The following is a 123,451-nucleotide window of genomic DNA, read 5'->3' as shown; positions in this document are numbered from 1 at the left end:
GGCGACCGTACTTCCAGTCCAGTCTCCCCAGGAGCCGACTGCGAGCACAACCGCCACTGTTACTTCCAGCGAAGCAAGGGTAACGCCCCTCGCACCCAGCGAAGCTAAAGTCACGCTTTAGCAAACCCGTGCTTCTCTCAAACTTCCAGTGATTGCTCTGCTCAGCTCTCAACGTTGAGTATCGATTCGGTGAACGCAAAGAGACCACAACCAAAAGCCCTTACCCGCGTAGGCAAGAGCCTTTTCCTAAAGGCAAGAAAGAACCCTGTGACGAGGTTGGTGCTCTCCTCGTCCACAGCGCTTGAGAAGAGTCAGGTCACGGGACTACCCCAACGACTGCACCCCGCGGTGCTGGCACGCCTGCGCAACCACTCGCCCAAAGAGACTGTTTGCACACCAGCTGGTTTTGGAGCCAAACACGATCAATGGGGGTCCTAACTAGCAGCTTCCTGCTCCCTTCGTTACCTCCTATTGCTTTTGTTTCGTAGGTTGATCGAACCTATTCGAGGAAAGGTGAAATGTGAAATAGACTAGGGCTGGCCAATTATACCGATCCAAACCAACCAACCGATTACCACCCGAACAACAATGTTGGTAACCGACATAGTTGGTTACCGAGATATTGGTACGGTAGTGCCGAACCGAATTTCCAGATATGGTACGGTACTGGTACTGATTTTCAAATAAATACGGTATATCGTACCGTACCGTATATTAAATATATTATTGATTTATTTAAATTATTTTATAACCTATCGATCTGAACGTTTATCATTAATAATTTGATTTCAAATCTTATTACAACCGTTGATTAGACTTGAACTGTCCAAAGTCCAACCCTAAGTGAGACTACAGAGTACAGAACCTAATCCAGTTCCATTCCTACTCACTCCTCAGCCGCTCAGCCCTCGACTCCTCGAGGACTCAAAGGCTTGAGGCTCGAACCGAGCCCTTTCTCTCAGACTCAATCACTCAAACCCTCTCCTCCTCTCGATTCAATTCAACACAGAACTCTTCGATTTCATTCGAGGCCTCGAAGGCTTGAAGTTCGATTCGATTCAAAGCTTTACCCAGAACTCTTCGATTCGATCGAGGCATCGACGGCTTGAAGTTCGATTCAATTCAAGCTTCAAACCCAGAACTCTTCGATTCGATTCGAGGCATCGACGGCTTGAGTTCGATTCGATTCGAGGCATCGACGGCTTGAAGTTTGATTCGATTCAAAGCTTCAAACCCAGAAAATCTCGTATCTAATCAGAGATTCATGGCCTAACGGCCGAAGTTCGATTAGATTCTAACCAGAACTTTTCGCCTCTCGACCTCTCTTTGAAGTTCGTTTCGATTCAAATCTTCAAACCCAGAAATCTCATATCAATTCATTCGATTCATGGCCTACGACCGGTGAGTTTCTCTCTCGTATCAATTTTGGTAGATTTGAGTTTTCTCTTTGGTTAATCTTTCGATTCTAGACTGAGTAATCTCAAAATTGTAATAGTTTTACTTTTTTGCATCTTGCTGCAGTTAATCACTTAATCTCAAGTGGAATCAGTCTCTTTGAAGTGGAATCTTGATTTTTTACTTGTATATGTGAGTTTCTAAACCTGTGAGTTGGGACTCTTTCTTAGTTTCTTTACTAATTTATTCTGGGTTTCATGGTTTCTTAGTTTCTTTACCAATTTGTGCTTGCAGGAACAGGAGGACGAGGACTAAGAAGCAAAGTGACTGCACAACTGAAGGTATAATCATATTATGCAAAGTGACTGTATGAATGTTCATCACTTGTATTTGACTTGAGAGTTTGTTACTGTAATTACTAATTTTCAAGAGGTTTAGGTAATGAAAATGTTATATGTTATTGTTTTCTGTTTCTGTTTAGGGTATGGTTTATTGTGTTATTGTTTTCTGTTTTCTGTTTAATGTTTTTGTGAACTGTTTTCTAAACTAAGATGTTTGTTTGTTTCATTTCTTTCTTCTTCTTTTTTGTAGCTATGGGTACTCAAAGTGCTAACCTCAGTCAAGCTAGTAGCTCTAGCCCTCAATAAGTTCTGCACCTAATATGACGAGTACTGCAGCTTTAGATCATTCCCCTTTAGGACAACCACCCGTAGGTCAAACACTCCCACCTTAGGTGCTTCTGGTTCAGGTGTTGAATCTGAACCGTCCAACTCACAACCTCAGGGATCAGCTACTGCTGGGCAGAAAAGAAAAGAGCTTGCTAACAAGAGCCTCTATGGGCTCATTTTACTAGATGTAAACACCCAACCTCAGACCAAATAGATACTTGTTGGTGCACTTGCAATCATTGCAATGAGAGAGTGTTGTGTGACAGTAAAAAGAATGGGATAAGCTCAATGTGGGCACATACTAGGAAATGCATTAGTTGTCCTCTACATGCAGGAACTGATCCCAAGCAGCTAAATTGAATAGGGATAATGTGAGTGGAGGAGCCACATACCATAAGTATAGCCGGCCGAGGTGTGATGATAGGTGTATCGATATGATTATCAAGGATGAGCTCCCTTTTAGGCAGGTAGAGAAGGAGGGATTTATAGCTTTTTGCAAGAGTTACAACCTCAATGGCCAGGATTGAACAGAAAGCAGGTTGCCAAGGGTGTGTTAGATAAGTTCAATTTTGAGAAGGCTGCTTTATTGAGTCAATTGAAGGCAAATGAGACTAGGATTTCCATTACACCGACACCTGGACATCGATCCAGAATATAAACTATTTGGTACTTACTGCCCACTTTATGGATAATGATTGGAAATTGCACAAAAGGATCATCAACTTTTGTACAATTACTAGTCGAAAGGGGACGAGATTGGAAGGGTAGTAGAGCAATGTTTGAGGCAGTGGGAGATCATTAAAGTGTTTACAATCACAGTAGACAATGCTAGTGCTAATGACTTAGCTGTGGAGTACATGAAGCGAAGGTTGAGGAGTTACAAGACTTTGATGTTTGACGGAGAGTTTATACATTTAAGATGTGCATGCCACATTATAAATTTGGTAGTTAGGGATGGTCTGAAGGAGTTACAAGAAGGGATTGCTGCTATATGGAACTGTGCCAAGTATGTTAGGAGTTCATCAAGTCGTCTTGACAAGTTCAGGGAGTTTGCTGTTTTGGAACAATGCAGGGCAAATGCCAATGTTCCATTAGATGTAGTCACAAGATGGAACAGCACATACCTTATGCTTGAAGCTGCACTCAAGTATGAAGCTGTGTTCGGCAGAATGGCTGATGAAGATTGCCATTTTAAAGCTTATTTCGAAGAAACAGATAGAAATGGTAAAAGCAGGGTTGGACCACCATCTAATGCGGACTGGAGGAATGCAGAAGCGTTTTGTTTGTTTTGAAGAAGTTTTATGAAGCTACTGTGAAGCTTAGCGCTTGGAAAAGATCACTGCAAATATACTATTGGTTGAAATGGTAACATTGCAGACTGAGATTGACAAGGCTGTCATTGCAGAAGACCCTGTTTTGAAGAGGGTTGCCACTTCAATGAAGACCAAGTTCAACAAATATTGGGGAAGCTTCGAAGTGGTGAACAAGATCATCATGATAGCTAATGTTCTTGACCCAAGATACAAGCTGCAGTGGGCTAAAGTAGCAATGGAGAAGGTCAATGCAGCTATGAGACAATTCATTCAATACAAGGGAACTTGAAGACAATATTGCTGAAGATGTATGATGAATACAAAGGCAATGAGGCCAGCACCAAGCTGAACGGTGCATGGGAGAAGATTTTGGATTGGACGGGGATGACATGGAGAGCCTTGATGAAGTCAGCAAGCAAATAGCAAGGGAGAGGATGGCAGAGCAGTCACAATGCATACGAAATGAGGTTGATCAGTATTTATCGGATAGGTATGTTAGCCTCCTTGCAAAGAATTTTGAAATTCATAAGTGGTGGAAGGCCAATGAGTTACCTATCCAGTCCTATCAAAGTTAGCAAAGGATGTTTTTGCTGTTCCTTGCTCAACAGTGGCCTCGGAGAATGCATTTAGTTTGGGATCAAGAGTGGTGGATCCTTTTAGAGCTTCATTGACACCAAAAATGGTGGAAGCCATTGTTTGCACTTCGGATTGGTTAAAATCTGACCCCCAAATTTGTACAAAGATCCCATTGAAGATGACTTGAAATGTACCACACTTTGGAGGAACTTGAGAGGGGTAAGCTACTCATATTTTCTGCTTATTTATTTTATGAATCATGATATTGTTTTTAACCTCCTCTTTGTATTTTGCAGAGAATGCTTTTAATCAAGGAGTGGCGGAACAATGACCAATACCAGCTCTACACAGTCACAAACTACTGCCTTGCTGCCCTCGCAGCCTACATCTTGAGCTTTCTGCTTTCTGTTCATTGATTGAAATGCAGAAACTACCTAAATTCTTCTTCATTGAGTGATGAATGATTGATGAGATGAACTGTGAATTGATGGGATTAATTATTGAACTGTGAATTGATGAGATGAATTATTGAACTGTGAATTATTGAATTATAATTTGTATGAACTATGAAGTGATGATTGATTGATGAGATAAACTGAATTGATGAACTGAGTTATGTATGACAGGTTTTTTGCTTATTTTTCATTTGCTTATGGTTGGGCCTTTGTTTGGAAATTTCTGACAGGTTTGAACCTTTACAATTTCAGTTGGGCCATAGCTGAAAGCTGGCCAATCTTAAACTCGGTTGGAGGCCCAACCAACCGATACCAACCGATACCGAGAAGTTGGTATACCGACTTTTGTGGCCGGTAATGGTAGCCTATTTTGTGTGCCAAGAGTGTCTGGTACGGTAGATGGTATTGGTCTTGAATGTCCGGTACCGAACCGACCCACCCTAAAATAGACACCTTTTTTTCCTTTTCTTTTAACTCATTTCTTTAACTTTAATTTTTTATTTTTTATTTTTTGAGTTTTGTCCATTTACCCTAATTTTATGGTCATTTTATCCCCTTAACCATTAAATTTTTTATTTCTCTTATCCATAAGACTCTAATAAGCTCTTCCCTAATACCCAATTAAGTTTTTTTTTTTTTAAACTATTTACCCTTACTCCTTTCAGTCCTTTGTTACATAGAGAGAGAGAGAGAGAGAGAGAGAGAGAGAGAGAGGAGAGAGAGAGAGAGAGAGAGAGAGAGGAGAGAGAGAGAGAGAGAGAGGAGTCACCGGCCGCTACCCATTGGACTTTTTTGAAAACCTAGACGAAAGTCCTCAAAAAGGTTGTTGGAGATCTCATATGGGACCGGAGAGGTTTATTGTCAAGACCAATAGATCTTTATTGCCCCCAATAGACATTTCAGTTGCCGGAATGAAATATTTGCTCCCTAAAATTAGAAAATAAAACTTTGATTAAGGAAAAAAATGAGGAGATTACATCAAATCAAACATTTATTGCCCCCAACAGACCTTTAACAGACCTCTATTGCCCTCCAATAGCCTTTTATTGGCCCCTGATAAATTTTTTTTCCTTTTCTTCCTTATGGCCTTTTGCCCCATTTTACCCAAAAAAAAAAAAACTGTTAAAGGAAAATCACATTATGTGCCTTCGTCAAAGAAACAGATGAATAAGAAATCAAGGAATTGCAATCACATCACAATCAGTATTTACTATCATTATTGTAATGGATGTTAATCGATATTTCCATTAATTGTAATTCCATCCCTATATAAAGGAGCTATGAAATGAAATGAGTAGACCAATTTCAATTCTCAATTTACTTTTATACGTTATCAGCACGCTCAGAGCCAATAGCCAAGAAAAAAAATCATAATTTTCTAGTTTCTTTCTATCGGAAAAAAAAAAACCCTTGAAGAAAAAAAATATTTTCTCCTTTTTTGCCGCCACCAACAACCAAAAAAAAAAAAAAATTCCCCGTGTACCTCACCGGTCAGCCCTGCTTAGCGTAGCCCCTCACCTCCGCCTCCGCCTACAGCCCAGATCGGCCTCACTGCCCGCGCCTGCATCACCAACCGCAGCCGTCCTCGCTACGCCCTCGCTTCCACCAGCAGCACCTCGCGTCGCAAGCCAGGCCACCAGTTCCAGGCGCCAGCCCATCAACCCACCACTTCTCAGTCACTTGCCCCACTCGATCTAATCAGCCACCTTCTAAAAACGAGAAGGAAAGGAGGAGGAAAAAAAGAGAAAAAAAAAAAAACAGAAGAGAGAAACCGGAAAGAAGAAGACGCGGAGAAGAAGAGAAGAAAAAAAAGAAAAGAAAAAGTAAGCCGGCCCAGAGAAGAAAAAAATCTTAGCCCAATTAAAAAAGAAGAAGAAAGAAACAAAAGAAGCGGTCCACACACCAAAAAAAAAGAAAAAAAAGAAAGGGGAACAAGCCCTGTGGCCAAGAAAAAGAAAACAAAGAGAAAAAAAGCCTTGTGGCCCATTGTTGAAAAGAGACAAGAAGTGACCTAGTTTTTCTCAAGCCCAAAAACATCGCTACGCACTCCTACATTAACACGCGAGTGCGCTAGGATTGTTTGATTTTCTCGAAACCAAGTATGTTCTTTTATTTAGTTAATTTCATACTATGGTATATTAATTATTTATAATTAGAACTTTTGAGCATGTTTAGTTAGATAATTTTGATTCTTTTAAGCATTGTTATTTATGTTTACATGATTATGTTTAAGCATGTTTTATTTATGCTATGGTTTATACTTTATTTTGAACATGCCATATATATTTTTTTGTTATATTAATCATGCAATTTTGAGCATGTTTTGTGAATTTTATTTACGCTTATATAATTATTCCAAAGCATGTTTTTATATTATGTTATTGTTTATAGTTTTACGCATGATATATTATGTGTAGCATATCTTTTGTTGTATATTTGTGAAATTTGAGCATGCCATGTAATTTATTTTTATATATGCTATGTTTAAATGTGTTATGGTTATTCCTTATTTAGCATGCTACATATAAATTTCATCTTCCCATGATAATGAAAATTCATGCGCATTATAAACACATAATTACCGTGATAAAGTACTTTCACATAGCATAAAAAAAATGTGACCATTACGAATCTTGGTCTTGAAATCTAATTCAAATTTTTGGAAAATAATTCACGTGGATGTCTTTATGACTGTGTAATCTATATCTTCCCTCTTGTCTATGTAGATGGCTGATCCAACTCGACCTGAATTTGACATCTTGGACTCAGAAGGACTTGAGTACCATCGTTGGGTTTCTGATGTGGAAACTGCCTTTGTGGCAAAAGACTACATTGCCACCATTACCAACCCCAAAGATGATGAACCATTTAATAAGGTGAAAGCAAATGCCTTAATGTTTCTGAGGCCACATATTGATCCTAGCCTACGCTGGAGTACCTTCAGTTGAAGACACCCAAAGAACTGTGGGATACCCTTAAGGGACGTTTTGAGAATATTCATGACACTTTGCTCCCAGAACTGGCCGTTCAGTGGAATGGAATCTGCTTGCTTGACTACAAAAGGGTCAATGACTTCAACAAGGACATGTTGCGCTTAAAGGTACGTCTCAACTTCTGTGGAAGGGAAATCATAGAAGATGATATGATCGAAAAGAGTCTTTCCACTTTCCTACTTCAGCACTTATACTAGCGAACCAGTATAGATTGGAATATGACAACAAAAGAATCACAACATTCAATAAGCTGATCAGCCTACTGGAAGTGACTGAGAGGCATAATGAGGTTCTCTTGCACAACAATGCCAGGCCCACCGGGACAAAGAAAATTCCCAAGGCTAATTATGGAAAAATGAAAGGTGGAAAGAACTCCAATGCAAAGGGGTTTGGACGTGCTAATCCCCACCCACGTGGCAACAATGCACCACGTGGAAAGGGAAGTGGGGGTCATGGAAACAACGTGCAAAAGGCACCTAAGAATCCTTCTGTCAAAAAGGAAAGAGTTGACAATGAACCATGCTATAGGTGTGGAGTCATTGGGCATTGGTACAAAAACTGTCAAGCAAGCAACAGAGTAGCAGCCAATTACAAGAGGTATAAGGAGTCTAAAGAACAAGAGGCTCACTATATGGAGATGGAGGTCATGACCTAGACGTCAACCTCACAATTGCAGACTTCAATGACAACGAGGAACTTGCTCAATCAATGGATGCTCTCAATCTTGACTAATCTTCTTTATTTATTTTATTTTTCAAAGACATATATGAAGGCATAATGCCTATTTTTAATTAGACAATTACTTGGTCGGGTAAAATCCTCATATAGTACCTGAACAATCACGAACTGCACTTTTTGGTACATACAAATTTTCAGGGAGTCCAGTGGTACATGTACCATCTCTCTGTTAGCCTTTATAGTACCTCCGTCCATTATTCCGTTAAAAATGCCTACGTGGCGGTCATGTGACACTCATCTGAGTAAAATAGTAAGGGTAAAATAGTCTTTTCATTCATAATTAGAATTATAGAATTTAATATATTGAATATCTATAATTAAAAACATTTTGACACAAAAAAAAAGATAAATAATACCTAATTTATTCTTCACTGTTATCGGGATACTTGGGTCAATTAATTTAAGTACTTTCTATTTTTGTTTAGTTTTTTTTATTTTTATGAAAATTTAATATATACTAATTTGGAGATAACTTTTTCTCAAACAATTAATAGGATTAATCAATAGAGATGGTACGTAAATCTAGATATTCACTAAATTCAATTGTAGGTCTTTCTTTTAACCTTGTCTAATTTATTTTAATTTAGTTTAATCAAAAATTTGTAAAAGAAATATGAAAAATAGGTGTTTTACAATTTTACCCATACTTTAACGGAATAATTGACAGAAGTACTAAAATGGCTAACGGAGGGATAATACAGATACCACTAGACTCCCTAAAAATTTGTAGGTACAAAAAAGTGCATTTCGTGATAGTTTATTTCAATAATGGTTTAATGAATTAGATTTCTGAACACGACCTTGATTTGATTATCGTTACCATATTAATAAATTTGAATTTTATTCTGAAGTACTGAATTTTTTCAAATTTATTTACTACACATATTTACATGGTTTGAAATACCACTATAAAGATGTAAAGCAATACACATCTAGAGAAAAAATTATTAGAATGAAAAGATTATCATTCTACTAAAACAGAAATACTCCAAAAAATATGAGATATGCTCTGTATGCACAAAGAGCTAATCAAACCTTGTTAAGTTTCAAAGATATTCGTGCCAATGGTTATCATGTAAAACACACTGTGAGAATGGAACTTAATACCTTTATATTACCTCTAATGAATGTGACAGGAAACGCATTTTAGAGAAACTTATGAGTCAATCTAGTGGACTGTACCTCACTACGATTCGGATCATTGAATCCTATGCTGTCACCAACAATGAAATATGGGACACTGACTCATACAGGCTTTGGCATGACTGCCTAGGGCACCCTGGTCGTGACATGATGATTCATATTTTAAAGAACTCATATGGACATCCTTTCTTTCGAGTGAAAATAAAATGGGAGAAAAATCCGCTACACTACAAGGTGTCGGTCCTAGTACTGCTCAAATGCGGCCACTACCTTCTGAAGTAACAGAAGCACTACCTCCCTCCCATTATGCCTCATTGACTATTTCAAAGGCAAATCACTCGTTTTGCAAAGCCTGCTCTTTAGCAAAAACAGGATCGAGACCTTCCTATGCTAAAGATATAAAACAAAACATTCCATTCTTACAAAGGATACAAGGAGATATCTGTGGACTTATCTATCCAGAATGCAGACCATTCACGTACTTTATGGTTCTGGTGGATGCTTCGACACGCTGCTCACATGTTGCTTTATTGTCCACAAGAACTGCTGCATTTGCAAAAATCCTAGCACATATTATACTTTTAAGGGCTCACCACCCTGAATAACCCTATCAAGTCTTTAAGGCTTGATAACGCTAGAGAGTTTACATCAAAACCATTTGATGAATCATGTCTATTGGGATCGATGTTAGAGCATCCTGTACCCCATGTACATACACAAAATGGTCTCGCAGAAGCCACCATCAAAAGGCTACAGGTGGTGGCTAGGGCATTAGTTATGAGCACCAACCTGCCTATATCTGCATGGGATTATGCAATATTGCATGCAACTTTTCTGTTTTCAGACCTACTGCTAGCCAACCATTTTATGCATATCAGTTGGTAACTGGAATGAGCTTGACATTTCACACTTACACATATTTGGTTGCGCAGTATATGTGCCTATTGCGCCCCACAGTGCACCAAAATGGGTCCCAGAGACAATTAAGTAATTATGTTGGATACGAATCCCCAACATTATCCGCTACTTAGAACCCTTGACAGGCGATCTCTTTACTACTAGATTTGCAGATTGTCACTTTGATGAGATAGTCTTCTCGTCATTAGGGGGAGATAGGAAAAATGATTTTCCAAGGGAACGACAGGAATTGTCGTGGTTTTTCCCCACTCTGTCTCATTTTAATCCCTGCACTTCACAATGTGAAAGTGAAGTAAAAAGAATAATAGAACTTCAGAAAGTAGAGATTCGATGCCTGATACATTATACTGATATCGCAAAAGTGATGAGATTACATATACCAGCTGCAAATGTGACTGCAAGGTTAGAAGTCCCCAACAAGGGGCACAGTGCCGCAGATAGAGGCACTGCAACCACACTTAGTGGAGTGTGGTTGAGGTCGTGGCTCCCCAAAGGAAGAGGGGGAGGTCACTTGGTTCGATTGACACTCACCCAAGGAAGAAGAGGGCGAGTAAGGCACAAATCGATCCATTAATCATCATTGTAGAGAATCCCTCTCATGAGACTGTCTCTGGTTATAGTTATGTCCATTAATCAATATTGGAGGATGCTCCGATTTTGAAATGATTCCAGAGAACAAAGAAATCTCAATGGATTATGAGAGTACGTATGAGTTGATGGAAAGATCTTCCATACACATTGATGATGAATTTGCATACACTGTTGCTCAAGAATCATAGAGCACAATGATATCAAACCACGCTCTGTTGCAGAATGTCAACAAAGAGCAGATTGGCCTAAATGAAAAGAAACAATCCAGCAGAATTAGATTCTCTGACAAAGCAACAGGTATTTGGTCCGGTAGTGCTAACTCCACCAAGTGTAAATCCTGAAGGACATAAATGATTTGTTAGAAACGTAATGAGAAGAATGAAGTCCTGGTCAAGGCAAGGTCGCCTTGTGTGCAAGGTTTCTCACAACGCCATGGAATTGACTACAAGGAGACATATACTTAGTTAGCTTGGTAGTTTCCTAAGGACTGGAAATGCAGCTCATGGATGTAGTTATTGTATATCTCTATGGGGATCTTAATTCAGAGATATATAAAAGTGCCTAACGGCCTTACATTACCCAAGTCAAGTGACTCTAAACCATAGAGTGCGTTTTGCAATTAGGTTGAAATGCTCACTTCATGGATTGAAACAATCCAGGCGGATGTGGTATACTCGTCTAAGTGACTACTTGATTGGGAATGGATATAAGAACGATGAATTGTGCCACTAAGTATTCATAAAGAAAACAAGTTCCGGATTTGCAATTGTAGCTGTATATGTCAATGATATGATAATAGGTACTCTTGATGAAATAAGAGAAACCGCAACCTACTTGAAATCCAAATTTGAGATGAAGGATCTTGCGAAAACTCAATTCTGTTTAGTTCTTGAACTAGAACACCGAGTTTGTGGATTATTAATCCACCAGTCTGCGTATGTCCAAAAGTCAGGCAATTTACATGGACTAAGTGCATCCTTTAGCACTCCATGATCGGTCAAAGTTTGGATGCAAAGAAATATCCATTTCATCCAAGAAAGAGACAAAGAGTGTGGGAGCTGAAATTCCCTATCTAAGTGCAATAGGCGCATTATTGTACTTAGCCCAATGTACTCGACCAGACATTGTGTTCTCAGTGAACTTATTAGCTAGATTTAGCTCAGCCAACGTAGCGTCACTAGAATGGTATCAAGAACATTTTTGATACCTAAAAGGAACCCTGACTTGGGACTGTCTTTCCTATAGAGAGACAAGAGGACCGCAAATGGAACTGCAATCCCTAAAGGAAATGTTGATGGCGAAGGCACCACTCACTACACCGAAACGTCAAATGACATTTGGTTGGTTTTGCTGATGCTGGGTACCTCCTAACCCACATAAAGGTCATTCCCAAACTGGTTATGTATTTACCTGTACATACATGTCCATTTGCAAGCATAATTAGCTATAATGAGCCACGCTCATGGTACCACCAGGGTACCAACGCCCACCATATGAGTGACTGGCGTAAAGACAGTTAGCCGGGTTACCGCCTGAGCCCCGGATCAACCCCAAAGCACCGCCGACGCGCCGCACGCGCCGTGTCAAGATGGCATCAGAAGCTACTGAAACTGGGAACTGAAGCACATCAGTCCCACATCGAAAACAAAGAGAGATCATCCTCTTCCTCACCTATAAAAGGTTCTATCCTCTCTCCTCATAATGACGCATTCATACTTACCTACTGTTACTTTGTCAACATAAATACATGACTAACTTAGCATCGGAGAGTTGAAGACCGCCCCGGCACGGTCTCCCTCTGACGCCCATTGTATTTTATTTGACAGGTAACGGAACACTCACAACAAAGGTATCGATCCGCCCGCGGATCAGCGTTAACTAAGGTCCAGCTACCGCTAGACTTTAGACATTAACATTGGGCCGTCTGTGGAATCCTTGACAGAAGTCATCCATCACAATTACCATGACTAACGTAGCGGGAAATATCGGGAGCAGGCAGACCAGTCCGCCGTTCCCAACCCGCCCGCCCAGCGGTAGCATCAACCGCGCACTATTCAACACCCCGGTCAACCCAGGCGGTGAAACAAATCCAAGCAGCAGCCGCCCCCAGGTCAGACCTCACCGCCTGTATGAGCTGGCGCTGGCGGACCTCCACAAAGCAAACAGAGAGCGCGAGCAGGAACGCAGGAGAAGGCGGAGGCCAAAACCAAGTGGCCACGCTGATGACACGTTTCGACGAGCTAAGGCGAACGCTGGACGCAAACGCCAACCCTGCACGAAGTGAGCAGTCACACAGCACCAGACACAGCCGGCCTACCGCTGGTATAGGACCCATCGTGCAAATGCAGTACGCTAAGCCCACCTGACTGGCAGGAATGGGACCACCCCCATCCCACAACTGCCGGAGCAGGAGCGGAGTCATCGCTGTGCACCCACCACTCGAGGACTAGAACAAGACTGAGGTAATTACCCATTCCCGGCGGGGTTCGCTCCGCGGAACGCCGAGCGGGCCCGCTGGCGACGCAACCACCCAATTTTGGAGAGGATGCAGCAGTTAGAACGGAGATTAATCCTGGCGGAGGCAGGCACCCCGGCGCCAGCCCCAAACCCACTCTCGCGTCCAGCCAGGCCCATTCACCGCCACAATTTTGCAAGCCGTCAGACCAGCGTTTGCAAAGACCCCAAAAATGTCACATTATAGCGGTAAGACCGATCCCTTCGTCCACATGGACACGTTCAAGAAGGTCACCAACAACAAGGGATTGATGACGCCACCCTGTGCCACTTGTTCAGCGAAACGCTGGATAGTGAGCAATGAGTTGGTTTTTCGAGTGTCCGCCAGGGTCCATCGACTCATTCCACGCATTATCTCATGCTTTCCTCTCTCGATTCATCTTGTTGTCCGCCGTCATCACAACACGAGCCAGTTGTTTGGCGTCAGGCAGGAGGGGACGAATCATTGAAGGCATTCGTCACAAGATGGCGAGCGCAGCATCTCAGTGCCGCGATCTCGACAAACAATGGCTTCGGCGGCTTTCAAGCAGGACTCCTCAAGGACCATTCCTCTATCACCTCAACTACAATCATCCAAATGCGGCGTATGATCACCTATGAGTGAGGCGGTCATTCATGCCCAGCAGAGTTTATCACATATGGAGAAACCCCACCGCCACCAGCAACACCAATAAGTCATCTCAACCCTCCTCCAGCCATCAAGAGACCGCCAGCAAAGCCCCCACTGCACGCCAGCTGACAAGAAGAGGGAGTGCAGCAGGGCAGGTACCAAAGCAAGAGGCAGAAAGACAACCACTACAAGGGCAACCGCCAATCCCATGGGGACAATCGCAACAAGCAGACGGAATCCTCTCAGCGGTATGCAGTGTTCACCGTCCTCACAGCCTCGTACGAGGAGATTTACAATCAGTGCAAGATCAGATACCACCGCCACCCTCACCGAGATCCCCAAAAAGGTAAGCCAAGAAACACCGGCATGTGGTGCAAGTACCACGAGGACAGCGGTCACAATACCAACAGTTGCAACGCTCTCAAAACAACCATTGAGACCCTATACCGTGACGGCAAGATGGATCAGTTCAAGGTGCGCCAACCGCCACCTGTGATTGCCAACATTGAGCCACTGGGCCGCATCAACACCATCGACGGCGGGGCTCCAATCACCAACAGTCTCACAGGGCAAGAAAGCGTTACGCACGCGCCAATCACCCAAAGGAAATCTGTAACATCCGCTACGAAGATCCACCAAACTCCAAAGTCTGGTTGGGAGCCCATCACCTTCTCAGAGGAGGAGAGCGCGGAGTACATCTACCCCATGACGACCCATTCCTGATCGATGCCATTCTCGACAGATGGTCAGTAGGAAGAATCTTGGTGGATAGCGGATCTGCGTCAATGTCATATTCAGCGGTTGTACAACAACCTTAAGCGGAACAAGAAACTACTACAAGACCATGAGCCATTGCTTAGCTTCTCCGCGATATCACTCAGCCGTGGGTTCTGACTACATGCGGTTAACCATCGGCTCCAGTCCATGTATGGCGGAGGTACATACCGAATTATAATTGTGGACTGTTTCAGTTCGTATAACGCCATCATAGGACGGCCGGCACTCAACAAGCTCAAATGCATCATCGCCGGATACATGCTTCTCATGAAGTTCCCCACACCCAAAGGCACGGGCTGTGTCAGGGGAAGTCAGCAACTGGCACGAGAATGCTACTCTACCACCATTGCGCGGTCAACCCGCCGCCACGAAATCCTAACGGTAGGAAATCAGCACCGCCACCAGATATCTTCGAGGATCCTAGGGATGAGGAGGAGAAATACGTGAGGAAGAACCGGTCAATCCTGAAACATCGTTGAAGGTCATCAGCATCTCTGACGAGCACCCAGAGCGGACAGTCCGCATAGGAGCTCAGCTAGACCCAGAAGTGGCCGCAGAACTCACTCAATTCCTGCGGGACAACGCCGCCGTTTTCGCATGGTCATATGCGGACATGCCAGTATCTCTCCCGAAATCATCACACACAAACTAACCATTAGCCATCCTTCCATCCCATCAAGCAGAGCGAAGGGCCTTCGACGAGGAGAAATACCGCGCCATAGGAGAAGAGGTCGCCAAACTCCAGGGCATTGGATTCATCCGCCAGGTAATCTATCCCCAATGGATCTCCAACCTGGTCATGGTCAAGAAGCCTAGCGGCAAGTGGGGATGTGTGTCGACTCAAAAATCTCAACAAGGCGTGCCCAAAGGACAGTTTCCCTCTCCCACGCATTGATCAGCTGGTTGACGCAACCGCCGGGCATGAACTCCTCAGCATGATGGACGCTTTCTCCGGCTACAATCAGATCAAGATGCATCCCAGCGATCAGGAGTGTACCACCTTCACCACCGACAAGGCCTCTACTGCTACAATGTTATGCCTTTCGGTCTGAAGAACGCCGGAGCAACTTATCAGCGGCTGATGAATGCTATGTTCGCTGAACATTTGGGCAAGATAATCGAGGTCTACGTGGACGACATGTTGGTCAAGAGTATAAAGGCCAGCGGACACGTGGCAAACCTCAAGATCATAGTTACCATCCTCCTGGCCTATGGCATGCGCCTCAACCCAGAAAAATGCTTCTTTGCATCACCGCCAGCAAATTTCTGGGTTATATCGTCAGTGAATGAGGCATCGAGGCTAACCCGGACAAGGTGCAGCCATACTCGACCTGGCAGACCCTGAGTATAAGGTACACGTCCAATGCCTCCAAGGCAAGTTAACCGCCCTTTCTCGATTCATCTCCAGGCTCACTGACAGGTGTGCCCCATTTTTCAAACTCCTCAAACAACTCACAAAAGTCATCAACTGGAACCCAGAATGTCAGGCGGCGTTTCAGGCTTGAAGGATTATCTGGCGGCAGTCCCACTACTCTCTATCCCTGTGCAAGGAGAGACACTGTTCATATACCTAGCGTATCGGTATCAGCGGTGAGTTGCGCCATTGTCCGGCGGGAGGGACAGGACAGCTCCCAGTTTTCTACGCCGGCAGGGCATGAACGGGGCAGAAACAAGGTATCCACCCTTAGAGCAGCTAGCTCTTGCACTCATCATTGCCGCCAGGCGCCTCCGCCAGTATTTCAAGCGCACACAATCCACGTGCTGACCAATCAACCACTGAGACAGGTGATGCAGAACCCTGAACATTCAGGGCGCTTCAGCAAGTGGGCCATCGAGCTCAGTGAATTTGACATAGACTACAAGCCAAGAACCGCCATGAAGGGTCAGGCGGTAGCGGACTTCATCGCCGAGCTCACTGAGCGTCAGCCCAGTCCCAGCACGGAGAATGAGCCCGGACGAAATGGTCACCGCTAAGGAGCCAGCTCCCCTACAATCAGATTGGAACCTGCATGTGGACGGCTCCGCCAGCGCCAAGGCCAGCGGCGCCGGAGTCATCCTCACAGGCCCTGGGGGCTGAATGTGGAATACGCACTAAAATTCAACTTCAAAGCCTCCAACAACATGGCGGAATACGAAGCACTCATTGCCGGCCTACTCCTCGCCATCGATTCAGGGGCTGACAGCGTCAACATCTTCAGTGATTCCCAGTTGGTCGTTAACCAGGTCAATGACAGCTTCCAGGCCAAGGACCAACAGTTAGCGGCATACTTGGGGTACGTTAAGACACTCCTCAAGAAATTCAAATTCATAACATCACACAAATCCCCAGAGAAAAGAACGCCAAGGCTGATTCACTGGCAAGGCTGGCAACCGCCCAGCCACATCAGAGTCCAGCGGACACAAGAGTGGAATGTCTTGACAAGCCAAGTATCACAAAACCCTGGCGGAGATCTTCAACATTGAGGTCAATACCAGCTGATGGACGAAGTCATTGAGTACAAGCGCAACGGCACATTGCCGGACGACAAAGTTAAGGCGCGACAACTCCAGCGGAGGGCAACCCGCTACAACATCCAGAACGGCAAGCTGTACCGCCAGGGATTCACCCATCCCAACCTCCGCTGCCTAACCCAGAGGAGGAAAGGTCGTTCTGGCAGCAATTCATAGCGGAGAATGCGGAAACCATTCAGGCGCCAGATCCTTAGCCAATCGCACAATGCGACAAGGCTATTTTTGGCCTACTCTCGGCGACGATGCCCGCCAGGTATCAAGATCATGCCACAAGTGCCAGCAATTTGCTGACATCCCGCATGCACCGGCGGAACCACTATCGGTCATCGTCGCTCCATGGATCCACTCAACTTGGGCCTGGATCTGATGGGAAAATTTCAAACCGCCAAGGGCCAGTTCAAGTACATCATAGTGGCTATCGACTACGACAGCAAGTGGATAGAGGCGGAACCACTAACAGCAATAACTACCGCCAAGGTAATTCACTTCCTCTGGAAGAACATCTACTGCCGTTACGGTGTCCCACACACGATAATCACCGACAATGGCACACAATTCAACAACAAGGAGCTCATCTCTTTCACTGCCAACTTGGGTACTAAGATGAGTTTGCATCTGTCGCCCACCCCCAGACCAACGGTCAGGTCGAAGCAGCAAACAAGATAATCAAAAAGCTGCTGAAGAAAAAACTCGACAAGGCAAAGGGTCTATGGGCGGCGAAACTCCCGGAAGTTCTATGGGCCATTAGAACAACCCCAACTTCCGCAACTGGTGAAACTCCTTTTTGCATGATGTTCGGAACGGAGGCTGTCCTGCCTATTGAGGTCTCTCAACCTACCGCCAGAGTCGAGGGCTACCGCCCAGAGACCAACACTGACGGCATCAACCTGGACAAGGACCTCCTGGAGGAAAAGCGACACAAGGCCCACCTATGCAACCTGCAAAACAAGCAGCGGGTATCGCGTTTCTACAACGCCAGAGTCAAGGCCCGGAACCTCCAACTGGGGGACTGGGTAATGAAGGAAGTCATTCCACCGCCAACAAAGCTTCGCCCAACTTGGGAAGGTCCATACAAAATTGTGGAAGTCGTTAGCCCAGGCACCTTCTACTTAATGGACAAGGATGGCGTCACAACGACCCACCCTTGGAATACCGAACACCTTCGGTATTATTACAAATAGTCATGCCGCTACCCAAGAGCATCTTGACTTAGCTAAATTTTTGTTCAATATTTAGCTAAGGGAAGCTACCCAACGGGTACTACCCCTCTTTTGTAAACGCTGATCAGTCAGCTATCAATGAAACGAGGAATTATTCAAACCATTGTTACCAAGTCTAGCACTGAGGGCAACTGGCAACGCCAGGAATCGTCAGCGGACCACGTCCGCTACGTGGTGCACTTGGACCAATTTTAATTCCTTTAATGTTTCATTGCTTGGCAAAAGAAATATCTCTACGTCAAAACTCTAGCGGTACAAACACATCATGACAAACGTCAAACTCTGAAATTTCATTTCAGGGCTGGGACTCCCCACCCAAAATAGTTCATTATTACAGTGTCAAAAAAAAAAAAAAAAAAAAAAAAAAAAAAAAAAAACCTATGGAAGTCTCAGCTAGCTTCAGCGGTTGTCTCCGGCTTCTCCGGCTTCAACTGGCGGCGGCACGACCGATCGGCTCGCCTGATCGGACCCTCGAGCTGTCGGACTGGGAGTCTCCATTGTACCATCCGCCCGGGTGTGTGCCTCCAGAAATCCGGCACGTGACACCTCCGACGGGGTCTGCTGGGGAGTCTGCTGGGACCTTTCCGGCGGATGGGAGCCACTTTCCCCGCTGCCCGAATGAGTACCCGCCGCAGGGGGAGGCACGACTTCTGTCTCCGGCGGGACACCCTCGACCACCGGCACGTCGGGCTGTGACGCCTTTACAAAGTCAATGGCGCCCTTCCGCGTCAACATGTCTATATTGGCCCGGGCCCCAGACTTCGCCGCTTCGGTCAATGTCTTTTTATACTCCGCCGACATCTTGAACGCTTCAACGGCGGCGGCCGCAGAAGAACTCTGTTCATTTTTCAGGCGGTTGACCTCCCCGTCCAGCCGCTGTATCTCACCCAGTCTGGCGGCAGACTCCCGCTGCACAATAATGAGCTTCTTATCTTTAGCGGCTATCCGCTCCTGCAGCAATGCGATCTCCTGCTCCAACTGAGAGACGCGTTCATTCCTTTCCAGGTCCCGCCTTATGGCCGCATTAAGCTTGCCGCGGGCGTCCGCATAGTCACACTCCGCCTTGACCAGCCCCCGCTCGGCCTCTGCCAATCTCTCCTTGGCCTCCGCCAGCTCCCTCTGGAGACCTCCGATCTCTCCCCTGAGCTCTTCCTCAATCCGGGGCTGCTTAGACGCCGCCTCGAACATATCATGTAACCCCGCAGATATTTGACCAAACGCCGAGCTGAAGGGCGATTGGTCAATTGCCGTCGGGCGCGATATGCCCGCCAGACCCCCGAACCCCAGCCGCTCGCACAGATGGAAAAGGAATGCCCGCTCCCCTTCTGTCATGAATGGCGCATACTCGGCAAAGGAGTCCAGATCACTGACGGCTGCTGCCTCTCCCTCCGCCACTGCAACCTTCGACGCAGCTTGTCGAGCCTTCTTTGTTGGCGGACTCCGATCACCACCTCTTCTTCCTCTTCCTCGACGGGGGAGTCAGGCTGCCGGCGTTTTTTCTCCAGCGCCCGTTGTGTCCCAGCAGCGGTCCTCGTCACCCGCACCGGCGGCTCACCCCGGGACTCGGTGGCAGTCTCCGTCGGCTGCACCGTCTTCTTTGAGGACCGCGCCGGGTGGTAGGCATCCGCTCCCGCGGCCTTGTACCAACAATCCCCCTCTCCCCGCCGCCCACTTGGGTATCCGCCTGCACTACCGGCAGGCCATCCTCACCCAGATGGGAGTGGTGCGGCATCGGCAGCTCCACCGCAACCTCGGACTGGCTCAGCACCAGCGTCTCCGGGTTCACCACCGTCTGCTGGGCCGCCAGCCCCTCGGCATACATAGCCTCCAGAAAATTTTCTATCTCGGCACGATCCATTGCTTTTTCGAAAGCGTCGCGACTAGATTTGTTACCGGGCGGGGTTTCTGAAAAGAAAAACACAAACACCCGTCAGTCCGGATCACTTACAAAAAAGAAAGAGGTGTGGCGGAATTGCTCTCACCAATAGAGCGAGTTAGCCCCAGGTCGACCAGCAATTCCCAACCGGTCAGAAGACGGAAGTCAAGCAAATTGCGGTTCCGCCAGCAGCCGCGGATCCTCGCCACGCGACACTCCTCTTCGCGCGTCAAAATGTACCTTAGTCCCGCTGCACAAACACAATAATCATTAGCAAAAACCGCAGGTTTGCAAAATTTGAACCCGCCAGCTAGTTTTAGCGGAAACCAGTTGCCAACCTCGGATGGGCTGGAATTCCGACTTAGTCTTAAACGTCGGCCCCTCCACATTCGACCTGGTGTGGTACTCCCAGCCATCTGTGGCGACGCAGAAGGTCCCCCGCCAGTAGGACATTGAGTCCCTTAGATTCTCAATCAACTTGGGCGCTCCCTGGCGGCGGCTCAGGTTCACGCACCCTCTGCAACCTCGGCGCTTCACATACACTAGCTCGTAGAAGTGAAGCACTTCCGCCACGGTAGGCCCCTCGCACCCCGACAAGCGCCACAAGGAGTTCATCGCCAACATCAACCGCCACATGTTGGGACAGATCTGCCCAAAGGCAAGGCCAAACTCGCACACAAGAATTTGGAGATTGGGCACTAGCGGGAATGTCACTCCTTGGCGGAATATGGCCTCGTGCACGGCAGCACATCCCGCTGGGAGCATCGAGGCCTTCTCATCCGCTGTCGGGGGCGCAGCTTCACCGAGCCCGGCAACCGGAACGTCCGCTTCATCCGGTTAACAGCGGCGGCATCCATCCGCCCACCTGCCTCGTCGACGGCGGTGCCATCTGGGAGGTACCACGCCGACTCGACATTTTGGCCCGGCGCTTCCCCTTCGCCAGCGGAGCCGCTGGCAGCACTATTGCTCGCCAAGCGCTCGTCGCGCCTAGCAACCTCACCCGCCCTAGAGCTCTCTGGACGCGAACCACGATCCATAGCTATTTCCCAGGGGATGGTCCGAAGTGGCTCAACTTCAAGCGGTTCTGGCAGTGAGGTTCCTGCATGGGCAGACGGACGCAACGAGTCAATAAAGGTCATATCCGCCACGCTGAACGACACGTCAGACCCGGAATCCTCACTGCTCGAAATATCTATGACGTTGGCCATCCCAAACCCTAAAACCCACATCAGTTAGCACAAATACAGATCTAACCTACTCTCACATCAGATATAGCCAAAGATGCCAAGAACAACTACCCACAAAAATACCAAAACAAAAACAACCGCACGCTCAACCCAGATTAGACCGTCTAGCAAAACCCAAAACCCCAACTTTCTGTCAAACACCATAACCTCCCTCAAATCTCTCCCTACACCCTCCGAGAACAACACAGAAGCAATATCATACCATTAACAGAAATACCAAAACCCAGAAACCACCATTGCAGATTCAATGAAACAGGACGAGGATCTGAAATACCAACCTCACGTCGAAGACTTTGGAGTGCAGCTCGTCTTCACTGACAGATTTCGTCCTCTCCAGTCCGACTACTCCACGCAAACCGGGGATCTCCTTCGCAATTCGCAGGCGAACAAGGCTCGAAGCAGGCAACTCAGATTTGAAGATTTTCCAGAAATGTCGAAACTCGCTCAGTTCCCCCCTTTTTATGTCAACATCAAATAATCCTGAGCCGTCCGCTACAAAACTACATCACGTACCAACCGTACACGTGTCCCACGTCTTCATTAACTCCCTGGATTAGCCGAGGCGTCGCCTCGGTTACGAAATCCATCATTACTCGCATTAATGACGAGAAGACGGCTAGGCTTAGGAGACAAGCCTCCAGACGCTAACCCTCTCAGAGTTAGCCACGTGTCAACCGTCATCATTCTTTAGCTTCCAAGGGAAGTCACCACCTGACAAGTAAACCCCCAACCATGGCAAGTCTCCGCTGAGCGAAAACCCCGCTCAGCGGATCCATCCTCACTTGTCATCTTCCAAGTGACGGAGTCTCCGCTGAGCGAAACCCCGCCAGCGGATCCTCACTTGCATCTCCCAAGTGACGGAGTCTCCGCTGAGCGAAACCCCGCCAGCGGATCCTCACTTGTCATCTTCCAAGTGACGGAGTCTCTGCTGAGCGAAACCCCGCCAGCGGATCCTCACTTGTCATCTTCCAAGTGACGGAGTCTCCGCTGAGCGAAACCCCGCCAGCGGATCCTCACTTGCATCTCCCAAGTGACGGAGTCTCCGCTGAGCGAAAACCCCGCTCAGCGGATCCATCCTCACTTGTCATCTTCCAAGTGACGGAGTCTCCGCTGAGCGAAACCCCGCCAGCGGATCCTCACTTGCATCTCCCAAGTGACGGAGTCTCCGCTGAGCGAAACCCCGCCAGCGGATCCTCACTTGCATCTCCCAAGTGACGGAGTCCCCGCTGAGCGAAACCCCGCCAGCGGATCCTCACTTGTCATCTTCCAAGTGACGGAGTCTCCGCTGAGCGAAACCCCGCCAGCGGATCCTCACTTGTCATCTTCCAAGTGACGGAGTCTCCGCTGAGCGAAACCCCGCCAGCGGATCCTCACTTGCATCTCCCAAGTGACGGAGTCTCCGCTGAGCGAAACCCCGCCAGCGGATCCTCACTTGCATCTCCCAAGTGACGGAGTCTCCGCTGAGCGAAACCCCGCCAGCGGATCCTCACTTGTCATCTTCCAAGTGACGGAGTCTCCGCTGAGCGAAACCCCGCCAGCGGAGCTTCTCTCCTCATTTGGTAAACGGGGCGTCCTCCGCTACACAGCGCACCGCTGGCTGACCCCATTTCTCATCTGACAAGCTGCGTACTTTATTCAGCGCAACACCGCTCAATAAAATACCACCAAGCACGTCTACTTGACGCTGCTTCCTGCTACATCTAGCGGGGGGACTTCCGCCAGCGGCGGATCCCGAGGCCACGCCTCTCTGACAACGCCGCCACGCGGGGTTACGGTTAGAATGTCCCTACGGGACACGGGGACTAGTCAACAGTCTACGACAGCCCTGATCAGGTACGTTGACCCCCGTCACCTGGGTGCTAAGATTGGGCTCGCAACCCAAAACCCTCTGCTCCGTGCAGCGCTGCTCCGTGCAGCTCCCCCTCAACAACAATAACAACGACCATCCGGAGGTCCATCTTAGCCGGGGAGTGGGGGACTCCCTGGGGGGCCTAGCAGGGGCCCACCCGAAAGGGCACAAAGCGTTTGCTCAGTAAATCCATGGTTGACAACGCACTGACGCTAATTATGCTTCTGCAAAGTCTAGCGGGAGAAACGCTTCAAACCGCCGATCAACTCCCCAACCAAGATTGCCCTCCTTGACTGGGGATTTGGGGGACTTGTACATACATGTCCATTTGCAAGCATAATTAGCTATAATGAGCCACGCTCATGGTACCACCAGGGGTACCAACGCCCACCATATGAGTGACTGGCGTAAAGACAGTTAGCCGGGTTACCGCCTGAGCCCCGGATCAACCCCAAAGCACCGCCGACGCGCCGCCACGCGCCGTGTCAAGATGGCATCAGAAGCTACTGAAACTGGGAACTGAAGCACATCAGTCCCACATCGAAAACAAAGAGAAGATCATCCTCTTCCTCACCTATAAAAGGTTCTATCCTCTCTCCTCATTAATGACGCATTCAATACTTACCTACTGTTACTTTGTCAACATAAATACATTGACTAACTTAGGCATCGGAGAGTTGAAGACCGCCCGGCGCGGTCTCCCTCTGACGCCCATTGTATTTTATTTGACAGGTAACGGGAACCACTCACAACAAAGGTATCGATCCGCCCGCCGGATCAGCGTTAACTAAGGTCCAGCTACCGCTAGACTTTTAGACATTAACATTACCATTGAGAACACGATGATATCTTGGAGATCAACCAAGCAAACCCTTGTGGCTACCTCCTCGAACCACTCAGAGATCATTGCTCTACATGAGGTGGTTCGTGAGTGTATATGGTTAAGAGCTATCATTACACATATTCTAGGGACTAGTGGTTTGAGTTTTACCACTGAAGAGCCTACTTGCATTTATGAAGATAATGCAGCTTACATCGAACAAATGAAGCTATGATATATCTAGGGTGATAATACAAAACACATATCGCCAAAGTTTTCCTATAATCAGCAACAACAGGCCCTCCTCAAGATTCAAGTGAATCAAGTAAGGTCTGAGGAGAATGTGGTAGATTTGTTCACCAAATCACTGCTTAAGACCACATTTGAGAATTATGTGAAAAACATAGGAATGCGAAGACTTTCCAAACTCCCTTGATTAATATAAGGATCAGGGGGAGGTGTAGACGTCAAGGGGAGTCTAACACACACATGTTATCCTCAAATGTAAAGGGTGCATTGTGCTTTTTTCCTTCGACCAAGGTGTATTTTTTATCCCACAGGGTTTTTATTGTTACTTGGCAAGGTTTTTAGTGAGGCAACAACTCATGCACCATTTTGTCTTTGACATGGCACAAGGGGGAGTGTTAAAGAAAAAGCACATTATGTGTCTTCGTCAAAGAAACAGATGAAGAAGGAATCAAGGAATTGCAATCACATCACAATCAGTATTTACTATCATTATTGTAATTGATGTTAATCGATATTTCCATTGTAATTCCATCTCTATATAAAGGGGCTATGAAATGAAATAAGTAGACCAATTTCAATTCTCAATTTACTTTTACAAAAACAAAAATTACACCATATTAAACCATGTGTTATCATTGGAAAAAAAAAAAAAAAAACCATGTGATCCGCTCTGACCACATAGCTTAGTATATGAAAAACAAAAAGAAGAAGCCAGAATGACTCGTTGACCCAAGCTCCGACCTGGAGCAAATCCTTGACCTGAACCCCAGACAGATTCTCGAAGTACAATTACCATCATTCTGAAAAATTTTGATAAGAGGAATTGCGATCTTGACAACCTGATCGGAGAAATTGCTGTTGTTGAAGAAGGTGAAGTCTGGTTCAAGGCTCAAGGATGAGTTCGATTCCATGACTGGCGGCGGATCGGAGAACTAGTAGACCTTGATCGTCAACGAGAATGAGAGGTCCAGGGTGAGCTTCGGCAATGAGTGGACTCCAACGTGGTTGAGTTGGAATCGGGGGAGCTCTAAGGCCAGTTCAGAGGGGAAGAGGAAGAACACAGCTGTGGAGAGGAGGAGGAAAGCGACGACAGTGGATATACAGACGCCTTTTAGAGAGAGAGAGAGAGAGTTTGATCAGAGAGGGATGAGAGAGAGGAGAGATAAAGATAGATGGCATGGATGTAGTTTTTTAATTAGGTTGAGGGCAAAATTGTTATTTTACTTTAAATTGTGTTAGTGAGAATAAAATCTGTTGCTGGGATAAGTGGGATAAGTTTGGCCAATTATGGTGCTTTGGGTCAAGAACCCTTTATAAATAAATAAAAAATTATACGACATTAGCTCCTCAGTGATAGTCAAATTTAAAACCTCAAACGCATACTCACAATCTCAAAAGAAAATGAGGTAATCACATCCGGAAACCACCTCATGGTCTTCAACTTGATAAGACTAAGTTAAGAAAAATACTAATTGTCACACCTCAAGATCGATCAATATTATCTCTCAATATTATTTTTCTTAAGGTGTAGCAACAAGCAACTTGATAAATTGCTTGCGGCTGCTTAGTTCATCTACAATTTGTACATATATACAACAAACGAGTTCTTCAACATGTTCTCTTTCTAAGTTTTCTATAACCAGATTCCAGGAGAAGGTCTAGAAGGTCTCCGATGCTAAGCTGTCCTTCACCCTTCAAATCATCAATAGTCAGGTTATACTCGGACTCAGGATATGCCTCTGATATAAAACATTGGTTAATTTGCCTTCTTTTTCTTCTTCCCTGACACATATTCACAAGCAGTGGTGTCAAAAGCAAACATCCTCCTCAATCAAGAATGCTTGTTTGGGGTATTTAAACACTATCCAAAGCTTAAGATTGACAGGCAGAGCCCCATGAAATAAATTAAGTACTTTAATTGATGAAGACGAGCATTCCATATTTTCATACACCTAAATATTTGAACAGACAAATTTTCATAAGACACAAGCCAATCCCAAAACTCTGGCCTGACCGTCTATTAATGAAAATCCTTGAGATGATATATTCAAAAAATAAAAAATATAGATTATCCACACCAATTGATAGAATTAGAATGTTATGTACTGATGATCAGCATGTAACCAAATTTGATATTGTAGTAGTAGGGAGAGTTGCAAATAAATTTGTAGGACGAATCGCAGTTAATGAGGGGAGCGAAGACAGGCACTATTTCTTATACATCTTCTATATGCGCATATTAACTTCCTTTCAGCTTGCTTTTGGGATCAGAAGCCAATTCCAGCAGGTTATAGGTAGACTATCCATTCAAATCAAGCCATCACGAGGAACCCAAATTATATGGAGGTATGTATAAAACTCTAGTTATTTCTGTGTCTAAGTTCGCATTTAGAACTTATTGTGGGCTTGAATTATGCAAATTTGACAGCATATGGTGAAGCATTTTCAAGAGCTAGTAGGTTCCAATCCGACCGTCCATTTCTTGCTCTCAGATTGCACTCTACCTACGTTGCCAATCTTTGCCAATCTTTTGGTAAGCTGTTTCTAAATACCAAATTCCCTAAATGAGAAAGCATACAGATTTGTCTTAGCTTTCTTTGTTTATTCTTTTCTTGTGTTTGCAGAAAATCCAAGAGTCCTTTGTCAATCATATATTTTTCAAGGACACCTCCGTCGCATTCTAAACCTACAGATTCCAAATGGGGGAATTTGGTGTGCTAAATGCCCCGTTAGCCTGTGCGGGGAACACGACTATGCAAAAATCCATGGCGGTTGGACAAAATTTGCTTGAGATAATAATCTGCAAGCAGGGGATGCTATTGTGCTCGAGCTAATACAGCAGCAGCTTGAAGTTACACTTAAAGTCCATATTTATCGAGCCTAAAGATGCATGTATGTAGGTTGATAGCAAAATGACGTGTGTAAGTTTTTATGCTCCTATTAGTTCATCTAATTATTTCACCAAACAAAACATGGCCAAGGAGTCTATGATCCTGGTTCGAGAATTTCTATCTTTATCATCTGTCATGTACTTCTCCTTTTATTGCCTATGATAAGAAAAATCTAACATGTTCACGTTCATCGCCAACAATGTCTACTTTTTGACAGTGCAACCAAAACCTTCAGAGCTTCCTCAAAATCTACAATTGACAAAAGCCATCAGCTATCAATTTGTACGTAAAGAGTTGAGTTCATCCCCTGGAATGAAAACAGAGTTAAGTAGACGTTCTTGCAATTGTTTAGTAGACGTTTCAATATTTGTTACTTTTAAAGAGTTGAGTCCATTTCCTGTCATGAAAACAGAGTTCATCAACATATCAAGCAGTGGCGGAACTTGAAAATTATTTTTGGAGGGGCTAAAAAATAATATAATTAGTATTTAAAATATAAATAGAAAATATTTTTGCTATTTTCCTAAGAATGTACTATTAAAATCTGTATTAATGTTTTCCTTTAAAAAATTTCTTTTTCCAAAACACTAATAACTAGGTGAGAACTTAGAAGTAATTAGACTAACCACCAGGTTATGGTGGGGTGGTAGAGCCTCCAGGTGTGGAATCCCCACACCCGGGTTCAAGCCCCCTCTCCTACACCTAGTGGCCAGTTTGTGGTGGAATTTTCCCCCACAGACGGTGTAGTGGATTAGTCTGACTCTGCTGGGATACCCTGCATAGGTGCGTGTGTCGCTAACTTACTAACGTTGACCTCTCCCGATCAAAAGAAGTAATTAGACTCAGCAATGAGGAATTAATTAATATTTTTGTTTCACAAAACATAGAAAACAGAGCACTTTAGGAAGGGGGGGGGGGGGCATAATTAGTTATTTTCAATTTTCTAAAATAATCTTCAGCCAATCATACATGGCCACGTCATATTTTTAATCAGTTTAGAGGGGCCAAGGCAACCTCCGGCCCTTATGATAGGAGCATTTTAATAGTTAACTCCCCATATTTTGCACTACAAAAAAGAATTCATTTGGCTTCACCAGTTAGCGTCGGCGTCCGAATGCCGTGGCCATTGATCAAAAATTCACTACGGAAAATATGGCGTCGCAAAGAGAAAAATTATTTGTGACGGCATATGCCTTCAATTGCCATGGTAATATCTTTCCGTCGCCAAAATTTACTTCTTTTAGCTACAGTTATTGATGCCGTCTTATATTTTTATTTTATATATTTTCTTTTTTTAAATTAGTTTAGAGGGGCCAGGGCAACCTCCGGCCCTTATGATAGGAGCATTTTAATAGTCAACTCCCCATATTTTGCACTACAAAAAAGAATTCATTTGGCTTCACCAGTTAGCGTCGGCGTCCGAATGCCGTGGCCATTGATCAAAAATTCACTACGGAAAATATGGCGTCGCAAAGAGAAAAATTATTTGCGACGGCATATGCCTTCAATTGCTATGGTAATATCTTTCCGTCGCCCAAATTTACTTCTTTTAGCTACCGTTATTGATGCCGTCGTATATTTTTATTTTATATATTTTCTTTCCGTCGTATTAGATGTTTTCTTACGTTTTTTGGGTTCGGAAACATTGAGTTCCCTTCGCGTTCACTCCACTGTTTAAGATCTGGTTGGTATTCAGTAAGGAGAAGAGGAGAGTGCTTGGTGGAGTTGCAGATCGAACTCGGTGATGTTAAAGGGGTAAAGATCTGTGACTTTTGAGTTAGGGGTGGAAACTTGTTTAAGATTTGGGTTGGTTTGGGGAAATAGAAGGAATCTGGCCTGGGTTTTAGGATTGTTCTACCTGGGTTCTTTGTTTCTGTCTTTCCATTGGCTCCTTCACCAGATTGTTAGATTGCTATCTAATTTATCAATCCCAATCGAGTAGCCGACGAAGAAGGCTAGCACTGCTTTTGCTCATCTTTCTACTCAAAACCATTTTCAATTTCAAATGGGTCTGCAATGGGGAGCTCTTACTTTTTACACTCTCCCCTCTCCTACTGTCGATTTCCCTAATTTTCTTCTCATGACCCAATCCGCGATTGTTCAAACTCCATCTCCTTCCTATTTTTCATTCTCTTTCTGCATATCGATGCCAAGATAATAAAATTTATATAGTAAGTTCATTCTTATTTTGCTTCACAGTTCAATTCATTTATTTTTTTTGTTGCTATTTTGGCTTAATTTGGGTGCAGGGCTTATGGATTGGTTTAATCTGTGGATTTGTTTAATTTGGATGCAGGGCTTGTGGATTGTTGTTGATTACACAGCTCAAGAAATGGACATCTGATTCCTCTCAAAATCCCGAAGAAAGAAAACCAATTTTGTAAGTAAGTGTGGCATAGATCTACACCTCTAGTTGTCTTTCATAGTTTAGCATTTACCTGGTGTTGGATTTGAACTAATTTAGTTAGGCATTTACAGATGTGAAGCATCATTGTATTAAAACAAGTTGTATCTCCACCTGTTTATTATACGTTCTTTCTAGTATTTGTTCATTGCTCTCTTTTGTTTGTCATTTTCATGGTGGACTGGTGGTTGCTTAATTTATTTCAGCATGGAGAAGACACTTGAGAAATATCAATGATAGAAAGAGCTACGAGCTCTCTTTGTAACATCGTTTAAGAGATTTAGGTTTTTTTTTCTTTTGGGGTTTACTCCTGCCAATATGTGTTAGTTCATAGTGGTTTAATCGAGTCGACAGCAAGACGAGATTGAAATTTGATACAGTTGCTTGACCTTTCTTCTTTGACAGCAAGCTTTTCATCATGAGAAGATGGAACCCGTTGTTGTCCTCTTCTAACTTTTGTGTATGGACAACTAGTTCTCTATGAAGGAGAAAAAAATAGAATGCAATTGCTTTTCCTTGTTTTGTAACAGAAAGGTTGTTCATGCTTAAAAAGCATGTCTCCCACATTCTCTTCTCTTTTCGTTTAATTGCTTTAGAAAACAGAACCCATACTTTAATAATCCATGCAAGACCACCGTAGTCTTATCTTATGTCTTGACATCAAGACCACCATAAGAACCATACTTGCATTTACTTAGTTAATCATCATGATTAAACAATTCTTCTTGGGCTTCACATGATTATAGTTTTGCCAATAATATTATACTAACAGTTTACATAGAGTGGATTTTGTAGTTGCTGTTAAGTATGGGATTGTAGATCCAAGTACTACATCAATTATGGGATTTGTTTGTTACAGAAACCCAGAGGAGATCCCATGGGGTCAGTTTGGTGCCGATATTGTTGTTGGAGTCTACTGGAGTGTTGTTGAGTAAATATCGGTGTTTGGTTCTTGAATTAAATAGATTCGATGCTTGAGAATGGGAAAACCACACCAAAATGTTTTAACTTTCCCAATCCACTCTTACCCACTACCAAACCCCAGCATGTTTTTTGATTTAGAAGAGGTTGCGAAAGTCACAATGCAAAAGCTTTAACAAGAACTACGAAAATCAAAACAATTATAACAACAATTACATTAAAGATAAGAACGAAGCAGAGGCAGGAGACTGACTTGCTTGATTCGAAAATTGTTTGATTGAGGCTTCAATTTCAGATGCAAGTGAGGCCGAGATGCGTTCTGTGATTGGATGGATTCTGTGAGAGGGAGATCGAACAGAGGGAGATCGAGCAGACGAGATCGAGCAGACGAGATCGAGCGGAGGAGATCGAGCAGAGGGAGATCGGATGGGATGTGTTCTGTGATGTTATTTGAGGGAGATGGGATCGAGCAGAGGGAGATGGGAGATGGGAGAGCGAGAGACTGATATCGAGGGTGGGTGGCAAATGGTTGTAATTGTTTCAGCCAACGGAGGATAGAATTCGGGATTTAAAAAAATTCATTAATGAACAGTAAGTCAGTAACTACCGCTACAGTACCGATCGAGCTTCTGGCTTTTAAAAGCTGGGGGGAGTCAGCTTCTGCTTTTAGATAGAAGCTGGGGCAGCTTTTTTCAAAACCTGAGAATAAGCTCAGTCACCAAACACTTGATGCTCTTGTGCTTATAAGCATAAGCAGGGGAGCAAAAAAGCCCCCCCCCAAACATAGCCTTTATGTATTAAGCCTTGTGAATGAAGCTTTATCCTATATAATTAATCTCTTCAAAATACACAATGAGAATTTGCAGGGATTGACTTGGCCAAGGATGGTCCAATGCTGTCCAATCTATTCTTTGCGTATGATTCCTTAATCCTTCTCAGTGACACCTTTACTATTCTATCAGAATTTCTCATCTAAATACACATTGCTACACATTGGCTAGAATAAATTAATCTTAATTTAGAACTCATATACCTTTGAAAGCATCAATACTGAGCAGATATTTGATTGGAAGGATAAACTATTCTCATATTAATGCTGCCAATCTTTTGGGTAATTTTCTGGGCTCGGATCCTTTAAAACCTATACTTTTCGCATGATCCAGTTTATTGGTAGGCATAGATATTCTTATGCAAGGTGCTAGATCGGAAGTGCCAGGGAAAGGAACATCAACATATGCATCCCTAATTTGGGTTGCGGGTAACATGCCTTTTCAACCTATGCATACTCTTGTAGTGGATTTAAGTGATCAAGCCACTCTACTGGAAAATTTTGGCTCGATTTCCCACATATTGTCTGATGAGGAAGCAAAGCAGTCCCTGTCATTCCAACTGGGGACCAGGACATGAAGCGCACACTATGGTCATAAGAACGACTGTTTTAGTACTGTTAGATGTAGGTAGCATTAGATCCATAGACAGACTTATGGAGGTATTTCTACAAAACTGCAATACTCATATTATTGACAAATCTGCTTGGAAGCTTACTTCAAATGCTATAACTGTACCTAAGATCAGGCGTTTTCTATACAGAGAAACTCATGATTCATTCCTATAATCCTACTACGGTGATCCTTAATTCCTTATATAGAAGAAAGATTGCTAATGCATGATTGGCCTATATGTCAAAAAGTGCTAAATTTACAATCGAAATTTGGATTAGTATCCATGAGAGATCTCTGACAACTACTTGAGTTTCCTAAAGGCAATTCATGATGGCCTCACCCTTGCAAAATCAAAGAACATGCAAGAGATGAATTGTGATTTGTGAGACTAGAAGTGCAATTGAAGCAGCTAACAAAGACTAATATATCAAACAGGGAACTTTACCTGATACTCCAAGAATCTGAATCTATGGGCATCGCGAATTCCTCATAAAGTCTACCTAGAAATTGATGTGTGGCTTCACTTGCCACAAGTAGTCATTCCCAGAATGGAAGTGGAGCCAAGCATGGTAGGTCTCAAAATATTTAAATTTGGAAGGACACCTATATACGAATGGCATAATCTCATAATTGAAAATAAACCGAGGACATTCTGAGTTGTGAATAAATGCTGAAGCAGATTCATTGTATCTTTAACCAAAGTATCATCGGGAATGTGTATTCATTTCTTGCAAAACATGTCTGGAAAACAAAAAGGAACTCTCTTTATGTAAATCATAATCACTGGAGGTAATTAATGTAAACATTCAGATGCAAATAAACCAGATAACAGTTAAGATATTAAGTGTTTTTAGTAGTAATCATATCTAAGCAGCATTCCTAAAGGAAAGGTTTGACATGTTAAAACTTAAAACTACTGGTGTTAAAATGGAATCTTCACAAACATAGAAACAGACATGTTGAATGAAAACGGTTGACCAAAAAAAAATATGAAACGAACTATGAAGATGAGATTGACGAAAGGCATACACCGATACATAGGACACGACTCAAAATGTGCTGAATTTCTAAGTGGCAACTAAATTTGGGTTAGTAATTTAGTATCCATGCCAGGTCCATGAGAACTTTCTCACAACTACCTGACTTGCCTTTCATTATGGTCTCGCGGTTGCTAAATCAAAAAACGTACAAGAGATCATATGTGAGACTCTGACACTGCAATTGAAGCAACTAGCAAAGACTCTAGTAGTTAATTAGATATTCTGTTACTAAAGTTGCACCTAAACTCTAGGTGAGAGTACTCTTTAGTCATTCATGGACCTGTAGAATCTATTGAGAAAAAAAACATTAAAATCGCTAGCGATGTTGAAACCCATGTTCATTAGCATAAACCCTAAAAAAATAAATCACAAATATCTATTGAGGAGGAATTAACCTACACTAAATCACATATGCATACCTATTTAGATACCTATAATTTGGGTATCTACCTAACAATTGGGAATTATAAATTTATCTAGCATAAACCCTAAAAAACAAGAGAAAATGATTCGTACAATATCTGACATTTGCTCCATTTTAAACTTTGATAACTCAAGTTTCAAAAATATGATCAGAACGGTAAATGATGTTCTGAACCTGACCCAACAATAGTACCTGGAGTTGTTAGCTCCCTTATAGCCGTCATCTTTTGAAGGGTAATTTTATCCTTTCGATGTTCAACATTTCCAAAGTTCTCTCCTATCTCTCTGCAATCTCAGAATTATTTTTCTTCTTCTTCTACTTGTGGTGAGTCGAGTTTGTGAGTCTACCAAAATTGGGTAAAGCATATATTAATATTAACCAATACTCATCAAAAGAATCAACTCAACGAAAACTAATCCTTTGTGTTGCCTTTTGTGCCAATACAATTTGCTCCTCCTTGTAAGCAAAACCCAACACCAAATTCATCCCCAGTAAGTACTTAGACAAGTTTGGAGGAGTTGTCCGCGGCTATAACTTATTCCAAATTTTTGATTCGACGTTTCATTTTTCTTAGATTTCCTTTGATGAGTTTTTCAAAATTCTTCCCCAATTGTGATATAAATAGTTGAATTACTGATTCAATCACACTGATTGATCACCATCTCGTTCTTACAGAAAATCATGTAATTTTTCAATCTGTTTTTGCCTAGCTCTTGAGGAGATGAAATTTTTTTTTCCAATATGTTTATTCAATGGTTTAAAACGGGATGAAATTGTTTTCTTGTGTTCAAAAGATGAGAACGACTTGGGTTGGTAGAAGCCTGGTTAATTTGATTGTAAAGAAATCGAGGAAATGAAGATCTGGTTTAATGAATGCGTCTGGGAGAAGAACATAGTGAGATGAGAGGGAGAGAGAAATCTGGTGATGTATGTGCCAAGTTGTGTTTTTGGAAGCCTGAAACTTTATCCCTTAGATGATCATTATAATGCTCCTATTAAATTGCAGAGAATCCAAATCCCTTGGAGAGACGGTAGGAGAGAACTTTGGAGGAGATGAACAACGAAATGACGAAAATACCCTTCAAAAGATGATGGTTGTAATGGCGCTAACATCTCCAATTACTTATATTGGGTCAAAACCTCAGGTACTATTCTGATATTTTTGAAACTTGAGATATCAAAATTTAGAATGAGTCAAACGTTAGGTACTATTTGGATGATTTTCCGAAAAACAAAATACAAATCACAAATACCTATTGAGGAGGAATTAATCTATACTGAATCAGATATGCATACTTATTCAGATACCTATAATTTGGGTATCTACCTAACAATTGGGTATTATAAATAACCTTCTATCTAGGTATTGATTCATACTGCTTAAATCAAGGTCTGATTATGTAGTTGGATTGGTAGTAGACTTGTAGTGACTTTTCCTTGATGTTGGGGTGTTGGACCAGGTCTATTATTTACATCTGAGAACAATGTGACAAGCATGGTAAGCCTAATAATATATCACATCTATAAAGTTTATACTCCATGAAGGGAAATGAGACACATGAGAAAGACGAACATGATTACAAGAGCACACAAACAAAGCAATTGCTCTTACTAGTTGTTACTCCCGCGCGTTGCTGCGGGGTTGTTTTTTCCTTATCTCCACTTTTGCTTGGAACATCATTTACTCAAAGTTTAAAAAAATAAAAATAAAAAGGCAAGAAAATTATGTACTCCATTTTTTTTGTATACAAAAGAAACAAACTACAGTTGGAAGAGTGGGACATTAGCCTCACCTCTTATGAAAGAAAAATTACAATGAACATGAAACTGAAAATGAAATAGCACAAAAGAAAAGTGCAAAAACAACTGAGAAAAATGCTCTGGAAACCCAAGTAAAGATCCCAAATGGACGGAAGCACATGAACCTGGGAAAAATAAGCAACAACCATTAGCAGCTTAAATATCTAAACCAATACAGGACAAATATATACATGGACAATTAAGAGAAACAACACAAAGACTTTACATTAGTGAGAGAACTAAGAGATGCACCTAGAGTATGTGTTCAGTGCTTACTCTGTGCATAGAAGGTCAATCTTTTGTGTACAAAGGAAATTAAAAACAAATCTTTCTCTTTGTTTCAGCGAACATCCAATTGCTGCACTCGTAGAAAGAGATGACCAGCTACTGCGTTACCCAAACACCAAGACAAACAATCACAACCAGGTTCAAGCACATCATCAAATTCCCAAAAGTTTCTCTGATTGCAACAGTAGACTGGTCAGCCTAGATATAACCAAGGCACTGTCCCATTTTCTGATTCTGCCAAAGACAGTAGAAACCATGGTCATTAAATGCTGAGTAGTCAACAAACTTCCAAAAACAGTGTCAACATTAATCAAAAACACATGCTACTGAATCAATTAAGTGCTTATATGGAGATGTGTGGCTCTGTGTTTGCAATCTTGCGATAAAGCAAATATATGGAGATGTGTGGCTCTGTGTTTAGTAAATACCAGAATCGGCGACGCTTAGAGTGATTGGAGACTTGAGAATGCTGAAGTTTCATCTTCCGTCAGAAGCTGCTTGATGTGCTTAGAATCTTAGAATTAAATAGGTGAAATGTGATTATAAAGAAGTATACACGAAGATAGAACTGCTGGCCTAACTGCCTAAGTACTGTCGGGCCCAATTCTCATATCTCACATTCCACATTCCCACATTGTCCAAAGGTATGTAAATTGCAGTCCATGAATTTGGATAGACCTGTGAAATGTCAAATTGAGGTTAGAAAAGTCACATTAAAATGAACCATGAACACATAAGTTACATGGTTTTTAAGACAACTACTACTTAAGTTTGCCAAAAAATTTTTGTCATGCTAAGAATAGTTGAGTTTATTTAAACAATGCAATGTGAAATAGTGTCCTGCAAATTGTATCTTAATCTGCTAGCTCATATCCAATCTCCACTATCCATACAATCCATATCAAATCCATATTGTTTAAGAAACTTAACAAACAGCGAAAATAGTTAATCTGAACTTTCGAAATAGAAAGTTGATTTACCCATCAACAAATAAACTATAGCCATCAATGTGCCATGACTTCAAATCATTTCTAGTTGCTTAGCTGAATTAGAAACAACAAAGCTGACAATATCAAAATTTATGTTTTCAAAGGCCGAGTGCCAGGCTTGTGTTTGACTAATCAATCAAAAACCAAAACCATTCTCTTTCTCATTTTCTCTAATTTGCTTTATTTATGAGTAAAGAACGAAAATTACTGTTTAATTAAATGATTTTCTCATTATAACTGCAATTGTAATGCCATCCAATAATATGCCCTGCATTAAACAGGTTATTCAATTTTCAATCATTATGAAATCAAGGCCTATAATCAAAGATAGTAAATGAAAACTATAGTACCTTGTCAACACAACCAAAACTGTCTTCCCCAATGTTGTTTACAGGATCAAAGTTATTAGTGGGAGCTTTAATTTGCCTCATGGTAAAAAAAGCCAGTCTGCAGATCCAGTCCTGTCAGAGCTGTCCAAAGAACCAAGTTAGGATATTAGTAGTTTCTTGAAAATTGATAAATTTTCTTTTGACGTAATATCTGATTTCAACCTTTTCGGTAACCAAAAAAACAATAGAAGGAAAAGAAAATGGTACAAAGATCAACCCATTAAATCTGTCCTGGTGTTTACATCTGAATTAGTTACCATGGCAAAAGAAGGAAAAACAAAAAAAAATTACCAACAAATAAATCTCTGTATCTGCAAAAGAACTTTGTCAAAGTCAGTCCCAACAAATAAATCTGATCCCAGCTGCCAGTGCTAGCCATTTTATGTGGCTATGAGCCACTTTAACTGTAATATGTTTATGTGACGATGCATATTGGATACCAATTACTCCTTTCTAGTTTCATCAGTTTGATAGCAAAATCATCATTAGTCTCATCTCCATTCAAACCCAAACTTAAACCCAAATTACTTTTCATTTACATCTTAATATACAAAATAACAAAATTTAGAAACAAAAAACTCAATCAAAGAAAAACTAACACATGCATCTTTCAGATGCTATATTTGCCAAGGAAACTAAAGTCATTGAAAGCCATTAAAAATCAAATTAAACTAAAGCTGTTGAAAACAACATATGCTATATTTTCCAAGGAAACTAAAGTCATTGAAAAGCTATTAAAAACCAAATTAAACTAAAGCTGTTGAAAACAACATATGCTATATTTGCCAAGAAAAAAGAACACTGTTAAGGTTAATATATACCCAGCTTCCACTACGCATTTTTCATATCTAAAACAATAAAAATGTCCATGATCCAAAACATTAAGCAACTAAATATTAAATTAGACAAAGCCATAACAAAATCTGCTGCTTCTTTATTCATATACAATCTTTCTCGCAGATCGAACACAGATGATGGTTGAATAATCAATTATTAGGATACTCAATCATAAAAACCACTCAAATCCTTTACTCTCTGTCGCTTGCTGAAAATCACAGTATTCTAAAGCTCATACATATATGTAAAATTGACTCACTACCTACTGTTAATAGCAGATACATGCATCATCTATCTATATCCTTTTCCAATTGACCTGATCAATTGGTACCACGATTCCATGCATTTATATAGCAACAGATGTATACATATACTTAAATGATATGAGACTTGTATGTCTTTGTGAAGAACTTACAATATGTATATGTAATTATGTATACAGTATGCATATGTAATCATATGTGCATCTCCAAATCTTTGTTTTTCTCACTGAACATTCACAAATACAACCATAGAAATAGTATCATAGTTCTCCCACATTCGATATCTCGGCACATATTACAGTTCTCTGCTTTCCACGACTCCAAATTTCAACCAAAAATCCAACCTCGTATGCATCTAAATTCTCAATTCACACTATCAAGTTCATGAAATTTCAACAAAACGCAATTTTGCTCTTCACATCAACACAACACCGCAGTAATTCCACTAAAACAGCCTAAGTTATACAGAATTGACTTGAATCAAAATTAAATTGGAATTCAATTTGAAATTGCGGCTGGTATTCCTCCTCAACATGGCCAAACGATGACAGTCACTAATTGGAATTCCATGTGTTTTCTGTTATTTTATATTTTCTCCCATGCAATTTATAGTTCCCAGTGAACATTGAACTTGAAGTGGTCTTCACAGAACAGGTGTTCATCTATGCATTATGAATCGAACTAAATGCACCAAGTTGAATTTTTTATTGAACCACATGCACCAAGACCATCAAATCATATTGAACTAAATGCACCAAGTTGAATTTTTGATTGGGCTTTTCAATTTCGGATCACACAACTCGAATCATGCTTGATTGAGTTCAATTATTTGCTCTTAAATCTCAGCTACCTACTACTTCAAAACCCACAGAGCTTTCAACTCAAACAGAGAAAAAGAAAAAACAAATTCTGAAATCCAATTCTCACATGTACCCAGCATGCAAACCAAACCTTCAATCAAGAACTGAAATTTCAGGCAAAAAGTCATTACCACAACTTGGTGTATCAGATTCTTCTTCCTCTTCCCGTTCCCTGTTCTTCCTCTCTTTCGGATTAGCCTTCACTCCCTCGTTCTCTCTCTCGCAAAAGAGTGAGAAGACCCAGAAAACCTCTTTCTCTCTCTCTCTCGCAATCCGTGGCTATCACTTTGTGAAGGGGGAGGAGAGAGCGGAAACTGCTGTGCCAGATCGACAGGTTCTCAAACCCAGGTGAGTGGCAGCGTCGTAAAATAAGGGGAAAGAAGGGTAAAAGTGTATTTTCCTATACCAGCTCGGCTCGAGCTGGTACTGTTACTAAGCCATTACTGTTCATAAGCTACAGTGCAGCAACACTGTTTTAGTATATGCCTACACGTACAAAGCTAAAAATGAAACATACAAAAGTTAAGTTAGCAGAATACAGTACAGCGGAATACTCATATCATGAACAAATGTACATGAAGCTCACTTGAAATGCTATGCCCAAGATTAGGCATTTTCTATGAAGAGCCACTCATGATTTATTCCTATTTCCTACTATATTGATCCTATACAGAAGAAAAATTGCTAAATGCTTGTTTGGCCTGTTTGCCGTTTGGCCTCTCAAAAACTATATATAAAATTTATCTTACATCAGTGGGTGCGTCTGGGCTACGCCGAGCGTAGCGTACGCTGAAGTGGGGTCTGCCTTGCTGGCATCTCTTTCTCCACACAATGTAAGTGGGACTTAATTGCCGTTATCTAAGTCGTTACAGTAGAAAAACGAGGCTTGTCCTTGAATCATATAAATGAGCTAATGCAGAAGTAGCAGAACCCACAAATAATCTTTGCTTAAACCCAATTGATCACTTGGGGTCTTTTCGATTAGTTCTGGGCAAGAAAGCTACTTAAGATCTATTCGGATTCTGGCAATATTAATCATATGATTCTGACCTTCTGCGTCAACACATTGATTTCTCTCCTTCTCTATCAGATTTACAAATCAGCTCCACAACCCCATTCCCATTCCCATTCGGTGCTGCAATTCCCAAACGCTAAACATTCATCTTTCTCTTCATCCACAATTCAACAATGTAGACTCTCATGGTTCAGCTGAAACCCGAAGTGACAAGGCCCGCCCCAGATTCCACCCCGGAATCCGAAGTGGCCCTGCGGGACCCACTTTTAAAGAAGGTTTACCAAAAATTTCGGCATAACCTTCCGTAAAAATGGACAACCCAAAAACCTGTGGAAAACAAATTTCACTTCTAATAATCCAACCACATACTCCTGGAGCCACCTTGCTCCCATAATTCCACCAACTCAACTCAAAAATAATAATAGTGTATCAAATACTTCAAGTCTAAGAAACTCCAAGATTAAAGATACTACAATTCACCAAAGTTAGGTTGTGGACCTCAAATATAATTCCTTACAAGTCTGGGTCACAAATCCCATAGTAATCAGAGCAATTCTAGGAACGTAAATTAACATAGTGTATAGTAGGCTAAACAGGTAACCTACAAAATATGATGACGGAAGCGGATGTGCTCACTATGGCTCACTCCTGAACGCCGAGCAGCAACACTGTAAACTGGGCATTTGAAACCGAAGGGCCCAGGGGAAAAGTATTGAAAAACACGTTAGCGTGAGTGGACCAAAAATAAACAATTTTAAACAAAAGGAATTTTATACTTTCCCCATTTATTTGTCTATAAACTCCCGATGCATGCAATGTTTAAGGAAAACAAAACAAGAGAAGTTCTGTACAAGAAAAACCGACTAGCCCCACTAGTCATAAACTAAATGAAAAGATTGGAACTCCGGTACTCAAGAAAATAAGACCAGCCCCGTTGGTTAAACGAAAATCGAACTAGCCCCGCTAGTCAAAATAGTAAAGTGAGTAGGGGAAGACGATAGCCATACGAGTGAGCCTCCCAAGCTGAAGTGCTCCCATTACTCCCGTAATATACCCTTACGCCACTAAGTGTAGCGATAGGATACTGGGCTTCAGAATTACTGTCACAGAGATGTAACCAGCGCCACAAAGGCGGAGGGCTTCAATGATCCCATCACCTCGCCACATAGGCGGAAGATCAAAGCTAGCAATGATAAGTCACCCAAAGTATGGCAAAAGAAAATCCGAAAACCACAGTAAAATCATAAATACATAAGGCTTCCCCATCTCTTGCAAAAGAACTCCCATGACGTGTCCCACACGCCAAGATAAACTCAAATTCAAAAATAAATAAGAGAAAATAAGCATATTCCAATGACGTGACCCCGCACGTCATAAAATCTTCAAATAATCAAATATCCAAAACCATTTTCAAGAATAACCATATGCTCGAGAAAGTAATACGATAAACAAATCATCATCTCAAAAATAAATAAATAAATGCATGCATCATTCTTTGAAAATAAAAGTCCACTCACAGTATATGGTCAATCCTGACGTCGCTCGGTATTTTCCTCGTACGAAGACTCCTCTCATCCTGTACGAATAGCACTCGTAAAAATATATTTACAGGACAGAAATTAACTTTATGATAATTAGAAATTGAAATTCAAAACGTCCCCCTTCAAAATCCAACTTCTCAATTCACATCGAATCCATCCATAATTCTCTAATAATATTCATTCATCGATATATAAATTCTAGAGTAAATTCGAAAGAAATTTGGCGATCGAATTCACGTAAATCGATAATTAACCATTTATACTCAATTCGTAATTCCTCCAATTTCCACCAAACTGCATGTATAAAATTCTACAATCATTATAGGATTTTTGGAGCCAAAACAGTAATTAAAACTCAGCTCTACGCACGCGCCGGCGACCACTACCTCCGATGGCCACCAAATTCCAGCCACAGCAACATCACAACAGACCCAATAATTTTCTCAACTACAACACATTCCAATTTTACCTTTAAACGCTCGAAAATGGCCGGTGAAGAAAAACCCAGAAATTTCAAACCCTAGGTTTGAAATTTCCTTCAATTCGTCCTCCACACGGTAAATTGGAGCTAGAAACTTGAGGACAAACGATCACCGGCTCGAGGTGCCTCTATTAGACTAGGTTTGGCGGTCGGAGATGGCCGGAAATGAAGGAATTGCCAGAAGAAGCCAAACTGCAACTGTAATGGTTCTTGCTTCGATTTGAGGTTTCTCGGCCAAGTCGTTGAAATCCAAGGGCACCAGCGTGGGAAGGGAGAAGAGGCGACCTTGTGGTGGCCGGTTGTCCACCGATTGATGGCCAGACGGCGGAGAATTTAGGGGAAGAAGAAACCGGCGAAAATGAGGGAGGAAGAGATCGGGGGAGAGCAAGGGAGAGTTACCGTGGGTTTCCGAAAATGGAAACCTACAGTGGTAACTTTCCATATATATTTTTTTATTACCATGAACAGTAACTTTCCATATATATTTTTATTATCATGAACAGTAACTTCCATATTTTAAGCTATAACTTTCACACACGAACTCCGATTTAAGTGTACCACATGTCCACGGACTTGGTTTAACATTCCCTACAACTTCCGTGAACAAAAATTTCTCAAATTTTGACCCGAACAAAAAGTCAACTTCTAGCCCCCCCCCCCTAAAAGGTAAAACATATAGTAATTCTTGTAACACAGTAAAAGGGGTAAATTCAGATGTGGGGTGTAACACGAAGCCTTCATCCAAATCGCCCCAAGTATGAACTCCCTAATTCAACAACACAAAAAGAAAAAATCTCAAAATCCGTGACTACCAAAACTGAAAAAACATGCAAATCGAACCGAGATTGAAAAAAAACCCCCAAAATGTACGACATTACAAATTGGCGCAGATTGAAATTGGAAGGAAGAGTACCAGTGACGAGCTTCAATGGCGAAATTGAGCGGCGCAGCTGGAAGACCCAGACGAAGCGAGTTGGTACCGCGTTGGGTGTCCTGAGTTGGAACCGCGTCGAGGACAAAGAGATTGAGAGCCGTGCACCGCCACTTAGTGGTTGTACGGTAGAGTCCTGACTGGGTTACTGTCGTGAGTCGGCGAACAAGAAACTAATCGAGCATCTAGGATGTTTGATCCGATCAAGCCCTTTTTTTTTGCCTTTTCTTTTTGAAATAGATCAAGTCACCATATACCTGGGATCAATGGTTTAGATTAGACAGTGATTGGAGTTAATGAGCCCAGTTCTTCATATTTGTAAACATGCAAGAGTAGATCCCCTCCTTCAAATCAAAATTGAAGTTCAGAAACAAAATGATTCTTTCAGTTTCGGGTTCTTGTTCTATGCTTTGTGTTTCTTTGAGTCTAATGACTTTGATCTTTATCGGAAGACTTGTATAGTTCGATCAATTTTGTCTTTTGAATTATAATTTTCAGTTGCAGAAACAGAGATTGAGAGAAGCATATCAAAATTGGGTTTTGTAGTGATCGGCAGAGTGTAGATGGTTTACAGTCTTTTGATCTCATCCAGAATCATAATCTCCATTCAATCCGTACATCTGTTCACCCATAAAATTCAATCGAACATTTAAGTCCTAAACCATATATTCTTAATCAAAGACGATCTCAGTTTTGCGCTTTCTCTTTAGATTTTATTCTTCTTTTCTTTTGAGCAGCTAATATCTGCAATGGGCTTGAAACTTTCTGAGTTCATTGTCATGCCTGTTGCCTCCAAGTGGTTCTGTACTTATACACTTCTGCATCAGTGTTAGGAGATTGTTCAGAAGATACTGCAAGCAGAGGCTAGAGAAATGAGACGTGAGAGCCTCAGTTAAAATTTTTCACCCACTTCATCTGGTTTGTCGTTTATGTAACTGGGAATGACATTTTTGCCCTTCCGTTAATTATCGTTTGGGCGTACGCTACGCTCGGCGTAGCCAAGAATCATGCTACATCAGTACATGAACAACAAATCTGAAGTTTACAAGAGCACACAAACAAAGCAATCACTCTTAGTTATCTTACATCAGTACATGAACAACAAATCTGAAGTGCATAAACATAAAACTGAATCAAAAATACAATCTACAAAGACATTATAGAGCACACTGTTTGAATAAAAGTGAGCACAACGAGAATAGCCGCTACAACAATAGACAGTCCAGCCCATGGAGTACTAAAGTAGTCCTGTTTCAAGCTTGCCTTCCACTTGTGCTGGGGGACTCTATAGTATGCATTCAGAGCGTCACAGAGATCAGTAACATAGGATTTTTTACTGAACAGAATAGGCCCCGAGTCAAGGGAACTGATAAAACTTGCTGTTGCTTCACTATCCGGTAGCTTAGAGTCAAGGATTCCCGCCTTAACAAGCAAGTCCACATCCTTAGAACTGTCAACCAGGCCATCCATGATGAACACATAATCGTGGAAGTAGTGATCATGGAACTCACACTGCTCGTAGGCAATGAGATTCCGAAAGAAAATTTCTGTTGACCCGCGGATTCTCAAGTGTGGAATTTTCAGGACCCCATTCTTAAATTTTATGTCAAATATGTTTTTGTCATCGACCTTCACAAACTTGACTCCGGACTGGTATAATTCTGTTGCATTTGGTATGGTTAAAGTCGTGAGTTTCTTCGCATTGGGAAGCTCAGAAGGTAAAGGTCGATGACATGTGAGGACAAAATCAACAAAATGTTGTATTTGTTTATGCTCGAGTTTCTTCTTCATTTCTGCATATGGCCATATGTATACGCTCTTCCCCAAAAATCGGTGGGTAAGCTCAAAGAGAGAAAGCACCCCATTAGCTTCCAGAGGAATAGTATTACGGGTAAGGGCTAAGGAATAAAGATACTCAAGAATGAAAAATGGGATCTGATTTTCAAGCAATAACAAGTCATATGTTATGTCCCTTTGCATCCATGGTTTTCCGAATACACGGTCAACCTTTTCCTTTTGCAGTGCTGGGTAAGGAAACCTCAGCAGGAGCTCAAAGATGAAAATGGAATCTACAAGAACCATTTCCACAAGCTCAGTTTCTTCGTATTCAATTTTTACTGCATAACAAGCACGGATTTCTGTCTCCCACTCCTTCAAGGCATTGAAACATTCCTCCATGCTTACCTTGGTCCGTTCTAGGAAGTCCTTCACATACCGTATTTTGTGATCTTCCATGGCTTCTAGGTCTTTTCCACCATGGTGAAGCGGGCCTATTGAGACCACTTGAGGTGTGTATGCCTTCTCATTCTGGTTACGTAGTCTCTTTGGAACCCTGTAGATACAACACCGAGGAGAAAGTGGAGACACTTTTTCCAACTTTTGTTTCAGATTTTTTGGCTGTAGCTCTCCCATATCCAAATTAGTTTTAGCACATATGAGTCGCACAACCTACAACAATTTAGCCATAAGAATTAAACAAAGTAGAAGTCACTCGATTTCTATGTGTTCTGTATCATGTAGCTATATGATGATTACTATTTTGCAGCCCTTCTAATCTATTCGTGAGTCCTAATCATGCAAATGAGCAATAACAAACTCAAAATGCAGATGGTAACCTCTCAGAAAACTATATAGACTTCTAGGCAGGGACATAGCCAGGATGCAAATTTAGGGTTGGCTAATCTAAAGCTTGCATACAAGAATCTTTATTTTTATTGGTCAATTATGATTTGTGTATATTTTCATTCTAAATTTTAAAAGAAATACTAATGGAGAATCTTGTAACTAAAGAAGGCAAAAAAAAAAAATAGGAGAAAATTAAGTTGTGGAATCCCTTAGTTAAGCATCATAGGCTTGGAGTCCTACCCCTATTCTTTCTCTCTTAGCCCTAGCGCCATTGGAGAGCACCAACACCTCCAAACGTTCCTGTCCGGTGGCAGCCATGGGTAGCGCCAGCATCACCGCATTGTCCCTGTGCTGGCTGCCGGACGGGTACTTCATTGCCCTGGTTTATGGTCTGAAGAGAAGGGGTTGGCTTGGTGTTTTTGCCAGGATGGTTGACGGCAAGTTTTGGGCAGCATCTCTAGGCGTTTTGAGGTTGTTTCTCTATGCAGATCTAGCAAGGGGTTTTCAAGCGTCTGGGCGCGCTCATGGAGGACTTCCAGATCCAGCGGTGTGGGTTTTGGGGAGTCTAGGCGGCTCGTGGTGCTGGTTCGTGGCGGGGCTTGTAGGCAGAGGAACAACATCGGCGTGGTGCTGTATAGATGGTTGAGGGAGTGGTGGAGATGTGGTCTGGGCATGGGTCAACCCTATCTTGCTGGGCCTTGAGTTTGGTCCTCTTTCTCTTAGGGCTGCCCTGTTGGGCTTTCTAATTTAAGTTGGGGTTTTTTTTAGCCCTAAGCCCATTCATCTTGTTTTTCAGTTTGTCTAAATTACAATAATTCCTTGTATTAGGAAACTAAGCACCGATGTGCACTCTATGTATCTCTAGCACCTCTGGAGTAGTACTAAATGAGGGTCTCCACTACCTCTACGTATTTGAATGTATAATGAGTAGGACTATATGTATGTATCACTTGCGGGTACTACCACTAGCTTCTTGTCTGTCTATGGCCTTAAATGATAGCGGAAGGGTATGTAACGGCCTATTCTGGCTTCTGATGAATACATAATTTTCAAGATTCAAAAAAAAAAAAAAAAGGAGAACAAAGTGTTGAAAGAGCAAAGAAAAACATACAAAATTTTCCTTTAAGAGAAGAAATTTTTAAGAAATAGTTGTAACAAAAAAAAAAAAAAGGAACCGGAGAAAAGAAAAATGAGAAGGATATATGGTTTAACAAAAAAAACAAGATTAGGGAACTCGAACAAAATGAGAAGGATATATGGTTTAACAAAAAAAACTAAGATTAGGGGACTCGAACCCAGGTCATAACTTAAGAAAGCGCTAACACACTTATACAGTTATACTCTCTGAAAAATTGCAAAAATTTTGGGTTGGGTTGTAGCCCAACCAGCCCTTCACATGGCTACGTCCCTGCTTCTGGGGAGTACAATCTGTCACAAAAGCATTACTTACCAGAAGACATTTAGAGGAAACAAAAGGTTCACATTGTTGGCGAAAGTTCAGATGAACTATAATGACACACTCTAGAAACAATCAAGCACAGATAATGCAAAATCTTTGCACCTTCAAGCTTAACGAAAGCAATAAACTTAAAAGCATTGAGCATAGAGGAAGTAAAAAAGAGCATAGGAAATGAGTTTTGTACCTGCTATAGCTAGGCCTACTTGTTACTTGTTAGGCGCCACTCCTGAGTCTGGTATATGAAACACTTCTTTGTCTGGCTTCAACTCCAACATGATAGGAGGTTTATATAGCACAGTTGCACCACCGACGACAAGCCATCGAGTCAAGCCTTCTTCCATTTCCCTGTTTCAAATCTTCTTTCACTTTTGCCCTTTAGCTCTGTCCATGTTTTTGGTTGTTGTAATAAGGCCCCACCGCATCAAATACAACAGTGTACTGTCGTGGAGGAATACAACCACCGCCCGCCAACAACCGCATCAAATACAACAGTGGACCACCGCATCAAATACAACCAATATCATTGGTATGAATAACGTCGTAAGACACCAGCAACTAAAATTTTATTATACACCTAATTTTCTAATCACATATTAGATTAAACTCACACATAACATTCTTAATGAGATTCATCTCAAAATAAAAAAAACATATTAACTAGAATAAATAATAAAACATGTTTGTGTTAAAAATTACGAAAGATGCCACAAGTCTCAAATATATCGTAGATGAAACTGACTCCCACGAATCTCTCCCATAACATAATCAGACCTTTGATTTTAGTAGTATGAATCAATACCTAGATAGTAGATTATTTTATAATACCCAATTGTCAGGTACATACCCAAATTATAGGTATCTAAATAGGTACGCATATCTGATTCAATGTAAGTTAATTCATTCTCAATAAGTATTTGTGACTCGTGTTTTGTTTTTTAGGGTTTATGACTTTATGCTAGATAGGAGTTTATTTATTGTTAATGTCTAAGATTTAGCGGTGGCTAAACCTTGGTTAACCCTGATCCGATGGCGGACCGCTACTTGTGATAAAATTGGTATTTCCGCTACCTGTCAAATGAAATACAAAGGGCGTCAGAGGGAGATCGCGTTGGGCGGTCTTTTCTTCTCCGATGCCTAAGTTAGTCAATGTATTTGTATTGACATAATAACAGTAGGTAAGTAGTAAATGCGTAATTAATGAGGAGAGATGAGAGAACCTTTTATAGGTGTGGAAGAGGCTGACCTCTTCCATGCTTTGGATGTGGGACTGATATGCTTCAGTTCCCAGCTTCTGGAGCTTCTGATGCCATCTTGGCTCTGTACGTGGCGACGCGTCGGAGGTGATCTGAGGGTGAGCCGGGGCTCAGGCGATAGCCTATCTAGCGGTGTTTCCGTGGGTCACACCCTTGATGGTCGTTGGTACCGCTGGCGGTAGCATGAGCGTGACTCATTATAGCTAATTATGCTTGGCAAATGCTTATGTAAGTACATTTATAATACTCAATTATTATGTAGATACCCAAATTATAGGTATCTAAATAGGTATGCATATCTGATCCAGTGTAGGTTAATTCCTTCTCAATAGGTATTTGTGAATTTTTTTTTTTTTAGGGTTTATGCTAATGAACATGGGGTTTCAGCAACGCTAGCATTTTTTTTTTATTTATTTATTTTTCAAAAGATTCTACAAGTCCATGAATGGCTAAATAGTACTCTCACTTAGAGTTTTGGTGCAACCTTAGTGACAGAATATAAAATTAACCATGTCGAAAAAGATAAATATCTACATAAAAGGAATATAACACACTCTAATGATAAGCACACATATTTACTAAAAAACATATATATATATATATATATATATATTTGGAACCGTTCGTGTACAGTTTTGAATGCCTTAACGATCATCAATTTGGCTGAAATTTTGCAGAAATGATCTATACATTAGGACATAAAAATTGAACAGTTAAGATGTGAATATGTGATCGAAAAGTAGCCAAACACTGAAAATATGTTCCATAAGCTTAGATAAGGATATCCTTACCTGAGAAAAGTTATAAATATATATATATATATATATATTTATAGCTCACATCAGAAAGGAAGAAATAAAGGGCAATTGGTAGATTTAAATAAAGGAAAAATGAGGGATTAAATTTATTGTAATAAATTTCAAATATGTGGTCACAGTTCAAATTTAAAAAATAGTAAACATCCAGCTACAATTAAGGAAGATTTATTCAGGTTACATCCTATTTAATCAGAAGAGCAAAATAGTCAAGTTAAAAAATGAGAAAAAACTTAATTATAAACATATACCCCTATAAGGAAGGTTCAATTTTGTAAATTGGGTTAGATTAGAAAAAAATATATAGGTGGGTTTATTCTAATGCAAGGTTTGTTTTTTGGGTTTATATCTACTATGAAATGAAGCAAGTTTGTCACCGACTGGAAAAGCTCGCTTAAAGATATACTAGTGTTTAACGCCTGCACTTGGATTCAATCATGCACTATAGATATAAGTAATAAACAAAGTCTTCATCATCGCAGTTACCTAAGTCTTCGTAGTTGTCGTCACAGGCCCCAAGGTCTTTAGTATAACAGTTGGACTTATAATAAAGACTTTGGGTAAATATCAAATTATAGGTTTCTGAATAGGTACGCATATGTGATTCAGTGTAGGTTAATTCTTTCTCAATAGGTATTTGTGATTTGTGTTTTTATTTTTAGGGTTTATGCTAGATAGGAGGTTATTTATAATGCCCAATTATTAGGTAGATAGCCAAAACTATAGGTATCTAAATTGATATGCATATCTGATTTAGTGTATGTTAATTCCTCCTCAATAGGCGTGTTTTATTTTTTTAGGGTTTGTGCTAATGAATATGGGTTTCAACATTGTTGGCGTTTTTAATTTTGTTTTTTCTCAATAGATTCTATAAGTCCATGAATCACTAAAGAGTACTCCCACCTAGAGTGTAGGGCAACTTTAATGAGAGAATATCTAATCACGTCGAAAAAGCCTAGATATCTACATAAAAGGAATATAACACACCCTGATGACAAGCACACTTATTTACTTAATATATATATATATATATATATATAGGGAGCCGTTCGAGAGCGGACGTCCGCAACTCAGAAAAAGTGCGGACGTCCGCAACCCAGAAAAAGTGCGGACGTCGCTCCTTCGGCCTCGATCGAACGTCGACGGAGCGGCGCGGCTTGCAGAATGGACTTCTGGGGTCTGCGAAGCCAGTCTGCAGTTGGGTGGAGTCGCCGGCGATTGTTTTGCAGCTTTGCACAGAACCTACAGTTGCAGGTGAGGTGGCTGCCCAGAAACAGACAACCCCGACCTCCTCCGACCTCAATCGTTGCCCAGAAGAGGTCTAGGACGCCTCCGGCCTCCCTCCGACCAGCCCCGCTCCGCCGTCGCCCCCTGGAACCGCCTGCTGCGTCGACGTCCGCACATTAGCGAAAGTGCAAACATTCACCTGTGATCGAGCATGTATATATATATATATATATATATATATATATATATATATATACAGATCCTATCCAGGGCGAAGCTCCGCTTTGAAAATTAACGTGTGAAGTTCCAGTTTTCGGTCACTTTTCGGTCGCATATCCACATCTCGACCGTTCAGTTTTTAGGTACTAGTTATAGATCATCTCTGCAAATTTTCAGCCAAAATGATGATCGTTAAGACGTTGATAACTGCTTTAAACCTAGTACGGTTCAGGTTGACAGATTCAGTCCGTCCATTGGTTTAAGCGAGTTAGATACCGTAACAATCATCAATTTGGCTGAAAATTTGTAGAAATGATCTATACACTAGTATCTAAAAACTGAACGGTCGAGATGTGGATATGCGACCAAAAAGTGACCAAAAACTCAAACTTCACACGTTAATTTCAAAGCGGAGCTCCGCTCTTGATTATCTGTGTATATATATAGCTCACATCAGAAATGAAGAAATAAAGGGCAATCAGTCATTTTAAATAAGGAAAAATATCAAGGATTAAATTTATTGTAATAAATTTCAATTTTGTAGTCATAATCCAAATTCAAAAGATAGTAAACATCTGGCTACAATTAAGGAAGATTTTATTTAGATTACATCCTATTAATCAAAAGAGCAAAATAGTTAAATCAAAAAATGAGAAAAATCTTAATTATAAACATATACCCTATAAGGTAGGTTCAATTATGTGAATTGGGTATAAATTACAAAAAGAGAAAAATGCACTAACAGTCTCTCAACTCTTATGCACCGGCCAGTTTCATATCCAGACTTACAATGGTATCAATGTGATACCTAGACTCAAAATTTGTTATCAACGACATACTTTGTCAATGTTTCGTCAATCGTCTGTCAAATATGATGATGTTGCATATACGTGAGGCAAAAGATAAGGGCAAAAATGTCTTTTTAACTTGTTAATAAAATAAATTGAATCACACTAAAAAAAGAAAATAATCATTGGTCACATCATGATAATATTGACTTTTTCCCCCCTTTCTTTTGCTCTTGCTTAATTTCTGGAACGATTTCTTTTCCTCTCTCTTTTTCTTTAAGCTTTAGCATGAATTCTTTGTAAACCCAGCAGGCTAGCAAACCAAAACCCAATTTACACCTCAAAGGCTCAAACCAAAGAAAATAATCTATTGATGGTCCTTATGAAATTCCACCGGCGGCAAGGCTCTGAAGAAGCAACTGGCGACAAAGGCTGCTCGGAAGTCGGCCTCGACCACCGGAGGCATGAAGAAGCCGCACACGCTGGAACAGTGGCTCTCCATGAAATCTGATAGTATCAAATCATTTCAAAGGCTTGTTCGTGAATTGCACCTCTGCGCAATTGGGGAGTAGTATTAAATACTACCTTTAGTATTACTCTTGCCTCCAGCCATGGTTATTCAAATTGGAATTAAAATTAAGATTGGGTATTGATAATAACATATCGAGGGCTTTCTTCTCGAATTTTAACAATGAAAGAGGCAATTGAGACAAATAATGGAGACTAAAGATCAAGAGACACGTAATGAAGTGATTGGAATTGGAATTCGATTTTCTCTTTATAAAACCCAGCTTCCCCAACCAGCTTACGCGCCTTTCTTTTCCCAGATACGGCGATTTTAAAAATTCGCTCTTCACTTTTTCAACTTCAAACTAGCCGCGATCGGATTTCGATTCTCGGACAAGCTCGAAGCCAGAAGTGTCGCCCGGATTGCGAAGATCGGCAATCGAAAATGTGGGATTTAAGGTCCTTCTTGGGAATCAAAGCTCGGATTGTGAATTAACCAAAGTTCGAGGATTTAAGTGAGGATTTGGTGAACGGAGCTGTTGAGCAGGAAGCTTCCCTTTCAGAGGCTTGTTCATGAAATCGCTCAGGATTTCAAGATGGACCTGCGTTTCCAGAGCCATGCTGTGTTGACGCTACAGAAGGTGGCGGAGGCCTATCTTGTTGGGTTGTTTGAGGATACTAATATGTGCACCATTCATGCCAAGCGAGTCACAATTATGCCCAAGGATTATTCAACGTGCTAGGAGAATCAGGTGAGAGGGCTTAAGCATGCATCTGTGTAAAGAGTGGGGTTTAATTGTTTGAATCTGTCAATCGATCATGAATACATGATCAGGGGATTGCTTTAGTTTTAAGGAAGAAGAAGAGGAGAGAGAAAATTATTTTTAAAAAGAGTTCTTGAGCCAAAGAATCAAAATTGATAAAAATTATCTAACATATTTTTATTCTCACTAACACAATTTAATGTGAAATAAATATTTTTACCTTAGCCTAATCAATAAACTACATCAATGCCATCGATCTCTCCTCTCTCTCTCTCTCTCTCTCTCTCTCTCTCTCACACAGGCTCCTCCGCCGTGTTCTTCCTCTTCCCCTCCAACCCGGCCAGATCCAACTCAACCACGTTGAAGTCCAGCTTGTCGGAGAAGCTCACCCCAAACATCTCGTTCTCGCTAACGATCAAGGTTTGGAACCGCTACTTCTCCAGCTTCCTGTCGTCGCCGAACACTCTCCTCCGCCGCCTTTTCCACACCTTGAAAAACATTGTCTCAATCGGAGATCACGGCGCCAGGAACAAGCCTTTTTTGCCTCGATTCCACTGTAGCGCACATAAGAACTGTCATCTCCGGCGAGATTCGAGTCCAATTTCAGGGAATTTGGAAGCGGGGATCCCTGGGTTGGGTCCACTCGAGTGAGGGTTCTTGTTTGGCCCAGTCTCTCTATGTCCGGCCAGCTCGACCGTGGTTTAGTGGTGTGGCTCAGTTCCGAGAATCTATTCGTAGTCGACCCGTCATGATTGTGCCGATGATGGCTTATTCTGCACACACAAGTCAAACAGTACAAATGGCCTCAGTGTCTCACCTTCCAACTCGTTTTGTTCAATACTCTGCTCTGAATCTCCCTTCTCGAAAATGGGGAGTGAGTTAAAATTCGATATCTTGAAACATGTTAGGAGTCTGTCATTGGGTGGAGTTTCATTAGTAGCTTAGAGTTTGCATTGTAATGTCTGTTTGGGTATGATTTGTTTCGTTAATTTTTTTTTTTTTTTTTTTTTTTTTTTTTTTGAGAATTTGGATGGAGGTTGAAAAAACAGAAGGCCCAGCAGAAAGAAAAAAAGAAAAAAAAAGGTTTATTGGAGGGCAATACGGGTCTATTGGAGGGCAATAAATGTTTTGAATCGATGTAATCTCATCATTTTTTCCTTAATCAAAGTTTTATTTGTCTAATTTTACGGAGATTAGTTTCCATTCTAGCGACCGAAAGTTCTATTAGGGGACAATAGACGTTTTGAATTGTTTTAATTAAAGTTTTATTTGTCTAAATTTATAGAGATTATTTCTCATTTCAGCGACTGAAAGTTCTATTGAGGGATAATTGACGTCTATTGGGGGGTAATAAATCTTTCAGACGACCTATGAAATCTCCGACGATCTCTTTTGGGACCTTCGGCGAGGTTTTCAGATAAGTCCGGTGGGTGGGGTCCATTGACAGGATTCCTACAAAAGTTGGCCTAATCCGGTGATCAGTGACCGGAATCTGGCGACAGGTGACTGGAATCCAACGACCGATGACAGGAATCCGGCGAAGTCTTCTATGATTTTTCTCTCTTCAATTTTTTTTTCTCTCTCTCTCTCTCTAAATAACAAAATCCGACGACCGATGACGGGAATCGGGTGAAGTCTCCTATGATTTCTCTCTCTTCCATTTTCTCTCTCTCTCTCTCTCTAAATAACAAAAGGGCGAAGGTAAAATATTCTCCAAAAAAAAAAAAAAACTTAATAGGGAAAACTTCCTTAGAGTGTTTTGGGTAAGGAGGAATTAAAAAAACTCAATGGGGTAAGTGGAAAAAAAATCCCTAGAAGTAGGGTAAATGGACAAAATTCCTTTACAAAATCATTTAATTAAATAATTAAGCTGTTGGTAGAAGTTGACGGTTATTTTGGTTATTTTCCAATCCTTGTTTTTTCCATGTGCCTGCTAGGTCAGCTATTTAACGGAATCATTACGAAAATTTAACAGAAGTATGTCGTTGATAGCAAAATTTGAGTCTAGATATCATAATGATATTATTGTGAGTCTGGGTATCAACCTGGCCGCAAGAGTTGAAGGACTGTTGGTGCATTTTTCTTTTACAAAAATATATCGGTGGGTTTTTCTAACTACAAGTTTGGGTTTTTGGATTTATATCTAATTTTCTCATATTATAAAGGAGAAATTACTGGTCACTCCCTGTACTTTTAGGGCGTCAACAGTTCAGTCCTTACTATCCTAATTATAACAAGTTACTCCTCAAGCATTCAAATTTCACACAATGTGGTCTAAAATGACTATTTTACCCCTCACTGGATACTTGGCGGAAGACGGAGGAGGCGTAGATGTTTCGTGAGAGCGAGAGAGACAGAGTAAGGGGTAAATATATATAAATTTATACATATATATATATATATATATATATACAGATCCGATCCAGAGCTGAGCTCCGCTTTGAAATTAACATGTGAAGTTCGAGTTTTGGGTCACTTTTCGGTCGCATATCCACATCTCGACCGTTCAGTTTTTAGGTACTAGTGTATAGATCATCTCTTCAAATTTTCAACCAAATTAATGATCGTTAAGGTATCTAACTCGCTTAAACCAATGGACGGACTGAATCTGTCAACCTGAACCGTACTAGCTTTAAGGTAGTTATCAATGCCTTAACGATCATCATTTTGGCTGAAAATTTGCATAGACGATCTATACACTAGTACCTAAAAACTGAACGGTCGAGATGTGGATATGCGACCGAAAAGTGACCCAAAACTTGAACTTCACACGTTAATTTTCAAAGCGGAGCTCCGCTCTAGATAGGATCTGTATATATATATATATATATATATATATATATATATATATATATATATATATATACAGATCCTATCCAGAGCGAGGCATCGCTTTGAAATTTCAGAGCGAGGTTAGGGTTTATGGTCACTTTTCGGTCGCATATCCACATCTCAACCGTTCAGTTTCTAGGTACTAATATATAGATCATCTCTGCAAAATTTCAGCCAAATTGATGGTCGTTAAGGCATTGATAACTGCCTTAAAGCTAGTACGGTTCAGGTTGGACAGATTCAGTTCGTCCATTGGTTTAAGCGAGTTAGATACCTTAAAGACCATCATTTTCGTTAAAATTTTGCAGAGATGATCTATACATTAGTACCTAAAAACTGAACGGTTGGGATGTGGATATGCGACCGAAAAGTGACCATAAACCCTAACATCGCTCTGAAATTTCAAAGCGATGCCTCGCTCTGGATAGGATCTGTATATGTATATGTATATATATATATATATATATATATATATATATATAAAAGATGGAGAGAGAGAGAGAGAGGAATAAAAAAAGAGAAAGAAAAAAAAAGGAAATAAGGGTAAAATAGTCATTTTGGACCTATTGTTGAAAACTAGAGAGAATAAGGACTAATCTGTTTAATTTAAAAAACAAGGGACTGAACTGTTTTTAAGAAAAAAGTACAGAATGTTAATTTTCCCATAAATGAAGCAAGTTTGTTACCGACTGAAAAAGCTCGCTCAAAGATACACTAATGTTTAAGGCCGACACTTAAATTCAATCATGCGTTGTAGACTTGTAGGTACAAGTAATAAACAAAGTCTTCGTCGTCGTCGTAGGCCCCAAAGTCTTTATTATAGTAGCTGGACTTAATTGACTTTTAGCTGCATTTAGGAAGTGGCCGGGGACAGATTTGGTGAAATTAATTTCCGCAGTTTCCCGCTTTTTTGTTGTTGTGTTTGACGGGCCGTTGCGACTTACTTAAACGTGCGTGAAATCAATTTCAAACAGATATAGATCCAGCATATAGTATTTTCGCTTGATATCTCCAGAATTAAAAATTGGAAATGTTTATATCAAACGAACAAAAAACTTCAAAAGCAAATTTCCAATAACAGTTAAATCTTGTTCTTGTTAGTCTTCATCTTTGTCACAGCTGCTGTCCTGCCTATATTTTGGTGCTGAATTCTCCCCTTTCCTAAACACCAACACACAAAATGCAAGGTGAGAAAATAATTGAGATACGTGCAATAGCATCCATTGAGTCCACGTTTCTCATATGCAGGTAGTAGGTAACACATATGCAGGTTGTAGGTAACACATTAACTGCAAAATGATTAGTTTTTAAATTTCTATGAGAACAACCAATCTGCAGTAGTTTAATTGTAATATGGCACTTACATCAGCGATTGCAGGGTTGAATTAAGGACCAGGGGGCCACGCACATGCTCTGTTCATAAACTTGATGAGGACCTGAAAGGTTACGGCAATGCATGTGCATAACGTTTCTGTGTCGATCTTTCATATAATTCGAGTACGTACAAACAAGTAATTGAACAAATTAATCAATGACAAACAAATTAGATGATAACATGTGGGTTTCTTCCCACTTCCTCTTGCCACTCTCATGTTCTTTCTGCATCCAAGAAGGTAAGCGTAGCTTTCTTTTTCTGTTGATGAGTCCAGTTACCGGCCCCATCCAGGGACTAAAACAGGCCTTTCAGCCTCAGGATTTTCCTCATTCACAATTTGCTGTTTCTCTTGCGCAGAAGTGTCCTCCACAATGGCGGATCCAGGATTGAAATCTTGGACGGGCTAAGATTTCTTAAACAAAATATATATATATATATATATATATTATGGAGAATATTGAGGGTGCGAGAGAATTTTATTAATTTAAAAAAAAAAAGTACACCTAGTCAGGGGGGGGACGTAGTGAGCCTTACCCCTGACTAGTGCCATTCACAATTCATAGTTCCAGACTTCCAGTTCATAGTTCCAATTCATAGTGCCATTCACAATTCATAGTTCCAGACTTCCAGTTCATAGTTCCAATTCATAGTGCCATTCACAATTAAACAAACAAACATAAAAAAGCCTCCTGTTTGAAGCACAAAGTTCATTAGCACAACACTTTAATTAAACTCAAACTTGATTAGCACTTTAGCGGAGCATCGTTATACAACAAATTCAAACTCAATTAAACCCACAACAAATTCAACAATTGCACAGTAAAAAGAAGAAAACTGAATGAACTGGTCGACCTTCAGACCTTGATAAGTTGACAAAATCACAAAGTCAATTAAACCTAGTTAACCCACTAACAAAATCAATCAAATAATCAATTAAACCCACAACAATTGCACAGCACTGCAGCAGAAAGAAGATTAGAAGACCCACATCAGTGCATCACATTTAACCCACATCAATTAAACAATAAATTGCAGAAAGAAAACCCATTTGATTTGCACACAAACAGATCATTGCTCAAAAATCCAATTCAATATGAGAATAGATGTATTGAACAAAAACTAACAAAGAGAATCATATCATATATGTGTTGTGTTTTAAATGATTACTCGCAAGTGCACGAATCGATTGTAGTATAGTTAGTGCAAGCACGAGGTCGTTCCAACAAGGATTGAAACTCAAATTGATTCTAACTCAAATAACCAATTGAACACAAAAATAAACAAACATTTGGGAAGATTGTGATGATTGAAATTATAACTAAACAACTAAGAATAGAAACAAAAGAATTGAGAGAATGGTTTTTTAGAAGGTTGAAAAATATGAGAGTTGAATGCTAAGACTTTGAATCCACCACCTACTACTTCTACTCTATTGCTAGCTGACAACCATTGAATTCCCTAGATTTCATGCTAATGATTCCCGTACATAAGCCTTATTGATCCCGGACATATGCCAAAGTTCTTCTAACTTATGAATTCCAACTTATTGATCATGTATAGAACTCAAGTAGCCAAACTATAATTTACTCCACTTAATGATCAGGTTCAAGCAAACATGTTCAACTCCATTAAGCACAAAAGAACTAGGAAATCATGCAAACAAGAATATCGACTATGATCAAGCACTTGTATTCTCAATTCACAACTCTTTAATCACAAGATTGAATTATCTTTTGGCACCCTAGAAAACATCTACTCTTTGATCAAGCATCATGTTCTCCAACCAAATAACTAATAAACAAAACCTAGGTCTTATTGATCCCGAGCAAAGATTTTGAATAAAAGTTCTATTGAAACGGTGATTAAGAGTTTAACATAGAAATCCAGAAATTCAATGGCAAACCAACTAAACAAATAGAATAGTCATACTAGGGGCTTCATCTCAGCCCTAGCTTAGAAATTTAGCAAAAAGAAACGATAACAATAACTAAGAAAAATATAGTGAAGGAGGAATAAAGATGGAGGTGACTCCTCTTGCTCTTGTTGCCTCTCAATCTGCTCTCCAGGCCACCCTTGTGTCTCTCAAAAACGGCCTAGGTTTCTCCTTGTATATCTCTTTTTAATTCCTATTTGACTTGGGCTTCTTGGGTCTTCTAGTCCAACTTGGAATTGCTTTCTTCTCTCCAAAGAAAACGCAAGGTTACTATAGTCAATGCAAGTAATTACTCCAAGTATGTCAAACACGTTCAGTCTTATTCTATTCGGGTGCTAAGATCAACGGACTTGGGCCTCACAAGTCAGATTCCGAAAATATATGCAAAATCCGTCAGAATCTGCCTTCCCGAACTAGGTTCACTTAAATCATCATAACTTCCTCCACAAGAATGCGAATCCACTTCCGTAAAATTCCTCAGAAAGCTAACATCCGTATCTTTCCAATGGTATAAGGCTTGCCTGCTAATTCCTTCTGAGAAGGTACAGTTTAATCTTTGAAGTTGAAGCAAAACAGAGACAATTCTGGAAGATCAGAATGGCCAGCATCCTTTCAATCCTGCGTTTGACTTAAGCTCCAAATCCTTCTTTTCTCCAATTTAACCTACAAAACACAAAGACAAAGTAAATGACTCAAATATGACAAGTTCTAAGTCTAGAATCCTACATTTAAGGGTATAAAAATGTATGAAATTATGAACCTATCAATATGCAAATGAGAGTCTAGAGAAAAACAAACCCATTAGTCTTAGCGATTAATCTTTGCAAAAATCTAGTTTCATGAAGCAAAAACTAATTTACCCAATTATGTTCTTGATGTAATAATCTAACACAAAACAGAGTTCCCCTGTTTTCATATATATTTACCTCCATAAAACAACTCAGCTATTAAGAGCAGGGAAGCAACTGCCGGACCTAACCAGCGCCGGCCCACCAACCCTCTCAACACCACCGAGAAAGGAGCTAGAATTGGACCCGCAGGCGGCACTGGCAGAGGAGGAGAGAGTGAGACTGTGAGAGACGATTCTCCAGTTCAAAACTTTGAATAGCTCAATAGCCCGTAGTCGATCAGTCGATGAGTGGAAGCATGAACCAGAATTTGCTTGAATCAAGAGGTTGAAGAGGAAATTAAGAAATGGCCATGCACCGGAGGAATGATTTCTGAAGAGATTGTGGCTTGGGAGAATCCGAGAATGGGAGATTGGGAAATGAGTTATTCCTTCAGGAAATTGAAGTTGGATATGAAATTGACGAAGATGAAGACAAAGTGTCGGGAGTGGGGAGTTACTTCGGCTGGCCTGGGCTTCCGGAGTCTGGACTATCCGACTATGGACATTGGACAATACCCACTTTAAAAAAAAAAGTATACATCTAATTTTTTTTTTAGGCCCAAAAATCTCGAACGGGCTCAAGCCCGTCCTAATCTGTGCTTAGATCCGGCACTGGTCCTCCACATCATCTTCTGCAAAGGCTTGACGAATCACCTCATCTTTCTATAATAAACACTTGGTTCATAAACTAAAAGTTTACATGAAGGTTCCTTGCACAGATATGCCTGACATATATATTCACACGTAGTGGTGTCAAAACCTCAATAAAAAAAAATATTAAAAAAAAGGGATCATTTGGGGTTTTAATTTTTAAACACTATCCAAGCTTATGTTTGAGAGGTAGAGCTCCATAAAATAAATTAAGTACTTTAATTCATGAAGACGAGCATTCTATCATTTAAATTTCTTACGCATAAACTTTTTTTTTTTGAACATACAGGTTTTTATAAGACGCGAAAATCATTTCATTAATCGATTTAGTTCCATGTATAATTAAAGTGACAAAATTAGAGCGTCCAACTCAAAATCAATTAGCAATTATTCTTACTGATTAATATACAAGGCGTTAAATTTTCCACATCAGACAAACTCTCAAGTCTTTATATGACCTCTTTATATGTGGTGAAATTTTAAGTCCAACACGTAAGCAACTTATATATATATATTGAGCATAAGATGATTGAGCCTAACACAAAACTTGCTCCGGTGACAGGATAGAATTACCCGAAACTAATTGACAGTAAGTCTAACAACTTAATTAGGTGGGACATGATTGTGAACAGGAAGAATACGAACTCGATTATACATTCTTTCATGAATTTCTTACCTTTTAGTCCAGCGTCCTTGGTATCATCATCATCCTCCGATGACACATTTTCATCCTATATCCATAAACACTACTACAATAATGGGCAAAGGCAACATTTGTTTTGCCACACTTCAAAACAAGGGTGGGAACTTCCACTATTTGGGTGAAGTGAGATAGTATCCGGCATTGTAGTCATGATATTTTACCACGATTGCTTATAATTGTGGATAAGTTAATTTTTTATATTTTCCTTATGTACTAGAATCTAATAATAGGCATTGAAAACTTATATTATATTATTTCTTAGTCTCTCTATCTCTATCTCTCTTCTCTCTCTTCTGTGCTCCCACACTTGCATCTCCATTCTTCACTTGTCCTTGAACTCACCCAAACTATCAATCCATCATCCAATGAATTGTCCGTAAAGGGGATCAAGGGGCGTCTCAATCCTCTGCCGTAGGCTTGCATCGGCGACATAGTGATGGCAACCGTGAAGAAGGAAAAGCCAAATCTGAGAAAGAAGGTGCCACCGGCCTTTTTTCCATTGTTTATACATTTTTCATTCTTTATAGAATCTACATCTTCTAACTGCAGAAATTTTGCTCAAACTCTTCAGATATGCAAGGGGTCTTTGTTCCAATTTCTTCATAGATTCATAATACTTCTCTCTGTTTTTATGTATGCAAGGATGGCTGCCACGATGGTTAAACCGGATCGGAAGAGACTCAACTAGATCGACCTCATCAGAATCTAGTTTCAGTGACTCAATTTTTTATGGGTTTATGCCTATCAACTCTCAACTCTAATCAGGATCCCCAATTTCATCAATGTGAAATTGGAATTCGTAGAGGTAATTTCTCTTCTTTACTCTTTCTCCAATTTCATCAGTTTGCTTTGATGTTAATACAACCTCTTTGATTTTGAACTACACAAGTTGCTGAAGGCCTAGCTTGTGGAACTCCTCATATGATCAGTGCTACGATTGAAGGCCTTGCTCGGTTGTCTTATGAGTTTTCTGACCTTGTTATCAACTCCATTTATAATTTCTTTTAGATCTGAACAATTGTTTATTGGGCCAAAGTAAACATTAAGTTTTCAAGTCAAAACCAATCTCCATTGCGCTGCTCTGAGTTAACTCGCTCTCTGTTTTTATGTATGCAAGGATGGCTATCAAGATACACGCCAAGTTAAATGGGAAGAATCTCAACCAGATCGACCTCATCAGAATCTGGTTTCAGTGTTTCAATAAAGTATGGGTCTACGCCTATCATCTCTAATCCAAGATCTCAAATTTCATCACTGAGTAGAGGCTATAACCATGGCAGTGGCTAAACCTAAGCTGATCATCATTGAACCTATTCATCACCAGAAAGATGAAATAAAATGAATTAGATCAAGATATCAGCCATCCATCCCCAGACAGACTCGATGTTGGACCAGAACCAAATTAAAAAAAAAAAAAATTATAATAATGATTCCTACCCACCATTGTTGTTAGTGGTTCCAGTATGTCAGAGAGAAGCCACACACAAGTAACTCGAGACTATTGAGGGAAAGCCGCCCCTCTACAGAGCACCGACTCTATTAAATGTGGCTGTAGCGTGGCTATGGTTGTTAGACACGTACATGTGTGTCCTTTGATGTCTTTTTGTCACGCATGCTGTGTGTGGCTTTTGCCCATAATTGTAGTAGTGAAAAATTCATAGATTAGATGATACTGGAAATTCATTAAAAAAAAAAGGTAAAGGAGAGTACTATGCTTGCTAATAATGAGAATCCCTTGAAATTCGATAGTGTAGCAACCTAGAAGTCATGCGGTAGCTATACTCAAGTTGTCGACCTGGTTAAACCGGCGGTTCTTCTTGGACTGCTCCTCCGGCACTGCCTTCTCGTACTCGTACACATCGAGCTGGCCATAAACCTCTTCCTGATCGGAACCAATAATGAATAATCTCTTCATCAATAGTTATGCTAGGGTTTAAGCGGTCGACCTCCTTTCGCAGAGAGTTGGGCAAAGCCAGCTAGCCGGGCCTCTTATTTTCACGTTGAATTTCTCCTTCTTGCCCTTCTTGGTTTTCTTGACCTCCGCCATGCTGTCGTTGCTGTGGAAAGAGAAAACTCTGTTTCTGACGGCGGCGCATGCACTTCTTCTATGGTGCCGTGGGGGTTGGGCAAAACTATTTGCATAATAATAAGCTATTGGGTCAACAGTTCACAATTGATTTGTTCATCAGAGCCCAATCTATCAAAAGAGATCCGGCCCAACTGATGCCCCACTGAAAAAGAAGAGGTTTATGTTACTTCTGCGAAAAGAAAGAACAAGAGGAACGGTTCCTAAGTTTTTCTATTGGAACCTTCAAATTTGCTCACTTGACCTCTATGCTTTTTACACCTTTTATCAAATTTTCAAATACTAAATTTACTCACTAAACCACACTAAACTTCCTCAACTAACCTCAATCATATAATTTGCAAACAAATTGTTATCTTTAAAATAAAAAATTTAGTCATTTCAATGATTTAATCACTCTATAAATCTTAACTAAATATACATTTCTTAATCAAACTTGGGTTTCAAAAATTAATGTCTAATCAATAAGAAAATGCCATGAACTATTCTGTTTTTTTTTTTTTTTTTCTATTTTTGCTATGAAAAAAAAAATCATTTGAAAAAAAAATCATTTGTTTTTAATGTTTTTTTTTCTCTATTTTTTTTGTACCACTAGGTCATAAATCATAAACTCACCAATATGCGTTCAACATATATATCATACATTTTTATGTCATATGATCTTAATCATATTTTTAATTCTTATTAAATATATATGAATGCTTTAATGAGTATGTAGTGAAATTGGAAAATGAAAATAGATAAGGTAAATAATAAGAAATACAATATAATATTATTGAATTGGAAAGTCTACACAAACTAAATATAATATTTTTTAGTATAATTATTGTCCTTAATAGTCATTTTATAGTAGATTATATATGTCATTTAATAATTCATAATAGAGTGAGGTCAAGTGAGCAGATTTGGAGGTCCCAATAGAAACTCTCATGATTCATTTTCATACACATATCAAGAACAATGAAATAAAAAATAAAAAATAAATATTTATTTGAAAAAAAGAGAACACTATTAGAATAAGGATAAAACGTATTACAAGTTTGCGGTTTGTTTGCACTAATGATCGAGGTTCATTAAGGCCGAATTTATGGGATTTTTGTAGAATCTCTCTTATACCTTGGGTTCGAGTGCTATCCGTCTCAGAACAACAGGTTTCTCTGCAAGTAATGTTTGATGCAGTTAATTGTTTTATTAATGCCGTTTATGCTCGCACTACAATGGCAGGTCAGCGCAAATTATGGGAGCATATCACTATGGTGAAGGGAAGTTTCGTAACTGGTCCGTGGTTATTTTTTGGTGATTTCAATGCGGTTCTTAGTGCTCATGAAAAGAAAGGGGGGGCTCCTCTCTGTATGCGCTCATGTGAGGAGTTTCAGGCAATGTCATACCAATTCTCAATTGGAACAGAAGACTCAAGACTTGAGCCATCAGATTCAATATCGCTGCCAGAGAGCTCATTCCCAGTATGCAACGACGTCATCACTTTATTTCGAGCTTCTTGGGTATTCCTTTGGGCTATGCTCCTTTCCTATACTTGGGTGCCCCTATTTTTCATGGCACACCTCGCGTATCACATTTTCAACTAATTGTGGATAAAATAAGGTTACGATTGTCAAGTTGGATGGGTTCTTTTTTGTTAATGGCCGGGAGACTCCAACTCATTAAATCTGTCATTTACAGCATGTTTGTTTACACTTTTCAAGTGAATGAATGGCATGTGTCTTTACTTAGCCGAGTTGAGGTGCGGTGTCGTAATTTTCTATGGTCTGGTTCTATTGATCGGCGTGGGATTCCTCTAGTTGCATGGCGGTCATGCTGCACTCCGGTTGATGAGGGTGGTTTAGGGCTTAAGCAGCTTGTGCTCTTGAATCGTTCCTTATTATTAAAACGCTGCTGGGAGGTTTTTTCTTCGCAATATGAAGGTTGTTCGTTCATTCGGAACCGGTTTGTTCGGCGTCGTTCTTATGCTTCTTCTTCTATCTGGCCTAGTGATAGGAGCATTTTATGCGACGTGTATATTGTTAATCCCTATATTAATCTTTGTTAGTTTATTCTATTTTCTCTTTATTTATTTACTTTTGTGTTTATTAGGTTTTTCGGAGTAAATATACAAAAGGGTGGTTCTAGTTGGACCTCCAAATTTGGTATTTGGACCTCTCATACTTAGTACACCTCTAATTTACTTTTTCGAATACTTGAAAAGCTAAGTATACCTCCTTATTTTTACCAAAACACCCTTGAATATGTGATACAACAATTTGTTACTCTACTTTTTATCTCTATTTTCAACCCTGAGAAGAAGAATGAATCAAAATCACATGATATTATTCTCTTATGAGTAAGTCTCTCCTCTACCAAAATTAATCAAAAGTTCTCGATCTTGATATGTTGCTGAAATCCTTTTGAATTTGCTAAAAGAAGGATTTCAAGAGTTTTGGGTTGGAAAATCAAGTAATAACTATATCATAATATTCAATGATTTTAGTTTAAGGAAATTCCAAATCAGATTATTTTGAATTTATTTTTGTATTAAATGATGGGTCATGTATAGAAATTATTATTTTTACTTAATTATTTTAGGTAAATTATAAAACTATATGGCAATATAAGGAAATTCCAGAATAAATAAATAAATAATTTAATTGAATGTATATTTAGGGAGGTAAGAAGAGTATTATTATTATTATAATTTTTTTTTTCTTTCCATTTTTCTCTCATTGTCCTTATTTGTCTTTTCATATGATTTGACAAAGTCTATTAATAATTGAAAAAAGTTGGAGGTCCAAATATTAAATTTAGAGGTCCAAATATTAAATTTAGAGGTCCAACTAGAATCACCATATACAAAAAGAAGATAATATTAAGGAAAAATGCGCAAATAAGGAAAATCTTTGAGTCCTAGCCCAAGCAGAAGACCTTGACGGAACGAGAAGCCCAATTCATGGAGATATTGCAGCAAATTATGGTGATATTTGTAGAGATATTGATGATGACATGACGAATTCTCATTGGACAAAGTAATGTGGAGAAATCCTAATTCAATCAGAGAATTAAGAAGTTGATTTTCTCTACACTTTAAGGACTCTCAAACCAAAAGGAATGAAGGAGGACTCAAGAGCACTATAAAAAGGCTAGAAAAGCTAACGAAAAGACTCTTACGCGCAAGAATCAAGCAAGAAACCCGAGCAGAAGAAAGCAAATCAGCCATTAATTCACCGACCAGTCGGCAGATCCCGCCGACCAATCGTTCTGACGACTTTTCCAACTTGATTTTTAGGGTTTTTCTGTTTTACTTTGCTTATGAATTCTTTTGTGCTTCCAATTCAAACCATGTGCAACTAAATTCTAAGTAGTTAGGGCATGTTGAATCCCCAAATCATGATTGTATGCCATGCTATGACATTTAATTAGTTTTTGTTTATTCAATGGATGAGAACCTAATTACTATTTTTACATTGATGATTTCTTTATGTGCTTTCTTTGGTGGCCAACTTAGATTGCATGTTTAGGATTCTATTGCTATGAATGATCATTGCCTGTTCCTTTTAAGAAGGTTCCGTTGAAAGTTCTAGAGTAGTAAATTGTCTATAAGGTGAGTGATTAGGTTCCTAGATTAATTGAGACGCGTCGTACTCATGATGTCTTGTGATGTCTCGTTTTTCTTAATCTTAATGATTTCTATGTGTTAAATCTAGAGTTGCGTCAATCTAGGTTGCATTTTAGGAAATAGGTTAGGTGTAGAGCGTCTCTCACCTAGCTTACAAGTAAGGAAAAACAATAGGTTAATTCAGGTGTTGGGTTAACTTGAGCATCTTCATCCATAGATAAATAAGACTAGGTTAAACATGGGTTGCATACTTGATTGATTGGTGGTGGATACATTCCCTAACTTCTGCTTCTCTATTGATTCTCAATCTTAAGCAATTTCATCATTTGTTATTTACTTTCAGTTGTCTTTACAAACTTCACAATCAACTCTTAAACTCGGAAAGTCTTACAATTAGTTCCATAAGTCCTCTACGGGAGACCCTACTTCCTTATTCTACAATTGACATTCAAATCGGTGGTAGGAAAATTGTTGGCATAAAAATAACCGATCACCTGGTGTTCGTCCTTTTTGGGTTGTTGTTCAAGATAATGCTCGATGGTTAATTGGTTCAGGAGATAAGATTTCTTTTTGGAGAGATAACTTCTTAGGCAGACCCATTTGTGATTTCTTCGGTGTCCATGTTGCATGACATGACAATCTTCCAGATATGGTTTCGAGTTTTATTAGTAATGGCTCATGGGATTTGCCTCAGCTTCTACACTTATGTTTTCCAGCCTTGTGTGATTGGATTAGTCAAGTTCCAATTGCCGCAGATCCTTCAGCAAAAGACAAACTCATTTGAACCGCTTCCTCTTCTGGTGAGCTAACTGCAAAGCATGCTTACATATTTTTGCGGCAACCTTCTCCTTCAGTAGCATAGGGTAAATCATTATGGTCTAAATTTATCTTGCCTCAAATGTCTCTGCTAGCTTGGAAGGTTCTAAGAGGTAAAGTAATTTCTGATGATTTTTTACAACGAAGGGGAGTAGCTTTGGTCTCTCGTTGTGATCTTTGTGGTCTAACTTCTGAATCTCTTGATCACATTTTTCTTAATTGCTCTTTTATGGCTGCAATATGGAGTCATTTTACTTCTCTCTTTGAGTTGGGTGGAATTCCTCCCTCAATTTTAGAGGGTTTACAAGTAGGTATGGCTGTAGGGTGAAGTTCCCAGCTCAAAGGCTTATGGTTGATTTGTTTCACTTCAATATTGTAGTTTGTATGGAATGCTAGAAACAAAATGAGACATGAGGGCAAGGTGTTTTCAGTTGCTACTATTTGTAGACTTATATCTTGTCATATTCAAGCAGCTAGTCATTTGGAAACAGGTACCACGCACAATTCCATCCAAGATCTTCACATTTTGAAAGCCTTTGGAAGCCAATGTAGATTGCATCGTGCCCCAGAGTGATAGAGGTGAATTGGCATCCCCCATTGTTTGGTTGGGTTAAGATTAATTCTTATGGAGCTTGGAAACATGATGAGGGGGTTGGAGGTTATGGAGCTGTGTTTAGGGATCATATGTGACGTTTTCTTGGAGCTTTTGCTTCTAATCTTGAGATTCCTAGTTCCATTGCGGCAGAGGTGATGGCTGTGATTAAGGCAATTGAGCTGGCCTGGGTTCGTGATTGGAAGCACATATGGTTAGAAGTTGACTCTTCTCTTATTCTGGATTTCGTTAAGTCTCCGTTGTTGGTCCCCTGGAAATTTCGTATTAGCTGGCTCAATTGCTTGTACAAGATTTCTTAAATGACTTTTCGTGTATCACATATTTTTCGTGAAGGTAATAAGGAAGCTGATGCATTGGCGAATTATAGTACGACTTCTCCTAATATGGTGTGGTGGGATGCTCCACCATCTTTTATTTTATTGCATTGTCAGAGTGACCAATTGGGTATTCCCCAATTTCGGTTACGATAACTTGTTTCTTTTTCGTTGCTTTTGTAGGGAGGTTTGGTTTGGTCCCCCTCCTAAGTTCCTTTTTTTTCTTTTTACTTTTTTAATAAATTCAAGTAAGGGGAAGGCCCCTTATTTGCTTGGGAGAGGATCCTCTCCTAACCTTCTAATCTGCCTAACCTACCTAACCTTTTAACACCAAACTGACACATGCCAAACTTACATCCAATGGCTCATATGATTTGGCACTATATATATATATATATATATATATATATATATTTCATTCAGTGCGGCTAAAACGCATAGAGAGAGCATCCACTTCGATTGCTCCGATTCGCTTCACATCCTTGGCTCTCCAAATTGCTCTGTGCCGCCGATAAGAAATTGCTGCTAAATGGAAAGGAGGAGTCGACGCTTTGATTTGTTTTGGTTTGGGAGATCTCTGGTCTAAGATTCGAGATCCTTCAATTTGTTAGATTACTTTTGGCTGAATTTTTTCTCTGTGTCTGGGCTTATTCTTCATCCCTCGAATTTGGGGATCTAGGTCAGTGTTCAAGCCCTTCCATTCTAGGCAAATATGCAAATGGAAGCACTTTTTGATTTTACATTGCATAATTAGCCCTTTTTTGATCTGGGATAACTCCTAACAGTTCGTCATGAGGTGTTGTCATGCAGAATTTGTATTATGTTTTAGTTGCGTTATTGTTGTTTACTCTGATTGTAAAGAATTGTTGTTGGGCTTCCCATATGATAGTCGTCATAATTATATTGTAATTAAAAGTAGGTCTGCAGTCGATGTCCCATGAAAATAATTCCGCAAGAATTTGTATCATATCATCTTCATATTTTGGGCTATTGCTTTCTTGATAAGACACAGAGAGTAATTAGTAAATATTTCATGTGTTATTTAGTTGTTGCCTCCTCCTTCCCATTTTGTTTCACATTTTGAAACTTTAGCTTTGATTCTAAACTGTTGCTTATGCACTTCGTGAGGGGTTTTGTGTTGGTTAGTATTTATCAACTTTGGTTGAGGAACTCGTCTATCTTAATTCTAGGTTTGCCATGTCAAGATGTGATTATTATATGTAGTTGGCAGGTCTTATTTGCCTTGGTCTTATGGTCTGTATTATGTAGGCAAATTTACAAACACAATATTTTTACAGAAACTACATATATGTAAACTAGTTTTGTTCATATGGTGTGATCATTGTATCAAGTATTTCAGCCAAATAATATTTCTAAAGCTAATTGTGTCATTGAGACTTGATGGTGGCAGGGAGAGAACTGGAAGAAGTTAGAGAGTTGTTTGGCCAAGCAGCATATCACTGTTTGAACTTGAAGAAACCATAAGGAAGACGATTACTAGCTAGCATTCTTAATGAATTGAGGATACTGTAATTGTTATAAAAGAGTGTCTGTACAATTGCCTTCTCCTTTTGGGAAATGTATAATGCAGAATTCTTTTGGGAAACCAATTTGTATAATACCGAGTTCTTTTGGAATACCAATTTGTGTTAGTTTGTGTATAATGCAGAATTCTTTGGGAAACCAATTTGTATAATGCAGAGTTATTTTGGGATACCAATTTGTGTTAGTTTGTGTAATGCAGAATTCTTTTGGGAAACCAACTTGTAATGCAGAATTCAGTGCAAGCACAACCAAACATATTGCCTTCATGATTAATACTTGTGAAATGGATTTGATTAATCTTATTCCTGAATGGACCTCCCTCCATCGAAGCATCAACAAAGATTAATATCACTAAACCATTTCTTTCAAAACAAAACAGAACAGAAAAAATGAAACAGATAGAACATTAATAAGAGAAGACAAGCATATATATATATATATGGATTAATTTCAGTTTAGTACCCTGTGGTTTGGGGGTAACATCATGTCAGCCCCTGCTCTTTCAATTTGATCAGCAACATCCCTGTGCTTTCGATTTCAATCAGCCGTGCCCAAATTTTACTGTTCCGTTCAAATTTTACTAGTCAATTCAGTCAAAGTTAACGTTCAAATTGGTCTAAAAGTTAACGGTTAAGATGTGAAAATATGATCTAAAAGTTGGTCTAATGCCTATCCCTATAAAAGACCAAAAAAAGGGATCCCTTAGTGGAAGCCCTCTATATATATATATATATATATATATATATATATTATTAATAACAGTTTTTACAGGGAACATGACCAATTGCCCATATGGAAATACAAAACCATAAAAGTACTAGCTGCAAACTTTAAATATTATCAATATCTTCATCCTCAAACTCGATGTAGTCATTAGCACCACCTTCATTTTTATCTTCAAGACCCCCAGTAATATCGTCGTTAAGATGTGTTCCTTGAAAGCTCTCCATAAGCCTTCAGCAGCCTAGCCTCTTAAGGTTTGCAGAATCAACATAGCCCTCTCCTCCTACAAAAAATAAGACATAATGACATAGTAGTATAGTCAGACCGAAAAACAATGACATGGTGGTACTTGAACCCAAGCATTCAAAGACAAACTTTGTCTTTTTTATCAATACAAATTATGTCATTTACTCCTAATAAGTCATAACAATTGAACTATAAGTAAATCACCTTAAACGCCTCTCTAACATCCCTGTCAAGAGCATGCCAATAAAAATGAAAAATACACGCATATCTCAGTCCAAAGCACAAACCACTCAACAACCCAAACATGTGAATAATAAATTGCGCAGCAAGATTCCCTGTCCAGGTGAATTGCCAGAGTAGGAATTGGGCTCCTCAATCCGGACAAGTCTATGTGAGTAAGAAACAACACCATCTTTCTCTTCTCTTACTATCACCCTTCCTGCAATTGTCAAGTCACGGTTGTACCAGGTATGCCACAAGCCACCTCCATATGTTTGGACTCCCACTTCCAAGTACCCACCCTTAGCTACCTGCACAAGCCACCGATACACCAATGCTAAGTTCAAAGCTCTCGCACACTCTTCATTCATCATTTTTCTAAACAGTTCAATTCAGATACAAATTACACTACATCACCTTGGAAACAGACTTCAATTTGAGACAAGGACTATCAGTATGAGCACGAACTATATGGAATCCATTTCCGGCAACAAATCTAAAGCACAATATAGCCACTATATGACCATACAAAGCAATATAACATACAAACTTCAGCTTTCTCAACCATTCAATCCGTAAACTTTCACAGTTAAAACCAAAGAGAGAAAAAACTCAATGAAAACAAGCTCAAATTGAAGAAGCGTTACTTACTTTTTACCGATTGCAAAAGCCACAATGGTGGAGTAGTTCCTGGTGAAGTAGTACTTTTTACCAGCCTCCAATTTCCAATCCTCTCTCTCCAAAACCTGCTCGTACCCCGCGCTTTGCAGACGCTTCTCCGCCTCGTCTGCAACACAAAAGCCAAAGCAGATAACAGATTCAACCGCTTGAAGAAATCAAATTCCGAACTCAAACTAACAACGCCGATCAAAAGATTAACCGATAAGGTGGAAAGCGCGATCACGATCTCTTCGAAAATGGAGGAAAAAAGAGAGAGAGAGTGTGATGGAGTTGGAATTTACCGACGGCACTGGATGTAAATTTATTGTAGGCCATTGGATGCAAGTTTGGCCACATGTCAGTTTGGTGTTGAAAGCTTAGGTAGGTTACGTGGATTAGAAGGTACTTTCCATACTTATTGGGTCGATTAAGAGCTATAAGTCTTTGTACATATTTCTAGAATACTAATAAAGCTCTAAAGTGCCAGCCAACAGGCTAAAATTGATCTTTCCTGCAATTGAAACACCACAGCATGCAGAAAGCTATTGTAGCACATAGGCAGATCCAAGAGAGTTCTCTGGTAGGCCAGGCCATCAAGCATTTGATCGTCTAAAGCTCAAAATATCAGGAAAACAATTCAAATTAGCCTAAAGCAGGAGGTGGACTAGGCATATGATAGATCGAATGGTACTTCCTCAAGGCAATCATATTTGGTGGCTCTCATCAAATGGCAAAGCAGGAAAGCAATTCAATCTGTATATATAGGGGTTTAACACAGGAAGATCCCTTGTACTTTACGTATTAATCCTGGTGAATGAATCTTTATGCTATATATATAATCCCTTCAAAATGCACAGTGAGAATTTGCAGGGATTTACTTGGCCAAGGATGGTCCAATTAATGCTGTCCAATGTATTCTTTGCTTATGATTCCTTATTCCTTCTCAGTGACACCCTACCTATTCTATCAGAATGTCTCATCTGAATACACATTGCTACACTTGTGGCCAATAAATTAATCTTTAAAACTCATATATCTTTGAAAGCATCAATGTTGAACAGATATTTGATTGGATGGATAAACTATTCTTATATTAATGCTGCCAATCTTTTGGGTAATATTCTGGGCTCGGATCCTTTAAAACCTATACTTTTCCCATGATCCAGTTTATTGGTAGGCCTATTCTTATGCAAGGTGCTAGATCGGAACTCGATCCCAGGGAAAGAGAGATCAACATATGCATCCCTAACTTGGGGGCTGTGGCTAACATGCCTATAAAACTTATCCCTACTCTTGTAGTGGATCCAAGTGATCAAGACACTACTGGAATCTCGCCTCCATTTCCCACATGTTGTCTGAGGAGGAAGCAAAGCGATCCCTGTAATTCCAACTGGGGACCAGGACATGAAGCACACAGTATGGTCATGAGAATGACAGTTTTAGTGTTAGATCTAGGTAGCATTGTATCCATAGACAGACTTCTGGAGGTACTTCAAATGCTATAACTCTACCTAAGATTAGGCATTTTCTATAAAGAGCAACTCATGATTTATTACTATATCCTGCTATGGTGGTCCTATGAAGAAGAAAGATTGTTAAGTGCTAGCTCGGCCTTTTTGTCAAAAAGTGCTGAATTTACAGTTGAAAACGAAATATGGATTAGTATCAAGAAAGATTGTTAAGTGCTTGCTAGGCCTATTTGTCAAAAAGTGCTGAATTTACTATTGAAAGCGAAATATGGATTAGCATCCCTGAGAGATTTGTCACAACTACTTGAGTTTCCTGAAGGCAATTCATAATGGTCTCACCCTTGCAAAATCAAAGAACATGCAAGAGATCAATTGTGATTTATCATTTATGAGACTCTAAACATGGAATTGAAGCAGCTAGCAAGACTAGATACATCAAACAGTGAACTTTACCTGAATCCAGATGCTCCAAGATATCTGAATTTTTTGTCATCGCCAATTCCTCATAAAGTCAACCAGGATTTGATGTGTGGCTTCACTTGCCACAAGCAGTTGTTTCCAGAATGGAAGTGGAGCCAAGCATTGTAGGTCTCAACAAATTTAAATTTTAAAGGACACCTACATACGAATGGCATATATCTCATAGTTGAAAATAAACTGAGGACATTATGAGTTGTGAATAAATGCTGAAGCAGATTGATTGTGTCTTTAACCCAAGTATCATTGGGAATGTGTAATCATTTCTTGCAAAACATGTCCGGAAAACAAAAGGAACTCTTATAATTTAAGTCATAATCACTAGAGGTAATGTAAACATTCAGGTGCAAAAAAAAGCAGATAACAGTTAACATACTTATACCCAGTTTTTAGTAATCATATCTAAGCAGCATCCTAATTGAAACATTTGACATGTTAAAAGTTAAAACTACTTGTGTTAAAATGGAATCTTCACAAACATAGAAACAGAAATGCTGAATGAAAACTGTTGACCATAAAAAAAGAAAGAGAAAAGAACTATGAAGATGAGATTGACGAAAGGCATACACTGATACAAGGACACTTATAGAGCTGAAAATGAAACATAAAAAAGTAAAGTCAGAACTCAGAAGAATATCGTAGTAATCGGCTGGAGACAAAAGCTCCCCAAGTTCTTCCATATAACCACTCTTCACAGAAGATAGTAAAATAGAGAGAGAAATCAAACTAAACATTGGAGACAACAACAGGTTGGACAAAGATTTCACAGGGATCTCGTAACTTAGTTTGAAACTCTTATTTATACAATTATACTTTGGGTGTAGGGACTAGAGTGAGACCCCCCACAGTGGTTTTAGATGCCACAAATGACGACCGAATTGAGCTTGTTAGCTACAAGAAATCCATCGATGACAACCCAACTGTCCCTTATCAATAATGTGTGGGTCAATTCTTTGTACCTTAGCGTATAAAACTATCTAAACTGGTGGTCGACATGCTAAAATAGATCTTCCTTGGGACTACGATGCCATTGCAGAATGTTTTTGTAGCGAATGCAGGACAATGCCATTATTGCCCATGAAGCATTTCATGGCATATATTTCTAATTAGTCCTAAAGCTGGATAGGATAAACCTAGACTGAATTGAATCTTAAACCTAGGCACAATTGAATCTGACTTCCTGAAGGCAACCATGTTAAAAAGAGGGTGATCGAGTTCAAAGGCAATGCCTGAAAGCCCAACTCGTGATCAGGACAAGGAGCGCACACACGTGGTCATGACTTATAATCCAGTCAATGTCGACGCATGTCTACATTTAGGACTACTTAGACGGTGTAATTGGTTTGCACGTCCTTCCTTAAACCCTAAGAAGAGTTTGGAATGGTAATTTCGTCAGTCGGCTGAATATGGAAGATTCACACCGGAGATATAATATCAATTATCTTCCTCTTCTATTTATCACAAATTTGCTTCTTTCCCAAAAATAAAGTAGTTTTGAGCACAAATTGTCCTCAAAATTTGAGTCACTTGACACTTTAGTTTCTAATATTTCAAAATTATCACATTGGTATATCAAATTATTATGAAATTGCTTTTATTATCTTCCGTTAATAGCACAGTTAACTCCTCTTCTCTGTCAAGTGCATTTTCGTCTTTGCCTTTCTTAAGTTGGTTAATTTGTAGTTATTTTAATTCATTCTCATTTTGCATGTACTTATCTATACTAATATTAAAAGAAGAGGTTTTGTTAGTCAAAATTGAAAATTTTGACAGATTTAACCCTGAAATATTAAAAAACTTTGAGAATAAATTAAATCACAAGGGTAAATATGATAATTATAAAATAGATTTTGTTAATAAAATTAAAAAGAAATTAACTCACAACCCTCACTTTTCTCTCTGCAATAACTATTTTATTTCATTTATTTTGTTATTTTAAAAAGAAAAAACTATTACACATGCAGAGCATGTATGAAGAAGGCTAGTACTATTTATACTTGCCTTTTTTTTGACTTGTTAATTAGTGATTAGTGACTAATTATCTTAATGAAGATAGTGATTGATCCGTGGCGTGAAGAGAGAGAGATGGCAAAACAAAAATGCCTTTGACAAAATAAGAGGTATTATTAATGGAGAATACTAAAGATATGTTGGAATTAACTTTGATGCACCAATATAATAATTTTAAAATGTTAACGATCAAAATGTCGAATGACTTAACATTCTCAAAATACAAAAAATCGTAGTTAAAGAAGAATAACAGAATAAAAAACATCTGCACACGTGGCGAGAGCCTAAGGTGCGTGAAAGCGCGGGAGAGACAGTCGGTTTAGCAGAACAACCCACGGTGGTTACGCGGCGACACCACCTCGCGCCACGTTTTCACACTTCCCAACCTCCTTCATCATTGCAGAGCGTCACCGTCACGCTCCTCCATTTTTCTTAAACCCTACGCCATCTCCCTCCCTAAATATCCCCAAATCTCTTCTCACACTCCAATTCCAAATGTCTTCAAATCCCAACACTCTCTACCCACAAGTCATCCAAACCAACACAGAAACCACTTCTTCTTCATCATCCTCCTCCTCCTCCTCCATGTACCCTTCAGCCGACGTGACCCACCTCGCCGAGGACCTCTTCCCGGAAACCGACGCCGCTTCGGAAAATACCCAATCCTCTGAAGAGATCCTGGTCAAGATTCCGGGCGCGATCGTCCACCTGATCCAGAAGGACTACAGCATCGAACTGGCATGCGGCGAACTCACCATCGTCGGTCTCCGGCAAGGCGGCAACGTAGTCGCGGTGCTCGCGCGCGTCGGCGACGAGATCCAGTGGCCTTTGGCCAAGGACGAAGCCGCTGTCAAGCTCGACCACTCCCACTACTTCTTCAACCTACGCGTTCCGGCGAGTGGGGACAATGGTGAGATGGAGCTGCTCAACTATGGATTGACGATTGCGACCAAGGGGCAGGACGGTTTGATGAAGGAGTTGGACCGGGTTCTGGAGACGTATAGTTGCTTTTCGGAGCAGAAGATGGAGGGTTTGGAGCACTGGGATGTTTTGGAGGGGTGTGCGGCGAGGGAGACTTCGCCGGAGGATTTAGATTCTGAAGAGAAGAAGAAACTGATCGGTGACAGTTCCGCGGCGTACTGGACTACGCTGGCTCCGAATGTAGAGGATTACAGCGGGCGCTGTGCGAGGATGATTGCTTCGGGTTCGGGTCAGCTGATTAGGGGGATCTTGTGGTGTGGGGATGTGACTGTGGATAGGCTTAAGTGGGGAAATGAGTTCTTGAAGAAGAGGATGGGACCGTGTTCGAGTTCCGAGATTAGTCCAGAAAGCTTGAAGAGGATGCAAAGGTATATATATCTTTGATTTTTCAGGACTTGTTTGTAGGTTGTAAAGTTGTAGACTGTGCTAGAAATGTAGTAGCAGCATCTGACGTATTGTGTTGTGATTTTTCAGGGTTAAGAGGTTGACGAAGATGACTGAGAATTTGGCCTCTGGAATCCTTTCTGGGGTTATTAAGGTATCTGGATTCTTTACGAGTGCAATTGTTAACTCGAGAGTGGGCAAGAAATTTTTTAGCCTTCTTCCTGGAGAAATTATCCTGGCTTCCTTGGATGGATTCAGTAAGTCTTTTTTATCTCAACAACTTATATTACAAATACTCAGGATACACTTTTTTGTGCTTTGTTGACATGCTTTACATATTATAAGATGGATTACTAGTACTCTTTTATGGGAGTGTGTTTTGAAAGGGATCATTTGATTATTGATTTAAAATATAATTGTAGCATCTCCAATGCTGCATGCTATAGAGGTGTGCCAATGTCATCTTATGAGCCACGTAATAGTAATAGCAAAATTTCAAGAAGCATGGGTACACGTTACTCCAATGGTTATGTGCATCTGTTGGCATAACTTCTGGTTTTTATAACTAGACTTCTTTGAGGTTTGCTATCATGCTTTATGCATTGAGAAAGGGATTATGAGTACTTGTTTTGGAAGTATTGTTCAGGAACAGCTTTTCGGGTTGCAATGTTCTATTTTAGATTTTAGTATGAAGAGCTGAATCTATTTTGAGTGCAGTTTACATAAAAATAAAGGCTTTAAAGAGATGAAAACAACCAGAATTGACCCTGCAACCAAGATAGACATTGGCATGCAACTTGTAATTTAGTGCAGTCCTAGAAACTAGTTTTCACATGAGTAGATATTTTTCTTGTGCTCAATGTTTGTTGTTTTTTGTGTGTACCCACAGGCAAAGTCTGCGATGCCGTTGAAGTTGCTGGAAGGAATGTCATGTCAACCTCATCGGTTGTCACCACTGGACTTGTTTCACAGAGGTAATTCTTAATATAACTGTCAGTTTAATTAAATCCTTATTGCTTTGGTGATTCATACTACTATCTGGTGTAAACCAACTTGTCAAGTAGTTCAAGTTGGCAAAGTTTGTGATGGTGTTCTGTGCTGTCGAGTGTTTCATATGTGGCAATAAGGGTGGGCGGCTGTTTTCAAGCTTTAGTCAAGGTCTTACGCACTAATTTTGACAGGGACATTTTGTGAACCTTATCTTCAACTTAGCACTGTAGCTTGATATTTAGAGCTAGTTCAAGGCAACTTTATGTTTGGTTTACGTGATCGGGAATACTAACCAAGTTCCTGTGTTGGCATGTACTTCAATTTTTTGAACGTGGTTTTTATTGGTTCTTTGCAAATGGCTGTTTTTTCAATTGTAGGTACGGAGAACCAGCAGCGAAGGTCACGAATGAAGGGCTTGATGCTGCAGGGCACGCGATAGGGACTGCTTGGGCGGTGTTCAAGATAAGAAAGGCTCTAAACCCCAAGAGTGTTATCAAGCCTACAACTCTTGCTAAGGCTTCTTCTGAATTAAAGTCCTCCAAGTCGATGTCGACAAGTAGCAAGTGATGGATGCGTGGTAGCAGTTCGTTATTGTATTAATTTTTAACTTCTGTAAATTGACGGATGTTCTTCAAAAATGGCAAAATGGTGTCCGTTTGCATTTTGTATGATCCAATTATCAGTGCACTAAAGGATAAATGGTTTCGTTGGCAGCTTTATGCTCAGCAGTGTAACATTTTCTTGTTGGAAGTGGATCTTGATTTTTGTAGTCTTTATTATCCTGTTTGTTGTGGAATGATCGTCTTCTTATAAAGCTGGACATGATTGTTCATTATTGTACCAAAAAGAAAAGTTGGGCTTCACAGAGCTCTTTGAGGCTTTGCTATCTGGTTTTTTGCTAATCTTGTTCGTGAGAAAAGAAAAGTATGATCGTTGTCCGAGTCCAAATCATAGAAAAACATTTGAGTTTTATATATAAGTTCTCTGCTTCTGCTGCCAAAGCTGGCATGCATTCACTGACAGAGCATAAGATTTACATGAAGTTTATACTAAAAGCTGGTAAAGACTCTGAGCGATAGTAAGGAGAGATCTTATTCCTACTCTCAAACAGCACCAACTCTAGACTTTTATCAAAGTTCCAATGTACGTAGGTGTGCACCTTGAGTCAATAAGTAGTTTTGAAGGGTTTATATGTCTTCAGATCTAGAACTACGCCGGCGACAGAGCCAACAGCAGCAACTATGGAGACAAGGAGACAACTCACACTTAGTATCTGAAGTCCAAGCCATCTACTACTCCATCTCTCAATCTTCTGTTGAGCAATGTACATCTCAACCGGAAAATAAACAGTCAATGGCCAGAATCCAAAGGCTCCAAGTATCCCAACAATATCATTGAAGAATGGTAGGAGCAAGGATATAAGGGTAGTCAATATAACAAACATGGTCCTCCATACCAAGCGAAACAGGTTGAGTTGGTACACACCATAGAAAGGGATAGGTATATCATACTCGGCTGTCACAAAGTCGCTTTTCGGCCACTTTTGTGCACTCCACTTCTCCACAAATGCAAATAATGGCTGGCAAAAGACCTGCAGGAAGGTTCACTAGATTAGAACTCGGTGACATATATGTAACTGTGGGATCGAGTAGATTATTCCTTCAATGTATTGTCCAAGTTGACACTATGGAAGCAAAACATTGTTCGACCGCACTAGCTAGCATACCTGAAATGCACCTACTAGGTGGACAACAATTGCAACATTTGCAATGTCTAGAAGCCAGTAGGGGTTGTAGAATCCAAAGCCAGTTAAGAGGTTTCCTGGGGCAAGATCGCCAAACGCTGCATACCCAAAGCATCCACAGAGCATATAGAACACTGTTGTGACAGTGATGCTGAATATAGTTGCCTTCTTCATGGTCTTATGTTCTGCAGGAGGAGATCTTATAGTATCCTGCACAGGGCGGCAGCAGTAATCATAAGCAAATTAACTGATATATAACATGCTTCCTGCATTTTCCCAACTATGTAACTGATGGAAGTACCTGAATTTCTATGAGGACCAAAGAATAAGAGTAAGCAAATGCAATAGCTCCAAGAGCTTGCATAGTCCTCCACATCTTTTCTGTAGAAGTGACTACTGCTCCAGAATGAGTAACTGTCCCTATGCTAATACCCAACAGGCTTCCTTTAAAATCCCCATTTCCTGATATAAACAGGAAAAAAAATTGCAGCTGTTCAGGAAAGCATACTCAAACCCCAATTACATGTACATAATGGTCCATCAGATTATTTACTGTACCTGCAACTTTACCAATGCCAAGTCCAAGGCCGACAGTGGAGTATGTGAATGACATAATGGCTGCTACTATTGAGAGCCACCATACTTCATTGAAATCTTTGATTTGTGAAAATATCACCTCTATGATTCCAAATGTTATCATATAACCATTGCTAGACATATGGCATGGATCTTTCCCTCCACTTTTGTGGTAGCAGTTTGATCTCTTTATTGCCCTAATAGATAAATCATATGTCATTTCTTTACTCCCAGATTGTTATTAACAGATAAACTTGTGTTTCAAAAACTAGTAAAGTTCAAAACCAGATTACAGAAGGACATGAACTTTAGGCAACTCACATCATGCTGACAGAAGATGCAATGGTATATCCAATTGCTACCCCAAACAAATTCAAGTACTGGACTAAACCACATAACATAACTTTTCTTCCTCCTGCAGCTCCAAATTGAAATGATCATAAACAAAATGGTTGTTTTCTTTACGAGTTGAAAGAAAGTGATAACATAAAGAACATCCCTCCCTTACCTAAGTTGGCCTTGACAGCATCCATATAGGTATAATTTCTCTGTCCCGTGACAGGGTCCCCGGCCCGATAGCACATGGATAGGAGATTGGAAGTGTACAGATTGACAATGGCAAAAAGAGCGAGGACAATTGGTCCTGCAACCCAACCAAGTTGTGCAATTGCCCATGCTAAAGAAAGAACTCCAGATCCTATAACTGCAGTGATAATATGTGACGTTGCAGTCCAAAAAGTTCCTGCACCAAAACACCACCATGTTTTTATGAACCATAAGTAGGGCATTAATTACTTAGATGTCAAGTTACTATTGACGAGTTGGTTCTGTTAGGAAAACTCTTACAAAACTGAACCCATTCAGACCATCACGCCAACCAAGACTTTTTTACGTACTGTTCAGTTTAGTGTTGATAATAATTAAATGCGGCAGTCTTACATGAACGTTAGCATAGTTCAAGTACAAATCAAAGTGTGTGCATCAACAACTTTTAGCAAATCAAACTACGCTAAATTGGGGATGGTAAACCTATGTAGCTAAACTACCTGTTCGCTTCAAGCGACCATCATCATCAAAGCATTTGGAATAGTTGGACTGAGGGTTTATAGCTTCAGATTCAGTGACTTTAGGTTGAACTTCTACTTGCAAATAGTGCCTGATATCATGCCTCTCTTCCACCTGAAATAGAGGAAATCAAGATAAATTCAAGATAATTTTGTTCTTTCTTTTTCTGAAGGAGTCGGGAAATGAAAAATCAAGTTCTAATCTCTCACAGCTCCATGGTGGATTCTGCTCGGAAGAGTTCGGCTCCTTGGCAACATTGTTTCAAGGTTGCAGAATAGAAAATCGGAAGTATAGAGAAAGTGACAAGAGAAAAGAATTGGTAAGGTGATGATGGATGTTTCAAAGCATAAAATCAGTTTTTATAGGTGAAGAAAATGACGGACTAAGTACAAACAAGTATAGTACTATAGTATAGAATGGTCATGTAACACGTTACACGGCCCCTCAGTGCTCGTCTCGACAGTTCACCCTCCACTTTGAATCAGATTAAGTTGGAAAACTCACTATGCATGGTGTGTTATTAAAAAACTAGGATTAATTATTACTTACGTAGGATTTAGGAGAACAAAACAGGAAAATGAAGTTTAATCCTTCGGTGGACCATAGAAACATATGTATGCAAACTTTTCAGAAACATGCATCATTAGAAAATAGAATGATTAGATAAAATATCCAGAAAAAAAATCTGTAAAACAACCAGTACTTTAAAAGAGGACATCTAGGATTGTACGAGTAATTAATTAGGAATTTATTTCTGATCTATTTCTGATGCAAATAGAGGCACATGCAGTAGAGTCCACAAACCGTCCAATTGTTGAGAGGTTTAGTTTCATTGCTATTAAATTCGTAATTAGTAGTTCAGAGTAATTACAAAGTGCAAAGCACCATCATAAGGCTTCTAAACTAATCTTAATCATTATTTGTTGGTGTATTTGTAATACTCTGGAAATTCGTTATCAATTTCTTGAAATTTTTTGGAATTAATAAAGTGTTTGTTAATACGATTTCGTGGTCCAAGGGTAGAGCATAAATGTTTCGGTTGAATAATTACTCGAAACGTTTTATTTTCGAGGAGTCTGTTTGAGCCCAAAAGTAATTTTGGCAAGATCCTTTAGTGGATTTAGCATAGTAGGCCGATACATGCGGCCCAAAAATAAGTCTACTTGGAATTGGGTTACAGCTTCGCCCATTCCGAAACCCATAAGGAAAACGAGCCCTTATTAGAGTTAGGTGGCGGAGATTGAATAGGAAACTGCAATCAATAATCCTTCTATGGCAAGGAACAGTCAAAACCCTAGGTATAAATACCAGGTTTCAAGGACAAATCAAAGGACAACTCTCAAATCAATCAATCCCTCGAATTATCAAGCCTCCCCAGAGCAAACCTTCAACTTCGTTGAAACCTGGCGACCGTGCTTGCAGTCCTAGTCTCTCCAAGAGCCGACTGTTAGTGCTACTGCCACCGATACTACCAGCGAAGCAAGGGTAACGCCCTCGCAACCTCCACGAAACTAAAGTAACGCTTTAGCAAACCCTGTGCTTTCTCCAAATTTCCCAGTGATTGCTCTGCTCAACCTCCAACGTTGAGTATCGATTCGGTGACGCGAAGAGATCACAACCAAAGCCCTTATCCGTAAGGCAAGAAGTCCTTTCTCGGAAGGCAGGAAAAGAGCCTTGTGATGAGGTTGGTGCTCTCCTCGTCCACAACGCTTGATCAAGAAGTCAGGTCAAAGGACGCCCCGACGACTGCACCCCACGGTGCTGGCACGCTCGCGCATTCAAAAGAGACAGTTTGTACCGCACTAATTTCTGTGTCAAACATTTTGGCACGCCCAGTGGGGCTTTTGGATTTTCACGAACTTAACCATTGGGAAGTCAAGCGAGAACCCTTATCAGAAGGTTTACGCTAACTGCTCAAAGCATAAGACCTCCAGTTACAGACCGCACTTTCGCGCGGACTGTCGTGGTCTTTCTGAAGAACAAGTGACTCAAAGGTTTTCTCTTTACCCACAATCAACCAACATGTCAACTGAACAGAGAGAGAATCTCCCGACCGCTACTGAGGGTCAAAGTGTCAGTACTAACCAGGCAAGTGAGCTTGTCAACACTACCGTGGTTTCTGTTGCCGCAGAAAGTGTAGAAAGAGAGGCTTTCGTTCCGAAGCCTATTCCAGAGGAAGCGACCTTCGAGGAAAAACTCGCGATCATCATGGAGAATATCAAGAACCATCGTGCAAAGGTAGCTGCTGACTTTGACAGGGAAACCACGAAAACAGACCAGCTTATACGCGAACTAGACCAGCGCATTGCCCAACGTGCTGAGGATACTAAGCAACAAATCGCACGATCGGAGAATGCAGTAAGGGCCCATGCTAGAGGTATCGCTAATGAGCAGAGTCAACATCAAAAAGAAATTATGAAAGCTATCGCGAGCCAAACCAAGCAAACTGCGTCAGATTTGGCAGGTCTTCGCAAGGATGGTTCTAATCTTGCAACAGAGGTAGCCATGCAGAGAGCTGAATTGAACCAGGCTAAAGAGGTATTAAACAAAGCTCTAGGCGATCCTAACGCCATCCTCGGCTCACTCGGTCAGTCCTCTGGTTCTGGTAAATATATACCACCAAATGCTCGCGAGAAGGCTAGCAGCAGTACAGCCACACCTCCTGCAACGACTACTGCCGCATCATCCAAAAATAAGGAAAGGGCTTTGGTGATTGGTGATAACAAGGCTACTCCATCAACCTCACAAAAGGATAAGATCCAGAAGACCGGTGATGGTACTCCAGCTGATCCTGTAGTGTTTACTCAGTACGACAGCGACGGGGTGGAGAATGTCTACCATGAACTCCCAGACAATTACTATGGCATTGACCAGGGAGGCAACCCCGTCAAGATAACAGCATTGGTCAAGGATGCGCTAGTACTAGCGGTAACTCTTCAGCAGACTGATCCCCAGACTATTCGCTTAAGGGAACGGACAACGACTGCTAGCCAAACCGTACCCTTGCAGGTTGCTTGCCGGACGGTGGGGAATCCTCCTCCTCCTGGTCCAGAGTATGTGAGACGTGAAGAGGTAGAGGAGATGATCAGGCTGGCCAACCCTAGGGCTCAAATGGATTGGGTCTATCAGGGACCTTTCCCGCCACATATAATGCTTGCACCCTTTCTAAGAGGTTATAAGAATATCATATTTTCTACTTTTTCAGGGGAGGACACTGAGGATGCGGCAACTCACCTGGCCAGGATCAGGGTGCAGTGCGGCTAATACCAGAATGATGACATCCTCAAGTGCAGAATCTTTGGCACTTCTCTTTCTGGAGCCGCCTTTAGATGGTTTTCCAAACTCCGACCAGGAACAGTGGCAGATTGGCCCGCAATGGAAAAACTCTTCCGAGAAACTTTTGGAGCCATTGAGCCCGAGGTTGATTTGGCCTCTCTTACTCAAATGTCCCAACAACACACCGAGTCTGCCGTTGCCTATCTTCAATGCTTTCAGATCCAGAAAGCCAAACTGAGTGTGATCCTTCTTGAAAAAGAATTGGTGAAACTAGCGATCAAGGGTTTGGAACCGCGCCAACGAAAGAAGCAACATGGCAGCATGATCCAGTCAATGGGAGAACTGATCACAGAGGTGGGTAGCTTTGAGCATCTCCTCAGAGAGACTGATGCTAGGAAAAATGCGTCCAAAGGAAAATATGTGCTAGGGAAACACCGCACAGTGGCAACTCTTGGATACCTACAGCCAACCTATGATCCTTACTATCACCATTAAGGAGAAGAGGTTTTCCAGGGTGAAGAGGAAGCTGAAGAAGAGGAGAACGATGTTTCCGCGCTGGAGTTGACAGGTAGGAAGAATTCAACCCTCAAGCAGTTAAAGATATCTAAGGAGCCTGTCAAGCTCAAGTCTGTGGCTTTCACCAAACCTGAGTTCGCGACATATACATATGATGCCAATAAGGCACATGAGATTCTGGATAAGATGATTTCCGCGAAGATGGTGAAAACAGACTTTGGCCCTTTCCCTCGACCAGATCAGCTGAAAGGGAAGAAGTACTGCAAATTCCACAACTTGTGGAACCATAACACAGCTGATTGTGTGAAGCTAAAGGACCAAATTCAGGTATGGCTCAATAACGGTAGTTTGCAGGTAGAAGCTTCGGCGGCCGCAGCAGCACTAGTAGACTTGAACCCTTTTCCGGATACCGGAGTCCGTATGGTTGACGTGAACTGGCCCAAGAAGAGCTAGAGGAAAGCAACCCTGGATTTGACTACAAAGGGGAAAGAAGAGGGGGATGAAGGGGAGGAAACCCCTGCAAAAAAGAAAGCTAAACCCATCAACGAAGCCTCACCAGTGGTCCTTTGCTCGCGATGCAAAGAAGAATGCAGCATCCAGGTGTCACAGGCAGAAGTCGAGCAGACATTTCGTTTTGGTTCCCTCCCGCCGATCAAATGGGCTTCACCATCACGAAGCTACGAGCCTTCTAGCCCAAAGGCGAGAGATGAGGTAAAGTCACTACCATCCCCAAAGGATTCCAACTTGTTCAAGAAATTGAAAGCGGTCGCGGCTGATCAGAAACAAGAAGGAAGGGCTTGGAATGAGCACAAAGAAGTCGTGACCAAACCTTACATTCCTCCTGCTTCAACGTCCACCATCAAGGAAGGCAAATGGTATACCAGAGAGAAGGGGAAAGCAGTGGAGATCAGCCCTTCCAGAAAAAGGAAATTGCAGCGCAGGTTCAGAGAAGCCAAGCGAGCCTTAGAAGCTCTGGATCAGGGCCTGATCAAGCCATCGCAACTGGTTAAATCTCCTTAGCAATATCAGAAGGAGATGGAGGCATTAGCTGCTAAGCCATTGGTGGGTCCTCGCAGTTTTCAAAAACAGGCGCACTCAGAAGCAGGAGCCTCTAAGCCTAGTGTTTTCTGCAAGATCACAACAGAAAGGACACCTCCGCTAGCCAGGAAGGACAACTCGCCAACTAGGCGGCCACATGTTAGGCGCAGGTTGTTTCGAGAGGAACCGGAAGCCTAACCTTCAGTTTTTGAGAGATTGGAGAGCAAGGGCAGCACTGCAGAAGCTTTACAGTGGAGACCTAAAAAAGTCCAAAGTCTGGTGGTCGCGCCCCCAAAGGAGATACCTGTAGGGGAACAAAGATCAAACTCGCCATTGTTGATGGCCGAGCTGCAGGAACACAAACAGTGTGAGGTAAAGGGCCTTACAGAAGAGTCATTGGTAGATCGGCTGGCGAAGCAGGTCAACACTGACATCCCGGTTGGAGAGCCGAAGCTCAACCTGGAGGACGACATAGACGAAACTGAGGCAGTTGATACTTCCTGCAATATGGTCTACGTACTTCCCGCGAGATATGCTTTTCCAATTGCCGCGCAGGAGTGTGTGGAGAATGAAGAAGGTACCGATCAACCTCTGCAAATCACATCGGCCGCAACAACACCTTTAGCAGAGGCAGTGGTTCTTGAAACTGAAGACGCTGAGGGTAAAGGTTTCTTTATGAGCTTCACAAGACCAACGCTCGTGATGGTTCAGCACATGCTACCTTTATATATAACAGTGGAGATTGCTGGCACTAAAGTCAACAAGGTCATGGTCGACACAGGGGCCGCTGTCAACGTTATCACCACAAGAACCATGCATTTACTTGGGATCAAGAAAGAGAAAATCCAGTCTACATCCCTCACGCTGAAGAACTTCACGGGGACAGTGACGAAGTCTTTGGGCTTATTGTTTCTACGTATCAAGGTAGGACCAGCAGAGGGAGTCTATGCTTTCTTCGTGACAGACTGTTACGCAGCCTATAACGCCATCCTAGGGCGCGACTAGATTAACCGGAGCTATTGTGTTCCTTCAACTCTCCACCAGGAGCTGGTGATGTGGAATAGGGTAACAGATCAAGCTGAGGTGATTAAAGCGGATCCTCGCCCATTCCCAGTTTCCGCAAACTATGTAGATGCCAGGTACTGCTTGGAGCCAATTACTCCATTGCAAGTCAGTGGCATCGATGACAAAGGCCGCCCCACAGGGGTGACGCCTCTGAATTGGCAAAGTGGGGTCTTACACTGGCAAAAGAGGGCTTGGAAAGGCCTGGCCACACTGTGCCCAAACCCTTAAACGATTAATGGATTACGACCTTCCGGAGGAAGGGATAGAGGCCTTCCACTCGCTGTACGAAAGACTATCCTCGTACCTGGTGGAAAAAGAGGCCTATGATCGTGTCGCGACCTTGGAAATTGTCAACGAGGAGTTCTCTGACCAAGAAAAAGAAGACGAAGAAGAAATTCAGCTGGCTCCAACAGCACTGGATGACACCCCTCCAAAGGTCAGGGATCCTACCGAGAGAGTTAATCTTGGAACAGCAGCTAAACCTTTGGAAGTGTCTATCAGCGCTTACTTAGAGCCTAGTGAGAAACAGAGGCTCATTGATTTATTACTAGAATTCAAAGACTGCTTCGCGGAGAAATATGAAGACATGTCCGGCCTGTCACCGGACTTGGTTTGCCATTAACTACCAACACTCCCTGACAAGAGGCCTGTGAAGCAAGAGCCACGAAGAATGAACTCCGAGACCCATGTTTTGGTCAAAGAAGAAGTTGAAAAGATGCATAGATCGGGCATCATTCGGGTGGCCAAATACAATCAGTGGCTGTCGAATATCGTGTTCGTAAGAAGAATGGTAAGATGAGGGTCTGCATGGACTACAGAGACCTTAATGTCACTACGCCTAAAGACGTCTACCCCATGCCGATCACGAATATGTTGGTAGATGCAGTGGCAGGACATGACTTGTTATCCTTCATGGACCGAACTGTTGGGTATCACCAGATTCCGGTTGCGGAGGAAGACAGACACAAAACCGCGTTCCGTTGTCCAGGGTTTGCGGGCGTTTTTGAATACGTGGTTATGCCTTTTGGACTGAAGAATGCTAGGGCAACGTATCAGAGAGCCATGAACCTGATTTTCCACGACATCCTGGGGAAGATTTTAGAGGTTTACATTGATGACGTGGTCATCAAGTCCAAGCAGCGCGGGGATCACACCACAGATCTCAGGAAATTCTTCGAGCGAATGCGGCGGCACAAGCTGAAAATGAACCCAGCCAAGTGCGTTTTCGGAGTTCAAGCAGGAGATTTTCTGGGCCTCATCGTCCATAAAAGGGGTATTGAGGTCCCTGAGGATAAGGCAAGCGCAGTCATCAACGCCTCTTCCCCGCGCACAAAGAAAGAGTTACAATGATTACTGGGTAAGATCAACTTCCTGAGACGTTTCATATCTAACTCTGCAGGTAAAATCTAGCCTTTTTCCCTACTACTGAGACTACAAGGACAGAACGAGTTTGTGTGGGAACCTCAACACCAAGAGGCTTTTGACAAAATTAAGGCCTATCTGGCGAGCCCGCCAGTGCTCGTTCCACCTAGAACTGGGTTTCCATTAAAGCTGTATATTTCAGCAGTTGAGGCGTCCATTGGCAGCCTACTCGCCCAGGATGATGAGGAAGGTGTCGAGCATGCCATTTTTTACCTCAGTAGGAAACTGACGGAGTGTGAAACCAGGTATACTCCCATGGAAAATTGTGTCTTACATTGTACTTCTCAGCATGCAAGTTGCAACACTACATGTTATCCTTTACCACTTGCATTATCGCTCAAACCGACCTGGTTGAGTACATGCTGTCGCGACCTATTCTGCGAGGTCGTATTGGCAAATGGGTACTGGCCTTATCAGAATTCTCGCAACAATACGTTCCACAGAAAGCAGTGAAAGCACAAGCCATCGCAGATTTTCTAGCACATCACCCTATGTTGGATGTCCCCACAGTGAAAGAGTTAGAGATCGCGACCGCAACAACAACTCGACCAGATTTAGCGCGCATTCCAGAATATGCTATTTGGTATCAAGCCACAATCTCCCTTCAACCCTGGATATTATTTTTTGATGGTTCACGAACAGAAACACTAGCAGGGGCAGGGATTGTTCTGGAAAACCCAGCGGGCGATCGTTTTTCTTATTCTTTCCAATTGGAGTTTAAGTGCACCAATAATCAAGGAGAGTATGAGGCCCTCATTATTGGCCTAGAAGTGTTACTGGAGCTCGGAGTAAGAGATGTCCAAGTACACGGTGATTCTTTGTTAGTCATAAATCAACTTCAAGAGAAGTACAGGTGTGTGAGTTGCTTGCTTGTACCATATTTGAATCGCGCCATTGAACTTCTGGATGAATTCAATGACGTGGATTTGGAATATATTCCTCGCGAGCACAACTTTGCGGCCAACGAACTTGCTCAACTGACTACAGGCATTACTTTGAAATATGGGGTTCGCGAGCGAATCCTGAAAGTTGAACGACGCACGCTGCCTTCTTGGCTCGCACAACCTGACCTGCTAAAGCAACCAGACGCCGCGGTAGACAGGAAGACTCATTTTCTTGCCTTAAATTACTTCCTCAGAGGCGATGAGCTGCGCCGACGCAGCGAAGATGGCATAGACTTCCGGTGTGTGTTTGGCCGCGATGCGAAACGTTTGATGCCAGAAGCACATACTGGCATATGTGGAGCCCATCAAGCGGGTCCAAAGATGCCTTGGCTCATCAGGTGACATGGGTATTACTGGCCCAGCATTTTGAAAGACTGTATCACATTCGCGAAAGGTTGTCAGGATTGCCAGGCTCATGGACCAGTTCAGCATATTCCCAATATTCCCATGCAGCTTATTATTAAACCTTGGCCTGCGCGAGGCTGGGCATTGGACTTGATTGGCATGATTCATCCCCATTCGTCACTCCAACACAAGTTCATCATCGTCGCTACAGATTTCTTCACTAAATGGGTCAAAGCTGAACCTTTGAAGGAAGCCTCGGGAGCAACCATTCACCGATTCATCTTTCGAAATATTATATGCAGGTTCCGCGTCCCCGAGGTGTTAGTATCGGACAGGGGGGCAGCATTTATGGGTGGTGATGTGGAGCAGCTCGTCAACGACTTCGGCATCCAGTTTCTCCACAGCACACAGTATTACGCTCAGTCTAATGGTCAAGCAGAGGCCAGTAACAAGATTATCATCACCCTACTGAAGAAGATGCTTATTGAAAACCCTCGCCAATGGCACGAGACATTGTGTGAAACGTTGTGGGCCTATCGCACTTCAAAGCGAACTCCTACTGCCACAACGCCCTATGCACTCATGTTTGGTCACGACGCGGTTTTGCCTTTGGAGATCAATGTTCACTCCCTTCGTGTCCAAGATCAACATCATTTGATTGGTAATGACTACGTCCAGGCCATGTGGCAGGAGCACGAAGACCTTAGCGGACAACACTTAGAGGCTTTGGACAACTTAGTCATGGAGAAGCAACGCATCGCTCGCGCCTATGATAAGAGAACTCGCGGTCGCAGTTACAAAGAGGGCGAGCTCGTTTGGAAGGCAGTCCTTCCATTTGGTGAGAAGTTGACCGGTTGTGGTAAATGGACCCCGCGCTGGGAAGGGCCATTTATGATTCATAGGATTCTGGAACGTGGGGCTTTTCACCTCAAAGATTTGGATGGCGACCTCCACCGCAACCCGATCAATGGCAGATTCTTAAAGAAATACTACCCCAGCGTTTGGGAATTTGAGGATCCCCTAGATTCTTCAGTGGCCAGGACAGGGGGCAAACATAGTGTCCCTTGGCCCACCTCATCCCTGGTAGTTAGGCCTTTTCATTGTGGCCTTGTTCACCTGTCTTCGCTCCACCTACGAACACTAGGGGGGCAACACTCTATACATACAGGCCTTTATAGTGGCCATTATTTTATTTTTGCATTAGCCATTTCTGGCAAATTTTTTTGTACATTTTCGTTCAATATCCTTGACAATATGTGTTAGGAATGTGTGTAAGGGCCTATACCGGAGGCCTTATTATATCATATGGTTTTTAGCAAATGAGAAAATTTTGAATCTTTCATTCATGAAGTGGCTTTGCGGCCAAAAGCAAGACAATGTGTTCGGGAAAATTACATTAACGATATACAAAGCCAGAAAGTGGCTAATAAGGATTCATGTCTTCTATGAGTTTCCGGATCTTACGGCAAGAAGGGTCATGCGATAGTCACTCTTACTCTTCCTCTCTTCACCCTCCTCTGATCTGAGTCGCAGCTGCTATCATTTGTACTAGAAGGAGAGGGAAGGAAATAATCTATCGCGACCCTTCCAGTTGGTTATCCTCCGGGATGGAGACAGAATCAGCGCTGGAGTACGACCCAGTTTCATCACCTACCTCCAGGGGAAAATAGAAGTAGGCTCATCAGACCCCGGAGGCAGGCCGCGGAAGAAGAACAGTCTGCCTCACAGTGGCCTTCCGCCCTTCTTCACTTTGCTCCGCGTAGGGAAATCTAAGGAGAGGGACTCCCCAGCATGTGATCCCCCGCGTTAGGAGCTCCTCGTGTTCTTCAACCTATCCAAAACCTAGGATGTTCCATCCAGGCTTTCATAGACCAAAGACACGAGGTTTGCCTGAGATTAGGCCATAAGGCCTACACAGGCAGTGAGATTAAGCCATAAAGCCTAAGATCTAGAGGCTAAGGGCGAGATCGTATGGAGAAGATTTGAGAAATAGAAGGAAGAGGAGAAAGGCTTGCAAGGTCATTTCTGGGTAAGCCATGTTTGTGTAAGTTTTCATCTTTCCAAAGTATTGATATTTATAGAGGCCTGCCTCAGTGGCTTCAACCCTTGGATATGGGCAGTTGAAGACGTTTCAACGCCATCAATGGGAATATCAATGGAATTCAATGCTGAGATCTCGGAAATAAACGGAATTGAATCCGCGTGGACGAGAGAGCGGTCTCCAAGGAGATAACTGCTCCTTTTCAAGGTTATCTTTTTGAAACTGTTTTTGTGCAGTTAAAGCAAAAAATTGAACAAAACTATCGCTTACGAGATAAAATAAATTTGGGCCAACAAAGTGGGCTAAATAACTAATTTATGGGTAGTAATATTGTTCATACAAATTAATGGGCCTAATATTAGAGGCCTAAAAGTCCCCGGCCTGCATGAGTTAAGCGGAGAAAAAGTTCATCCAGGCGAAAGCTAGCATCAGCGGCCTGTTGGGCTGCTGCACGAGCTTGGGCCAGGTCATGGGTCAGCGTCTCGAAAGCGGCAAGGGGCTGCTCTAATTGAGGTTCCACATGGGCAAGCCTAGCCGTCACATCAGTTAATTGGGCCTGAAGATCCTGGATTTGGGTCCGCAGGTGGTTTCTCTCGAGAGTCAGATCCCTGATGAGAGTAGCTCGGTCACCCAAGAAATCGCGCACAGTATCCGTCTGTTGAGCAAGAGTCTGGTAGTGTGTCTCAGTCTGCCTGGCTTGCACAGTCGTGACCGCCCTCTCATTGAGCCCTTGGGGGAGATCCTGCAGCAGCTGGTCAACCTCTTGAAATTGGTCTTCAGTGATAGCCCCCTCGCCGAGAAGTACCCTCAGATACTCCAAAACTCTTGCGGGCGCGCCAGGGATCAGAATATCAAGACCCAAGAGGCGACGAAGGCCTTCTCTGGCATCATCTATGACCCCAGGAGGGGTCACTTCGAGCACACGAGCTAGCCGTTCTAAAGTGGACGGAGGCGGTTGCTCAGCGACAGGAGGGGCCTCAAGAGGCTCCACAAAAGGTACTGCCTCTGGCAATGTCTAAGGGTTTTCTCCTACTTCCCCGGCTTCAATGGCTTGGGGGGCAAGCTCCTGACCAACTATATCGAGGACAGGTTCAGCAGGATTCTCGACCACTATCTCTCCGGTTATGTCAGCCACTTCCTCGCTCGGAATAGCATTTGGGTCCTAGAAGGAGGCATTGACAGAACAACCAAGCCAGGGGTTAATGATAAAACATTTTGTTAAGAGAGGTACCTCTTCAACAGGTGGCTCGCGAAGAATTGATGTTGGCACAGGTTCCTGGGCAACCTCACCAGACGCTGGAACTGAGTCAGGCGCTGCTTGTCCAAGAAGGAAGGATGCAGTTGGTTGCTCATGGGAGGTGTCTGGGAGCGACATTCTTTCTGCAGCCTCAGGCGAGCTGTCATCTATAACCTGTATTGGGACCAGAACCAACTGCATATTGTTTGCAGCATCAACTGGAGAGGGAGGATTATTAGAACCATTTGGCTCTTGGACTTGCGAACCAGACACACCTTCGCCAGCAGTGGAGGATCCTTCCCCAACTTGCCTTGATAACCTACGACGAACCTGCAGAGGAGGAGCGTTATAGGATCATACATAACAAAACAAAACGTCATGGCTCATGTTAGATGAGTATTACCAGTCGATCAGCGACTGGTTCATCTTCTGCCCATGGATCAGTCTGGAGATCAGCGCAACTGCGTTTTTGGGCTAAAGCGGCAGCAATCTGTCGAGATTAAAGTAGCTTCAAAATAAGCTTCGAAGAAGATGTCAGAATTATGAGATTTCAAGACCAGAGCATTACTGTTTGTGGGTCATCATCGTCAGAGAAAGAGTTTTCGACTTCAGGCTCCGTCGCTATCGTTTTTTTCTTCGCGGCCTGACCAGTGGCCGGAGAAGTATTAACTGCACGACCGCCAGAGGGTGGCGCATTTCCCTGATGCAACAAAGCGTGAGTCAGAAGGGGAAAAGCAGATACAAAGTAAAAAAAAAAATATATATATATATATAAGACAATTACTTCTTGGGGAGGCTCACGAATAACGATCCCAGCCTAGACCGGGTGCGGGGCTCACGCGGGTCACAGAGCCGGCTCAGGTAGCAGAGGTCGCGCCTCATCTTCAGGAAAGCGAGCAAGTAACTCGGTATCAGCATCATAAGGATATCTCAGCTCTTCAAAAATGGTCGCGAAGAGCTCGTCATCCCTTTGTCCCCAGCAGTTGACCGAAACTTCTGACCACCATGGACCACAATCTTCAGCAGTCCCATCCACGGGGACGATGTTATTAGCCCAGTCAGGGAGATCAACCAGCACAAGCATGCTTTGTACTGGCGGAGGCCCAGTCAAGGGGCCAATTCTGCGCCAAGAAGTGTTGTAGTTCCAAGCATCATAGAGGGGGAATGGCACTAGTTGGATAAGGCCAAACTGGCGAGCGAAGTGGTTGGGAGCGTAGAGCTCATAACTGTGTTCATCAGATGCAAGCCTAATGTCTGAACAAGAGATCGCGCGGCGAAAAGCCAGGCGCGCGCGATCACTATAATTAGGAGCCCCAGGAAGGAACCCATTTGCAAGAGGGGTGGGGAATCTCCTATTGAGTACTAAGTCGCAGTAAGGCATTTCTTGCAGGAGGTACAAATATGAGAAACACTCAGAATAGGGTGGGGATGTGTACCTCGCCTCACGACAAATCCATTGACCAAGAAGGGCGTCAACCGGTGGTAGCGATGAAATATCGTCGCGGCGGAAGAATGGAAAGTAAGTTTGACTCCAGAAATCAAGGATCCAAAAAGGGCCAGAAATGCTAGTCTCGAAAGGATGCATGGTGGCCTGGTATAGAGTACGGTAGAGGGCACCCAACACTGATTGTCCTAACCCCACACGGTGGCCGTTATAGAGGGCTGTGGCCAGGAAAGTCCAAGGACCAGTAGGCTTATTGGCGGAGATACAGAAGATGAACTTGCAGAGCCAATACTCCAGAAAAGCAATGCCACCAGTCGCGTTGTGTTCTTTGTGGTAATAGGCCAGCCACCGTGGATAGGAGCTGCTATGAACGCTCCGATCAGTTTGGGCCATGGTTTATGAGAAGTTGTCAGAATCGAATTCGCCATGCAGATAGGGTTCTCCATCGATGGGCAATCCAGTAATGGTAAGAATATCCAATAATGTAACACTCATTTGGCCAAATTGGAAATCAAAGGTGTTGGTGGCAGTATTCCAAAAGTAAAGGAAGGCAGCGAGTGGCGAACGGTTGCCACCGCGAGGAAGGCGAAAGCATAAATGGATGGTTTGGGTAATACCTGCTGCGTTCCAGTGAGCCAGATCTCGCGGTCGAGCTTCGCGATACCAAGAAAGCTCTGTCGCGCTGATCGAGGATGGCTAGTACCCTATTTTCGCTTGATGTTTTTGCACACCCCAACTGCTGAAATCTCCAGGGATCCTTCGGAGCACTGGAATGGGTCGATGGATAGGCAGGCCGTAGAGGGCGATGGCGTCGTCTGGAATGGAATCTCGCGGTGCCGGGCCCAGTCTGACATGTTGATTTGGGAGCCTGAGAAGCAGTGGTCTCTGGATATTGGTATGGAGATGACAGCAGAGACCAATTCCGGTTCCCCAAGAGCGAGCAGTTTTCTCGTTGAGTTCTTCCTCTTGATCGATAACTATTTTCTTTGGAGGAGCCATTTCTGGGTTTCTGTAAGGAGGATTGTTTGGGACAAAGAGTTTCTGGGTTTTAGGAGATTGAAGAGTTTCTGATGTGACAGGTTTGGAGTGGCTGCGGGATTTAAATAAAAGATTTTGTAAGGGAAACGATGCGACAAAAAGACGTTTTGCCAAGCGAATAGACGCAACCCTCATTAATGATATCGTTTCGGTCATCAGACACGTCATTTTAGTCCCCATTAATCAGTTACATTCTTGCGGGCCCGATTTCGGGGCCTGGGGGGCAATGTTTGAGCCAAAAAGTAATTTTGGCAAGATCCTTTAGTGGATTTAGCATAGTAGGCCAATACATGCGGCCCAAAAATAAGTCTACTTGGAATTGGGTTACAGCTTCGCCCATTCCGAAGCCCATAAGGAAAACGAGCCCTTATTGGAGTCAGGTAGCGGAGATTGAATAGGAAACTGCAATTAATAATCCTTCTATGGCAAGGAACAGTCAAAACCCTAGGTATAAATACCAGGTTTTAAGGACAAATCAAAGGACAACTCTCAAATCAATCAATCCCTCGGATTATCAAGCCTCCCGGGAGTAAACCTTCAACTTCGTTGAAACCCGGCGACCGTGCTTCCAGTCCTAGTCTCTCCAAGAGCTGACTGTTAGTGCTACTGCCACCGATACTACCAGCGAAGCAAGGGTAACGCCCTCGCAACCCCCGCGAAGCTAAAGTCACGCTTTAGCAAACCCTGTGCTTTCTCCAAACTTCCCAGTGATTGCTCTGCTCAACCTCTAATGCTGAGTATCGATTCGGTGACGCGAAGAGATCACAACCAAAGCCCTTATCCGTAAGGCAAGAAGTCCTTTCTCGGAAGGCAGGAAAAAAGCCTTGTGACGAGGTTGGTGCTCTCCTCGTCCACAACACTTGATCAAGAAGTCAGGTCAAGGGACGCCCCGACGACTGCACCCCACGGTGCTGGCATGCTTGCGCATTCAAAAGAGACAGTTTGTACCGCACTGATTTCCGTGTCAAACAGAGTCAAAGGGTTGAATTTTTATTCGTTGAGTTTCTCCAAAAACTTCCTTCACGAAAATCGTAGAGCGTGTCAATATGAGTTCATGGATGTGCGAAACGGGAAAATCAGAGTTTGTACGAGAAAGTTATAGTTAGCGGAAGTTATTTTTATTTTTGGAAATTTTAGTATAAATAAGGAAATTCCTGAAATACCTTCACAAAATCCAAAACTTTCCTTTTTTGGCAAATTCTAGAAAATTCCAAAAACCCATTCTCTTTCAACTTTCCGATTGACCTGACCCGAACCCGGATTGAGGACCAGACTTTTCCGGCGAACTCCAGCTAACCCAGGTAACGACACCTTACCCAGATTTCTTCCTCTCCTCCGTCCAGTCCTCTCTACGGTAGTGGCTTGCACTGATTCTCACACACAGTAGGGCATCGAAAAGGCGAAGATTGGAAGCGGTAGACCCGATCAGTTCTCCGATCTCCGGCGACTGCTGGACTTGAAACCGCTCTTGTTTTTCTTGTGGAAGTGTCCTCGTTCGATCCTTGGTGGTGGTTTTGATCGATTCTCAGTGTAGAGCTGCAACTCAAGGTGAACAGGGATTCTCGGCTTGCGGCAGTGATCTAGGCCAAGTTGGACTTCGCTCCAGGTATTAAAGTTGATCCTCATAGTGTAAACTCCATTTTGGACAGTTGGATCAAGCTGGTTTGGAGTTTGGCACGGCCCGATGTGTGCGGTGCAGTGCAGTTGCTTGTGGCGGCCCGTTCGACCATGTCTTGGGCAGTTTCTTACTCTATTATCATCTACTCGTCTATACGAGCAGTTTGATATATGATATGTAACTTTTGGAGATCGTATGACCATGTTAGGGTATTTTTGGTGTTTTCGATTTGCTCGGTTTTTAATCCATGAGGATCCAACCGTTGGATCGACTTGTCGTTTTGACTTATCAATCATAGAACTATAGAAGTATTCCGGAGACTTTGGATAGTCTCGGATTTGGCGTTACTTTCAGGGTTTTAGTTCAAATGGGGGTTCGAACTTTAATCGCTTTGTGTTTCGTGTACTGAGATGAGACCGTATGTGATTAGGTACTTGATAGAGTGTGTTCGGTACTTTATCTCGGCTGTAAGAGAAGACACAACGGGATTCAGATGTGAGCAAATCTCACGAGGTTCATTTATGAACGGAGTTGCTTTATTATTCGGAATTGTTGATAAAGTGTGAAATCGTTTTCAGAAATAAATATTTGTTTTAAATCATATGAACTTGATCGTCTACCGTTCATGGGTAAGTTAAAAATGAAGGTTTACTATAAAAATAATTTTTCACGAGTTTTGCGAATTGTGAACTATAGTTGGTAGTAGTGGCATTCCTGAGTGGATAACCACGTATATATATTTACGTGAAATATATATCAATTGATAGTGTGACATTGTGAGAAGTATGATAATTGTGATTCTATTCTGATTATTGTTTTGAGCATTTACTATTTTCGGGAATGCAATATATCATGCAATTATTGGTTTATATTGTGTTGGAAGAGTACCTTGAGTTGAGTACAAAATTTTGAGTCATGTGGACTTTTTAAATGTTTCAGTCTGAGGACCTATTGTCACAGTGGAGTTGAGTGCAACATTTTGAGTCAAATGGACTTTTTAAAGGTTTCGGTCTGAGGACCTATTGTCACATTGGTGATTGAGGCAAGGAAATCGGAAACCATGCCTTTGACTGGGCGCGTGGTTACGATCAGTTAGAGTTTTAATCTGTCTGCTAATGTACTGCTTGGGGGATAACTTCGTGTTATCGTTCTCATGAGTACATGTTTGTAAAAGAGAGTTTCGGGTGTTTCTTTCTTTTATTGTCCATGAGGGATATGGGTTGTATTTAAAAGGTTGGAGTTTTACTTGAGTTGAAAGGGAGATTTCTTGGCTTTAGCATGAGTTGTTTGATTTCCTTATTTATTTTCCTTTTTCATTTCTATTGTTTGATTTTAATGTAATCTCCTAAACTAAACAATATGCATGGATTACTATGATTTTTATTGTTTGAATTTAATTTAGGGAAAAAAATACAAACAGTACCCAACTTATGGCCCACTATTAATTTCTATACCCAAGTTTCTGAAACTATCACAATGGTACCTGAAATTCCTAATCCGACCCAACATTCATACACGCCGTTCATGACGACGTTAATTGTGCCATAGTTTAAGGGATATTTTGGTTACTTCATTCACTCAGATTTTTTTTAATATTTTTTTTCTTCTCTCAATTTTTTTTTTCTTTTCTTCTGGTGATTTCACCAGGCCTCTCGACCTTCCTACTTTACTCCTCCTCTCTTTCTGTTGTCTGCTGTCTGTTGGCTTTCTCTTTCTTTGCCAAAAGAAATCCATTTCTCCTTCATCTTCTCTATCCCTTCTGAAACTAGCAGCCTACCTCTCCGTCATAACCACCGCCACCGCCACTACCACCGTCATCATCAAAATCTCTTTACAGCCCCAGAAGAAAAGAAGAGGTATCCCCACATATCCATTCATAATTCAATTGGAAATTTTATCTTGATTAATTAATCAACTAGGCATAAGAACTTAACAAATTTTAGTGGTCAAATACTAGATCAATATGCAACAAGTCGGGAAGAGAGAGAGAGAGAGAGAGAGAACAAATCGGGAAGATAGAGAAAGAGAGGCAAAGATACAGAGAGAGGAAGAGAGCAAAGGGACTCAAAAAGAGAGCAAATTTCACTGTATGGCCTGCACAATTGACTTCCGCTGCCTAGACGAAGGCTTCGGTGGCAAAACCTACAAGCGCAAGTGGAACCCCGAAGCCGCCGCCGACGACGAAGATGCTGCCATGGAAATCGACGCAGCCTACCCACGTCCGGCGAAGCGATCCGCGGTGTCCTCCTCGGACAATCCGGACAAACAAGTCTTTGGCCGGCCGAGCTACGACGTCGTGATCGCAGGGAAGGTCTCAGGGCGGAAGTGGAAGCAGCCGCGGAAGCAGAGGTCATCGGCGATTCAGGTGAGCCGGAAGGGGACGACGTTTGAGGAGAGGGAGAAGAACAAGTCGGTGAAGAAGGCGTACAAGGAGAGAATGGCGGAGCTGAAGGGGGTGATTAAGAGGAACAAGGAGGAGAAGAGGAGGAAGAGCCTGAGGGAGAAGAAGAAGAAGGAGAATATTCTCAAGACTTGGACCAAGCTGCAGATTATTTCCAAAAAAAGGGCTAGGTAAGTAAATGACGCAAATACCCATCAAATACTCCACGTGGCACACGGGTTAACACCGTCATGGACGGCAGGTACATATGTTGGGTCGGGCGAGATATTTGGGGTACCATTGTGATAGTTTTGAAAACTTGGGTACAGAAATTCGGAGTCGGCCATAGGTTAGGTACTGTTTGTATTTTTTTCCCTTTAATTTAATCTCCTAAACTAAACAATATGCAGGGATTACTATGACTTCTATTGTTTGATTTTAATGTAATCTCCTGAACTAAACTATATGCAAGGATTACTATGGTTTTGGATTGTATGCTTTTTGGTGATCTCCTGAATTAATTTTCTACATAGGGATTACTGGTATTATTTAGTTTAATTTGTGAGTGCAATTGTGGTTAAGACTCGTAGTGAGTTGCATGAGAAATAGTTTGTCATGTCATTATGGTGATAAATGCTTCCTGTTGAGAGGAAATAAAAGTGATTTCTTGAATTTGTTGTTAAGATTTCAAATGATTTGGTTTGTCACGGTGGTGACATGTGTTTTACTTAAAAAGAAAAGGATTTGATTTTGAAATAATCATTGAGTTGATTTGTTGTCCTTGAGTTGGAAAGATGTTTTGTGGTTATTTGGGTTTACTCACACAAGCTTGCAAAAGCTTAACAGGTTTGTTGTTTCAACCCGGTGCACTATTCCATGGTGTAGGGGTTATTGTGCAGGTTGGAGTAACTAGTAACTGTCGTGAAGCTGAGGTTTAGTTGCTGTCGTAGCTTGGATGTAGAAGTACTTTGGTTTTAGTCTTCCGTTGTGTAGTGAGTTTGATGGGTGTGTTTACTCATTGAATTGTTATTCAATTTAATTTGTAGACTCTTTGGTAATGTAATATGTAACTCTAAAGAACAAGTCGGTATTGACATTGTGAGTTCGATTGGTTTTGTTGCATAGTTTAAATGAAAAAATTTCTGAGTGTTCTTTTTGAGCTTGTTAGGTTATCGAGTCTCAGATTCAAATTTCTTTATGCGAAATTCGGGGCGTGACAGTATTATTGGACATCAAAGGCAAAATCTGAGAATTATTAATTTACTGAGTTCTGAGGATATATTTTCCTCTTCCAACTTATTGGGAGGTTAAATGACCGGGCATTAGGGTTTATGCTCGGATCTTTTATATTGTACTACTTGTTATGACTCGTAGTCCTTACAAATTTGATAGCTCTAATCCTAGCAACTTTTCCAACAGTATCAACTTTTTCCAACAGATATCATCAGCAAGATGAGCACTAGATTTTAGGTATATATCTTCTCTGTATGCAAAACTTATTAATATATAGGGAAAATTTCACAAATGGTCACTCAACTATGACTCATTCGACACTTTGGTCACTAAAGTTTCAAATATATCTCACTTTGATCACTCAACTATTACATTGTCAATCACTTAAGTCACTCTGTTAATTTTTTTCATTAAAAAAAATTATAAAAAATACACTTTGGATGACTTAAGTGATTGACAGTATGATAATTGAGTGACCAAAGTGATATATTTGAAACTTCAGTTATCAAAATGTCGAATGAGTCATAGTTGAGTGACCATTTGTGAAATTCTTCCTAATATATATATATATATATATATATATGCATGGTCGTTAAGATTTTAATTGCAGTACTGTACATACGCAGTGGTAGCATGTCAACATTCCACTTCGGGACATGAAAAAAGATCAACGATATAAACCTCTTTTTGTTACACCTTTTCTGGCCTTTCTCGTCTCTTCTTCTGCCGAATTAATACAAAAATTGGGGATATACAGGAAGCTTAGGTAATATTATTTAGAAAGATACCTGCTCAATCATGCTTCATATGGGACAGTGAAGTCTCCTCTAGTCAACCGTCAACCACTAACATCTTAAAGGACAGGTCTCAATTCTACAAATTATTCATGGAGGTTTTTACATGCCCCACTATATATGCTTCGTGACTCACCCTCAACAATCAACAGCACCATGAGAGGATGCCCTAAATAACGGCACATTAGCCACAGTACGAATTGTCATCTTGGATTGATTTTGAGCATTTTTCATCGATGTGAGAAACGAGTACGTGGTGTTCCAAATAGAAAGCCTTCTGACTTATTATATGCAACTTTATATGACATGTCTTACCATGTATTCAACTAAAAAATAGTCATGCGTTTAGGGTAAGATGAAATATATATACATGTGCTACACTCAACTTAAGAATTCTTATTTTAAAGTTGAGATAGAGTTTATAGTTACTCGGAACAATAAAGTTGGGATACAAGAAACAGAATTAGAATAGAGGTGGCCTTATGAAAACCTCATCCGATGAACTCATGATACCATTTTCAGAGCCGGACCTGACGTGAGGCCCATGACTCCATGAGTCAGCCGTCTCAGGTCTAATATCTCGTCGGGCCTATTTTTTTTTTTTTTGTATTTAAAAAAATTATTAAGTAAATAAAATGTAAGTCTTTTATTAGAGAGACTTCTTCTTTGTGAGCTTTTATTTGTAAATATACTTCTGGCTATTTTTTTTCTTTTCTATAATAAATGTAGGCCCATTTTTATTTTTCGCCTCAACCCTCAAAATCTCAAGTCCGGACCTAACCATTCTCGACAAGGCGAAAGATCGTACCCCTTATCCCAGGCTCCCAGCTAGCAATTCATTACAGGAGATCAATAACAAGCATCAACTAGATAAAACAGCAACGATAAATTAACCTCAACAAGAATGTGGAACCAAATAAGAAGGTCCAACTCCATCATATATACTGATCGCAAACTTTGCAGCACTAATTAAGTGATGTACCGGTTTTCAAAAAATAAAAATTAAGTGATGTATGTACTGTTTTCATCGATGATATGTATAAATTGGAAACAAAATTATTGAAGTAACAATTGAATCGATCAATCTTGTGATCAGAACATGTTTTTCTCAAACCATATAGGCTTATAGTGATTGACTGCGATACTTTTATATACGGGGTCGTTCACGCGTGAGACACACAAAAGATTGGTAAATAGATCACTCAAATTAGACAAGACTCCACCACTCTGGAAAGTAGTGGAGCAATGTTCATGATTGGGATTGTTGAATCTCGATGAAATTAAGGCGACGAAATAATGCAATCATTGCTTTGGCGAACGGAAACAAAACCTAGCACAGACTGAACCTTGGATCGATTAATGAAATGCCCTAGCCACCTATCATATATGCAATCTGTTACCTATGTATAAGAGGCTAAGTACAAAACCCTCAACAAGTCCACGAACCATGAGCACTTTAAATTAAGGTACAATTCACATTGAAAATCATTTTTGATAGATTTTATGTGCAGATCGGTGAGAAAATCTTACAACCTACTAAAAACTAATGGATCTCATGATTTTTCTCAACGCCACAAATAATTTTTTTTTTTTTTTTTTCTGTCTAAACCTTTATTTTTTGATAATTTCATTCATTTATCTATGGTCAGAAAGCACGTACATCAAATGCTGTCTTACACCACAATCATAAATGGTATAAACTACCAGACAAAGGACAGGTGACCCTCACTGTTAACACATTCGCTCACTTATTTAGCCTAACCACAAGAAAGAAAATCCTCCCTACCAACTTCCCATGAAGTAGTAATCTAGCCGCCTAGAGACCTCAATTGGTGTACAACTAGAGAAACTAAGATGAAAGTAGTAGAAGACTCTAGTATTAGGCAAGGAAACCTGGAAACGCCTAAAGCTTTCCCTTGCCCTTGTCGCTAGGGCTGGGATCAATACCAGTAACTGCAAGGTAAGAGAGTCATAAAGCAGCGATATTCGACTTCTTACTAGGGCGATGATTCTTGTTCCTATGCCCAAGTAGCTTGCCCGACTTCTTCTTCAACATCACCAGAGTGACATCCATCCAGGTACAAAGGAGATGAGCCTTGAAGGCCGTAGGGTTGACCGGTCGGCAGGTCAGAGGCTTCCCAATCAGAAAAGATTTGGAAGACCGACGAACAAAGCCGCCACCAATTCTCCACAGATCAAGAGCACTATCTCCCTCTGCAAGCGCAAGGGAGGCAGCACAGCTAGCGGTGATAGCATCAATGGAGGCCATGTGGCTGAGTGAGGGTTGAGGGTGAGAGACGTAGAGAAGAAATCTAGGAGAAGAGGAGGCGAGGGCGCCGTAGAGAGCTAGGGTGAGAGCGAAAATCTCTCCTAGGGTTTTTTTGGGTTGTAGTCAGGCCTTTCTGTCTAAACCTTTAAAAAGTAACAAGTATAGAGAAATGTACGTGGTTTTTAAAGATGATCTTGATCAAGTACTTTTTTTTTTTCGAGAGCTTATTTAAACTATTGCTACATTAAAGTCTTTTTCTCATCTCAAAAGTATAATAAAAGACTGCCAATTAGTTGGCGACACTATAAGTCAGTCTTTTGTCGAACTCCATTTGTTTCAATTAACGATGCTTCTGATGAAGTAACACGAGTAATGTCCTAGCCCCAAATTTGCCAAGACATACTATTGCAGTGAGTTCCCTTAGTAGAGTTATCAACTATTGTAATAGCAGCACTATAACTGCAAACACCAGACAATGCCATTGTTCCTGAGAAGATTGCAAACTAGATATTTCTCAAAGCCATAACTAAACAAGAAGATCATAGACGGTTAAAAGGAAGGTGAGTCAAGTTTTGTGAAAATACTAGGATGAATGTTTTTTGGGTATCAGGGATTGATAGTAAGGTTGCTATCCTGACCTATACTGATAACTGTTTCGCAATGGAGACAATAATTTCATGCAAAAGCTCTCTACCCTTGAACACATATTTTCAGAATATATGGAGGAAAAAGATTCCTACTCAATCAAAGTTTCTAACCTAATTGACTCCTATTAGGAAAAAATCTTTTAAGAAAAGATTGTCAATTAAAATAAAACGATTCTAAATCAATTAGGACTGATACACTTAAATGGTACGAATTAACCAGCTGAAAAATATCTTTGTAAAATAAATTTAAATAACAAAAAGATACTTTCCAAAAAATGTCGACCTAAAACCCATGACAGATGTATTGCAATCCCAGTGCATATGCAGGCACATGAAATGCATTTACCTGAGACCTCTCTGAGATCAGTATCGACGTCCTTTTTCATCTTCTACAGAATGAAATGAGATGGTATACTTCACTTGCATTGTATGGGAATGCCAACAATGATCAACACATACAAAATCTTGTACTTACATTTTGTGTGAAATGACAAGTAGGTGACTGAATTTTGTGAAAGACCAAACGAGAGGTGAGTAAAACTTTGCGTGATATACGTACAATATGCTCTTGCTTACAAAAATTTGTGTTAAGCCAAGTCATGAACCGAAATGGTTTTTGATGTAGGACGAGAATGCCCATTCTCGTCCTAATGATGTAGGACGAGAATGGGCCCAGTTTAGCCGGAAAACCATAAAAGTAAAGAAGGGGCATATAATCAAGAAGAGTGATTGGAAAATAGGTAACTCACGCGTAATTAGGTTATGATACAATCGGAAGTACCCTGGGTTTACAAGCAATAAACCCTAAAAAGATAAATCTGGAGTCCACCAAAGAATTTGAGAAAAATCTCTCATTTTATTAAGAGCTAAATACTTGTTACTACCCTATAGTTTAGATCCGGAATCAATTCAGTCCTTGAACTTTCAATTTCATCAAAAACACCCATGTGTTATAAAATCTCGTCTAATAGGTCCTTCCGTTAATCATCCGTCAACTGAAGCCGTTAACTCGCTGACGAGGCATGCCATGTCAGATCATGTGGGCCCTACCTATCAGGAAAAATTCCAAACTTTTTCCCTGTCTCTATTCCACCTCCAGATCCAGCGTTGTCCTCCATAGCTGCAGGGGTTGAGAAATTGCGTCTCTTTTCTCAGCACGACGTCGTGGGTGCGGATAAGCCTGCAATAATTAAACAGATCGAGAAAGGAATTGAAGCTGTAATTGTCTTTAGCAAATATCTGGGCCACGAAGAACCCGTAAGTTCGTTTTTGTTGGCGTCTGAGAGGACTGAGAAATGTAAGCAATTAATGGGAGGGTCGTCGATGGTGACCGCATGAAAGTGGTCGCTGAGCATCGGGTATTAATCAAAGCTGGTACTGGAGTGTCGGAGCTTGTCTCCGTATATGGATTGAGTGATGATGAGCTTGGTGTTGGAGGCCTTGAATTGCTTGAAGATTTCAGAGGCGATGTAGAAGGGGTTGGTGGTAGTTGCGATGGGGCCGATCATGGAAGCTCCCATGAATGCGAAGGTGAGCTAGGCACAGTTTGGGAGGAGGATCATGATCACATCGCCTTTGGTGATGCCAAGCTTGGAGAGGCCGGCTCTGGTCTTTTGGGAAATGAGGTGGGTTTCTAAAAAGGTATAGGTTTTTCCGATGGAGCCGACGATGAGACAGGGTCGTTCGGAGAAGTTGGAGATGTTTTTGAAGCAGTAGGTGTGGAGAGGTAGGTGGTTGGAGATGGTGGGAAGGTCCGAAAGCTTAGATTTGAAGACATGATCATGATGAATGATGGTTGGCTGCTGTTTCTCCGGTTGGGTCTGAGAGGCGAAAATGATGTCGGAGATGAGAGTGGGAGAGATTTCCGGCGTCTCTACAACAACAAAGTTGTTGTTGTTAGAGGCAATGGATATCATGGTGTGTTGTCAATTGAAGCTGTTATCCATTAATCTTATCTGAAATTGTGTTCATAAGATTGATTTACCTAGTTCTCGTGTTGTTGTTGTTAGAGGCACTGGATATCATGGTATGTTGTCAATTGAAACAGTTATCCATTAATCTTATTTGAAATTGTGTTCATAAGATTGATTTACCCAGTTCTCGATCTTTAACAGGGAAGAGTTAGTGTTGCTGATATCATCGGCTTCAACGGTTCAGAAATGATATTTCAAAACCAGATGGTAGGTACAAGATATTCAACAATTACGACCTCTTGAACTGGGAAAATCAATCTTACCTTAATCCAAAGAGACGCAATTTCTCAACCCCCTGCAGCCATGGAGAACAGCGCTGGATCTGGAGGTGGATTAGAGGCATGGGCAAGTTTGGAATTTTTCCTAATAGGTGGGGCCCACAGGATCTGGCATGCCTCGTCAGCGAGTTAACGGTTTCAGTTGACGAATGATTAACAGAAGGACCTATTAGATGAGATTTTATAACATAGGGGTGTTTTTGATGAAATTGAAACTTCAAGGACTGAATTGATTTCGGACCTAAACTACAGGTACGTAGTAACTAGTATTTAGCCCTTTTATTAAATTTGATATGATAAACTGATTCTAATACAAAGCATGATGGTGCTTATATAGGCATTCAAAACCTAAAATCATAATCTAACAAGAAATCCTCAAGAATCCAAATTTAAAAGGAAACTAAGAACCTAAAAATAATAGAATCCTAAAACAAATGTAAGACTAGCCTAAAAATATTAAATCCCAAATCGGAAAACTAAAACGATATATTTTGGCATAAATCTAATAGGGCTCACTAAAGTGAGTCTTGAAGATCTCGTTGTTTCCATTCCAGAAATGTATCACGCGTTTCAAACGAACATTCTGGCCAAAAGTTGATCTCAATCTGATTCACAATTAAGACTTGACTTTTTGCACGAGTAACCCGAAAAGTCCAAAACCAAATCTTTTTGAATATTCCAGCAGCTAGTAACCTCATTACGCGTGAGTTACCTATTTTCCAATCACTCTTCTTGATTCTACACTGCTTCTTTACTTTTATGGTTTTCCGGCTAAATTGGGCTCATTCTCGTCCTACATCATTCTCCTTCACTATGAAAGAACTCACCCTCGAGTTCCTCTTGAATAAAAGACAAGAATAGATAGACAAGAAACCCGATAAACAATTAGACACTTGAACCTGAGGTTTATTGGTCTGATCTTCTGCATACTCTGATGGCACAATCATGAACCCAACGCAAAAGATGAGTTTGTCATATGCGTTTTGACTCTCATATGCAGCTTTACTGCCTTAGTAGATTCTTCTCAGTTCTCAAGGTTACATTCTTGAATGACATTTGGTTTTGAATGATTTATTTGAAGCTCCTAGACTTCGTCATTATTAATAACCATGTCTACCTAAGCAATTGCATCTTTAACCTCTTCTTGGTCATCATGGGTGATTTCTTGCTGAGCTTCTTCCATTAGAAATTCTTCTGGCTTTTCTTCAAATGAACTATTAATCTCAACAGGCAAAGAAAACTTGGACTCTAAGTTCTTCTCAAAAACCTTAGGAGGATAATTCTTGATCGAAAAATCTCTAGGCATAAATTTTTCTGTAAGAAGACCTTTCATTTTGTGCCATGTCCGAACACGCTCTTTTTCCTTGCCTCTGACAATAACTCTGCAACTGATCCCACCAATAAGTAGCATCTTTTTTCAACTTTCGAGAAACCATCTTAGCCTGCTTGTGTTCTTGAACCTCCATGATCTCAAAGAATCTATCCACTTCAACCTGCCAATCCAGAAAATCCTCCACGCTCATGTGACCAGAAAAGTAAGGAATATCAGCATTGGTTATGAGATCCTCATAATCATAATTAATATCACCTCCACCACCACGTGGTGCTCTAGCACGTTGTCCTTCTCCGCCTCTGTTAAAGTTGTTGTTGTTGTTGTTCCTTCCTTCCAACAACCCATGAAATTCTGCCATTTGAGCGTTCACGGCAGCGAACATCTGAGCGGTAAGGGCATCCAAATCCGCTCTTGTAACTGGAGCACATTCATCAACCATTGCTACAAAGGTAAATAAAAGAGACATGAAAGACCTGCTCTGATACCACCTGATGGAGTTGGAAGTACCCTGAGTTTACAAGCAATAAACCCTAAAAAGATAAATTTGGAGTCCACTAGAGAATTTGAGAAAAATCTCTCATTTTATTAAATTTGATATGATAAATTGATTCTAATACAAAGCATGATGGTGCTTATATAGCCATCCAAAACCTAAAATCATAATCTAACAAGAAATCCTAAAGAATCCAAATTTAAAAGGAAACTAAGAACCTAAAAATAATAGAATCCAAAAACAAATGTAAGACTAGCCTAAAAATATTAAATCCCAAATTGGAAAATTAAAACGATATATTTTGGCATAAATATGATAGGGCTCACTAAAGTGAGTCTTGAAGATCTCGTCATTCCTATTCCAGAAATGCATCATGTGTTTCAAACGGACATTCTGGCCAAAAGTTGATCTCAATCTATTCACAATTAAGACCTGACTTTTTGCACGAGTAACCCGAAAATTCCAAAACCAAATCTTCTTGAATATTTTAGCAGCTAGTAACCTCATTACGCGTGAGTTACCTATTTTCCAATCACTTTTCTTGATTCTACGCCGCTTCTTTACTTTTATGGTTTTCCGGCTAAACTGGGCCAATTCTCGTCCTACATCAGTTTTCCCTTAACATGCAATGATCTCGAGCAGTCAAGCCCCATGGTCACGTAATCTAACTTGCTTGCAAATGACCTTTGTATGTGTACCTTGTATGCTACGGCTTTAAATTTTTTCGTAGCCAATTTACTTGCTCAAATCTTAGTAAATCATTAAGTTGGATCCATGCGCTAATTTTGCAAGTCTAGCCAAGTTAAGTTTGATGCCATTTCAACAATTTATGGGTATGCTTCTAAGGCACGCTGCAGCAATGCTTTCTTTAAGATATTCGTTAACACAATGTTGATGTTGGTCTTCATTTTGCACTCACAAATTAAAACCAACCTAAACACTCAAAACAAGGTTTACAAGATGACTCAAAGTTACTAAAAATTAATTGTACACTATTAGTTTCTAGTAGTTTTATGTGTAATAAAGCATGAAAATTGTGAATATTGGAGGCTTACATCATCTTTAAGATCTTCTCTCTCATTATGTAGAAAATGAATCATTTATATAAAAGTATATGTACCCTTTCAAATGGTAAGATACATTTTCATTTGTACCATTTGACTTTGGTCATATTACTTTACTCAGACAAACTCAAAATGTGCTAACACAAATGACATCTTTTGATTTCTTTAAATAAAAATTATCTTTTGAAAATTTCTCCAAAACCACGTTATCTTATGATTTTCACAACTGAATTAACTTTCTTTTTTTTTGGGCAATCGAAAAAATTTATTAAATAAAAAAAATAGAGCCTAAGGGGTGGACATGAAGTCAAAACCCCTTAAAAGAGACAACAAAACCAAAAGGCTACTAAAACATAAGCAAGAATAATCAGAGCCGATTGCGTCAATCAAAAATCAAGATGCACAACGGGTGTCCAATTACAGGCAAGGTAAGGGTCTCGTAAATTTTTTCTCGTCTTCAATTTTTTCTTTTGAGACTTTGGGGAGAGACTTGAGAAGATTCTCATCTTCTAGAGTTGCTTCACCAAAGTCTCTCCCCAAAGTCTCAAAAGAACTCATCCTCTCAGCCTAGGCATATGTAATCTCTAGGCATATGTATGATCAACTAGTGTTCGTCAACATCACTTTGGAATGAGAGTAGTCCGAAGTTGAGGATCCACATAATCAAATTATCTTTACTAAGAGTACCGTGATGTAGTTTTTTTTTTTTTTTTTTATAGAAATTTCATGAAATTAATTAGTGATTACAATTAGGGGCGGATCCACATAGAGCCCAGCTTGGGCACTTGCCTAGACTGGATTTTTGATTTTTCATTGATTTGGTGTAGGCAAGGGATGTGAAAGTGGCAAAAATAGGGCAAAATAAGGTGAATTAGGGAAGAAAATGGCATAAATTAGACAAAATCAAGGCAAAAAAAGGGCAAAACTAAGGCAAAATCTTCATAATTGCCTCCAAAATCTGCAGCTTCTCTCTAATTTTCCTCCTTTCCCCTCTTGCCATTGACTTGCCTTACCTGAAAAAAAATTCTGGATCCGCCCCTGATTACAATAACTTAAAATGACATCTCTAATACATTCGGGAGCAACAACAAACCAACTTTGACTCTCATTTGAGTTCAAAGCATGATTTGTGAGTACATGAGCTAGTGCGTTAACTTCACGAGGTACATGAACTAATCTAAACTGAGGGTTTCTACTCATAATCTCTTTCAGCTCGGCAAGAAGCATGCCCAAGTTTGATAAATCAAAATGTTGCTGCACCATAGCTTGAACTAACAGCAAACAATCAAATTCAAACATGACTATCATATCTCAAGCCCTCAGACAAGGCGTTCAATTCTGCATGAAAGGGAGATGTCATGAGTTGCACAAAGGGTCTAACAGCCCCGGCCTTAAACTGACCATGTTCATCTCAGATAAGAACCCTGCTGCCCCCTCTACGGCTCGTAGCCAAAAAGGCTCCATCACATTACATTTAAGCCATCCAGCTGCAGGCCTGACCTATGACTGTTGCCGGCGTCTCAATTGCACCTTCATTGGGCGATTCATTCGCTTTGGTAAACTCCTGCAACCAACCCAAACTAAGCATGGCAGCCTCAATTGGTCTTTGCTTCTTATTATCTCAGACTTGGCTGTTTCTATTCTTCCATATAGACCATAAGATCATAAGAAACCTAGCAAAAGCTTCCTCTGTCAAAAACTGACGCCATACGTAGTAAATGCTCTCTACTTAAAGCGCCGTTGACATAAAAGTTCAAAAAGCTAGTATATGCATTAAGAAGAGTACTAGTCACCAACTCAAAAAAACGCGCGTGTGTGTGCGTGTATCAAGAAGAGCAGTCACCAACTCGAAAAACAACGCACACGGTACACCATAACAAAGCATTGTGCCCAAAGGGCATAGGGTGTCAAAAAATCATGACTAAGCATATGGAGAACAAACATTATGCTAGAGCGCAATGAACAGTAACGTGTAAGTGGTTTTACCATTTTACCCCTCTATTCCAATCAAATTACACTCATTTACCCCTGGTCTGTAGGTTTGCTGTACGTTTTATCTCCCTTATGTCTCTGTTCCACCGCTTCGTCGACGACTCGACGCAGACAGAAAGAGAGAGCAAAGATATCTGTTCCACCGCAAAGAGAGGCTTTGGGTTGTTTACTTGAGAGAGAGAGAGAGAGAGAGAAAGAGAGAAGAAGGAAACAGGGGAAGAAGGGAGATCGAGAAGGAAACAGGTTATTTGCTGTATTGATGGTTATTATTTGTAGGACAGTAAAAGAGGATTTCTCTACTAATGGCGGAACGGGATGTCTAAAAACCGTAAGCAGAAGCCCTCTCGTAAGTGGTTTGTAACTACAAGCATGTGGCTCAGTGGTGCAGAGGCTTTGGGAACTGATGCAGTTCCTGGCTTTTTGCCTGCTGACACCATTGCGGAAAAGAAGAGTGATGAAGAATTGGCTGTTCCTGCTGATGAGGATCAGAATTCATGCGCGTTATGTGGAGAGCCTTTTGATGATTTTTATGGTGATGAGACAGAGGAGTGGATGTATAAAGGTGCTGTGTACTTGAATGCACCTCATGGGTCAACACCAGACATGGATAGGTCACAAACTCACAATTAGGTCCTATAGTGCATGCCAAATGCAGGCCTGATTCCACTAATGTATCCCCTGGAGGTTTTGGACAAGATGAAGGGGTATCTTTCTATATTTCTTTTCATTGTAGTTTTACTTGTTCATTGTTCACATGTCTTTCAAAAGAATCTAACTCAGCACTTGTGTGTGTGTGTGTTTTTATCTTTAATTTCTTTGGACAATCTTATCTTAAAACAAAATACACCTGTTTATAGTGTTTATCGCCAACACGAAGTTTGATCTTTGGAAATCCCGCATAGTTTATTGTATTTTTGCATATGCCTAAATATGATATTAGTAATTTACAACTTTAAATAAGGTTTTCAACTGATATCCCGATATTGAATTGTCCTTTCTGCGCTTTCCCGCGAAATATAGTTTCACACGGACCCAGAAAACTTGCAGTGCAAAAAGACTAGTTTCCGTGCTTAATTATCAATATTCTCGATCTGGGTTGCAAGAAAAAACGAGTCTTTCTTGTCAGAATCGTCTCTGATTCGTAAAAGCTTCGATATTTTCTGTTCTTAATTATAGCAATCCTGTTTTTGCTTACTTACTGGGTTTGATCTGGGCCTCTCTGAGACTCAGTGGCAGCGTCTAAGATGAAGGAAGCGATTGGATTTTTAGTGTTCGTTTGGTTTTTGCTATGTGGGTTTTGTGTGGGGAGGTTTGTGGTGGAGAAGAACAGCTTGAAAGTGACTTCCCCAAACTCATTGAAGAATGTTTATGAATGTGCAATTGGGGATTTTGGGGTTCCTCAGTATGGAGGAACCTTGGTTGGGACTGTGTTTTATCCCAAGGCTAATCGAAAAGCATGCAGGAGTTTCGGAGATTTTGGTATCTCATTCAAATCAATGCCTGGTGGATTGCCTACCGTTATTCTTGCGGATCGAGGAGGTTAGCCTTTCAATTTCACATCTTTTAGTAGATTATGTTTTGTGACTTCGTAAATTGTGACTTAATGGGAATGAACTTGGGTTGTTAACTTGTTATAGATATGAGCTTATTGATTAGTTGGTAATCGTTTTGTAAATTTGTGGAGTAAATAATGATGGGTGTTATTGGTCACAATTAATTTGCATGCAGTTAACGATCTATAACATGCCATGACCAGTTTTGCGTTTTGGTGTTCTTTACTTGTGGTCTGTAGCTAATTCCCTGTAATGATTATGATGAAAACTCATTAATTGACAGCTGCACCCTTCTTGCTAATGTCCAGTACTTTGGTCTATTATTAATGTTTGTGGGATATAGTTTATCAGAGTTTTGATGATGGAATAGATCTCAGGGTTTAAACTTCGATTAGTTGTGTTTATTGTAACTCGTTTTGCATTCAGAAATCAATCCCTTATTGGCCTCAATTGTTATGTGGAGTATGTATGCGTGTGTAAAAGAGCTGACTCATTGTTCCCTCTGTAAAGCATTGTTTAGTTTCTAACTGTACATAAACAGCAGCTTTTGATTGAGACTTCTGTTGGAATATAAGGATAATGCTTGTTTATCTTTCACTGTGTTCGCATATATTACCATAATGTCCTGGCAGATTGTTACTTCAAATTGAAGGTTTGGAATGCACAAAGTGGTGGAGCTGCCGCTATTCTTGTTGCAGATGACAAAATTGAACCATTGATTACCATGGACGACACTCCTGAAGATCTTCCTGATTATCTGCAGAATATTACAATTCCCGAGGCCCTTATCAGCAAATCTTTGGGGGATAGCATTAAAAAAGCTCTATCTGATGGGGAAATAGTCAGCATTAATCTAGACTGGAGAGAGGCTCTTCCACATCCTGATGAGCGTGTTGAGTATGAGTTCTGGACAAACAGCAATGATGAGTGTGGACCAAACTGTGACAACCAGATTGATTTTGTGAAGAACTTTAAAGGAGCTGCTCAGGTACTTGAGCGGAAGGGGTACACACGGTTTACTCCACACTATATTACTTGGTACTGCCCAGAAGCTTTTGTTTTGAGCAAACAGTGCAGGGCTGAGTGCATCAATCATGGGAGGTACTGTGCTCCAGATCCCGAACAGGATTTTAGCAAAGGTTATGATGGGAGAGATGTTGTGGTTCAAAATCTCCGTCAAGCTTGCTTCTATAAAGTGGCCAATGAAAGTGGAAGGCCATGGCTTTGGTGGGACTATGTGACTGCCTTTGCGATTCGATGCCCAATGAAAGAGAAAAAGTACAATGCTGAGTGTGCAAATCAAGTTATTGAATCCTTAGGTAGGTTTGACTGACTTCATATTTAGACAGTCTTGTTAAAAGAAATAAACCTTTGTTTGCTGCGTTATCTATGTCCCTTTAGGACTACTCCCGTATAATATTGTTTCTGATTTATATTTTGATTCTTAAGGCTAACCCTTAAGTTTGTACGAGTTGTTAATACTTTCTTTTTTTCTTCTACTTAAAGGGGTGACAGTTTCCTTCGGGATGTGATTTTATGGGTTGGGAAGTTATCTTAGATTGTCCATCTCTTGGATGGCATGCATATGCAGTTCTATAATGTGTTGCCATATTTTAGTTTTTTGGTTGGAAGTTAATATTTGTTTCATATTCTTTAGAATTATAGCTAGAGTTAGTCACTGACATATTCTTTTAAACATTCATCTTTTTTTCTTTCTTTTTTTTCTAAGAGTTGGTTACCTAGCTAAGATCTGAGGTCCTGAAATTCCTATTGTTAATGTGTTTTCTGTAACATGATTAAAGGTGTCGATCTTAAGAAGATAGAGAAATGTATTGGGGATCCTACAGCAGATGAGGAGAATGCAGTTCTAAAGGCTGAACAGGATTTACAGGTTGGGCTCTTCAGATTTGATTATGATATTCTTTTACTCTCACGACCTCATCTTTTCAAGTTCTGTGCATGCTGTGTTAATTTGTACTCATGTTTCACTTTCTTTAATCTTGAACTAGATTGGCAAGGGCACCCGTGGAGATGTTACCATATTGCCAACTCTTATTATAAACAACAGACAGTACAGAGGTTTGATAGGACTCTTGTAATAAACAGAGGACAGTACAGTGTCTACTTATCACTATGTTGCTAATGTTTTTTTGGCTTTGCACCTTTTCTTAGGAAAACTGGCCAAAGGAGCTGTTCTCAAGGCCATCTGTGCTGGTTTTCAAGGAACTACTAAGCCTGCTGTGTGTTTGACTGAAGGTCCTCATTTACCCTTGACTTCTTTTTTTTTCTTTTTCTTTTTATGTTCTTCACGGATACATTACTGTAGGTAATTGTAATTGATTGTCTGTTATTTATGTGTCTCTATACTTTGAAGTGGTTGCGTATCTTTGCTATACTGGGTTTTCATAAAGAGAATATTACCAACATTTTACCCAACAATCAATCTACTGTGGTAAACTTCGTAAGTGAAATGATGGCACCCCTTTAAAATAAAGAAAACACCACTGGTTCGTGTATCATGACTCCCAAAAAAAAACTGATGCTAATAATAAGCCAAGTATCTTGTATCCCCGTGGTTTAGATCCCAAAGTTTTTGAATATACGTGAATCCATGAATCCAGGATTTGTGTAACTTATTGAAAATGGCAGCAAATTTAGTTTTCAGCCAGCATGCAAAACTAATGTATTTACAATTAGAGTCATTTTATTTGGACCCAGCAAATTTTTAAGTATATCTAGCATTTTAAATTTATTTTTTATTTTCCTTCTTTACCCTTAATCACACCCTGCACAGTATCGCAATCGCACTGAAACTACAGGAGAAATTCAGTTTTCAGCCAGCATGCAAAACTAATGTATTTACAATTAGAGTCATTTTATTTGGACCCAGCAAATTTTTAAGTATATCCAGCATTTTAAATTTATTTTTTATTTTCCATCTTTACCCTTAATCACACCCTACACCATATCGCAATCGCACTGAAACTGTAGGAGAAGAGGGTGAACATCGCACGGACTTTGTACCTGAAGAGTCTGTTGTCAGTAATGATGACATCAAGGTCGATAAGGAGAGCATTGACATGCTTTCTGCTCTTGTCATGTCTGAAATTCCTCGGGTCTCAGAAGTTGAGCCGCAGGTTGTGGTTCCTAGCCAAGGATATGGACGGGGTCCACAAGGAATTAGGAGGTTCGGTATAAATACACCATCTTCTTACTTGTTTATGGAGAACATATTTGGAGATGGAGGACTGTGGAAAGAGTTTAAGCTGGGTTTGAGTTTTTCATTTGGTGATTCAAAACAAGGGTAAGTTGGGAAGTTACGGAATGAATTTTTAGATGTTGTGTGTACTTAAAACTTTGCTCGGTTTAAATAGAAAGACTTTTAGAGCAAGTTACCTATTGGGTCACTGGATCAGATACTGTTCACTCTGGGTCAATCTAGGTCAATTTGTAGGTCACGAAACTGACAGGAAAATGACCCAGAGTGAACAGTATCTGACCCAGTGACCTATATGGTGGAAATAAAAAGCAAAAAGCAATTAACAGTATCTGACCCAGTGACGCAAACGGGTGAACTTGCTTACAATTATTGATCAATGGTTCCCTATGAGTAATCATTTGATTGTCTATTACAATATTGTCCCTCAGATGGTATTAATTGGTCTTTTATTGTTTTTTAATTTTATTTTATTTCAGAAGTAGAAACCAATGAGTCCCTCGAAAGCGATGGAGGTTGCTGCCAGGATAAAAGCTTCTAACTTCACTGCATGCAGGGTTTCCCTATTTTCATAGCATTCCTTTGTGTGATACAATAAGATATACATGCCTGTTAAATCCGATGTGATTTCGGATGCTCAACGAATTATTTGTATGAGAAATTTTCAGGTATTGTTTTAGAGTGGTATTTAATTTTTAAATATTTAAATTATCTTTTACGAATTATATATAATGGTGTACGAGATGACGTACTAAGCCATCACTTGGCGAGTATCCCTACACTTTGCTTCTTTAGCATTATGTTGTGAATGGATACTTTTATTTTTAAATAAATATGTATATATGCAGCGATTTTTCATAAATATTGTTTTATTTATTGAGCACATCAGAATATGATTTGAGATTGATTTATTGATTGGATTTAAGGTCATGATTTTCGAAAATGGTTTTATTATATGACTCGTTATGATATTGTGGATTTCAAAGAGGTTTCTGAAACATATTTATTGCTTGATTTATGAATTTCTGTTTAAGTAAATAGGATGCAAAGAAAGAATTGAGAGAGAATGATTGTTGTATATTCATTGATAATATGAGCCCTATATATAGATATTACATAGTACAATTTCTTGGAGTACAAGCATTCCTAATCTAACTTGATTTGGGAATCTAGAATCTTCTCTCCTGTTACCATAATAAAACTAACCCTAGTTTGACCGGCACACCAGTAGTCAATATTCTTGAACACTCCCCCTTGTGCCACTCAAACTTGGTGATGAGGCATTGTTAACCAAATAGCCACCCTCAAGTATAAGGGTCAAGTTATAGTGTAGGGATTATGAGTAAGGGATATCGTATCCAAGGGATTGGAAAATCAACTCTAGCTAAGGAAAACCTAGAGGATGCTAGATGAATATGCAAATGTACAATCACAAACCTAAATTCACAGGAAATCTAGGCTCATGGTGAGTATGTGCATTGTGGTGATAGTGAAATTGCTTGTTGGATAGAGTAGTGAACCAAATTAAATTAAATGCTCAAATGTAAACTAAACTACTCTAAACTAAACTAGTAATATAATGGATAAAGTTAGGGGTTGGATTGTCTACTGTACCTACATGTGCCAGAACGAGCATAATTAGCTATAATGAGCCACGCTCATTGTACCGCCAGAGGTACCGACTCCCACCAAAGGGATGACCTGCGAAGGCACAGCCAGGCAGGCTACCGCTTGAGCCCTGAACTGCCCCCAGATCACCGCTGACGTGCCTCCACGCGCCGCGTCAAGATAGCATCAGAAGCTCCAGACGCTGGGAATCGAAGCACATCAGTCCCACATCGGAAACAAGAAGAAGATCAACCTCTTCCTCAACTATAAAAGGTTCCCTCCTCTCTCCTCATTAATTACGCAATTACTACTCATTTATTGTTATGCTGCCCATATACAGTGACTGACTTAGGCATCGGAGCAGTGAAGACCGCCCAACGCGGTCTCCCTCTGACGCCCTGTCTATCGTGTTGTAGCAAACCGGAATCATCTAATCCTAGGAGTAGCGGTCCGCCCACCGGACCCGCGTTAAGCAAGGAATCGGCTACCGCCGGACCTGAGCATTAACATCTACCACTAACCTCCCTTGCAAGTATTGAAATTCAAATACAAGTGATGATATTCTAATTTTCCAATTACCCTCTTTGTATCCTGATAAGACTACAAAGGCTTAAACTCCTTTAATGTTATCAATTCCAACCGGATAAGTCTAGAATTAACTACCTAAGAACAAATCCTATTACCAGTTAAGTCTCAATTCATTGTTCCTAGATGCATAAAGCTTTGAGTTTAGATAATCATGCAAGCAAACCAATCATAGATCTAGGTGATTTTAACTCACTACCTTCACATGCACATAGAGGATGCTATCATGCTATCAATGCTCAAGGTTAACTACTCCCTAAATATTTTTTTCATGAGATGACAAACACAACACATTCAAAGTAGTTAAGTTTGAATGAATGCATTCACTTCTTGAATTAGCATATGAAGATGAAAATAACAAATAACTTCAAATGTAAATTAAAATATCAATTCATACAAGTTTGGCTAGGGCTTTCAACCCTAGCACCAACAAAGTAACTACTCACTCATAGTCATACAAATTGGCATCAAATCTATAAAGTAAATCAAGGTAAATTAAAGAGTTAAGGGAAGAAAGAACTAGTTGAAGCTTGACAAATCAATGGGTAGCTTCTCCTTCATTTTTCTCCTTCAATGCTCCTTGAATCCTCCTTGATGGTGGAATGGATGGATAATGAACTTCTTGATGGTGATGATGAATGGAATGGTGATGAAGATATGATGCTCCTTTGGCTAACTTTGAGTGGTAGTGATGGAGTAATAGTGGTGGTGATGAAGTTTATGGTGGTGGAAGATGGTAGTTGTGGTGGTGATGATGGAGGAGATGAAGTAGATTGGGTATTGTGGGTTTGGATTTTGGGAGGTGGATATGGAGGTTTTGTGAAGGAGACGAAGAGAGAAAGCAGATGTAATGGGGTGGAATTGGTGATATATGAGTGTAATGAATGGATGCTTATATAGAGAAGAGAAAGAGATGGAAGTAATGATGAATAAAAACAAAGCATGAAGGTGGAGTATGGGAGTGTTGATGATCTATTAAAGAGATTTGAGTAGGAAAAATATATCCAAGGAAAAAGAGAAAAGCATCTAGCTTTCTTTATGTGGGTGGGAAACATGAACATGATGAATGTTGAGCTGGTTTTAGGTCACTTTCTGCCCCTTAATTCCTTCAATTAATTATCCACTAAGACTTCATAATGGGCCTCTGACTTCTTCATATCAAATTTTCCTCCATGAGTGTAGATTATTCTGGTAAAATCATAGAGTTAAATTCATTGTGGTTTGGCCGTAAATGCTTCTGAAATAAGTACAGGTCAGGTTTTCTAGATTTCGTCTTTCAGAAAGTTGGACTGACTGTTTGAAGGCTTTCCACTCAAAAATAGCTCTGGTATTCTTCATAACAAATGATACTTGGGATGTCTAGGATGAAACTAGAAAGTTTCAACTCATTCAGAGTTCGTTTGGTCAGGCGGCTACCCCTCCTTTCTTGCCTAGCTCACTTTCTCTTCTCTATTATTTCCTAACATGATAAGAAAAATAAATATATATAAATAAACACAAAGATTAAGTAAAGTACAAGATTAGGAAAATAATGAAATTGGATTAGTCAACATCAAATTGGACTTTAGAACAAGTAATTTTCATGTTTTAGGACACAAATATGTATATGAATTATGATCCAACAGGTATTGATCGTTGCCTCGTTAAAAACTAGCATTGCCAAGTAACAAAAACCCAGTGGGACAAAAATAACCCTGGTCGAAGGACAAAAAGAGCACAACATGTCCTTCACTCTTCGAGATCAAACATATAGACATCATGTCTCCTCCATATTCCTACAATCATGGGAGTTCGAATAACTTTCTCAATCTGATGCTCTTCACATGTTTCTCAAAGGTGGATTTTGGTAACGACTTAGTAAATAAGTCCACTACATTATTCTCTGATCAGATTTGATTCACTTCAATCTTTAGAAGTGATTGTTGTTGCTGATTATAAAAGAACTTAGGCGATATATGCTTGGTGTTGTCGCCCCTGATGAAACCTAATTTTATTTTTTTGATACAAGCTGCATTATCCTTATAAATGCATGTAGGTTCATTTGTGGTAGACTTCAAACCACAATTTCCTCGAATATGTCTAGACCTTAGCCATACGCATTCACGCACAGCTTCATGTAAAGCAATAATCTCTACATGATTCGAGGAAGTAGCAATAAGGGTCTACTTTGTAGACCCCCAAGATATCAAGGTGCTTCCCATGGTAAAGACATAACCGGTTTGGGAACAACCTTTGTGAGGGTCAGAAAGATATCCTACATTAGCAAAACACATCAAAACATCACCATCGTTTTGATGTAAGGAAGGAGGATGACCCAGCCCACCCTTGGTGGCGGCGACTTTACCGATCACTGAGTCTTGGATGGTGTCTCTTGGGCTAATGAGATCTGTTTTCATTCTTCCGTCATTCTTTTCTCTCTGCAGGGATAGAACAAGCTCATATCTATTGTACATTTTTCAGTAATGAAAGATTGTGTTTATACTAGTCTAATGGTGTTGCGTTAGCACAAGGCTACATCTAGTCAACAAGTTCACAATAAATGAGGTGTCAGTCTTATATTGTGTTAAGCATAATAATGCGCCTATTGCACTTAGATAAGGCACTTTTGCAAATTAACACGTCTTCGTCATCATCCCTGGGACGAAACGTATCCCTCTTAAGGTCAAGACTACGGACGGTCAGGGGAGTGCATCTTCACTTTATCAAAATGTCAAAGCATTCATTGACACGAATACAAGTTTTAAACTGAGACAAAACTGTGTTCTCCCAAGGTCCTTCATCTCAAATTCGGATTTCAGGTATTCAGCGGTTTCGCTTAACTCATCTAGGATTTCAATTATGTTTATCAACATAAACCGCGACCATTGCAAATCTGGAACTTGTCATGGAAACGCACGGGCATAGTTTATCATATCCCTTCCCAATCATGTAGTCACTTTAGTGAGCGTTTCAACCTCATTGCAAACGTGCTCTATGGTCTAGAGCCACCTGACTAAGGTAAATGAAATTCACAAGAACCTTCATTATCTTCCGTGTCTAGATCCCCATAAAGATACGTAGTGACCACATTCGTAAGCTGCATGTTCAGTTATTTGGAAACTACCAAACTGACAAGGTAGTGGAGTGCAATGACATCTATTACGAGAGAGTATGTCTTCTCGTAGTTGATTCCAGGGTGTTTTGTGAGAAGCCTTGTGCCATAAGGAGAGATTACAATCTATTTTTCTCATCACACTATCTAACGAAGACCTATTACTGTCAACAGGTTTTATGTTTGGAGGTGTTGGCATATCAGACCCGAAATCAGTCCTCTTCATTAGTAAATCAAATTCAACCTGGATCGCATCTTTCCATTTAGGCCAATTTTTTCTTCATTGGCATTCTTCAATAGAGCAAGGTTCGATGTCATTGGTCTCAATAATCCCACGTCCTCATGTACACTAGTGTAGTTTGTGGAGTTGTCTATATTCTCAGGAATTGGTTCTAACATTGAGGCGTCCTCCAACGATGTCTCTTGGACACATAACTATAATCTAGAATATTCTCATGAGATAGATTTTGAGTATCAATGATCAAAGGATCAAGTTGTGCCAACTCGCTTTCTTCCTAGAGCGAGAATCCATCGAACGTATGGGTTTCCTACGCTTTCTAGAGGAACGTATGGCCTATGACACCATTATGCCACCTTGTGGCGTCACTATGCCACCATCCATGGTGGTGGTACCGTGCCCATCTCTTCTGGGTGGCACCATGTTCTTTTGTGGGGACATCAATCCTGACAGGCATGTTTGCATTAGGTATATGTGATTTCGTCACTTTTGGAGATTGAGATGAGACATAGTAGGGACAGACCACAACAATTCATGTCATTCCTGTTAAACATTGACGTTCTAATCTCCCCCTAACGACGGGAAGATTGTCTCATCAAAGTGACAATCTGCAATTTTAGCGGTAAAGAGATCGCATGTCAAGGGTTCTATATAGCGGACTTATAGTTGGAGATTTATGTCCAACACAAATATATATATATATATATATATATGCATTCGTTGCAATGACTCATTTTGATGCACTGTGGCAGCGCAATTGGCACATAAACCGCGCACTCAAATATACGTAAGTACGAGATATCAGATTTGCACCCAGTCATTAGCTGTAATGCAAAGAAAAGGTGAGTGGCGGTGAGTTGCAGACGAATTAACATAGTTGCATGCAACATTGCATAACCCCAAGCGAAAATATTGGTGTGCATTACCAATGTCCTGGCTACATCGTAGTCTTTTAATAGTGGTTTTTTGCGAGACCATTGGGGTGTGTACATGGGAATATGATGCCTAATATCAATCCTCAATGATATGCAATAGTCATCGAAAATTTTCGATGTAAACTCTCTAGCATTATCAAGTCGAATTGACTGAATAGGATGATCCAAGTAGTGAGCCCGTAGCCATATGATCTAGGCCAGGAGTTTATCATAAGTAGCATTACGAGTGAACAATAGCGC

At 40.9% G+C, this 123,451-nt stretch overlaps 6 protein-coding genes, 1 long non-coding RNA gene and 1 pseudogene across 12 annotated transcripts; 4 read left to right on the top strand and 4 right to left on the bottom strand.

Annotated features, from left to right (window-relative positions):
• Positions 1-43,979: 43,979 nt before the first annotated feature.
• On the bottom strand, positions 43,980-47,412 carry LOC112169320 (UPF0481 protein At3g47200). The gene is made up of 2 exons (XM_024306335.2): positions 47,248-47,412; positions 43,980-45,427 (listed from the first exon to the last, which is right to left on the bottom strand). Exon 2 carries the CDS (start codon positions 45,389-45,391, stop codon positions 44,126-44,128), a length of 1,266 nt encoding a protein of 421 aa, XP_024162103.1. The 5' UTR covers positions 45,392-45,427; positions 47,248-47,412; the 3' UTR covers positions 43,980-44,125.
• Positions 47,413-61,306: 13,894 nt separating this feature from the next.
• On the top strand, positions 61,307-62,677 carry LOC121049715. 2 transcript variants are annotated; one of them, XR_005801136.1, is made up of 3 exons: positions 61,307-61,497; positions 61,662-61,824; positions 62,137-62,677. It is a non-coding gene; the product is annotated as an uncharacterized LOC121049715 (long non-coding RNA). The 2 variants fall into 2 exon arrangements; XR_005801135.1 differs by lacking the exon at positions 62,137-62,677 and adding an exon at positions 61,909-62,108.
• Positions 62,678-70,776: 8,099 nt separating this feature from the next.
• Positions 70,777-73,890, bottom strand: LOC112169008 (probable aspartyl aminopeptidase). 4 transcript variants are annotated; one of them, XR_005802524.1, is made up of 5 exons: positions 73,771-73,890; positions 71,840-71,975; positions 71,606-71,684; positions 71,174-71,499; positions 70,777-71,006 (listed from the first exon to the last, which is right to left on the bottom strand). XR_005802524.1 is itself a non-coding variant. In XM_040509812.1 (5 exons), exons 1-5 carry the CDS (start codon positions 73,808-73,810, stop codon positions 70,957-70,959), a joined length of 483 nt encoding a protein of 160 aa, XP_040365746.1. In that variant the 5' UTR covers positions 73,811-73,890; the 3' UTR covers positions 70,777-70,956. The 4 variants fall into 4 exon arrangements, 1 of the variants encoding a protein (XP_040365746.1); XM_040509812.1 differs by having other exon boundaries at positions 71,322-71,499; XR_005802526.1 differs by lacking the exons at positions 71,606-71,684; positions 73,771-73,890 and adding an exon at positions 72,069-72,146.
• A 2,380-nt stretch (positions 73,891-76,270) lies between these two features.
• LOC112170188 (protein EARLY-RESPONSIVE TO DEHYDRATION 7, chloroplastic) lies at positions 76,271-78,938 on the top strand. Of its 2 annotated transcripts, XM_024307382.2 has the most exons (4): positions 76,275-77,153; positions 77,260-77,426; positions 78,059-78,143; positions 78,537-78,938. In XM_024307382.2, exons 1-4 carry the CDS (start codon positions 76,300-76,302, stop codon positions 78,724-78,726), a joined length of 1,296 nt encoding a protein of 431 aa, XP_024163150.1. In that variant the 5' UTR covers positions 76,275-76,299; the 3' UTR covers positions 78,727-78,938. The 2 variants fall into 2 exon arrangements, with proteins under 2 accessions (XP_040364654.1, XP_024163150.1); XM_040508720.1 differs by lacking the exons at positions 78,059-78,143; positions 78,537-78,938 and adding an exon at positions 77,574-78,013 and having other exon boundaries at positions 76,271-77,153; positions 77,260-77,543.
• Positions 78,939-79,086: 148 nt separating this feature from the next.
• LOC112170187 (amino acid permease 3) lies at positions 79,087-81,908 on the bottom strand. The gene is made up of 8 exons (XM_024307381.2): positions 81,754-81,908; positions 81,526-81,658; positions 80,988-81,221; positions 80,801-80,894; positions 80,462-80,676; positions 80,205-80,365; positions 79,886-80,113; positions 79,087-79,750 (listed from the first exon to the last, which is right to left on the bottom strand). Exons 1-8 carry the CDS (start codon positions 81,799-81,801, stop codon positions 79,325-79,327), a joined length of 1,539 nt encoding a protein of 512 aa, XP_024163149.1. The 5' UTR covers positions 81,802-81,908; the 3' UTR covers positions 79,087-79,324.
• Positions 81,909-99,617: 17,709 nt separating this feature from the next.
• On the top strand, positions 99,618-100,103 carry LOC112170729. The gene has a single exon (XM_024308039.1). The coding sequence runs from the start codon at positions 99,618-99,620 to the stop codon at positions 100,101-100,103; it is 486 nt and encodes a 161-aa protein (XP_024163807.1).
• A 5,899-nt stretch (positions 100,104-106,002) lies between these two features.
• On the bottom strand, positions 106,003-106,767 carry LOC112170728 (annotated as a pseudogene).
• A 5,789-nt stretch (positions 106,768-112,556) lies between these two features.
• Positions 112,557-117,513, top strand: LOC112169319 (vacuolar-sorting receptor 1). Its single transcript, XM_024306334.2, has 8 exons — positions 112,557-112,688; positions 113,215-113,523; positions 114,170-114,856; positions 115,340-115,428; positions 115,547-115,616; positions 115,710-115,793; positions 116,529-116,841; positions 117,234-117,513. Exons 2-8 carry the CDS (start codon positions 113,229-113,231, stop codon positions 117,247-117,249), a joined length of 1,554 nt encoding a protein of 517 aa, XP_024162102.1. The 5' UTR covers positions 112,557-112,688; positions 113,215-113,228; the 3' UTR covers positions 117,250-117,513.
• Positions 117,514-123,451: the final 5,938 nt, after the last annotated feature.

Source organism: Rosa chinensis, chromosome 6 (genome assembly GCF_002994745.2).
Source record: "Rosa chinensis cultivar Old Blush chromosome 6, RchiOBHm-V2, whole genome shotgun sequence".
In the NCBI taxonomy this organism is placed as follows: domain Eukaryota; kingdom Viridiplantae; phylum Streptophyta; class Magnoliopsida; order Rosales; family Rosaceae; genus Rosa; species Rosa chinensis.
The sequence above is the reverse complement of the archived record's forward strand: the minus strand, read 5'-3'. Positions and strand labels throughout refer to the sequence as shown.

What these genes read in the sequence shown, in the direction of transcription:
- LOC112170729 (XM_024308039.1), top strand. Translation starts at nt 99,618, where the DNA reads ATGGCCTGCACAATTGACTTCCGCTGCCTAGACGAAGGCTTCGGTGGC.
- LOC112169319 (XM_024306334.2), top strand. Translation starts at nt 113,229, where the DNA reads ATGAAGGAAGCGATTGGATTTTTAGTGTTCGTTTGGTTTTTGCTATGT. An exon ending in TCAAGTTATTGAATCCTTAG is followed by an intron (nt 114,857 to 115,339) that starts GTAGGTTTGACT and finishes ACATGATTAAAG; the next exon opens with GTGTCGATCTTAAGAAGATA. An exon ending in TGCTGTGTGTTTGACTGAAG is followed by an intron (nt 115,794 to 116,528) that starts GTCCTCATTTAC and finishes CTGAAACTGTAG; the next exon opens with GAGAAGAGGGTGAACATCGC.
- LOC112169008 (XM_040509812.1), bottom strand. Translation starts at nt 73,810, where the DNA reads ATGACAAAAAATTCAGATATCTTGGAGCATCTGGATTCAG. An exon ending in AATTGAAGTCTGTTTCCAAG is followed by an intron (nt 71,500 to 71,605) that starts GTGATGTAGTGT and finishes TGGCTTGTGCAG; the next exon opens with GTAGCTAAGGGTGGGTACTT. An exon ending in GGAGCCCAATTCCTACTCTG is followed by an intron (nt 71,007 to 71,321) that starts GCAATTCACCTG and finishes TATTTTTTGTAG; the next exon opens with GAGGAGAGGGCTATGTTGAT.
- LOC112170188 (XM_024307382.2), top strand. Translation starts at nt 76,300, where the DNA reads ATGTCTTCAAATCCCAACACTCTCTACCCACAAGTCATCCAAACCAAC. An exon ending in AGCTTGAAGAGGATGCAAAG is followed by an intron (nt 77,154 to 77,259) that starts GTATATATATCT and finishes GTGATTTTTCAG; the next exon opens with GGTTAAGAGGTTGACGAAGA. An exon ending in ACTGGACTTGTTTCACAGAG is followed by an intron (nt 78,144 to 78,536) that starts GTAATTCTTAAT and finishes TTTCAATTGTAG; the next exon opens with GTACGGAGAACCAGCAGCGA.
- LOC112169320 (XM_024306335.2), bottom strand. Translation starts at nt 45,391, where the DNA reads ATGGGAGAGCTACAGCCAAAAAATCTGAAACAAAAGTTGGAAAAAGTG.
- LOC112170187 (XM_024307381.2), bottom strand. Translation starts at nt 81,801, where the DNA reads ATGTTGCCAAGGAGCCGAACTCTTCCGAGCAGAATCCACCATGGAGCT. An exon ending in TGGCATTGGTAAAGTTGCAG is followed by an intron (nt 80,366 to 80,461) that starts GTACAGTAAATA and finishes TGTTTATATCAG; the next exon opens with GAAATGGGGATTTTAAAGGA. An exon ending in ACCTAGTAGGTGCATTTCAG is followed by an intron (nt 79,751 to 79,885) that starts GTATGCTAGCTA and finishes ACCTTCCTGCAG; the next exon opens with GTCTTTTGCCAGCCATTATT.